The sequence below is a fragment of the Parasteatoda tepidariorum genome, chromosome 12, assembly GCF_982258835.1.
Source record: "Parasteatoda tepidariorum strain Cologne lab strain chromosome 12, Ptep-v5.0, whole genome shotgun sequence".
In the NCBI taxonomy this organism is placed as follows: domain Eukaryota; kingdom Metazoa; phylum Arthropoda; class Arachnida; order Araneae; family Theridiidae; genus Parasteatoda; species Parasteatoda tepidariorum.
The window spans coordinates 3,422,064-3,532,935 of NC_141766.1; the positions used below are offsets into that span (position 1 = coordinate 3,422,064).

At 28.8% G+C, this 110,872-nt stretch overlaps 1 protein-coding gene and 1 long non-coding RNA gene across 2 annotated transcripts; one reads left to right on the top strand and one right to left on the bottom strand.

The window, feature by feature from the left end:
• Positions 1-13,054: 13,054 nt before the first annotated feature.
• Positions 13,055-51,962, bottom strand: LOC139427164 (uncharacterized). Its single transcript, XR_011638326.2, has 3 exons — positions 51,917-51,962; positions 13,590-13,881; positions 13,055-13,272 (listed from the first exon to the last, which is right to left on the bottom strand). It is a non-coding gene; the product is annotated as an uncharacterized LOC139427164 (long non-coding RNA).
• Positions 51,963-54,729: 2,767 nt separating this feature from the next.
• Positions 54,730-71,441, top strand: LOC107447999 (uncharacterized). The gene is made up of 2 exons (XM_016063080.4): positions 54,730-55,475; positions 71,185-71,441. The coding sequence occupies exons 1-2, from the start codon at positions 54,909-54,911 to the stop codon at positions 71,254-71,256; spliced, it is 639 nt and encodes a 212-aa protein (XP_015918566.2). The 5' UTR covers positions 54,730-54,908; the 3' UTR covers positions 71,257-71,441.
• Positions 71,442-110,872: the final 39,431 nt, after the last annotated feature.

Genomic DNA, 110,872 nt, shown 5'->3' on the forward strand with positions numbered 1-110,872 from the left:
AGAGTAAACAAAAAAGTGATCTAATTATAATAATAATAAAAACATAATCGGATTACGCAATGATAAATATTCATAATTTAGAACTGACTATTAAACTGTGTGAAAAAAAATGAAAAACATTTTTTTTTTTTAAATTATGTATTCAAACATATTTTACTTTTTATTCCATGACTGAAAAAAAAGTAACATTTCCTACGTTAACTGTGGTTATATGTTGTAATTCCAAGAAAAATCTTGTTTTTAGACATTTGTGTGGCCTATGGATTCCTAACGAGCATCAAACATTCTCTAAATTAAGTGTTCATTCATTGGAATACTTAGTGTTTATTCACTGGTAAGAACTGTTCCTTCACTTGGTTTTCTTACTACCTATTATTTAAACCACCAAAAGCTTAAATCATTATTATGTAAGTTATCTAAATTTTTTTTACGTAATTTGTATTTAATAACAAATATTTCGACACCATCATTTAGCTAAAATTACAAATTTTGAAATTTTTATGATTTTTTCTTAAAGGCAAGCTAAGCTTAAGTGTTCCTTCATTCGTTAATTTACCCTATAAGATGTTGAGAAATTTGCGATGTTGTGAGAGATGCTTAAAAATGTATATTATTGAAATTGTATCAGTTATAGAAAAACAAAATCAAAAAATTAAAAATAATCACATTAAATAAGCACAATCTGGTGTATAATCATATTCTATCAGAAGATCATATCATATCCTATTTCATAAAACTAGACATTCCTTGAATAAAGTGTTTTTTATTCAAAATGTTTTATTCAAATTACTTTACTAAATTGCAAATAAATTATTAAGCGACTAAAAAGGAAACATTGTATTTTATAGTCAGAAAGAAATAAAAATAAAAAGATTAGCAAACGATTATTAGCGAAAAAAATATGAATGAAATTTACACTACGCTCGCAAGTTTATCACATTTTAATATTAATCGCCCCATTTAATCATTTCTTTATTGTCGTCAAATTATTTTTTTTAAAATAATTAATTTTAATTTTTCTCAGCTTCTAATAAATAAAAACAGTTGAAACTTTAGATTTTTCAATTGAAAACTATGTAGATTAATATGGTATAAAAAAATTCATACCTTATAATTAAAAATTTTTTCATCCTCAATTAATTAAATAATAAAAAATAATTAATAATTATTAAAAATTATTTTTTTCATGAAATTATCTTTGGGTAAATGAGTTTTATGAGTGGGTGCAATTTTCTTTAAATTGCTTTATTAGTTTTGAAAATATGACTAAAAACGTAAAAAGTGAAATTAACATTAAGGGGTACGAACTTTGGATCGCTCTCCTGACCAAACTATGGGGATCATATTTCCCAGATTGCGGCTACCCTTTATATTTTGAAGGTTAAGAATCCAAATATGTAAAAAAATATATATGTTTATTGAGAGAAAGTACGTTTTTGTGTCCGATTTCGTAACTTAATTACTAGTTAGCACTAATTAATTAGCATATTTGAGGTCACCCCCAGGAATCATTAAGATTGACACTTAGTTCGTGAAAATCCGATCATTAGAACGAAAGTTATTCAGGGTGAAACATAGTTTCGAGTGATTTGCGTTTAAAGTTTTGTGATCAATAAATGTAAATATATGAAATTTTGCAATTAACTATGCTCAAAACCTGGTTCATAAGATGCTTTTACTCCATTATTTTCAGCTGTCTTACCTGCTATAGTCTTTTTCTCGTCGATCTACCCACACGTATCGCTTTATATGTTTTTAGATCTTCTATTTGAGCCATACACAATCTATCCTAAAGAATCCGGACATCCGGTTGTTATGGTGATGGAAGCATGTGTTTCCGTTACTTCCTGTGGTTAGAAACTTTGAGATTTATGTTGACACTCTATGGCAATATTTCGGCACTTCCAGCACACATCGAGGCTCGCACAGACGTGGTTTGACGAAATGGGTGTTTAAAAACTGGACTGGCCATCTCATAGCCTCCATCTAAATCCTATAGAACACCTTTGGATTGAGAGCAGATTACGTAACTCTTCAGCTGTGATGGAAGTCCTATGGCCACTAATCAAAAACTGGTGGAAAGTGTTCGCGTGCAGGCTGTCATCGATGCAAAAAGGGGACCAACATCATGTTAATATATGTCACAGAAAACTCTTAGTCTATTACTAATGGGTGTCCGGATAGCGAATTGCCAAACCATACCATAGATTATAAAAGGGTTGGCGAAAATTTCTATAGGAGTTAAAGAAGTGTTCTCGCAACTCGCCAAACAGCTGTGTGCTTATGTTTTTGTTTTGTTTTCGGTATCACGTATCTATCATTCACCAAGTTATATATGGGTGTGACATTTCAGAGTTTCAAATAAGCTGATCCTCATTAGATTCTTTTGCATTAAATGAAATACAAAGCGTATTTTTTCGTTATAGCGCCGACATAATCGCTTGTATCTGTTAACATAATTCTGTTTATTAGCGTTTTTTAGAACGCCGTAATAAAACTAAGATAAAAAAAATTATATATTATTACCTCCATAGCCCCTTCTATACTTTCATAACTTTCATTTAATGTATTTCGAGTAGTGAACTTCTTTACCTACTCATCCACTAATTAAAATTAATAATTTCACAATAACCTTTAATCCTTAATAATGAAATGATTATTACAATAAAGTTTGTTTACATAAAAGATTTAAAAAAATTTTATTGTTTAGTAGAGACTTTGTTTCCAATTCTATATTCATTAATTAAACTTAATGGTTCTGCTCGATAACCATTTACAATTTTTTTAAAATATCATTTAATTTTCAGTTATTATGGAATTTTTTAAATATTTTTCGACGTAGAGATTATTTAGCAATAATGCGAAAAGCTGAAAATTATAAATGTATAATATTTATAAATGTTTAAGAGAATTTTTAGCAACTATTTTGTACTAATTATTTTAGTTGAAATGTTCATTATACACAGTTTTATAATAATAATCGTAAAATTCATAGAACAATTGAGTATTACATTTTAAAATGCAAGTAGAATTCAATAATTATTTCATTTTATAATTGTAAAACGGTAGATAAGTAACTTCGTCATAAAATTTTACATGATACGAGAATGTTATACGATTGCTTTATAATGAAAGAACAACAATTTAAGTTTTAAACTTTTTATGGAAAAGAAAAAAGAACGAAATTTTTTCCTGTCATCGGTGTTAGCGATTAGAGAGTCTTTTATCATATAAATATTAAGTCAGTACTGTTCCATTCTAAATAAAAATGCATTTTGCTTCGGAAAAAAAAATTACTTGAATTGGTCAATAGAAATCCTCTAATTATTGCAGCAAAAACTTTTAAATTTCTAATCAAACTTTCCTTTATTATAATTTTGTGCAAATAATTATTACTAATAATATAAATGACTATTAAAAGGAATTAATTGAGAATGTCCAATTTTAATGAATTAACTGTTTAAGCAATCAGATTAATAACTTTTTTTATAATTTACAAATGGAGAAAAAGTCTTTTAGAGTTTAAAAGTGAAGAGAAAAGTAAAGTTGAGATTAAATTTATAAAGTAAGCATAACTCGAAGGAGGTTGAAGTAAGGGCATTAAAATCAAAATTTCAAAAGAAAAAAAAATCACGTTTCAGTGTACAGTGAGCAGTAAACAAAAAATCTAAAACTAATTTTTGATCTAATGATCCTATGTTTACGCTCTAGGTCTCAAACTTTAGATTTAGAATTTCCTTAATTCCCTACCACTATTGTAAGATATTTACTTTTCACCTAACTTGTAAAATTAAAAAGTTCAGAATTCCTTACAAAATCACTCAGGCGAAGCGATTGTATTTTATTTAAATATTAATTGGAAAGAATTTTTCTAAAAGTATTTCATTTAAAGTTTTTATCAAATTTTTGCTTTTTATTTATCTATAGTTATTGAAAGTTAAGTTGATGATTTTTAAGTTGAAATGATTGCCGCCCTGCTTTGCATATTTCAAAAATTATTTCAAAAGAAATGTATAACTTAACATTAAACACCCATGACTTACAATTATAAATCAAACAAACACTACATTTATTTATTAAAAAACACTCTTATGACCTGATAATAAATTGATCTAAGTCTTAAATGTGAGTTTTGCAACAGATAATTTATTTATACTCAGCACATACATCTAACCTCTGCTGTCGCCAATGTCTCAATTTTAAAATATAGTTTTTCTTTTATAAATTTTCTGATATTTTCCTATGAAGAATAGTATTAAGTTCGAGAATTAAAAATTTGTGCCTAAAAAAGTTGTTGAAAGTTATAACTTTTATTAATATTTGACAACAGGAGGTATGATCGTTGCGAAATAACCTGTACGCAATATATGTAAATAAAATATATTTTTGAAATTGTGCATTTTCTATTAATTGCATTTATTATTCTTATATTGAAAGAGTATCAAGTTATCTATGACCTCCATAATGAATGAAGTATTTACGGACTTTTATATATATTAAGGAATTGAATCAATTTTTCACGAAGTTTAAGATCTCATCTCATTGTAAAAAAAGTAATTTAATAAAATTATGCAAAAACAGTAATTTAATATATTTTTTTCAATGAATGCTTCTAGTAATGAAACAAACTCTTTCAAACTTTATTTTAAAAATATCGATTATTTCGTTTTCAAGAAACTATTACTTTAAAGCGTGTTAACATTTTTGAATTCTCTAATTGTTTTCCAGTAAATAATATGTCTTTGTTAATTTCTAAAAAAAATAATCTTCATAAAAAAGCTTACAATATTCTTTTATAGAGAAAATAGAGAATATCACTAAAATAGAAGAGGTTATGTTTTCTTACAATAAAAGTTAAATAGAATTAATTCTTCAAAATAGCGTTCCAATAAGACATGGTATTAAAATGTTATGTTATTTTTTGTGATTGGTTCATTAATAAATTATTTTTATTTCTTCGCAAACACGATTCTTGTAAAAAAATTAAAAAATTGAATCTGTTATATCAAAAAACTAGATCGTTTTATAAAATATAAATTATGGAGTTTAATAAAATATAAATACAGTGTATTTGTAAAGTGATCCTGACAATAAAAAGGTTATTTTCTTTTTTAATTCTCTTCTAAAAAGAATTAATGAGTTATTTTTATTCATCATGGCTAGTCGAGGAGGAGAAAAAGAAAATCGCATTACACTGTTTAGGTTAATGCAATTTCGCTCTCCCACCACATTTACGCGTAATCCATCGCCAATTCCACCTGCAATCGCCACGTTTATAATCTATGGTATGGTTTGGCAATTCGCGTCCGGATACTTTTGGTAATAGTTCTAAAACTGTCTTTTCAACCTTCATTAAAATGTTTACAGAGAAATAAGTTGCAATTTCAACTATATATATCTTGAAAGTACCATTAATTCTTTTACTAACTTAAATAAAGAATATCAATAAAATTTTTAAAATTATAGTATTTTACTAAAATTATTTGATAGGCGGGAGCAAATTCATTAATCAAATAAGTGCACAAGTTCACTTGTTCGTACAAGTTACAGCGCATCCTGCGTCGGGCTCGACATATTATGCTTTGATATTTTTACGAAAATCAATTTAATATTTTGGTTTAATAATCTTTAAAAAGATAAACTAATGAAAAATGCAATAAAGGCTTTTTCATTGATTGAAAATTTTGCTGTATTGTTTCCCTTTAATATCAATCGCTCTCAGTCTCCACTGTCCTATGTAATTATTTGACACCCATCACCACCCTTCCTCCCGCATCTTACAAATTGTATTACACTACAGCCTGTAATTTCAAAGATAAATAAAACAGAACTGAAATTGTTCCTTAGAAGAAAGACTGCGAAATAACATTTTGAATTCATATCTCTTCTGTTTAATTTTTCAATCAAAGCGCAATTTTTAATTTTTTTAAAGCATACAAGTTATTTTTTTAAAGCATACAAATAAACCAAATTTTATATTGTATTAATTTTGTCGAAAAAAATTTATTGTGAAATATAACATTTAAGTCTACCAGAAACTACATGAAAACCTTAATTTTCATTAAAATAGGGATATTTTCAGCTAAATGTTTAGTCTTTTATGTAGATTCCGGGTAAGTTAAAACTTTTCATATGAATTGCAGGACATCTAAATGTTGCGATTCAAGCAAAAAAATTTTAATGCTACTTTACATTCTAAACTTAACATTTTTGAGCTGAAACTAAAATTTGTTTTATCTTCATGTTTTTGTTTAAAAAAAAATTACGTTTAAGACCTAGATATTTTTCAAATTGACTAAAAATAATTTTGGTGAAAACGTTTTGGTTAAATTATTTATAGATTTGAAATTTTTAATTTCGAAAAAAAGTTCTTCGTTACACACCCTAATGTCGGTGGTGAAAGGAGAAGAATTAATGAAAACTTGTAAAGAGTTCACACCTTCTTTAATTGTTATTATTGTAGTTCCAAATTAGTTCATCAAAACTTTAGACATCATTATATACAACACAGTTATTACCTTTCCATCACGAAAAAAAAAATCTGAAGAACAAGCTACCAATTTAGTTATTTTTGTGTCCCGCTTGTAATGGGACAAAATAAAATGCGTAAATAATAGCTGAAAGTAATCTGAGACAATCACCCGTATCGACAGAAGAAGCATTAAAAAAAACTTGCGGTTGACGTTTTTTAAGGGTTAAGCGGGGTTCACCTGCTAAAAGCAGCTTTTTAAGTCGATGCACGCAGGCACGCACCTGCTACACGTATATTATTTATCGTCTTTTTTTTTCTTCCATTTAACATATCTTTCTTATTCCTATAGTGCTTTGGAACACTCGAAAGATTAAAATAATTAGAAGTAACGGGATTTGAGATGTGATGAAAATAGGTGTTGCAGCGTTTCTTTTTCATCTGACAAGAGTAACTGGGTTATCTTTCATAAAAGGAATAAAAATTTGAAATTATTATGAGAAAAAAAAGAACACTTTGCAATGGGGTGGGGACTTCAATTATTTTTGTAAGTTGGATTATTTTTTATGAAATAATATGTGTCACTGGAAGGGAACCGCATTGTTATACTCCCAGCAAACCTTTAAAGCATTACTTTTAGTACGAAATATAATGTTAGCTAATATAAAATGGTTCGCATTAATTTTGTTTTTAATGTTGCCAAAACAGGAGTCAACAAATACACATTCAGTTAATGAGAATGGTAGTAATTACGAAAAATTTAAAAATTTAATTGGAACGAATACAAATATTTTTTTTTCGAATTTATATTATGAAAAAACATTTAAACACCTCTGAGAAAATGAAAGGTATAACCAATTTGGAACATGCATTGGTTTGCGCTATTTCCATTTGTTGCAACTCTTAACCTAATGGTTTGTCCCAGTATATCTTTCACTATTATATTATTTATTATTATTTATTATTATTATTATTTATTATTATTATTATTTATTATTATTATTATTTATTATTATTATTATTATTATTTATTATTATTATTATTATTTATTTATTATTATTATTATTATTTATTATTATTATTATTATTTATTATTATTATTATTATTTTTAATTATTTATTATGATATTATCAGCTTGTATTTTTTTAACCATTCCAGCCTTAATATTTTTCAAAATTTCTGGATTATATGGCTATATTTTCATTCCGAGTATAATGGATGGTTACTCTACTCAATAATTATAATTGTAGATTCTGTTCTCTAGCTACTAAGGTACTTATAAATTTACTCTTTAAGCTACTGGAACACTAAAAAAAATTACATTATTTATTATTGTATTATTATATTATTTATTATTACATTATTTATTATTATATTATTTATTATTATATTACTATATTATTTATTATTATATTATTTACTGTTATATTATTTATTATTATATTATTTATTATTATATTATTATGTTATCAGCATGTATTTCTTTAAGCATTCCAGTTGAATAATATTTTTCAAAATTACTGGATTACATGGCTACATTTTTATTCCGAGTATAATGGATGGTTCACTCCACTCGCAGTAATTGTAGATTCTTGTTCTCAAGCTACTAAGATACTTATAAATTTACTCTTTAAGCTACTGGAACACTTATAAAAATCATATTATTTATTATTATATTATTTATTATTACATTATTTATTATTATATTATTTAGCATTATATTATCAGCATGTATTTTTTTAAGCATTCCAGCTTTACTATTTTTCAAAGTTACTGAATTATATGGCTACATTTTTATTCCTAGTATAATGGATGGTTACTCTACTCGCAGTAATTGCAGACTCTTGTTCTCAAGCTACTAAGATACATATAAATTTACTCTTTAAGCTACTGGAACACTTATAAAAATCATATTATTTATTATTATATTATTTATTATTATATTATTTATTATTATATTATTTATTATTATATTATTTATTATTATATTATTTATTATTACATTATTTATTATTATATTATTTAGTATTATATTATCAGCATGTATTTTTTTAAGCATTCCAGCTTTACTATTTTTCAAAGTTACTGAATTATATGGCTACATTTTTATTCCTAGTATAATGGATGGTTACTCTACTCGCAGTAATTGTAGATTCTTGTTCTCAAGCTACTAAGATACTTATAAATTTACTCTTTTAGCTACTGGAACACTTATAAAAATCATATTATTTATTATTATATTATTTATTATTATATTATTTATTATTATATTATTTATTATTATATTATTTATTATTATATTATTTATTATTACATTATTTATTATTATATTATTTGGTATTATATATTCAGCATGTATTTTTTTAAGCATTCCAGCTTTACTATTTTTCAAAGTTACTGAATTATATGGCTACATTTTTATTCCTAGTATAATGGATGGTTACTCTACTCGCAGTAATTGTAGATTCTGGTTCTCAAGCTACAAAGATACTTATAAATTTACTCTTTCAGCTACTGGAACACTTATAAAAAGTGCAGCATTAACAATTTTTGTGAATGAGTCTAGCAAGTTTAGGGAACAATCTTAGGGAAAAATTTAAAGGAGATATTTTATTTTATAACCATTGTTCAACATCGGACACAATTTTGGGTTTACGACTACTAATGTTCAAATTCGTAGCCTTGTAAATTTTGAACCCAACCCAGAATACAAAGGTACTCTTGGATCAAGTATTGGAAGAAATTTACCCACGAGGAGGACTTTTTGATGGAACTAACCAGCAGCTGCGTTAGATGTAGAGGAAAACCCCAAAAAAACTTCTCACGGTTAGTCTGATGGCAAGAGGACTCTATCCCATGATCATATGATAACCCATCACCACTGAGGATATTTTACGTCAGCACTGTGGTCGGTGCAAGCCGGATGCGGAATTCGTATCGACCAGCTATCACTGGTATTCGAACTCTGTTCACCTCATTGGAAGGCGAACGCTCTGTCCCCTGAAGCATTTAAAGGATTGTACAAAAAAAGTATCACATATTATAACTTTCGCTCGAATTATAGAATTTTCACGTAAACAAAGAAAAAACGCCAAGTGTAACATAAAACTTGAATGTCTAACAAAACTTTTTCTTATGTATACATAGATTTTGAAACTAAGAATTCGATTCTGTTTTTTATTTTGAGGGCTTTCCTTTGATATAAGAGAAATCAGAATTCAATTTTTTGATTTAGAGATGCATTTTGATGGTGATTCTAGTAAGCCAGAAAGACTTTTTTTAGAACTAATAACCAGTCAAAATTATGAGAATCTAATACAGTCAAACCCCGCTATAGTGAACACTGTTTATAGTGAACTCCCGGATATAGTGAACGAAATGTTCGGTCCCGTGCCTTGCTATACATGTATAATGTTATTTTATGTGGATATAATGAACTTTTTTCTGTCTTCGACTGATTTTTTTGAAATAATTTTGAAATTTCTACTTCAAAATAAATACATATAGTGATTTTTAAAACCAGCTATAGAGGGTAGCGATAAGCGTTTTTTACTGTCTTTTATCTCACTTTCCAATCCATCCCTAAACAAACCAAGCAGATGTTTCCAGGCAAATGATGCACTTGTAAGGTGTCAATATGCATTTTCTGTCAGAGGGAATTATTCATTATTGGTCAAAGGGTTGGACAGTAATCTGTGTTGATAAGGCCCTCTCAGTTCAGTTAAAAAAAGTCTGCAAACAAGTGTCTCAAATTTAACTATGGCGAGCTGTAAACGTAAAACTTTCTCCATTGATGTTGAAGAAGCATTACTGAAGTGGTTCAGAATTCGAAGAAGCCGCAATCTTCCAGTATTTGTCGATGAATTTGCTAAGCGATTTTGTGAATGTGCTCGAATGGCAGGTTAGACAGTTTAAAAAGCGGAATAACAGGAAAAATAATTTGAGAGTCGAGAAGTGATGTTGAGGATCAGCTAAGAATTACTAATAGCAAGACGAAGAGTAATAAACACATTTTTCAGTCATTTATTTGAATAAAAGGGAAGAGTTTGGAACCATTATTTAAATTGCCTAACCATTATTTAAATAGTGAAACAAAATTTCAGTCCCTTGAAGGTTCACTATAGCTCGGCTTGACTGTATATTTAATGCAATTTTATCATTACACGAAACGATGTAAAAGCAGAATTTCAGTTGCATTTTTTAATTATAACCAAATATTTCAATAAATGTAACAGATTTGATTTAAATAAACTTTAGGACAGTTTTATCGTGTATCTTAATTTTTTGGTCCTGTGAATTTTGTTTTATTATCAAAATGTGAACGCAATATCTTACAATAAGTAAAAATTGCTAAAAAATATAATGCTTCATATTTTTCCCTGATAATTGAAAACATTTAAAAACTTTAAAAAAATTTTCATCGAACGAATTTCTCTCTTCTTAACTACATTTTTCAAAGTGAAAATCATATTTTTTGCCATTATTTAAAACTCGGTTACTTTAATCATATTTAACTATTATTAACTATGTTTAACTTTAATCATATTTTTAAAATAAAATTTCATCGCACGAATTAATTTCTCTCTTCTGAACTACATTTTTCAAAGTAAAAATCACATTTGTTTGATACCAATTAGTTTAAATTCTATGCTTCTTCGTTTGATAACAAATGATTAAAATAGATATGGACTGTAATTAAGATTTTATTATGATTGGTGCTGCGAGCACGCTATAGCTATAAAGGTTACAAGAAACGGTGGCGAGGATGCCGAGACAAAGATGCCAAGTTGGCGCTATATTTCTGAGATATTGAACAACATTTTTTGCCATTATTTAGAACTCGGTTACTTTAATCATATTGAACTATTATTAAAAATGATTAACTTTAATCATAGTTTTAAAAAAAAATTTCATCGCGCGAATTAATTTCTCTCTTCTAAACTACATTTTTCAAAGTAAAAATCATATTTATTGCCATTATTTAAAACTCGGTTACTTTAATCCAGAGTTGGCCGTCCATTACAGTAATCGATTACAACTGTAATTGATTACAGATAATTACAGCTATGTAATCAACTACTTGTAATCACGATTACAAGTAATCAAAATTCTTGATTACATCAGAGTAGACGAAAATGAATCGATTACATTTTTCAATTGCAGTAATCAATTACTTGTAATCATGAATACAAATTTTGATTACAACTGTAATCGTGATTACAATACTCGATTACGGTAATCAATTACTAGTAATCATGATTACAAACATTCATAATTAAGATTACAACTGTAATCTTGATTACATAACCAATTACTGTAATCAATTACTTGTAAGCGTGATTACAAATTTCACATAATGAATTTGCTTATAGTTTACAATCGTAATAGCTTGTAATCGTATATTTTGATTACGTGAAACCACGATTACTTGTAATCATGATTACGTGCAGTAATATATTTTGATTACTTGTAATCATGATTACCCGTTATCGTTTTCGTTGTGATTACTTGTAATCGCAATTACTTGAAATCATGATTACAGTTGTAATCAAAATTTTGATTACAGCTGTAATCAAGATTACAAGTAATTGATTACTGTAATTAATATTGCAATCATGATTACAGCTAAAATCAAAATTTTTGAAAATTGTGATGATCACAAGTAACTGATTATTGTAATCAAAAAATGTAATCGATTGCATTTTTGTTCAACTCTGCTTCAGTCATATTTAACTATTATTAAATATGATTAACTTTAATCATATTTTTAAAAAAAAAATTCATCACACGAATGAATTTCTCTCTTCTGAACTACATTTTTCAAAGTAAAAAATCACATTTTTTGCCATTATTTAAAACTTGTTTCTCAGGAAGACATAGAGAAATTAAAAAAAATCACTAATACGAGAAAAGAATTTGTGAAAAAAGAATTGATATTTCGAGGCAATTAAGATGTAATTGTTTTGCAATATTACATTATTACTGTATTTGTATAAGAGAAAAATATATCAACAGTAATTATCAATCATAGGATAGAAGCGTTAATTACTAGAATGAATCATGTCTAATATAAGATTAAGAACAATTACTGAAAATAATTGCAAAATTTATATTAAGCACAATCATTTGCTTCTGTTTGGAACATACTTATGAATTCTTTATGAAAACGAAAAACTAAGGGACCATCCATAAATGTTGTTACGCTTGGAAGGGGTTAAAAGAGTGCGTGAAATTGGAGCAGTTAGAGATAAGTGGGAGTACGGGAGTCACAAGAATTGTGACATCACACATTTCGATTAAAGTAAAAACATTTGAAAACTAGTAAGTTAAATAATTTTATATTACTTTTATTTTAAAAAAAGAGAACTTACTAATTTTGAGGTCTTATTATACGTAAACTACTAATGAGATGTTTCTTTTCTTAAATCAATTTATTAAAGAGTATTTTGAGTTCATAAAATAGAAAAAATTAAATCAAAAAATATATCAAATTCCCAAGTACGACTTTTTTCATTGACTATTTTATTTAAATCTTTAATTACTATTTTAAAAGATTTATTTATTTATTGTTATAATCCTCGTTCTTAAACTAAAGCATTCCCGCTATGGGCCTAAAGGGTCATGGAGGTAAAGGTACCACAAGTTCATAATCAACAGCATGATTGGTGTTAGCACATTGCCGCTTCCCGAACAGGTGGGTGAACATCGATTTGAAGCTGGATGGGGTTCAACCCACCGCATCAATTCTTCAGTTTAGTGCCTTACAACTGAATCATCCTGGCTCAATCTCATTCTTTTTTCCTGCAAAATAAGTCCATATACAATCATTATAGTTAAGCTCGCAAATCAAAGGACAATTAAAATATGATCTATAATAAAGTACTTCTAAAATGCAAATGATGTTTTGGTAAAATAACATGACTTATGTGACAACAAAGGAAGGAAGGATGTGTAACAACATTTATGGACAGCCCCTCAGTCGGAATAACATGAGAGGAGTTAATTAGCAGGTAAAAAATATAAAGCTGTTAATGGCATCATAAAAACAAGTGTCTAAAATGTTGATAGCCTGTATTGACTTAATATTTCGTCACGGATAAAACATAAATGCTACTTACATGGAATCAATGTGTACGTAGTTATTGAGCATAATGAAGCGACCATCTTAGACATCATTACAGTATCTGTACTGTCTGTGTCCTCAAGACATCGATTGGAATTCCAGCCCTTCTATACCGCCTTCTCTTTCAACAAGTCTTTGACCTTGACCTATGGGAGCCCTTGAACAGGGTCCATGCAACTATTCCGTTTTGATACGATTTAGTTTTGAACACGCAATTTTGGGCAAAACAGCAGGCACAAGGACAAATGGGCTTAAACTATATAGTCGATACATACATAGGAATGAATCTAAAAAGAAGAAAGAGAAAGATGACATTTTTCTTGTTTTGGGTGTACATGTGAGCTTCATTTTCATGCGTAATAGTAGAGCTTAGAAACAGTAATTGTGCTTTAATGATATTCCCAAATATAACCACACCTAAATCTTCATCTATTTTCAACCGACATGAAGCATCGTAGCTAATTGCAAAATAACGCTTTTCATCAAATCCCCAAATCAAGTTGGAAGTATTAAATCAATTTTAAAAGAAGTAGCTAAAATTGTAAAAGAATGTCTGGAAAAAACGCTCCAGGCAAGCATTGCTTACAAAATAACAATAATTTACGCTTATAATAAACTGTATTTTTTTAGGTACTTTCATCGGAAGTTGTTATTTTTCATGCCATAAGTTCCACGTTTTAGTTAAGCTTTTTGCTAAGTTTATATACCTTTAAGATAACTAATACTATATGCTTTTCTATGCATGCCTGATGCTAACTGAAATTCAATAATTTAATTAAGCTCTTTTAAGCAAAAATCGGACATACTGAAAAATTGTAAAATACATATACTTTTTACACTTTTATTTTTACAAATAAATGTTTTAAGCACTATAAATTCATTTAAAGGCATTTTGTTACCCCATTACCAACATAATTGAAATCTTGAATTGTTATTGCTGGTTACCCCATATAAAAGGTAACTTCACCATGATTGTTCACCATAAAGTTTTATACTTGTTTCAGAAAACTTTCATTAAGAGTGTAACTGTACATCATTTTAAATCTCTAAAGTCGCAATTTGGCAGAAATTAAAAAGTGGCTTAAATGATTCAGGATGAAGGCACCAATAGCAAATTTCTGTTGGTTTCGGTTTTTATTTTTTATAGAAGCCATCAGATAAGATCAGTAATCCTAAATAAAATGTAAGTAATTCAATTCTAAATCAATATTTCAAATGGTTTTAAATGATATTGTACTTGAATATAAACCGATGATAAAGCTGATGCGAGCAATAATTATTTTGAATTGAGTTATCAAAATTCAAGGACATCCATCATAAAAACAAGGTGTGCTCATGGTTGATATAATATTAAAATAAAACTTAAAACAGGTAATAAAAAATGTAGCAATAATTTCAATGTCCTCTTCAAGATGGTTTTTTTTTAAAAATTAATTACTTAATTTTTTAAAATTTATTCTGACATTTTTTTTTACATTTTAATTTTTTAAAATCGAAATTTTTCTAAAATCTCATTTTAAATTATTAATCATTTTAAATAATTAATTTTGAATTTATTTCTGCACTTTTTTTAAATTTCATTTGCCTTTATTTTTAAATTTTTTTAAACTTTAAAATTTATTTTGATAAAATCACAATTTCTAGCTTTTTTGGTCACAATTTCTAGCCTTTTCAGATCTAGGATATTATTTAAGACCTAATTATTATGACTAAATTATTTATGACATAATACATTTAATGTTATGGGATAATATTTTAGTTCCTCATAAGCAAATAAATTTATAGCAGAAAGGGACCAAATGAGTAACTCATTACTTTGTAACGATTTGAGTAACGATTACTTTGTTTTATGAGTAATTTTCACGTATATATTTATGAATATTTGAAAATATTTGGCAATAAGAAATCCTTAAAAACAAATTTAATATATATTATAATATCGAAACACAAAATATCTTCTCAGTATATGGTATAATATTACGAAAAAATTTATCCCACAAACTCGCATTATTAATTAAAAGTTATTTTTCTTAACTATTTACCACGATTTACTTCATAGTTAACGTTTTCCTTTCCATTTAAAGCGTAAGTAACAAGAAAATTTGTTTACAAAGAAGATACCAGACTCGAACAGATATTTTTTTTACATACAATATATAAGTTGGGAAATAAGCTATAAAATTTATTTTGTCTACTTTGAAGCAAATATTAAGTTAAAATGTATCAAATATTAAACTATTCACCTAGGATACGTTGCGGTGTTCTATTTGCTTTGCTGATGAAGAGTATAATTAGTAAAAAGTAAATTAAGCGCTTGCGTTGATAAGAAATTCACAGATTAAAAAGAATTCAATCCAAAACAGTCAACTGCAATTCACTGCAGATTGTGGAGTTTTTGATGTTTTATAGAAAACGGAACTATTGTTTTCATTTCTGTGATAGCCTGTCTACGAGCATAGCTCATCTTTGGTCGTCTAAAAGACGTGCATGTTACGTCTGTTGTTGTTACTTATGCCACTTGCCATCAGCAAGCCTGCTTGAAATAAAGCAAATTTTTAAGGCAGAGTGTGTGTTTCTTGTTTTTTCAGTGACGCCATCTATTGCCAAGAATCGTAAACCATCTATTGCTTTAGGCACACATACGTCACAGCCCGTTTTACAGGGAGGACCCAATCATACTCTATTCATTCATTTACAAATCGTAATTTTGACCTGAACCAGAGAACGATCAATCTCCGATTCAGTACCCCCAGAGGTTTTGTTTTGTTATAGGAACTTGAAGGACTTAGTGACCTTGACAGATTTAACTTGCACCAGTCACCATTTAATACGCGGGAGTTTTTCTGCCGACACGATTTAAACTTTCGTTCTCATGAACACGAGCCCAACGTCCTAGGTTATCCTCGTCGCTTGACACGTCTTTCCAGTGCAAATGGTTAAATTTAAAAATTAGCATAGTTTAGAAGCATTTTATTAGTTTATTTACTAAATTAGAGCTCTAAAGAGAATTTGTTACAAAATTTAATGTGCTTTCAAGTATCTTAAAAGTGATTCTTTCTCAGTTAGTACAGATTTTCCCAGTTATGTCATAATACACTCTATAACAAAAAAATCGACGCACCAAGAAGCAATCATCCGATTGCTTTGAAATTTCGTATGCATGAATGTTTTGAACAGATATGGCTGGAATGATGCCGACTGGGGACGTATAGTCTTTAGCGACGAATCCCGCTTCCAACTGTGTCCAGACGATCATCGCAGACGTATTTGGAAACGAACAGGGCAGAGGGGGGATCCTGCCTTCACTTTTGCACGCTACACCGGCCCTCAACAGGGCATTATGGTCTGGGGTGCCACTTCCTTTGTCAGCCGAACCTCTTTGGTCGTCATTAGAGGTACACTTACTGCACAGCGGTACATCGACGACATTCTAAGACCTGTTTTGCTACCGTTCCTTTTGCAGTGCCCTGGGCTGGTTTTTCAGCAGGACAATGCCAGACCACATACTGCACGTGTTGCTATGAACTGTCTGCAAGCTTGTCAAACTCTTCCTTGGCCTGCCAGATCACCAGATTTCTCTCCCATGGAGCATGTCTGGGATATGATGGGAAGGCGATTGCATCTGGCACGGAATGTTACTGACCTCGTTCGACAATTGGATTGAATTTGGCAGGAAATACCGCAAGAGACCATCCGGGAGCTTTATCGGTCTATGCCACGCTGTGTGGCAGCTTGTACCCAGGCTAGAGGCGGATCAACACCTTATTGAACTTGTTACTGTAACTCTGCAATAAATTATTCAATTGTTCTGAAATTTTAATCATTTACTATTCTGTACATTGTCTTCCCATCCACCATTTTTCGTTTCAATCGGACAACTCCTTCTTGGTGCGTCGATTTTTTTGTTATAGAGTGTAAAATCGAAAACGGTCACAGCAGTCTCAGTCATAGTGTGAGAGTTTTGAACTGTCTCAAGGAGGTCATAATGTGACTTTGATGTTACTCTGTCTTGTGATATTAAATAAAAGTATCCATGACTATTTATAGTGACTTTTATGACTTGGTAGTTACAAATATACTTTACTAGGACAAAAGTCACTTGGAAAATTTGTTGCCTTCGTTGTATATTTTTATGCGACTTGTCTCACCTATGATTCCACTCAAATACAGAAAATTTACAGTTTACATGTCTTTAAACACTTTTTTCGTAACCAATCTCATTCAATTAAATATGTGAATCCCCCCCCCCACATACACAATTAGAGTCGCAACTGGTCACAATGATTACATTCAAAAGTGTGACCTGTTTAAATACACTCATGGACAAAAAAATTAGCGCACCAAGAAGGAGTTATCAAAATGAAACGAAATTTTACATACGTAATGACTACTTTGTACGTATAAGTAAATGATTAGAAAATCAAAGATTATCGTTTTTCTTTGATTTTTCGGAAATACACTCATGAGTGTATTTCCGAAAGCCTTCATACATGACTTTGAAAAAGAATTTGTTTCCGTACATTATTGCTCTACAATGTCAGAAAAAAGATTTTAAATGTAAAACAGCCCTTGTCCAAATATTGAACAAAATTCAAATAAACTTAAATTATATTATCTACAGAAGAAGAAAGAATTTGAATGCTTTTAAAATAGATGTATATGGTTACATTTTCTTTAAGATTCGTAAGATGAGATTTAGAATCATTACTAAAAAAACTATAAATTTTTCACAACTTTTATAGCCACAAACAAACTATTGATATGATTTATTTTATTCAAAAATATTATTGCAGAAAAATAACACAATTTTTATGTAAACAATTCCATGAACTAAGCATTTTTGTAATCGTTTTATAATCTTTTAATTTTTAATAGAATGCTTCATTCTATTCTGTGTACAGTTGAACTAATATTGATTATGTTATGGCGGAAATTTTGATAAATTATGAATGGAATATTATGCATTTTGCATTATATTGCGTTCAGACAATTTTGATAAATTATACGGATTTAAAATGCGCATAATTACTTGTGCAAAATATATTTAAATTTACTAATTACAAAAATGAGAATAGAGAGATAGAATACGATACGATAAAAGAAAATTATTCAAAAAAGAAACATCTGATTGATATTCCACAGGAAAAAGTAAACGATTGAAGGAAAAAAAGTCTCTTCCAGCGTGAGCATATTTTTGATCGTTTGCTGACAACTGGCTGAGTATAGCAGTTAATGCTATCTCGCAATTGAACGTAGCCATTTGTAGAAGAAAGAAATATGTAAAATATATATATTTATTTATGAAAATAAAATGTATTAAAAAATGTAGAAGAACGAAATTTTAAAAAGGTGAAAATTCTTTAATTTTAGTCACCTTCGACGAGTTTTTGTTTGAATTTAAAAAGTTTCGATCATGCGATTGGGTGTTCCAAACCTATGATTAAAAGAATTTTGAGTTTTCTTGGTGGTGATTTCGATAGCTGAAAATGATTACTCAACTTAGCAAGTTCTATTTTATTTTGAACTACTAGTTAATGTTCAATGAGGCAAGAAAGAAGTTATGAAAATTAAGGGGCGAGTCCTTATTTTTTTTGAAGATATTAAGATTGATAATTTTGTTTTCATTAAGTCGAAAGTTTTTAATTTTTAAATAGCAGTTGAAATTTATGTCCTTTCAAAATTATCATAATAGTTCAATTTACAATATCAATAACATTTATATTAATTTAAAAATATTTCATTTTTATTGTAAATATTAGGTGATATAAATTCGTGCTTTTTCTGAGATTTATCCATTAAATTTTTTTTTTTCGTCGTATGCCTGTTTTGGCAGTGGGGTGCGATTGTTCCTGTTTTTCAGTGGCGCTATCTATGGCCAAGAATTCTACTTCTGCCACGCTATTCACACAACCACAACCCGTTTATAGGGCGGGTCACATTCACACACAAAGGAGAAAGAACATAGAACACACACAGAGAGAAAGAAACATCCATGCCTTGCCCGGGTATCGAACCCAGAACCTTTCTGATGCAAGGACAGTTCCCTGCCCCCTACACAGGCCTGTCGGCATCTACTCAATTTAGCCTACCATTAGAACACACATATGATTCAAACATGCAATTGATGGTATGAAAGTTAAAAACAAAACTAAAAACAGTACTGCTTGTATCACCGCTTGATAACTATGGTTATATTCGAAAAATTTGACGTTACCTTTTTACTCTGAAGCAAGCTTTTGATTACTTATTTCTTGACTGATATGGGTGTTTTTGGAAAAATTGACTCTCACGTTGAAATCTAGAACAAATTTATACAATTTCCACATTGCAAAAAATTATAAAAAATTCGCAATATATCCCTCATTATGTTAACTATATTAATGCTCTTAACGTAGAATGGTTTGGACTGAACATATGCTTCCTAAAAATTTTGGGCTCTTATTTTTACACATATATGGGTATTTTTGACAAACTTTGACGCTTACTTTTGCAATCTGAAACATATTTCAAATGAAATCTTCACAGCAAAAAATTTTAAGAAATTCGCAAAATGTCCTCCTTTATTTTCATATGTATGCACATAACGAAGCATTGTTTGGAGTAAAAATTGCCTCTAAAAAATTTTGAGAACTTATTTCTTGACACATTTGGGTTTTTTTTTAAAAGAATTGATGCTCACTTTATAATCTGAAACAAGTTTAAAATTATTTCCTAGTTGCAGAATATTGCAAAAAATTCGAAAATTGTCCTTCATTACGTTAATTATACATATATTTTTATTTATTTTGCAACAATTTTTTCAAGTATTGGGAGAATTTTTGCAATTGCGGAGGATTTTTTGATGGAGCTAACCTACATTTGCGTTTCATGGAGAGGAAAACCACGAAAACCACCCACGGTTAGCCCGTATATATATATATATATATATATATATATATATATATATATATATATATATATATATATATATATATATATATATATATATATATATATATATATATATATATATATATATACATATATATATATATATATACATATATATATATGTATATATATATATATATATATACATATATATATATATATATATATATATATATATATATATATATATATATATATATATATATATATATATATATATATATATATATATATATATATATATATATATATATATATATATATATATATATATATATATATATATATATATATATATATATATATATAACAAATGCTTCTTAAAAATTTTGAGAATTTATTTCTTCACGGCTATTCGAATTTTTGAAAAATAGGACACTAACTTTTTATCTGAAATAAGTTTCAAATGAATTTGTCATTGCAAAAAAAGACAAAAAATTCATAAAATTTTCTCCTTTATGTTACTATGTTATCGATAAATATGCTCATACCGTGAGTAGGGGAGAGTAAGGGTCAATTGTAACAGAGCAAAAATTTCGAGTGTCGGGTTCTAGATTCGGTTCCTAGGTAGCGCACAAGGTTAATAAATCTGCATGTACACACCCCTGCTGGCAACCATTTTTATGCACTAGAGTTACATCACAAAAGATATTTTTACGCTACGTAAGTACTTTTTTTGGTATTAGAATATTATATTGTAACAAAGTAATTTTGTTTAAACAAAAAAAAAATTATAAACCGAATATGTAAGTGGACACCTTAATTAACATTTTAAAGAAAAGATTAATTTTGTTACTTAGCTAGCATTGTTTTTAACAAATGAAGCTGAAATGGCTTCTTGGGGACGATTGTAACAATAAGTAAGACAGTTGTAACAGCTGAAAATAAAATTCATAATTTCAATTACAATTGCTTAACCCCTTAGGTCCCATTTCTTATGTTTACAAACCATTACTTAACTCTTTAAGAACCACCAATAGTTTCCTACATAATTTATATTATGTTGCATGTGCATTATTTTATTTGTCACCTTTCACAGCATAAATTGAAATTTTTAACCCCTTAAAGTTAAAAGTTTAACCCTTTAGGTATCTGCTCATTATTATTTTTACTCCTAAAATATCACTACTATTTTAATCAATAAAAAAATATATCACAACTATGATAATATGTATAATTAACTATGTTTTAGTTGAATTTATGAACTGTTACAATTGACCCCGTAAGTGGGAACAATTGTAACAAGTGCACGACTGTCAAAAATTGTTAATAACTAATATAATAACATTTAAAATAAGGTATTTATTTTTTTTTCTAGTAGAGGATAGTCTACTTTACTCATCTGTCAATTAATGCTAATAATATATTGTATTTTTTGTTAGTTAAAAATAGTTAAGTAAAAAATGTTACAATTGACCCCACTCTCCCCTATACATATCCTAATTAAAAATTTTGAGTTCTTATTTCTTGACAGATATGTACTTTAAATAAATTGACGCTCACTTTGAAATCTGGAACAAGTTTCAAAGTAATGGCTCATTGCAAAAATTATAAAAATTTTAAAAAGTTACCCCCATTTTGTTAACCATATATATGCTCTTAACGTGGTATGGTTTAGATTGTGGCATGGTCAATAAAAAGTACTCTTAGATGTGCAGAAATAAATATCCAAACTTTTCAAAAAGCATTTGTTGCTCAAATCCTGCTACGTGAAGTGCATATATATAGTTTCAAAAAAAATAGAGGACATTTTGGGAATTTTTTCGATGAGGAATTTTTTTAAGACTATCTTTCAGATTAAAACGTGAGCGTCAACTTTTTCAAAAACACCCCATTGATGAGAAGTTAATACCCGAAATTTTTAAGAAGCAATTTTCAGTTTAAACAATGCCACGTTAAGATCATGCATATAATTAACATAATGGAGGACTTTTTGTGAATTTTTTGTAACTTTTTACAATGAAGAAATCATTTGAAACTTGATTCAGATTACATAGCACGAGTCAAATTTTTCAAAAATACCCATTGATGAGAAATTAATATCCAAAATTTTTAAGAAGCAATTTTCAGTTTAAACAATGCCACGTTAAGATCATGCATATAATTAACATAATGGAGGACTTTTTGTGAATTTTTTGTAACTTTTTACAATGAAGAAATCATTTGAAACTTGATTCAGATTACATAGCACGAGTCAAATTTTTCAAAAATACCCATTGATGAGAAATTAATATCCAAAATTTTTAAGAAGCAATTTTCAGTTTAAACAATGCCACGTTAAGATCATGCATATAATTAACATAATGGAGGACTTTTTGTGAATTTTTTGTAACTTTTTACAATGAAGAAATCATTTGAAACTTGATTCAGATTACATAGCACGAGTCAAATTTTTCAAAAATACCCATTGATGAGAAATTAATATCCAAAATTTTTAAGAAGCAATTTTCAGTTTAAACAATGCCACGTTAAGATCATGCATATAATTAACATAATGGAGGACTTTTTGTGAATTTTTTGTAACTTTTTACAATGAAGAAATCATTTGAAACTTGATTCAGATTACATAGCACGAGTCAAATTTTTCAAAAATACCCATTGATGAGAAATTAATATCCAAAATTTTTAAGAAGCAATTTTCAGTTTAAACAATGCCACGTTAAGATCATGCATATAATTAACATAATGGAGGACTTTTTGTGAATTTTTTGTAACTTTTTACAATGAAGAAATCATTTGAAACTTGATTCAGATTACATAGCACGAGTCAAATTTTTCAAAAATACCCATTGATGAGAAATTAATATCCAAAATTTTTAAGAAGCAATTTTCAGTTTAAACAATGCCACGTTAAGATCATGCATATAATTAACATAATGGAGGACTTTTTGTGAATTTTTTGTAACTTTTTACAATGAAGAAATCATTTGAAACTTGATTCAGATTACATAGCACGAGTCAAATTTTTCAAAAATACCCATTGATGAGAAATTAATATCCAAAATTTTTAAGAAGCAATTTTCAGTTTAAACAATGCCACGTTAAGATCATGTATAAAATTAACATAATGGAGGACATTTTGTGAATTTTTTGTAACTTTTTCCAATGAGGAAATCATTTGAAACTTGATTCAGATTACATAGCACGAGTCAAATTTTTCAAAAATACCCATATATGTGAAGTAATAAATACTACAAATTTTTTTAAATGCATTTAAGTCTAAACCATGAGACGTTAAAAGCATATAAATGGTTAACATAATGGAGGACACTGTGAAATTTTCATAATTTTTTGCAGTAAGCAATTAATTTGAAACTTGATTCAGAACAAAAGTAAGTATCAATTTTTTTTAAAAAAAATACCCATAATTATATAGAATTAAATACTCAAAATTTCTAAGAAGCATTTGTTTTGTCCAAACCATACTATGTAAGGAGGATATATATATTTACATAACGGATTTTATTTTGCGAATTTTTAAAAATTTTTTGCAAAGAGAAAACTATTTGAAACTTTTTTCAGATTACAAAGCAATTGTCAATTTTTTTCAAAAATACCTACGTGCGTACTCAAAATTTTTAAGAAGGATTTGTTTATTTCGAACAATACTACGTTAAGAGAAGGATTTATTTACTTACGATACATGCATATATGTATAATTAGCGCAATGAAGGACAATTTTCTTTTTACTCTTCAGCAATGAGTAAATAATTTTAAATTTGTTTCAGATTATAAAGAGAGCATCATTTTTCTTCTTCTTCAAAAATACCCATAAGTGTCAAGAAATGAGTGCTTAAAGCTTTTAAGAAGCAATTTTTAAACCAAGCAATGTCACCTTATTGGCATTCAGATAAAAGTAATGGAGAATATTTTGAGAATTTTTTAAAAATTTTTGTTATGAAAATTTCATTTGAAACTTGTTTCAGATTACAAAAGTAAGAGTCAAATTTTTCAAAAATATCCATAGATGGGTGAAAATAAATATCCAAAATTTTGAAGGTGGATGAGGATTTGATTTGAAAGGATGAATCCAATAAGGATTTCATTTGAAACGATCTCATTGAAAACGAACATAAGATTTTTAAAAAGAATGAATTTTTTCATTATGAAATATACCGATAAATTTAATAAGCAAAGAATATTTTTATCCGATAATTCTTTTAACTTATTTTAAATATTTATTACCTTTTAATATTTACTTTTTTTTCCCGAGCTAGCTATTTAATTATTACCTTATTCAAACTTAGTATTTAAAATCTTTTCGATGTTGCCAGATGTTCGGTCCCTCATTTCCCTATCATGTAACTTCTCCCCTCTAAGCAGGAAAAAAAAAGAAGAAAAAAAGCAACCGTTTTGGTGTAACTAACATGTTTTGGTGTTTTTGGCAGATGCACTGTCAAAAGAATTGATTTGAAAAGTGTTTCCTTGAAAACTTATATTTTAGTGATATTCCGAGACTCTGAATCTATGTTCTTGTTTGTCTATATACATATTATTCTATATTTGTTGTAACGAAGAAATACAGTAGTCACACCACAGGAAAATAAATTAAATATTTAAAAAAAAGTTCCTTGAATCATAAAGCAAAAAAATAATTTTACTTTTCTTGACTCTAATTTCTCCATTTTCTATATTTTGAAATATAACTAAATTTTCCAATTTGAAAAATTGTTTTGAGTGTTTCATAGATAGTGTTTCAGAAATCTTCTTCAATAAAACGAATTCGTTAAAAGAGATTTTATTCTTAATGATTCTTCAAAATCATTTTCCTCACTTATTTTCTTAATGATTTTCTGAAAACATTAAAAGTATGAAGTATTAGAATGATTTCATTTATTTTCGCTGACGAAAAGGATGATGTATTCAAATGCACGTTTCAACGGAGACTTCAAAATGATGACCTTTAAAATCTGCTGTGTTCAGCTTTATCTTTACGTGGTATGATAGCAATTCTTTTGGGGGGAAAAATAATATTTGTTAGTCTATTCTACTTTATTATTTTTCCCATTGTTATGTGACATGTTATTTTTCGGACTCATAAAAAAGCGGTAATTAATACAGATTTGGCAATTCAACCAATGAAAGAAAAAAAAAATTTTGTTGCAAAATATGAAAAAGAAATTTTAGTGGGGTCCATAATAAACCCATCCCCTGTGCCAAATTATTAGCCGCAGTATAAGTGTTAATTATCAGGTGATACTATACAGCTTTATGTGACTGTTTGTACTTGATTACATTCACGTATCAATAGGTAAAATGAGACGATAAATTGGATTAATTAGACGAGATATTATATAAAATATTTATTATATTATAATAATTAGACCAAATTATTAGCCGCAGTATAAGTGTTAATTATCAGGTGATACTATACAGCTTTATGTGACTGTTTGTACTTGATTACATTCACGTATCAATAGGTAAAATGAGACGATAAATTGGATTAATTAGACGAGATATTATATAAAATATTTATTATATTATAATAATTAGACCAAATTATTAGCCGCAGTATAAGTGTTAATTATCAGGTGATACTATACAGCTTTATGTGACTGTTTGTACTTGATTACATTCACGTATCAATAGGTAAAATGAGACGATAAATTGGATTAATTAGACGAGATATTATATAAAATATTTATTATATTATAATAATTAGACCAAATTATTAGCCGCAGTATAAGTGTTAATTATCAGGTGATACTATACAGCTTTATGTGACTGTTTGTACTTGATTACATTCACGTATCAATAGGTAAAATGAGACGATAAATTGGATTAATTAGACGAGATATTATATAAAATATTTATTATATTATAATAATTAGACCAAATTATTAGAAGCACTGTAGTTTTTCACTAAATACATGTTTTGCACGATACTTTTATATTTAAACATGCATGTAATGGATTTTAATTAAGGAATTTTTTTATATACTTCCTATTTGTATTTATTTTTAACGTATTGCATTACAATGTCAATTAATTGATACACGAGCGTAAGCAAGTACAAACCGGTTTCAGTCACATAAAAACAATAAAGCTGTATAGTGATACCTGATAATTAAGAGTTTACATATAATCTTACAATGCGTTTAATACTTGGGACTGATGTGAAAGCTTCGCTCTGCGGATGTTAAACGATTTCAAAAAGTAAAACTGCATTCAAATCTGAAGAAGAAAAAAAATGTTTCATTCTTTCGAAAGAGGTTCCATGCTTTTCTTAATTCAAAAAATCTATTATAAAAATATTAAATATTTCTTGGAGACTCCTTCCTTCAGGTTCGTTCGGCCAGGAGTTAAAATAAAATATAAAAAAAAGAATTTTCCAAAACTCTATTTTTTTATTATCTTAATGCATTGATCTTCTTGAAATTTTTCATCTTTTTCTTTGATAAAAGTGATTAGTGATTAAATTGAGATTTTTTCTCTTTTAATCAAAATTCATTTTATAAAACAAAACTTAATCAAGATTAATCGGAAATCGTACTTTTTTATCCTAAAAAAAAAAGAGTCAAATTTTAATTTTTCTTTTTATTCTTCTTTCAATCTCGACTTATAATAGTCTACTAATCAAAATTTTCCTCTTTTCTGATAAAGCTATAGTAGTTATTCTGACGACTCAAGGTTTTTTTCCAATAGTTTTCCTAACACCAATTCTCACCCTTTTAATTACCAAAATATTATTCAAATAAAGTTCTTTTGCCCAAACTTATTTTTATTGAAACTTATTTTAGTTTCAATAAAATAGTTCTTTTATTATTTTAACCCAATGCGAAGCAGAAAAATTTAAACCAAAATTTTATTATTTTGGTACTGTGATCATACTTCTAACATATAATGATATGCTTTATTTTTATATTTTTGAAAATTTAAAGTAGTTGACTAAAACGGAAATTTTTAAGACACAAAAACTAGTACAATTTTATTAGTTTATACGTCAAGAACTTGTGGTCAGGGCCTGATCTAGAAATGTAAGGGCCCTAGGCACTGAAATGTCAGGGGCCCAATAGTCTTAACTTTAAACCAATTTTACATGTTATTTATTTATGAAGTGCCTTTAAATTATTTATGACATGTGTATAGTACGATATATTAGTAAATTTACGATATATTAGTAAATATATTTATTACAATTTTTGTTAACTCAGAATTCTATCAGACATATCTTAAAGAAAAACACGAAAATAAATTATTTGGAACATTTAGGGGGCCCCAGGGCTTGGGCTTCTCAGGCTTTATGATAAATCAAGAACTGCTTGTGGTTAAAAAATGAAGAAAATTATTTAATACAGTAAAATTATGTAAGTGATAAATACTAAAACTTTCTAACAAAATACTGAAATTTACTACTAAAATAACTTTACTTACTAAAATTTTCTAACAAATGCTTTTAGATATAACCAAATGCGGAATAATAGAAAAGCATTAAAAAGAATTTTGTACACTGGAAGAAAAAAATCGATTTTCTAGCTAGAATTTGAAAATTTTCGGTATTTTCTTTTTCTACAAATATTCTTTTCTGCGTCTTCTGCTCATTAAAGACCTGTCATTTCCAAATTGAAAGCGCTTAAAGCAATGAGACGAGCTGTAATTGCTCACCAAAAAGGGAAAAAAAAACCGTTATTATTACATCTGTGTCTAGTATGAAAATTCTTCTAAAGGATAAATTGTCGCCAAATATGTTATTATTCCATTTTAATGTTTTCAAGAAAAATAATATAGTAGCTGTTATTCCAATTTGGAGTTCTTCAAGTATCAACTCTTATTTGTTTATTCTGTGACGCTAAATGTTAGTTGTCGTATCGTTAGAGCAATTAAGTTTAACAAGTAGCTAAAGACCTCCCAAATCGTCTTCTCAGCTTCAAGGCTTGTTGTGTATACATTTATGGTTGAAATTACTATATCCAAATGGGTGGTATCATCACCGCAGGTCATACATTTAAATGGAGGTTAAATAATAAATCTGTCAAAAAACAATTAATCTAAAACAGTTTGTTGCTACTTAAAAAAGAAGTACAGTTGGGATTAACGATCTTCTATTTACCGAAATTTTCGATTGAGAGAAATTTTCTTTTTTGATGACTAAAATGAAGACCCTCCTTTTAACTAAAAATAAATTCTGAACTAACAAATTATTTCAACAGCTAAAAAAATATTTTCTGGCTCTATTGACGAAATTTATTTATTTTAACATCCTGTGCCCATTTTCAAACAACAGCATAAAAAGTCATTTTTACTTAGAAATATGAAGCTTAGAAGAAAATAAATTAATAAATGTAATAATTTTTTATTAAAATCAATTAAAAATGACTTTTTAATGAATTAAAAATGTTCTTTTTTATTATTTTAAATTATTACTTAATGAAATGATAAAATGTGATTTTTTTATCATGTTTCACTTATTGTAAGATGATCTTATATCGCATTTCTTCACATTTTGGAAATGAAAGAAAATCCATCTGACTCAAGTTATAAGATAAGATATGACACAAAACTTTCCAAAAGGTTACTTAAATTAAACCTCGTCTTTCTAATAATATTTCAATCAAAAATTTTAATTGTTTAATTGAAAATTGGTTACATATTTTCAGAGACAATCTCAGTAATGGTACTAACACAGAAAAAAGGGAAATATATATATTATTTTTAAAGTGATAAAATTTTTTTAATATAATAAATAAATATTTTTTTAAAAATATTTCTTTAAATAAATTTATGAAAATGCAAAAGGTAAAAATTCTTTTGTGCATTGGCCAATCTGCAAATTCGTGAACATCTTAGCAAATTGACCATGGTCATTTGGACCATAATTATCATACATTCTGTAAAGAAAAAATAGCATGAAGTTGCTTATTGGAAGGAACGAAAATGAGGAGAAAATATACACAGCTTTTTGGCTGTTCTTTAATTTCTGAAACAAGTATGGTTCCTAAATATATATTGAAAAATGATTTCGAAAACTTAGTAACCCCATACATGAAATGAATAGGGTTGTTCATAAGGTGGAGAAGTTTTTTACTTTTTATTTTAGACCGGGATATTACAAATATTTCCGATTTAACGAATAAAATTTCCCTAAGAATTCGAAAAATCGGGGGCCAAATTCTATGCAATCCAATCTATAAACTGTTTATAATGACATAGATTTATTTTTCAAAAATGTGCTACAAAAATACAAAAATAATTGAAACAAAATTACAATATATTTAAAATATTAAATTAAAAAACCTTAAGCATTTAAATTTAATTTGATATTTTCTATGTAATTCCGAATTGAATAAGTATTAAAAACTGCGTAAAACAAAATCTCATTATTTTGCTGAATTTTAATCTAAATATTTAAAAGGTTTTCGGATAAAAATGAAGCAAATTAATCATTCAAAATATTTTAGAGCTAATAGAGTAAAAATCATTTAACTCATAATTAAATTAATAACTAGATGAGTTAATAACTTCAAAGGATGAAATTTTTTAAATACTTAAAAATCCAAATTCAATGTCAGTATGTGTTAGAACTGAGGAAAGAAAATAATTGAAAGTTGGTTAGAGAAATGATAGACAAGCGAGGAATGAAAATATAAATCATACGTATGCCTCGAAATTTTTTCATTTCTTAAAAGTTGCTTACACTTTATTTTTTTGGCGCATAAAAGATGTTTAACTTTGTTTCACTATTTTTGAATTTTTTTTCTCCATATTTCAAGCTGCACTGCATATACATATACTTGTAATTCAGAAACAAATCACCGCGTTATAAATAAATTTTCATATTTTATTTTGAAACTTTAGTAATGTTGTTGTAAAATGACGTTTGGGAGCAAAGGAATAAAATTGATTATATGTGTACTTATTTTGATTGAAAAAAAATTACAAAAAAAATTATATGATGATCTCTAATGTTTTTGCCAAAATGCGTGATGTCTACTTCTTGATACAAATAAGCGTGACATCATTTGTAGACGGCCTCTTAACGTTTTTGCTGTAAAAGTTTTTAGTTATGGAATTATTGTTTGTTTTCAATTCATATAAACAAATTAATTTTAAACTCTATATTAATTATATTTTATTGAAATTATTTTTAATTAATTTTAAAATCTATATTAATTATATTTTATTGAAATTGTTTTTAATTAATTATTAAATTAATTTTATTTAAATTCTTATTTAAATTAAATTAAAAATTCTTACTCAAATTTATTATTAAATTAATTTATTTAAATTATTGCTTAAATGAAATTAAATTTAAAAAATTAAATTTAAAAATTAAATTTAGAAAATTAAGTTTAGAAAATTAAATTAAAAATTAATATTCAAATTAATCATTATCAAAATGTGAAAATAATATTACGTCATCACATGGCTAATTTATATTATTTGTTCTTTTCTAGAAAATAGTAGTTCTTAAATAATGTTAGAAGTTTTCGAAAATCCTGGCTTTTAGTTATATTTTTTATTTATACTATGACTTTAAGCAAAACATTATAATTAGGAAAAAGAAGAAAAAAAAATTTTTTTCAGTGCTCAAGTTAATGACTTTATTTGTTTTATCCTAGGAAGCAAAACATATTATTTCACATATTTAAATAACAACTTTGATAGGTATCGGCATATATTTTTCTAAACTACTTATTACAGTTGAACTCGTTTATTACGAACTTAGATATAACGAGATTTCCGGTTTAACGAGAATGTTTTTAATAAGTGCTTGGTAATAAATGTAAATATAACGTGAAATATAATGCAAAAATAAAAATATAAAAAAATTAAAAAAATGTTAAAAAAAACTTGTTTTTTTTTTTGGTTTTACGTAAATACTTTTTTGGATCCATCAAAAAAAGAATTCAATTGCTCATGGAGATTTCGTGTAATTAAATAACACTAAAGAAAATTATTATGAAGTTTCTCATATAATCTTGCTACGAATCACACTATTGCAATTACTAATAAAAGATGTTGCTGTGGTTGTATACCGATTATTGCTAACATGTTTGAATGTTTGTTTCTGACCGAATGATTGCAAAACGCAGAATCTTAAAATAAAAGAAAAACTAAAACTAAAAAACTAAACTAATATCACTTACTAAAGGTTAAGTGATAATTAGTGTCCTTATTAAAGTATTTTCGTAAGTTATCGTTCCAATCGATCGCAAAATGTCCAAGATTAAATAAAAAATAAATTAAACATTATATCAATTAATGCTATTAAAAATTGTAAAACGTAAACCGTTTTTATAATTCATTTTTGCACATCAAAATTTTAATTTTTGATAATTTAATTTGGACTAGGTTTTTTGCAAACTAGGAAGCATACTAGTCAAACTTCATTCGCAAAATTTCTTTCTAAATGAATGCAGCGAGGGTCCAGTCAAAAGGGGAATCCAATTGACTACTAACAACAGTAAGAATCAATAATTGCAATTTTCATTATGAAATTAAATTTCTATTAGATAAACATTTGTCTTAAGATGAAATTAAGATTTTCAAAAAATTTAATAAGGAAGTTTTAGATAATATTTTTGACATCTAGGAAAAGTTTAAAATAAACTTATACAATGCATACCATGAAATAATTTCTATGTGCATTTACATAAAATTGAATTTAAAACATGTATTTAGATTTATATAAATATTAATAGTTCCATTCTTTTCTTCTGCTTCAATTAAATTATTTATTTTTTTGATCTATTCATTGATAACATTATTACACATCTCTTTTCATGAAAATTAAATAGAGGTATTTGCCCCGTGCATAGACACACCTCAGCACATGCCGCTTCTTCAAATGTACTGCAGAGTGAAAAACTCCGTTCAAATTACGGTAAGTACTGGCATTCAGGGTATTTTTTACTCTAAAGTTCATTTTTACCTCAACATATTACGGAACAAAAAAAAATTATATACCGTAATTTTTGAGGTCATAATTGTCATAAAATCATTGAATCACTCTAATTAAATAAATATTAATTTCAGTATAATATTTTAAGGTATTCCAAGGTAAAATGGATGATGCACTTAAAGATCCAGTACCGTAATTTGATCAGGGATTTTTTACAGTGCAGTAACATCCGATTAAAGCATACAAAAAGGATGATTGAATATGAATTGGCTCGTGATATTTCGAAAAATTTCAACAAATGTAAAATATTATACTACGGCTAATGCATAAAAAAGGATAATAAAAAAAAGTGTTTATGGTGATCTATACTAGGAATTCGATAATGAAACATGTAGATTCTATTCGAACTAAGATTTAATTCCTATAAAAACCTTCTTATCATTCTAATGCAAAAAGCACGAAAAATAAATAAATAAATAAAAATTGTATAAACGGCATCTTTGAACTCATGTCCAAACATTATTGGTATCACAAAGTTGATAAGCGGTAAAGTTCTTAAGGGATCATGAAATTGATAATCATCTCTATTCGCCTGTGGGTGGTACATGGTGTCACTTAATAGATGTCGCGCCTTCCACAAGAACTAGGTCAGTAATTGCGTGCAAAAAGTTAAAAAAAAAATTTCTTTTAGTCTTTTTATATTTACTATTCGGCAGATGTTAAAATTAAAAATAACTTTGAATGATATTTTGTGACTTTTAAAATTTATGTGAACTATGTGAAAAGTCGTTTTAATCATATCAACTAATTTTTTACAAATAAACTAGACTGCGGTATCCTTCGAAGCACGTAGAATGCAAGTCCATTATCCAATTTAATTTTTATTGTGAATATAATAAGATTTGAACACAAATTTAATTAGGACGTATTCTTAAATTTTCTTTAATTTTTAATCATAGAATTCGATTCGATTGAATTTACATAAGAAATGAATTTAAAATATGGACCTTCTAACAGAAGCCTCAGCAGATTACTACAGCATCTACAGTTTATTTTTCATCTCAGATTCGAGAGGATAAATGACTAAAAAATTCCTCAGACATTTTTGTTACTTGGTTTCAGGCTGTATCGGAATTCATTCTATTTTCTCAATGTATTGCATAAAATTTATATAAGTAATACAAATTTTTAAGTACGTAAACATTTTAAGCATAATTTTTTGAAACGTTTTTGAGTATTCAAAAACGTTTATATATGCAAACTTATCCTCTATACTTGTTGGATTAAGCTCAGTTCTTACAATAATAGTCTTTGAGTGATAGAGCTGGGATCACACACTGTGCAAAATTCCGGAACAAAATGCGGTAAAAAGTACCGACACTCAGGTTGCCGGTATTTCTTACATCAAAATCCATTTTTACCAGTACATGTTACGAAACAAAATATCTAAAATACTGTCATTTTTATAGTAAAATCACTGAATCTTTTTAATTGAATTTATTATTATCGTAAAAATTGCGGTATAATATTACGGGTAATTAAATAAAATACGGATAATAAAAATGGGTTTAACTGTAAAATGTATTTTATGGATGATGCACCCAAAATGCCGGTATTTTTACAGTGTAGATGAATTTGAATTTAGTATTTGAAATTATTTGTGCTGTAGATTCCCTTAGTAAATTCTGCTTTCTATGAATTTAGGTTTTTACTATTATTATGTAGTCCTCCAGTATTTGTTTCCCTTCTTTTAAAAAATTTAAATGCGTTTTTATTTGGTCCATCCAGTGATTATACTTCTCTATTCACGGGAGAAACAATGACTTCTAACCAAGGAATTTGTCACTGTTTGGCATGCTTCGTTATGACTAGTTAGTTTGTTCTCAACCAGCAATTCTTTATAGAGTTTTGTAACGGATTGAATATTTTTCTTCATTTTATATTTTTCATAACGAATCTATAAGTCTATTTTTTTTTCTATTCTTCGTAACAGATCTAATATTTTTCTAGAATAGTGACAGTTTTGTATTTTTCAAGAATTACATTCTTGAGTTGATAAAATCTCCTCGTTCACAGTCTAGTTAAAATGGATATTTTTTTTCCATAAAAAGTAATAAATTCTCAATTTCAAAATGTACATTTGTAATGATTAAACCTACCAATTAATGGACTAAGATGGTGTTTCAGATAATGTTCATAATCCTAAAATATTATGAATGATCCTCGAAAAAATATACCAGGAAGGATATATTTAATTAAATTAGCACTTTAAGAGTCAGATTGTTATCAAGGAGGATTATGATGAAATAAGAAGAAAAAAACTGGTTTCGAGCAGAACAAAATGTCTGGTTTTTTGTTCCCGGATACTTTTTCTGAATTGACCTAAGAAAAAGAAATTAAACACTCACTAATAAAACAATCAATACGTAAAGATTTAGTCGCTTCTTTTCAATTGGAAAGTAGACTAAAAAAAATTTTTTTTCTTTATTAGATAGTTTTAATATGATAATTATGCAGTTAATATAATAATCGTATAAGTATTATGATTTTATTACAGTAATTGTGTAGTTTAATGAAATATTTATTATTATTATTGTGTGGTTAAATTTTTTAGCATTACAATTAATTCTCACTATGGTTTAAAAACAAACTATGCTTTTAAACTTACCATACATTTTTTTTCTTTTGGTTAATGGCGGGCACTTGGGTCTGTTTCCCATTGGCCTCAGATATGCCAGAATTGCTACTCTCTTATCACCCAGTGAGCACCTATGGCTATGCCACAGTTGTGGAGTAGCGTAGCCCTCGTCATACAACTACAAACCCGTTTATAGTTACATGCACACAGAAGAACGTGCACACAGAAGGTTACATGCAGGTTACATGCACACAGAAGAAAGAACATAGAACACATAGAGAGAGAAAGAAACATCCATGCCCTGGGCGGGATTTGAACCTGCCACCATCGGCTCCGCAGTCAGGCACGCTAACCTGGTCGGCACTTGCCATACATAACATAATTTGAATACGAATGTTAATAAACAATTTTTTTAAAGCTTATCTTATATATATATATATATATATATATATATATATATATATATATATATATATATATATATATATATATATATATATATATATATATATATATATATATATATATATATATATATATATATAGTTTTTTTTTATTATTTCCAATGGTAGATCAAAAGACAACTGCAGTTAAAAAACAGACAATAACATGAGAAACAGAAGGAAAGATGAATAATACAACAAAAACAAAACTACAGTGAGTCTATAGATTGCTCATTTTGTGACGGGTTCTCCAATACTTCTCCCACAAGTGTCCCGAGTTTAGTGCGGGGCAGTGCCTAATGTGGTTTATGTCCATTTCTTCTTGGATATTACACACTGTGAAAATAGGGCTTGGTAATATATTTATACGGAATGGATGTTTGGAAAGGCAGTCGTGGCCAGTAGCGAGGCGAAAGGTGGCCACAGACCTGTCCCCTGGCCTTAGTGGAATATCCTTGATGTCGTTTATCCATTTCTTGTCTTTGTTTGCCTCTTTTATGCTTTTCCAAAAAGACTCTCTAAAAGACTTTTTAATTAACCGCTTGGTGGTGTGATAAGAATTGGTTTATTTATTATTTGTGTAATTTCGGTTGCTTTCTTTGCCAAGGAGTCTGCTGATTCATTTCCCTGGAGTCCGCAGTGTGCTGGTACCCACTGCAATGCAACCTCTTTGTGGCTTTCTATTAGGTATTTTAAGGTCAGACGACAATTCCAAACATCCGCCGATGCAGGAGCCTCAGATGATGAGATGGCTAGAAGAGCAGCCCTAGAATCTGACAGAATGACAGACTTTGAAAAATTTTCCGGTTGGCATTGGAGCTGTGTTAAGGCGATTAGGCGATTTGAATTGCTGAGATTTTTATTATGTATGTATTAGTGATCATATTTAATGGAGCTTTAGCGCTTAATATTATCTACTTTTAACTTTCTTTCGTTTTTTCTAATTTCATGTCTTTAGGACGCTTCGAGTGTTTTGGACTTTGCTCTATGAGTCAATTTTTATGGATATAAACAATTATAACAATTTAGCGTCTGGTAAAAAATATGTTCAATATTTAAATTATTCTTCATGTTGTACCCGGTACGGAGAGCCTAAATCAGAGGGGAACTTCGGATCGACATCCTGCTACTCTGAAAGCAAAAGCGAAAGTAAAAGATTTTTTGAATTGCTTTCTATTCCCGATATTTTACCGTCTTATAAAGTGCGTGATGATAAAAGATGCAAAACTTGCCCTAATATTGACAAAAACATACATTTTTTTATGACGATAGCTCCAAATCTTTTTGTAAAATTAAAAATTTTATTTATATGTTAATCTGTGGTTTCTGTAATATGAAATATGTTAGACAAACCAGTAACTCACTTAACATTCAAATTAGTCAACACCGTTCTGATATAAACAGTAATAAAACTATCAATAACCTGGAATTGAACCATTTTAGAGTACATAAATTTAACAGTGTCAAAATTAATATTTTAGATATTGTAGAAGATTTAGATTTAAAACTACAAAAAGAAAATTACTGCATGCTTTTATACAAAACAATTTTGCCGTATGGGCTAAACGATACCTTCCAACATAAACAGATTAACTTTAATAACTCCTCAACTTATTCACTTTTTCATATTAGAGATAAGCGTATAAATCGAGGTAAACGGGGATCCAGAAGTAATAGAAACTCTCTTAATAGTGACAAATTAAATATAAATTTTCTTTCTAATATGGAAAAAGATTTTAATAAACACTGTAATATTAAACCAATTAAAGATTTTGTTTTCCCCCTTAGGAATTATGATGTATATAAGCTCTACGATCTTATTATTAACTTTTCTTTTATTAATTTGCATTTCAAAATTCTTTGTTTCCATCTTATAAAAGCCAAAATGAGTAAAATTTCGCCAAATAAAAAGAGAAATTTAGATAATTTATATTTCGTTATTAACTTTCAAAATCCTATTTTCGATAAGATCAAATTTCATAATATTTTTGAAAATGTTAAAACTTTATTTCCATTAAAAGATTTTAACATAATTAAAAGCTTTAAATATAATAAATCTCTTGGTAGAACTATATTTAATTATAATGATATAAGCAAAAATTTAGGGAGGATTAATATATCTGATTATGAATGTCACTGTGAGGAAGAAAAATATTTTGATTTTGTTGATAAACATCATAAACATATTATTACTGGTGATTTAAATATTATAGAAAACCTAGAACTTAGGAATTTAATGATAAAAGGCACAAAATTTAGACCCATTTACCATGTATCAATCAATAAAATTCTAAAATACTTTCTTAATGATCTCAATAGTTTTTGTTTAAAGATATCAAATAGATTCTCTTTACCTTTAGGTGGAACAGAATGGAAATGGGGTGTTTATTATTGCTTTAGAAACTTTGTTTTCAATAATAAGGATAATTTAAATAACAATAACAATTCAACAAATTTTTCTAATATTGTTCAATCAATTAAGCAACTTCAAAAAATCTTTGTAATTACTCCCATAGACAAAACTAACAATAATTATGCAATCTTCCGTAAAAAATTCTATGCTGAATTGAATAAGAATTGAATAAGAGAGAATTAGAATGTTTTGTAGGTAGCGGAGCGGTTTTTGAACGATGTGATTTACTATTATTTCTTTATTTTTTTATTTTATGTTTTTTGCTTCTGTTGTGGCATAAGTATGTGTTTTAATACATTTGCTTTCTGCCACGAAAAGTTTAGCGTGAAATCAATTTCACATTATGGAAATTTGAAAAAGAACCTGCAAGTTTAATTGGCGTAGTCTGCACGAATCGAAGTTACAGTTTAACTTATTGGTTTGATTCATCAGAATCGTATTAAATATTCGTTGTAAAAGGAATAGTTTGGGTTTTCTGCCATAAAAAACGTATTTTCCTTTTTTTTCTGCCATGGAGAACGTATTTTCGTTTTGGTTTGAAAAAAGAACGCTTTGTTCCAGTTATATCATTGTTTCCAAAAGTTTTTAAAAGAGTAATAATGTTTCATCGGAAACTTAAAGAATTTAATATTGAGTGTATTGGTTCAGTTTGACATCAGTTCAATTTTATGTTGAGGAAAATAAATATTAATGTTGAAATATTATATATTGTTTTCTTTTATTATTATTATTATTGTGTTCTTGAGGTAGAATACTCTTTAATTTTTTTTGATGTTCTAAACAGTGATTTTGTTTTGATTTTAAGAAGTATTTTGGTATTACTTTTTATCTTAAGAAGGTTGCGTTTTAATAAAATTCTGAGTTATGTTTTGAGAATATTGTAGTTCTGTTTTAAGATTGCATTTTAAGAAGTTGTTGATTTTAAGTAGAATTGCATTTTAAGGAGATTTTTTTCATTGCATTTTGCGATTTTTTTTTGTAATAATCACATTCGGTTGAATTTAAATTCTATCAGTCATATGCAAATCAATTTTAAAACATTTTTTTTTTATTTTACATATCAAAGCGAAATTTACGTCACAATGGTAAAACAGCTGAATTTTTTTTCTTACTCTTCTAGCCGCTATTCCAAGAATATCTCAATAATATTTCAAGTGTGAATAGAAAAAAAATTTCTCTTGCAAATCTAAATTTTCCAACAACCACCCTAAATTCCACCCCCATTTGCCCCGCCACCAGTCTCTATTTCACTTACCTCCATTTATTCAATTTCGTTTTCTAATACCTGCATTCGAAAAACAAATTATAAAAAAAAATCCTCCGTTTTCCGGGAACATCATTCCTCCCCCTCTTTGACGAAAACATATATTAACAAGTGGGGGAAGCAGCCCCTTTTCGGCATTTTTACCTGGCACATTTTTTTTCAACCCCAAGACAGCTGGTTCATCAACAGCGTCCTTCTCGACGCGTGCCGCCGGCGTACCCACCTGCCCGCCGCCTGCACACTACACCTGCGGTCACGCGTTACGCCAGTGGCATTTCGATAGGTGCCTGAGATTTCTAACGGGGAAACAGTAAATGAATGTCTGAAATAATGAGAAAAAAAAGGGGTTGGAGACCCGTTTTCTCATTTAGAATCTTAACATCTTGTTACAAGAGGAATAAAACAATTTTATTTAAAGGAATATTTTTAACGCTCATGATAGCCTTCCTTTCATTTTCTGCAATCATCCCTTAAAAAAATTTTCTTGTGTTATATACTCCACAGTAATATAATTTTTCTATTTGTGATATGGAATGTCTCATACGATCGTTCTATATTAATTCATAGTTTAAATTAGATTCTATTATTGATTTCAAGACGTAGAAATCATTCTTTCACAAAGAGCCATAAAAGATCAATATTGGAAATATACTTGGAAATAATCTCATTAAAAAAATTCCGCTTTTTTTTAATGTTTATCACGTCATCTGTTAAAACGAATTCAATTTAAAAATATTATATTAATATTCGAGAATAAATTTTCCCTTTCAGATGACGTTAGTAAAGATCCCATTTCTTTCCCTAAATATAAGACGGGACCCTAAAGTTCCATGGATTTTTTGTGATGTAATTGCTTGTAAACCTGACTGGTTTCCTTAAAGAATATGTTGCTATATAAAACTACGACAGTATTTCTTTTGTCTATTTAAATAGCTTTTTTTCTGCATCTTTTATATAAGACTTAGTCTTGGAAATTTTAGCAAGGCAAACTTTAAAAAAGTAAGGGAAAAAAATTTTTCTTCAAAAATTTACGAACAATAAAGTGAAAGAAACGAGCGAAAATGCTGACATGCAACTACTCTTTTCGCCAAAAAAGAAAAAAAAGATGAAGGAATAGGTACTTATTAATCATTCAAATTCCCTTTGATGTGATGAATCTAATGTTTTGTATCCAATAACGTATCACTCCCGCTCATTGAAATATAATGAGCAGAATTATTATATCACTGAGCTAGAATGCCTCCTTGTTATGGAAATATTATCTTTTCGGGAAAAAAATGAGGATAAAAATGAAGGTACATACGGACCATAATGCAGCCTTAGTGTAGCTCAAAAATATTAAGAATCTGAAAGGGAGATTGTTGGTCCTTACACCTAAGTATGTATAATTATAAACCAAATTAGTACAAATATTAAAGAAGATCTGTTTTCGAGGAAAACACCAGATTCAATATTAAATGTAAATAATGATGTCAGGTATCATATCTTTTTCATTAATACTATATTATACCTTAGTAAAAAAAGATTTACTAATATAGTAGTATCTATTTCTTTCCGGTTAATATAACTCGAAAATTTTGCTAATGAAAAATTTCGACATAGCCTGGTATTCAAAAAAACAATCAATTTATTAACTCCTGCATATTGACCAAACATTATTAAAAACATATAAAGTTATTAAGCATTGTCAAATGAATAAGAAGCCCCAACAGAAAAGATTTTAGCTTTTACAATCAATGCCTCCTGTGGATAAGCTATTTGACTTACTTGCAATTGTTGGTGTTTTAATCACTACAATTCAACTAAAAAATATTCGACCTTAATTACTGATCACCTTACGCGATTAACATGATGGATTTTCGCTTCAAAACCAATTGCAACAGAACTTTGATTCATCAAATGTTCAAAATCAAATACTTAAAAGTCTCGTAAGTGATAGAAATGCAACTTTCACATCTTCTCATTTTAAAAAATACCGTAAGTTAAACAGCTTTTAATTAGAGATCATTGGTTTGAAACTAATGGCAAAGTAGAGGAGACAAAAAAATAATCACGTGTTTAAAGAGTAAAATTAATTCTTCCAAAATACCGTTATTAAGAGGTCATTAAAAGAAGCAGTTCAGGAATCTCATCCTGTTACGAAATTTCAACTGGCATATTAATAAATATCATAATTCCACTTGAAAATTCTTTAAAAGTTATTATTTTCCCTTCTATTGAAGAAGCTAGAAAAATAGCTGTTAAAAGAACTACGAAAACAAAAAATTATTTCGATTCTAGGTTTGAGGATATAAACTTTTATTAGAAGAGGTTCAACTTTTAGTGGTCCTTATAACATTATGTTGATACGAAATAGATAAAAGAGAATAATCATTATAAAGAAAAAGCAGAAATTGTACATACGTCAAAACTTAGAAATATCAAAAGCTATGAATAATGTTAACATATTAAGTTTTTTAAAGAAAAGATAAGATTAAAGAAAGGAAAGATATATACAAGGTTTTTATGACCCTTTATTGACTGAAAATCCGTCCCTTCAATATTTCATGAATGTAAAGTATTTACTCATATACAAACTAATATGGAGCGATGGTTGTTGTGTGTTTGTAGTTGAACAATAAACAAATCTAATTTTTTTGATTAAATTAGATGTTGAAATCTTCCGAAACAACATTTCTGAAGGGCTCAGGGGCGTTTGCCTCCCAATGAAGTGACCCAAGTTCGTATCTTAGAGGTGATTGATTAATACGAATTCTGTTCCCGGCTCGTACCGACCACACTGCTGACGTAAAATATCATTGGTAGAAGAATCATAGGTTAGAGCCCTTTTGTCGTCAGGTTAACCATGGGAAGTTTTCATGGTTTTCCAATCATGTAACACAAATGAAGGTTAGTTCCCTCAAAAAGTCCCCCACGAAGACTAGTTTATCCAAACGCTTGATCCAGGAGTTCCCTTGCCTTCTGGGTAGCTATCGACATTACAAGACTTCGGAGTTGAGCACTAGCAATCGTAAACCCAAGAATAAACCAAGAACCAGCATTATTGAAATGGTAGTTTAGTATTAGTATGTACTTGTCCATTTTTCAGATTTTTCTGAAACATTTTTGCGTAATTTAAGTCACAAAATATTTTTTCATCATCATTCAAATTAGTTTTCATCATTTTAAACAATTAAAAAAATTAATAGATTTTAAAAACTTCAGAAAAAAACTTGTTCAAACCATTGACTGCATTTTGAGGAAAAATCTATAGAATTTCTAAAAATGATCGAGGGCTTTTTCTCATGATCTTTTATTTTCTACATTTTTTGAAAGGAATAGTGTTGTCCAATCAAGAGCTTGCTAAGAACAGTATAAAGAAAGAAGAAAACAAAAAAATGTAACCTAAAACGCAAGAGCAATTCCACCATTTAAGAATGTCATGTTTGCAAACTTAAAAACATACAACTCAATTAAAAAATCTAAAAAATTTTGTTTCACAAAGTCTTCATGTTATTTACTCTGACGTTCGTTTGTTTGAAAATTAAAAACTGGAAGTTACGGAAGTAATAATTATGTACGGACGGACAATATACGGACGTTTTAACCATGACACTTAGTTCTTAATTTTAAATTTTTGTTAAAAAATATTTCAAGAAAATTCGATAAATTGGAGTGAAAGTAAATGACAGCAACAAAAACTGATAGAACTCCTCTAATTTTTTGAACTAAGTTAGAGGCTAATAAAATCATCAAATTGTATTAATATTGCCCCCAATATGACGAACGATAAGAGTTAATTCAATGTATCTGATGATTTCTTTTAACCCTTTAACAAAATTCGGTGTATAAGTTATTTTTCACCTGAATGCTGGGCAAGTTAAAGCAATTATTTCAAATTACCTAAATTATGACATTTTCAATGAATCAAGGAAGTAAATTTACAATTGCGATGAATATTTGTTAGTTTGAGAAGCCCTCAAATCTTTGCTATCATTAGGTAACATAAAATGTACATATATTGAACCTTAATGTCTCCTTTTAGCTCATATTTAAGTGTCGCACCCGATATATTTGGACTGACATTCATCATTAACAAGAAACACTAATGGGAATTTTATTCCACATGATTATCCAGCATCTGCGAATAGAAACAGAAATCTGTCGAACAAGGTCAAAGAATACATAGTGTATAAAAAATATATTGTATATATTACGCGATGTTTTATAAATTCAAAACTTTTTGTCGATAAGTCACTTGTATCACATGTCTTAGTTAATTGCGAACGTTCCTATATTACGTCAGATATTTAAAGGGGTTCGATATTTGCTTATTTTTTTTCTCTGACATGGCAAGAAGGAGGGTGTAAGCAATGCATACGTAAAACACTAAAATTTAGTTATTTTCGAAAAATGTTTTAAAATGCAAAAAAAAAACGTAACAAAAAGTCTGGAAATAAGTTCCACTTGGAAAAATTTCAAAATCGAAATAAAGGTCAAATTAGGGAAAAGTAAGAATTGAAAAAAAAATAAATAAATAAATAAATTCTCCAGAGAGTTTTAAACTTTTATAAGAGGAATTAAAACTTAAATTTTGTTTTTCGGAAAGTTAAATTTCTTATTTAAAATCAATCCGTAAATTTTTGAAATTAGATTGCATCATTCATAGTGTAAGTTAAAGCAAAAATGAAGAAGGGGGGAGAGTTGCGATTTTCGTATGCAAGCATGGAACGATTTGAAATTTTCTTATTTTTGCTTACAATTATAATTGCGAAGAACATGCTTACGCATTAAAAAAATAATCCTAAGAAACTGAAGTGGTAAGATGGATTAAAAACTTCAAAAATATACAAATTGGAAATCGATATGTTTGAAGCTCTCAAAAATATGTGCTTATTTTTGAGCTCTTGAAACATGTCGACTGTTATTTCCAATTTATATGTTTTTGAAGTGAAGGAAGTTTTTAATCAAGTAATGTCATTATTTTAATGGATCCATTGAAAAATATTAGATTTCCCCATATGAGCTTAAAATTTCCTTTTTTGAGGTTAAAAACGAAAATTTAAATTTTTTTTTTTTAGAGTCCTTTAAAAAGAAATTTTTTTAAGTCCTCCAGAATCTATACGAAATCCTTAATTTACACATCCCGGATAATAATCTAATCTAAAGATTGATTTGAAACTTTAAAATATGCGTATTTGTCGCGGAAAATTAAAGTTTTCATTCAGATTCCGGGAGACCTAAATGTAACATTTCATTTATAATTTTATTTACTGTTGTTTACTTTATAAACTTAAAAAAACTTGTGAACTTGGAAATTAAAATAAATTTTTGCTTTTGAAAATTTGAAATTTACGTTTTTGACCCCCAAAAAATGAAACTTTTAATAATTTTAAATATAATCTAAATGTGTAAATAAAAAGAGTGCAAATTAAGACTTTATGACTAAACTCGTAATTTTCAAGCCAAATTTAATAGATCTTAATTGAAGTTGCTCTACTGACCTTCACACATATTTTATAAGTTAGAGAACATTAAAATATGCAGCGGACAGTAATTTAAAAAAAAAAATTGAGTAAAACAAAAATAGAATTATTATTTAAAGAATTTAAAAAGAAGAAAAAAAAATTTAAATAATAAGTAAATGTTTTCTAGATGTTCTTTTTTAGCATATTGCAAGAGGTTGCAGTCGATGTTATTAAAATTTTAAATTTAGTTTAATGCTGACCTTCAATCATAGAGAGTGATGAAAACAGTAAAAATAAAAAATGTGAAAAATGGTGATTTGCATAAAATTTAAATTAAAATATTATTATTTAAAAAGTTGAACTCTGAAATAATGAGTTAACTTCAATAGGTTTCAATCTTTTAGTAGGTAATAGGTAAAAAACTTTTAAATTTAGTTTGTTACTTATTTTCAAAAATAAAGCGACATAAAACTGGAAAAAATAAGACATATAGCAAACGAAGATTTGCATAAAATATGAATAAAGCAAAAATATAATTATTATTCGATGAATTTAAAAATGAAAAAGAAGCAGTAAATTGAAGTGAATTTTAAACAAACTTTTCAAACCAAACTTAGTAAAACGTTTAAATTTAGTTTGCTGCTGCTCTTCAAAAATAAAAAAATCATAAAACAAGAAAAAAATGAAACATGTAATATTCCGTAATTTACATAAAACCTCCTTCTATCACCTCAAAGTCACCAAATTTTGACAATGCGTCGTTTTAAAAAGAAGTACATACCACGACATTATCTGTAATCCAAATACATTCGTCTAACTCAGTGATTCTCAACCTTTTTTTGGGGGGGGGGGCGGCACACAATGAAAAAAATTTGTTTAAAAGTTGTTTACTTACCTATAATACACTGTGTTAAATAGTTTGTGATAATAATTTTGAATGTGAAATAAAATATGTACTACAAAAGCACGTTTATTAAGGGATTAATTATCTCTTTCGACTAGTTTTTTATTAGTTAGTAACAGTTATTTTTTTTTCTGCTAGCTATTAATTGTTACTTTGTTTTCTATAGTTAATAACTTATTTTTTTGTGAATTCTTGTTAACTAGTTATTTTTGCTGATTATTAATTGTTAGCTTATTTTTTTGATAGTTATCCCTTGTTAATTTGTTTTTATAACTATTAATTGCATAGCTTACTTTAATGATTAGCTTTTACTTCCGTTTAAAAGTTAATATTTAGCTTGTTTCATTGTTAATTAATAATTTTAATAGTCATTAAATTTCCTACTTATTTCAACTTTTTTTTTTTAAATTGTCAAAGACTAGACGATCGCCGACAAAGATGTTCACGCGGTTGTTAAAGCGTGGCAAAATTTCAATATATATATATATATATATATATATATATATATATATATATATATATATATATATATATATATATATATATATATATATATATATATATATATATATATATATATATATATATATATATACTTTTCGTTAATTTAAACTTTACTCGTAATAAAATAATGATTTTTATTGTATCATTTCTAATATTTAGCGGCACATTTTAAGAATTTGGTGTCACCCAAAAGTGCCGCGGCACAGTGGTTGAGAATCACTGGTCTAACTACCTAAGTTAGGTGATATCGAAGCAACGATATTAGCATATGTATTTCTAAATTTCCATGCATTAAAAAATGGTATGCTCTACTTCAAACCGATTAGTAAAATTCTTGTCCGTTTATAATTTTTTTAAGCCCAATTTCCACTGTTTTTAGTTATCAATTAGAAAATATCAATTCCAAGTCGTAAATTTTTGCTTACTTCTTTAGTAATGGTAGTTGACACTTTTCCCGCACTCTCGCTTTAAGATTTAAGATACTTCGAATTTTTCCACCCACCTTAATGTGTACTCGGTTTACAAGAATCTTCAATAACAATGTTAGAACTATATATTTCCTACTTCATTTTATGATCGCTTCGTTTAAAGACCCATCAATCTTAAACCCCTCTTCACCACCTTCTTTATCTTTCCGCGAAGCACTGAAAAGAAACAAACAAACAAAAAACAAAAAAAAAACAAAAAAAAAAAAAAAACGCTAACAAATTGATTAAAATCAAGACAAACAAAAGTTCTCCAAACAAGATTTTTTTTTATCTCAAACCGCGATATTATTGAAACACAACCCGTGAACTGATAATTAAACTGAGCAACAAGTTTGTCAACAAACATCTGCTGTTTTATTTCTCAGATGGATATTTATAACAGCAGAATATTTTTCTCAAATGGATGAAGTAGCAGAAAAACTTTTTAAAAAAGTGGAAATTTTTTTTAATTATGTGAATGTTTCCGTTTTTAATTATTATTAGGACTAAGATGTTGATGGTCAATGCATTCTTTTGCATTTTTTCTAATTTTTTTCTTTCTTTTTTTTCCTTCTTTCAATTTTAAGACTAAAAAAACATTTGATAAAAATGTAATGATGCTGTTCTTGAAAATAGTAACTAAAAATTAATACATTTTTATTTATTTTTATCAGGTATTCACTTATGTTTTATTTTATTCCTAAATTATACATTTATTTATTTATTGTAATCATTACTTTATTTTTTTATTTAATATGTAAATGCATGTTGCAATTTACAATTTTTTTAACGATCAATTTTAAAATCAGTTTCAAAAATTTTTAACGACATGAATTTTTATTTTTAGGTCATTTTTGATGGTTTTGTGTGCCTTTTTTTATATTTTTAAGGACATTTTTAAGTATATTTAATTGATCAACTTCCTAGCCCTCGTTATTATATAGAATCTCGCTAATCCGAAATAACTGGGGCCTATTCGAATTATTGATAATTCGATTCATGCATCTTGCTTTGTGGAACGAACAAAAATCCAAACTTAAGGATAAAAATGAAACTAAAATCGACTTCCCCGTGCTACATTTAAAGGAACCAGGGAAGAACATTTTCGTCGCAAATTCTCCTTAATTACTAATTTAAAAGAAAGAAAAAGTCAGTTCTGGCAAACCTAAAGAAAGTTTTGCTCAAAAAAAGATTTCAAAATATTAGAACAAATTATTAAAAGAATACTTGCCTAAATTATCCTCTCATAATTTATGTTCATTTGTGTATTTTCTTTTCATTTTTTGAAACTTAATGGCTTACTCTAGGTTTGTCTCACCTCACTTTCTCTACACTTTCAATTTTAATTTAGTAATAAAGGAGAATTTGTGATGAAAATTTTCTTTTGCGATCCTCTTAAGAAGAAAGCTTCGATCGTCATAGATCAAGAACTACTAAATCGAAAAACTAAAATTCTGATTATTTTAGAAAGCTGAGATCGGAGTTTTGTTTAAACAACTTAAATTTTATCAATAATCAATTTTTTAAAGGTGTCCGGATTTTTCGAGAAATGTCTAAAATACTCTCTCTGTTCGAATATCTAATCTACAGAAAGACATCAGCGTTTAATCAATTACTTTTGTTAAATATACAGCTATAAAATTGAAATAGAATCCTCCATTTATGTGACCTTGAAAAACCTTTTTGTTGTGATGTCTTATTTATAACCTCCCTACAAGTTATAAAATAACGTCCATCTGTCTCTAAACGAACCTTGAATATCCTTGATTTGTTACTATATGTCTTTTTAAGTTATAATAGTTAGGAGTAACTTTTTCTTTATTATTAAAATGCAAAAGAGTAAAATGCGTTTAAAAAAAAAATTCAATTCGGAAATAAAAAGGAGGAAAGTTTGTTCCTTCTTCGCCTCCATTTAAAATTTATTGGGGGTTCCAAAGCGAAACGAAGTTTAAACATTGTCTTGTAGGCAACTGAGGCATTGTTTCCAGTGTTTTTTTTTTTTTTCTTTTTCTTTTTCTTTTTACGCTGACTCGATCGAGACAAAAAGCAAATATGAACGGTGATTTATATTGAAGTGATAGCAAAAGTGCGTTTGTGCGTATATGAAATATTTCGCTTGTCGTTAATTTCGCCATTTGCTTTTAGATCTAACAATCGATACTAAGTAGCGAAAAGCTAACATGAACCTACCAAACTTTTTATTTTATTTTAAATTGTATGGATAGTTAACTGTATAAAGCTAAAACATAAGTGGCACGAGCGGTTTTTAATTCATAAAAAACTTTCAGATTTATATGTGCGCCTATATAAGCTTAATGAATGTTATTGTTTCTGTATACTGGTAACATTACGATTTATTATCATCTAATTTCAAAATAGCTAATATCCTATTCCATTTTGGTTTCAATGTCATTTATTAGGCTTGTTAAAAAAATATATATATATTAAGTCCCCTAAAAGTCCTATCAGTTTTGAAAATCGCTGGCGCGTTTTCCACATACCATGCCATTACGATGCCAGTATAAAATGCATACAATGCCAGTATAAAAATTCGCCGCACATTGTTGGAATCTTAGACAGGAATTTTATTTCGATCAGTTCAAAATTCTTCCCCCTCCCATGTCGCATCAGCTCATCTTATTCCCCATAATCTTGTTTCATTCCTATGAATGTCGGTTTCATTCCTATGAATGTCGATTCATTTGTTAACCACCTCTACATATAGCTCGGAAATGCAACCTGTCTTGATCCGGCATTTGGCTACTGTGGTTTTTCCAGTTCTTGTTTCTTTTTTTTTCCTTTTTCACTTTTATTTATTTCTCGTTTTCCATTGGCTACTTTACGTTTTCAGTTTCACAATCGTCTATCACGGTTTTTCGAGTTTTGTTTTCCCCTTGTATTTATTTCCCATTTTTACTTCGTTGGCAACTTGACGTTTCCTGTTTTAAATCTCTTTTTTTCTTAGTTCCGTCTTGTGAGTTTTGAGACTGGCTTAAGGGCTCGAAACATGTCATCTTTTACAACATTCATATTTTTTACGCAAATGAATTAGTAATATTTTAAAGTATTGTTTATAAAAATGAATTGCATTGTAAAAAGCCGAAAAAAACTAATCCGAAAGAAATTATATCGAGTTTTTTTTTAATTTTGTCTGAGAAAAAGTTATAATTACACTGCTATTAATTTTTCCTCTCCGTCAAAGAAAAAAAATTAATTAATAAATAAATAAATAAAAACTTTATTCCTTAACTAATTCGAAATTAGGCGTATTTCATATCCTTAGCCATAAGAAAATGTGGCTGCAAAAATGCATTATTAATCTCTGCGGTTCTTTCAGGCACGTGACGCATGAAATTAATTAATATGTTTGCCAAAAAATACTTCGTACATATGTAACTACGTTAAAAATATCGTTGTAGCAAATGCGAATGCTTAAAAATAATTGCATTTATAAAAACACCTGCGTAAAATTATAGTTTTGATTTGTTTCTGTGACGTGGAATCACCCTGCTTTTCATTTAACTGAGTTAAGCAGTTCATTATTTAAAAAAAAAAAAATCATTTTTGCACTCTAAGAATTTAAGCACTTAATACCTGTATCATTATTATTTTCATAACAGAATACCTTGTAAACATTACTCTAAAAATATGAAAATTTCCATATTTCTTCATCCTATAAATTTTGCATTCTGCGAATGAGAAGCAGGTTGAACAGCGAAAAAAGCGTTACATTTTTATATACAAAGATTATTAGTTTTTGGATATTTTATTTTAATGAAAACATCATATATACTATTCACTGCGCTGCCAATAAAAAAGAGTAAAAAAGGTAGGCAGCCATTTATTGATAAATCAAACGGCGTTTATTTTAAATATATTTTATTCATTTTAAAGTTGCGAGAAATTCTTTTACATAAACTTTCAATTAAGGCCTGCAATAGTTTTCCACTGTGACATTTTGAATATTTTTTACATTAATTTGTCTTAAAATGAAAATAAATAATATATGTAAGAATTAAACAAAAAAAAATCAAACATTTAAAGACTGCATTTTTGTTACTGAATTTTGAGTGGCATTGATTTCTAATTAAATTTCGTTTAAATTTGAATATAAATGGTCGTTTGAATTCGAAGAATCTAAACAGCGTGAATATTTTAACTATGAAAACGTGAAGATTATCCATCCCGGTAATTTAAGAATCCTTTAAATTGGATGAATGAAAACTCGAGTGAAAAAAGAAGAATTAATAAAATTTTAAACTTTAGTTCATTATTTTCTTAAAAAAAATTTAATTCTAATTTTTAAGATATTTTAAATTTAAACAAAATGTGATTTCTCTGAGAAAATTCTTATTTATGTCTCATTTTATAACATTCATTTATAATGCTAAATCTATTAATTCCGAAAATACTCAGTGAAAGAAGGAAGTAAAAAACATTATCTTTTCGGTTTGCAGAACGAATTAAGTTCACCTGTCAACAAATAAACAACCCTAGAAAATACTTATTAGGCATCGAAAGCTAAAACACAGGAAGACGTGTTTGGGTTTCGCCAATTGTCTGAATAGTTTTCGGATGATTTAAACGTGATACCATTTTGTTTCAAATTGAGATTGCTAAAATTTTATTTCGTGAATATAAGCCTAAACATATGTATGATATTTATTTTAGCGTTTCAAACAAAATTATTTTCTTTGAAAAGCATTAAAAATCCTCTATGAAAACAAGCAGATACCACTCATGAAAACTGTTAAAAATCCTCCTATATAAAAGACTTTGAGTCAAATAAATTTACTCACAAAAATTTCATACAAGTCATGTCTTCAAAAATATACTAACAATATAACAATTGAGCGAAGTAAAAAAAACGAGTAACGTTTAAACTTCGAAGTTCAATTACTTACACCGAAGAGCCATTACATTATGACCACCCTCCATCTATAACATTGGGCTCGCCCATGTTTTCTCGCCCAGGGACAATGTTTTCATGGGGCACATTAGGATCCATAATCCTCATAGAACAATCCCTGACGTCTGTAAGCTACTTGAACATAGTTGCAGACCAGGTTCACCCATTCATGGCAACAGTTTTTTCTGCGGGGGATGGTGTTTACCAACAGGATAATGCACCATGTCATAAGGGTCTAATCGTCGAGGAACATTCCAGTGACTTTCAAGTCATGTCTCGGCCCCCAAATTCACCTGACCTTAATCCAATAGAGCATTCGTGATCTTACTTGGAAAACCAAATTCGTGCTGCCACGCTGCCCCCTCGCAATGTGAGGGAATTGCAGGACCAGTTGGTGAGCGCTTGGTACCAGATACCTCAGACTACCTATCAGCACCTTGTGGAATTAATGCCACGGCGGGTGCTAGCAGTTTTGAGGGCTAAAGGTGATCCTACATGTTATTAGCAGGATGGTCATAATGTAATGGCTCTTCGGTGTATATTCACTAAAATGTCACTTACCTGTTTTTTCCCCTTAGCTCTTCAATAGGAAAACTTGGGCAATTCTGAAAAAAAAAATAGTAATGAATTAAAAAAAAGGAAAAAAATTATCTTTGCTTCTTTTTTGTAAACTACGGTTATTTTGAATATTATTATTATTTATAATAATATTATTTTATTTATTTACTCATTTTTTGCGAAAGATTTTGGCCGGCCAAAAAAACGATTTCTTTTTGGAAATTTTAGTAATGCAATACCTTCTATTACGATGTTCATCTCGCTTTTTTTTCCTGCTTATTATGTGATTGTGAAGGTGGTCGGTATAGCCTGGTTGGTAGGGCACTGGGCGCATGTCCAAGAGTTCGTGGGTTCGATCCCAAACCGGCCGAAGACTCCCTGTGTAGTAAATGCTGACTGATGCACGTTAAATCTGTCAAGTCGCAAAGTCCTCCATGTTCCCATGACAAATCGATACCTCTGAGGGTACTGGTTCAAGAGTTTCCTTGTCTTCTGGATTGGTTGAAAATTACAAAGCTACGGAGCTGAACATTAATACTCGTAAACCCAGAATGGTGTCTGTTGTTCAACGACGGATATGATTATGAAAAGAAAAGCATATTATTTTATTTATTTTTGGCCGGTCAAAAACATGATTTTTTTTAGAAATCTTAGTAATGCAATACCTTCTATTACGATGTTCATCTCGCTTTTCTTCTGTTTATTATATGATTATAAAAAGAAAAGCATTTGCAATCACTGCAGATCCTTTTAGTTTCTCTTTTCTTTTTTTATGAATAAACTACCAACTTTCTATGCCATTTGAAAATTGATATCATTTAAGTAAAAAAGTTTAAATGTTACGGCTATTTTTCCCTATACCTATAAAAGTATTTTTCAGAACGAAATATTAACAACTACTGTGAATTTGCATTTTAAAAAAAGCGATATACCGGGAGTTTATGGTTCAATTTATTCAATAATAAAACAAAAAGGGGAGGTGGCGACAAGCTTCCGGGACCTTCAAAATTGTTTTGGATTAATTAATGATGACACTGGTATTAAGTGTGAAATAGATACTTCGCCCAGCAAGATCTCGTTATCATTTTTAGTCTTTTGTTTTAAACTTGATTTTATTTAAAAAAAAAAATATCGACTGTATCACCTGTTTTATGAGTTAAATCAAATCTCTTTTTGTTGTGAACTTATTGTACGGTTTATTACACGTTAATGTCTCCTAATTACACTTATAAGAACTATGCTTGAGGAGAGGGGGCAAACAAATTGAAGACAAAACTGTATAACACTTGTAATCGTATGTCTAAACATCTAATTGTTAATTAGCAAATTTTTTATTGTGAATTCTTAATTTGCTATAAAATTGACATAATAGATTATTTTTATTCATCGTTTTTAACTATAGGAGTTATTATGCTACGAATGAATATTCTTATCACAAATTTAAATAATCCCTTTCGAATTATCGTTTTTCAATTATGAGTTTAATTGAAGGAATGGCTCCACTGGTCTTGTCAATATAAACGGGTAGTAAATTTGCTTAGTGGCATTAATTTTGAAAGCTAGCTTCCATTAGATACCACGGATACCATTACCGAATATCAGAAAAAAGAATATTTTTGCAGCTTTATTAGCTAAGATTTTTCATTTATTTATTAAAAAATAACTTGTTGAAATACATTAAGCTTTGATATATAAAAAACATTCTGTCATTTCGAACTTTCAATTATTTTTATTCAATTCTTTACACGTATATTGGCTTTTATTATTTGCAATAAAAAGTATAGGCAGAAAACTATGAAGGAAAGAACGAATTTTAAATGAATTAAACATCCATTAATTATAGACGAAATAAACAATTTCAGAAATAAAAGATAGTTTGTTAATAAAATAAAAGTTAATGTTTACCGTTAAGAAGTAGGGTGCATCGTAAAAAACTTATTTTCAAGTTGATAAAAAGTTGTCATGGTGGTCACACATTTACAAATAAATAAATATAAAAAATTATTTAGTCAAATTGAAAAATATTTACGCTTCTCGAAATGGGTCTATAATTTTTTTTTCTGGTTGGGGGTGCCAAAAATGTACGTTTTATTTTATTAAGCATAAATATAAAAAAATTTTAGTTCTCAAGTAACAATCTAAAAAATAAATAAATTATAAATTGAACGTAAATTCATCATCAAATACGCATATTTTAATTTTCAACCACATTTACTTACAAATGTTAATTTTCATAAACAAATGCACCTACTTTAAATATTCAACCCAATCATTTGGTTAAATTATTAATTAACATCCCGAGTTCGATTGAAGTTATATAAATTCTAAGGGACCTTAATGTTTTATATTTTACATTTTACCTAAATGTTTCTTTACTACACAACCAAATTTTACATTTTTGAACCTGAAAACTTAAGCTTGTTTTAAAATCATTCGCTTAAAGAAAATTTATCTTTACGCTCCCCCCCCCCCCTCAAAAAAAAGTAAGATCATTTTGATAAATCTAAATAAAAAAAATTAATAAGTATGTGACCACAGAGACATTTATTCAGAATTACGAAAAAAAGGTTTTCGTCTTCCACTTTTTTACATAGTTAATGATTAATTCGAATCGCAAAAAAAAAGGGAACGAAGAGCTATTAAAAAGTGTAGAAAAAATTTCGCAGCCGACGCCGCAGCTAATGAAGCAAGCTGGCCTGCTCCCTGAAGAGTGATTGGAAGCCGGGGAAGTGCAAGGGGTGGGGTAGGCGTGGTCTAGCCACACTCTACGGCACGTGCTAAGTAAACGATATAAAGGAAAAGATAGAAGAAAAGATGCTCTATTCTTTGAACTTCCCTTATGTTGGCAGTTGATCTAAAAATCGTCTGCCTTTTTTCCCACCATGGGGGTGCAACATTTATTATTATATTGATTTGTCCAACTAATAGCACTGTGTTTTCGTCTGATTATTTATAAAAATTGTTTTAAATGGATCTAGTTTTAATTTTATAAAATATGGTTTCCCCGTCTGTTTCAATGACTATTCCGAACGATTTTGCGAGTTATCCGCCTGTTATGTCACTTCCTTGGGTGCAACAACCCCCAAATCCTTATAAATTATTTACCCCACAAATAAATCCGTATCCTTCTTCGGACTTGATGGTGAGTGCAAATCGAAGGAAAAGTGCCCCGAGGAAAGGTAAACAATGTTACAAACATGTCCCCCATAAAGATAAACCTCCCCACCTTGTAGCCAGAAGAAATGCAAGAGAAAGACGAAGAGTCCAAGCAGTGAATAGTGCCTTTGCAAGATTAAGGAAATGCGTGCCTATAGAAAATCGGAATAAAAGACTGTCCAAAGTAAAAACTCTCCATAAAGCTATAGAATACATTAAAGGACTGCAAATGTTGCTTTCTGATCAATCTGACTCTTCTTTCAATTATGATACATCAAATGATGATGTTTTTGATTTAGATGAAGACGTCAAAGACGAAAGAGAGGATTCTGAAATAGCTGAATATTTAGAATCAGATAGTGTAAATAAAGAAAATAAGAATCAGAGCTGGTCATCTTTAAGCACGGTAAGTTTTTATTTAATTAATTAAGGCAGTCCCGCGGCAATTCCTGACACACTATAATAGTTTATTCAGGAATTAAAATAATAATAATATTGTATTCTGGAAAAGTACTGACTGATTAATAGAAGCTTCTTTAAGTTATTCGTTTTTATTTTATCAAAAACCTAACTGATTGAACTTTTAAAAATATTTATAATCTATGAAACCTGTTTATATTTTTGTTTTATTTGTTATATTTCTTTTTAAATCTTCGTTACTCAGACTTAGAAAAACAGTGAGTTTGCTTAAAAATCGCATCATATCGACTTATAAATTACTTTTTTCAAATTTTTATATATTTATTTATTTATTTAGTATGTTTGAAATAGTATACATAATTTTTACATCTCAGATAGTGGCACTCTTCTCAAAAAGGTTATCCACCCCTGAAGAAAGATGAGCTTTCTAAAGATATATCTTTAGTATAATCTTTTAATCACAAATTTGTTTATTTTCATTATTGTTTTGTTAATCTAATGAACTCTTCCCGGGAAGATGGTTCGAAGCGAACTAAGAACTTTAAATTCCAAATGTAGTATTCTAAGAAAATATTTCTACTTTTACAAACATCGTGTGCACATTGTTATTGATATTAAATGATAATTCTGTTTTGTTGTAAATAAATAATTGATCAATTTATATTTATTCATAAAATTAATTAATAGAATATTAAGTAAATAAAAATTTATTTCTGGCAAATTTTTTAAATAAAATATTACAAATTTAAGAATTGTTTAAGTTTACTTAATGCGTAACATGTTAAAAGTGATACATTACTAAGTTGTGTTATTTAAAATATGTCAATTGAAATTATTAAAAATGTGAGTGATTTTGTTTCCATTATTCGTCCGAAATGAATATTCTATGTTGAGTATAGGCTAAATACCAAATAATTGTAATTCTCTAATTTAGTAGCAGCAATTGTTGAGCATAATCTTGTATCTATTTACAATTTAAAAACTTCTTGAAAAGGCTTTTAGCAATTTTTGCAATAACAGGACCCTGGTAGAAAGAATGTGTGACTATATATATATATATATATATATATATATATATATATATATATATATATATATATATATATATATATATATATATATATATATATATATATATATATTGTATGGAATAAACCATTTTGTTGGTTGAAACAATTATTTTTACATTACAATTTCTTAGGAAGCGTTTTTAAAAAAAATTTCAAATTTGGTTTTTTAAATTTGGTAAATTTTTAAGCAATTGCTTAGAAATGTTACTTAAAATACTTTCAAAAATGCATACATGCATTAAAATTAAATATTGAATTTTCGCGAAGGCTTATAAAATAAATGCTGTTATTTTAATTTTTTTTAATTTTGAATAATAAATTTTCAAATCCTTTCCAACTGTAATAATTGTTCTGAACTTTATTTGTGGTTAAAAATGTTTAAATTTAAAATTACTATAAAAAAATATTGTGAAAGGGACATTACGTGCTTTATTAGAATTTAAACAGATAATATTTGAATGATTGTTCAATATTTTTTGCTGAAACCTTATTTATAAGATATGTTGCATGTCTGCAGTTTATGCGGAACGATTAGGTTTTTATTCAGATTACAAACTGTTAAATATTCCCTTCTAAACGTCTTTTAATAGTTTCAATTGTATCATATTGCAAAAAAGGAATATTTTTCTAAAAGGAAAAGATTTCGTTAAATAATTGTGAGGGACAACATGTAATTTACCCTTTGTAGTCTTTCTACTTTCAGACGCATCATGTGTCTGCTCTGACTGCAGTCTTGTGTCTGCTCTGAAAATTAATTCTCACTTATTTGATAACTGAGTATAAGTTCACAAAAGATTATTTTTCACATATACAATAAAAAATGAGAATAATGAAGAAACATGAATAATATTTGATATATAGATCGGATTGGAGATATAAAAAAAAAACTATATTGTAATAAAAGGGACAATATTCTAATTAATTAGTTCAGACGGATTTTTTAGTCACCAGACAACAAAAACGTCTTCCTGAACATACCCCTTTTTTTATTTAATTGATTCGGGTTCTTATAATATGGGGAGGGGGTAGTGTAGGAGTCTGAAAGCAAGGCTCTCAATTTCTTAATGTTAATTTCACTTTTTGCATATTTCACGAAAAAAAAGTGGTACCATTTAAGCGTATGAAAAGAATTTGCACCCAATTGTAAAACTCCAAAGAAAATTATTTTGTGAAAATTATACAATGGAATTTATTTATATATATATATTAAAAAAAAAATTTTTTTTTTTTTGCACATTGTTTTGTCGTTGTTTAAACCAATTTTGCAACTGTGTCTCAACATTAGAGTGACAAGAAGTCTTTCCATCAAAAAAAGGCATTTATAGAAAGTAAGTTTTCTACTCTGTTTGAATTTGTTTCCACATCTTAAGAATTTAAGACCAAATTACTGTAAAAAGTACCGGCATTCAGGATGCTTTTTACCATCCATTTTTACCGAAACATGTTGCGGAACAAAAAACTTGATATACAAATATTTTACGGTAAGAATGGATTTTACGGATGATCCATCCAAAGGACTTGTTACCGCAATTAAATCCGGAATGTTTTTCAGTGCAAAGCTTTCCAGTTTCACCAGCTAAATTAATAAATGTTTTTTATTAAATTAATTTTTTCGAGCTTTCACAAAATGGAGCTCGATAATAACATAATTCATATACCATTTAAATACTTTTTAAAAAAAATGTATTTCTATTTAATTTTTAAAACACAAAGACAATCAGATTCAAAATTTTATAAATAACATGAAACAAATTCTTTATTTGAAATCAAAAAGATTTTGCTAGAATTTCCCAACTGCTATTACGTATTTTATTTTATTTATTTTTAAAATATTGTTCATATGCAGCTTTGAATAATTATGAAAATTTGTTTATTTCCCTTTTCGTAATAATTTTTCCACTTTGTCAGATATTTAACGTGTTTAACATTATAAAGTTTCTTACGTTTTTAATTTTTGCCATGTTACGTAACGTGTCATAAAAATGAAGGATATTAAATGACTATCATGGTGACAAATGAATTATCGTTACGTGACATGTTTTTTAATGAGAAACCTGTTGATGTCCGAACTTCAGTTGATGCTTCTTGTTTATCAGATTTATTTGTGCTTATCAATTTTTGACACACTTAGATTTTATTTTCAGTTCAAAATGTTCTTAATTTTCAGTGATTCTGAAAGTGAAGCTTATATTTTTTTGTCATATATGTCGCTTTTATAGTTCAATACATATTATATGAAGCTCTAGTTTGTTTTATAGAGGGAAAAAAACATCACATTTTAATAACTTTTGTTCTAATGACTGGATCAGAATGTCATTATTATTAAATCAGTCTTTTCCCCTTTAAAGCAGATTCTTTCGAAATTGAATTATTGAATATGTATTGGGCATTAAAGATTTTAATTGCTTTCAACTACATATTGACATCATTTTTTGATGATGTAAACATGTTGCCAAATGACACTTTTTATCGCTAAAGGGTAAGCATTTGAAATTGAAAATTATTTCATGTTTAATGTAGTACTTATTGGGTTATAACATTTTTACTAAACAGTAATGAAATATGAATGCATTACTTACATTTATTCTGGTTCACTGTATTAGTCATATCTTGTAATTTTGATTTTTATTCTTCATCAGTTTCTTCCAGATTTTCACATTTTTTCTTCTATTTTAATATCGTGTCTTATTGAATTCTTCTCAATTTTTAATCGTCCCGCGATAATTAATGCCTTCCTTTATTATTAAGTTTTTAATTTCGGTTCGTTTAAAAACAAAAAATAAAGTTTGTAATCAAATGTTAATCCACAAGAATGATAAAGTTCTACTAAGTCACTTAAATACTGTTCCAATATATAGAATACATTAAATAATCTTAATAAAAATCATTCTTTTTTTTATCGTCTGCTATAAAACATATGTCGAAAAAAAGTTATAAATATTAAACTCGTGAAAATAGTTATCAAATAATTTTGAGATAGATATCAAATCATGATGTGTAGTTTTCAAACATATTAATATAATTTTTGAATTGAAAGGAAGAAATGTAGCTAAAAAAAGAAATTTCATCAATGTTTTCGACAGAAACTTTAGTAACACTTTTTATTCCACTTTTATTCCACTTTTTAGTAACACTTTTTTAGTAACACTTTTTATTAGTAACACTTTTACTTTCCTTTTTGCTTTTATTAATGCGCTTTTTTAATGTTTTTAATACAATATAAATTTAATGGCGTTTATTTACGTTGTTTCTAAATAAATTCTTCATAAGTTTTTAGCAATAGAATCTGCATTTGTTTGTTTTCTGCTTTTTTAACAGGATTGCGTGCAAGTGTAAATAATATTTATTGCGAACTATTTTGTAGTGGCGGAACATAAGAAATCAAATTTAAGTCAATCATATGATAATATCATATAAATGAATCATATAAAAACTTAATACCTTGTTTTATACTTACATTTCAAATATAATTGTTTAATCTTGTTACTTTGCATTCTAAATATTAAATTTCGAGCTGAGCTTGGAAACTATTATTTTTTAACTTTATCTTTTCATAAAAATAAAAAATTAAATTTTTCCCCAGAATATGAAACTTTAGGCTCATTCCGGTAAACCTAAACATCTTTTTTTTTTTTTTTTTTTGAAATGTTGAGGCCACAGTTACAACTTTATATCTACTTGAAATTCTGAGTTTCGAAAAAAAGTTTTTCGTGATTAGTGCGCAACACTAGCTTGATTTTACTTAAAAAATGAGAAAAAAGGAAATACTAAATATAATAGGATATGTGCCATTACTTTTCAAAACCGATCTTTAGAAAAGAACATCTCTTTTCTCACGAACCGAAAACTGTTTAAGGGACTTCACTTGTTTATGAATCGAATTTTCAAAATTATTCGTAATCACCACTAAATGTTTAAATAAAGAAAAACACTTTTAATATTAATAATAAACTGTTTTATTTAATTTTTTCAAAGTGTATAGCGACCACAGAAATCTCTTAAAATTAAAGAGCCATAAGAGAATTAAACGTTTTTTTTTAATATCCATATTTAGGTTATAATCCATATATTAGGGTTAAGCATGATAATTTGATTAAGAGTATAACTCTTATGATTGTGCTGCTTTTAAAACAGAGTGAAATCTCAGACTTGCTATTATCTTTTTTTATATATAACCGATGTTGAACAGCCGATCCAATTCTGAGTTTACGACTATCAATGTTCACCTCCGTAGCCTTGTAGTTTTGATCCCAACCCAGAAGACAAAGGTACTCTTGGATTAAGCAATGGAGAAAACCAGTCTTCGTGCAGGACTTTTTGATGGCACTTACCCTCATTTGTGTTACATGGAGAGGAAATTCACTAAGACCTCTCAAGGTTAGCCCGATAGCAAAGGGATTCTAACCCATGATCCGTCTATCATTAAAAATATTTCACTTCAGAACAGTCGTCGATGCAATCAGGGAGCATGATTCATATCAAACAGTCATTAATGGGATTCGAATCTGGATCCCCTCATTGGGAGACGAATGCTTTATCCCCAGAGTTACCTCTGCCCCTATGACTACCACTTTTAGTTTTTGATAAGACACTGTGGTTACTGCCAATAAGTTCTCCAAAAAGAGCAAGTTTATTTAATTTATTCATTGTATGTACTTCTAAATGCACGTTGAAACTAGATCAAAACTTTTTGGAAATAATTATTACTTAAAAGCTCTTATTAAATAAATTACATGCGTTTAATTTTTATGCAACAAACCACTATTACACCACGATTACCCGAAAACTTCTGCCCCAAAGCCTTATTTATTTTACCTTCTGACATTATTTATTTTTTTAAAATTTTAATAGTATGCGTCCTTAATTCAATCTTCAAAATACTTTTAGAACTGCATTGTTTCAAAAAATAATTGATCATTTTATGTTATTAACAAATCAAAGTTTCATTAGTTATAAAGTGTGTTTTGGTTTAAAAAAAACTCTTAAAATTACATTTTTGTTGATTCATCCGTCTTTTTATTATTAGCAGTTTAGTTTCACCACTACTAATTCTACATCTGCTATTATTTGTGTCAAAAAATATAATATAGGAGCGCAAATTGAAACAGCATTACAAATGAATATGAATCAATTTTCATCAACTTCGAAATCAATGAAATCTGCTAACGATTCAGAATTATGAGCTGTTTTGTACCAGAGTTCAGACATTATATTTTCCAACATGGTCAAGGCAAGTAAAAATACCGATTTCACTATTGCGTGCGCGGACTGTACCGTAAAATACCGATTAAGCACCTTTAAATTTCGACGAAAAGTTGCCACACTATAAACATTTTTTTATCTAATTACGATATGAAGTACGTGCTCTTTGGGTGGATCATCCATTACCATTTTACCGTAAAATCCATCATTTTTACCGCACAATTTTATACCGCAAATTTTTACTGTAATATTTATTTAATTAGAGTGATTCAATAAATTTACGATAGTTATTACTACAAAAAAATTACGGTATATTGGACGTTTTGTAACATATTCCGATAAAAATGTATTTTATGGTAAAAGTGTCACCCTGAGTGCCGGTACTTTTACAGTACATATGAAGAGAAAAGACGTTAACAAAGGGGAAAGGAAAAAAATCTATTTAAATATGTTAAACGTTGCTGAATTGAAATAAGAACTATAGAGCAAATTCATCTTATTCATTTTTATCCGGGAGTCATGCTTATTTTTATTAAAAATAAAGTTATCACTGTGCAATCAATGTGAAAGCATAAGATCTCTATATAACTCCTACTTGAGTTCAGCTTCAATTTTTTAATGAAATTCGACCATGTTGGATTATTTTATACGTAAATTTTTGTTTAAAATTAATTCTCACTTAATATGCGTTTTTTCTTTTGCTGTTTTGTTTTGTCTTTCTTGAGAGTTAGAAGGATTAATCAGTAATAAGATTATTACAAGTAAAAAAAAAAATTTATTAAATTGAAATGATAACTTATGTTATTCTCAACATCTCTTCCTCTCTGTAAATACTTCTTATTAAAATGTTTGGGCATGTAAAAACTTTCGAGCCTTGTCTTATACATAAAATTTATTTAAAAAGAGAACAAAAAAGTAAAAATCTTTAATTCAGACCATCTTTAAAATAAATATCTTTGTACTTATTTAATAAGAAGTTACTTATATATTTATATGATATACTTATTTACATTAAAATTAAATTATATTCTGAAGTATATATATTATTTTAATAATTATATTAAAATTAAATAGTAAAGCGAAAGATTAAGCTGACATTTTGAAGAACTAAGTTTGATCGTCGGTGGTGGCTTGAAGACTACTCAGCTTTCAGTTCGATAGGTATCATCTTGTTTAGGAAGTAAAGGCGGTTGGTACACAATACTGTCCATATTGCCTCCATCATTGTGAACTCGTAGAGCCGTAATCTCCATGGTCTCTTGCCCCATAATGACCTGTTGCGGGATTGCTTTACTTTTCTGTTTAGCTCTATTATTTAGAAAATAACACCCTCTTTTTTTTCCACATTTTATTGATGAAAACAGATCCTTCTAACATTTCGAAAACTGAATCTTTCAATCATTCACTGGTTTAGATATTCATCATGCAAAACATCATTAGTTGGAAACAACTAAAAATTATGACATCTTTCACATTCCGATGTCAATTTTACCCTAGATGATGAAGTTCGCCTAAGGTAGAAATAAATAGTGTCATTATCCTAATACTAATTGTCTTTCTTCTTGTGACAAATGAGTTTCCTCCACTTTTCTACCTATTCGTTATTTATTTTTATTATCATCTCTCTCTCTTTCATTTTTTATTTCGGCAGTTTTTTTATTTTGTGATTTGCCCGTTTTCTAATGAATAATGTGCATTTTATTGAACAAGAGTATGTAATTGTTCGAAGTAAATGAATTATATAAAAAACTCGTTTAATAGAACATGAGAATATAATTTATGATAATCGATTAAGCAATTAATTACAATGAGATTAGGTTATCATTCGTGTAGTTAGGCTATTAAAAGGAAGTCGTCTTGGGCAATTTTGAAAGTTCGTTCAGTATTAGGGTGTATTACGAAAAGTATTTGTACGAAATTCATAATTTCAAGTCTATTAAAAGCTGTAACTGAACTCCTATATTAGCCTCAAAGAATTACTTTTTTTTTAAAATGCAAATTAGAGGTAAATGTAAATCAGGAAGAGAAAATGTGGAATAAATCGTGGAATAAAATGTGGGAAATTGAAAAATATGTAGAAATGGATTGTATAATTTTTGAAGATATCAAGAGAGTTTGAAGATATCAAGGTGTAGGTATTAATTAGGTATAGATTTCATAGTTTTTGAAGCGCATACTGCTCTTAAATATTGAAATGTTTAAATTAAATAAACCATGAAAGCAAATTTCTTAATAAAAACTACGTATTTAAGGTCTATTAAGTGAAGTTTTAAAATGCATTTTAAAATAATCCATGAAAGATTTTATATTCTTAAAAATTTAATAATATTGCAGTTTCAACCCAAATCAATAATTAATAAAAATGATTGGATGCATTTTAAAAATTTTCTACAGTTTAAAGTTCAGTTCTAACGCCTAGATGATTAATCATCTTTACTTAATTTTCATAAACAAACTGATAATGGAAATTAACTCTGTTTGATAATATCTTTCAAACTATGCGAAATACAGGGTGTTTTTAAAGTCCCGGACCCATTTTCATGTTTAATAACTCATAAAATAATAAAGATAGATTAAAGTTAATAACATAAATGGTTAGATAGACTCAAAAAGTTTCATGACCCTTGTCAATGAACTTCCACGTGTGTCCCCTTCGTCGCACGGAGAATATCAAGTCGATAGTCAATTTCACGCCAGAGCGGCAAGCATGTCAGTTTATGCATTCTCCTTAATATCCGCTCGAATAAAACATCACATAGAAAAGTACTACATAGAACAAACACATCAAAAGTAAGCATAACATTGCAATAGTTGCCAAAAACAAAAGAGAGAAAAATGCAATTAATAAGCAGACGATATTTGGATAAGTACAAATATTTAGACTGGAAAATGAAATTTTCTGAAATTAACCACACGCGCAGACGATATTTACAAAAGTAAAGACATTCAAACCTGAAAAGGAAAATATATAAGTTATTCCATCAATAAATGCCATAAGTTTGTTTATATCTTCATTATTTTATGAGTTATTAAACATCAAAATGGGTCCGGGAATTTATAAACACCTTGTACAATGTCTTCGCTCAATCAAAATGTGAAAAATAACACAAGTTTTATTGATTTTTTCTGACAAAAGTATAACAATGAATTTCTCAAACCAGCATTCATGTGAAAGGAATTATACATAAATTTATTTTTAGACTTTTGATAAATATCCTAGTTTGGCGTAATGTACAGTGCGTCAAAAAAAAAAAAAAATGACCATCCCGAATAATTTTTGATCTATTGTTCAGATCTTCACGTTCTAGGACTAATGGTTCAAGGGATTGACCTCAAATATGCTAATTAATTAGAGCAGACGATATTTTAAGTTATGAAATCAGACACAAAAACGGATTTTCTCTGAATAAAGACACCTTTTTTTCAACGGATTCGGGTTTCTGCCTCACAAAATATAGAGGGTAGACGCAATCTTGGAAATATGGTTCCCATAGTTTGATCAGGAAAGCGATCCAAAGTTTGGAGCCCTTATTGTTAATTTCAATTTTTGCATATTGCGCCAAATCTCGAGAACTTTTCAAGCGAATTAAAAAAGTTTTGAGCACAGTTATAAAATGTATTTATCCAAAGATAAATCCACGCAAAAAATAAATTTTAGCAAATTATTTTTTTATTGCTTTATTTAATGATAGTCGAAAAAAATTTTGAATTATAAGCATAATTTTTCACATCATTTTAAAGTATGTAATTTCACATGGCAAAATCCGAAATTTGAATGATATCGCTTAAATAGTTCCTGAGAAATTAAATTTTAAATATACGACATTTTTAAAATTCAATTTTTCAGAAACTATTCAACCGATTTAATTCAAATTTTATATTTTGACATGTAAATTTGCATACTTTAAAATTATGTAAAAAATTGCATCCCTTGCAATTCAAAAATTTTTTATTAGCTATTTTTAAATTATTATTATTTTAAACTAAATTAAAAATAACAAATATTTACCAAAATTTATTTTTCCCATGGATCTTTTGATAAACGAATTTTATAAGTGTGCTCAAAAAATTTTCAGTACGATTTAAAAGTTTTCGAGACATAGTTATATTCTCAAAAAGTAAATTTAACATTAAGTGGTCAAAAGTTTGGACCGCTTTCTTGACTAAACTATTAGGACCCAGATTGCGCTGCCACCTATATTTTGCGAGTCAAAAATCCGAATACGTCTAAAAAAAGTATGTTTAATCTGATAAGGTACGTTTTTGTGTCTGATTTCATAAATTAAAATATCATCCGACCTTTTTAATTAGCATATTGGAGCCCCCCTCCCTGAACCATTGTGTCCTAGAATGTGACGATTCGAAAAAGCTATTCAAAGAGGTCCATTTGGGGGGGGGGGGAGTGCACTGTACATTAAAAGAAATTTTTAACGTCATTCAAATTTGTTTTAGACGGTTTTAACATTCTATTAGTTTATATTTTTGAGAAAAAATACATAAAATGAGCTATTTCTTTTAATCTAAAAAAGCAATGCCTTTACTTAGAACTTTTTAAGGTATAATGTTGTTGAACGATAAAAAATGAAATTAATAGTTTGTTAACCCTTTGAAGCAGACGTCCTTTTTATATATTTTTTTCTGACGCTCTACTATAGAATAGGAAAAATATATTAGATATTTTTTAATTATAAAAAACAGTCTTATATTAACTAAAACAGTATTTCACATTATCGGAATTATATTTGTACATAAAATCCAAAAAGAGTGGTTTGAAATTTCTTTTCATTCATATTCAAATATTTATCATTAATTGATTATGTTAATTAAAGAAATTTGATTAGTGAATAACTATTTTTCTTAGATCTAAATAATTGCAAATTCGAAAAATGATTGTTTGTAAGTGGGTCGTGAACTTTACCGCACAAAAAGACGTCGGTGTTTTATGCTGTATTTCATAAACATGAGTTATTAAAATGCTAAGTGAAATATTTTTTCCTTATTTTGGCTTAAATTAATATAAAATAATTAAAAGAGTATGAAAAATTTGTTTAAAAATTTTTTTAACTTAAACATGCTTATCAAGAATTTTTTTGTAAAAAGTTTGTTATAATTTTGAGTATGTTGTAGACAAAAAGGGGCCATAATCCTCTTTTTGGAGTTAACAAAATCTTAGAAATTTCAGTAAGTTATTTTTAATAATTAGTCCGTGTTTATATTCACACATGTTCGCATATTTCCACAAAATAGCAGAAATCTTTTTTAAATACTCTAATGAAGGTGTAAATAATTTATCCCCCAAAATTTAGGTGTTACAAAAATTTTATTTAAATTTTAAATTCTATTAAATTTAAACTTAAACTGAAAGTAAAAATTTCAATAAAATAAAGAAATAAAAAATTCTGAGAAACCTACAATTCATGTAATTTAACTTCAAATTTTATGTTTCCTTTTTAATAAATGGGACGGTTTATAAATGTTTAAACCATCAACAATAAAAACTGACGCATGTCAAAACTTTGGAACTTTGCTTAGTAGTTGTTGAGGATTTATAATAACAGATGGCGCTGAGCGCAAACAACTTTTTTTATTATTTTTTCTTCACTTAAGTTTCAGTTTGGATTTAACCACTGAACCACAATAAAATAAAAGCCTTTTTTATTATTACAATTTGTGTAATTATTGTAGAATACGAATCATGGTGCATCGGCCGGGAATAGGCCACCTGCATGAAATGTAAGTTAACATTTGTTTTGTTTGGTCTCCCTTAAGTTGGTAATTTATTTTGATATTTTATTGTATTAATTGTATTGTATTTGTTAATAACGTGCGAGCTGTTTATAATGGATGATTTTGAAAAATTAAAGTCTAAAAGAGCAGTAATCAGACAGCTGATTACAAAATTAATAAATAAAATTGATAAATCGTTATTAGAAACACTTCCTAATTATCCTGATTTGTATGATTCACTAAATCAGCTAATTGAAAAAAACGAAACTTTAAAAGATCTTGATTTGAAAATTGAAAATTATTTTGATAAAAGCGATGAATTAGAGAGTGAAATTATACAAAGTCAAGAGTATCAAGATCGAGTAGTGGCTTATAAAGGCAAAATTGAAAGATATTTACTGAAATGCCAGACTACAAGACAGGAAGTAACGATTAATAGTGGTAATAATAATTTACAAGAAAATATAACTTATGGAAATATATCGCACGTTGCTAACGTTAAATTACCTAAATTGGAGATAAACAAATTTTTTGGTGATGCTTGTGAGTGGCACAGTTTTTGGAATAGCTATAACATAGCTATACATAGTAATGAGAGTCCTAAAAAAATTGATAAATTTAATTATCTCAAGATGTATTTAGGGGGATTTGCTTTGAGTGCAATTTCTGGATTCTCATTAACTGAAAGTAATTATGATTCTTCTATTAAGTTGCTTACCGAAAGATTTGGTAGGCAAGATTTAATTATTAGTAGTCATATGAATAAACTTTTATCAATTAATTCTGTAAGAAATTCATATGATATTAAAGCTCTACGTAAATTCTATGATGAATGTGAAATCCACATTCGCAGTTTGCAATCAATGAATGTAACAAAAGGTAGTTATGGCAATTTTCTCTGTCCTGTTATTTTGCAAAAGCTACCAGAGGATTTAAATTTAGATTATAATAAAAATAGAAAATCAAGTGTAGATTTTGACATTGATGAACTAATTTCATTTATTAGAAAAGAGGTAGAATGTAGAGAAGCCTCACATGTGTTGTCTAATAGTTCTAAAAAACCAAGTGTTCATTTCGAAACACAGCAACGGTCGGAGAGCCATAGTAAACATAATTATAATCGGAAGTTCTCATCTTCCTCGGCATTAGTTTCGGCATCTAACAACATATTTTGTTTGTTTTGTAATTCCAAAAATCACGAATCGAAAGATTGTTCTCTGACCATCGAAGAAAAAAAACAAACGCTAAAATATCAATTTCGCTGTTTCCGGTGCTTAAAGAAATACCACACATCCAAAAAATGTTGGAATAAATGTATTAGCACATTATGTAAGAAACCGCATTGCGAATTAATTTGTGATAAATCAGCAATAAATAATGAGTCGAAAGAGAAAAACGATACTTTGGCATCCGTTACCACTTCATGTGTTTCGAGACGAAAACAAAATGAAATGATCTATTTACAGACTTCTTTAGCGTATTTGATTTATGGTAATGTAAAGAAGTTGGTTAGAATTTTATTTGACTCTGGTAGCCATCGCAGTTTTTTGAAACGGGATATTTGTAATGAGTTGAACCTCAGGACCATTAAAACTGAACGGTTGCATGTTTTCGGTTTTGGAGAAAAAATTTCCAAGGGGTGTTCTTACGATTTAGTGAAAGTGAATCTTCAGAACAGAAACGATAAAGAATTAAATGTGTGCATTGAAGCATTTGTAGTAGAAAAAATAACGTGTGGGAAAATAGCCGCACCCCATGAGAGAATTAAACAATTAGCAAGGAAAAAGAATATTTTTCTTTCGGATACCGGAGAAATAGCTGATATAGACATTTTGATCGGCGCCGATTTCCTACATGACGTAATCTTTGATATGTCTTTGAGGCTGGGAAAAGGGCTCGTTGCAACCGATAGTTTATTTGGTTTTGTGGTTCAAGGGAGATTCATGAATAATTGCCAATTAAGTAGGATTGTAAACAATACTATAATATCTGATGTTGATTATTCTTTGTTTTGGAACCTTGAAGGACTAGGAATAAATACTATGAACGAAAACCGAATACTATGAACGAACCTTGTTAAAAGGTTTTAATTCTGATTTGCATTTTGAAAATAATAGGTATAGTGTGCGACTTCTCTGGAGACCAAATACAAAACATTTGTTAAATGATAACTTTGAGCTGGCTTCAGAGAGGTTTGGCAAATTAAAGAGGAGATTTAAAAATGATAAATCCTTGTTTGAAGAATATAAAAAAGTTATAAAAACTTACGAAAATGAAGGGATAATTGAGAAAGTTAAAAACACTGATCCCCAAAATTATAAACAATGTTATTTACCTCATAGGGCGGTTATAAGAAACGATAAACTAACTAGCAAATTAAGGATTGTATTTGACGGTTCCGTGCATAAAAAAAATGAATTGTCTCTAAACGATTGTTTGTATATTGGGCCAAATTTATATCCAGATATATATGAACTTATGCTAGCGTTTCGGGAAAACAAGATTGCTTTTATAGGGGACGTTCAACAAGCTTTCTTACAAATAGGGATTAATGTAGAAGATCGAGATGTCACAAGATTTCTTTGGTCAGATGACCCCGACAATGATTCGTCTACAGTGATTTATAGATTTTGCCGCGTACTATTTGGTATCAACTGTAGCCCTTTTCTCTTAGCAGCTACTATTAAAGAGCATATTAAAAAGTTTGCAAAATCAAAGCCTCTTGCGTATGAATTACTAAATGAAAGGGTATATGTCGATGACGTCATAGGGGGAGGTGACAGTACAGATACAGCATTTCAAATAAGTTCTGATTGTGTTGAAATATTTCGGTATGCGGGCATGGTATTGAGAAAGTTTCAAACAAATGATAAAAAATTACGCGAATTATGGAAGAATGCAGGTATAGATGTTCAGAATGAAAAGGAATCGTTAGGTCAGTCAGGCTTTCCATTTAAAGTTTTGGGAGTTTGTTGTGATCCCGAAAGAGATGTATTTTACTTTGAGTCCAAATATCTGTTAAAATTGATAGACACAGGGCAAATAACAAAACGATTTATTTTGAAAATCATTGGGTGTATTTTTGATCCAGTAGGAATTTTGGGACCCTTTACAATGCTTCTAAAATCTCTAGTTCAAAGCATTTGGAAAAGCGGATTGGAGTGGGATCAAGAGCTACCCTTAGATATGGAAAATCAGTGGCGTGATATATGTAAACAATTCGGTGAACTTAATGATTTGAAAATACCGCGTATTCAATTAGTAGTATTAATATTAGGTAGATACCTATGAAGAATTTCTTAATAAAATACTTTGCATTAATTTTATTAACATTACATGTACTAGGTGATCGTTAAAAAACTTGACTTACGTATGTACCGGCCGGTCCGTTAAACCGATCGAGATAAGATTTCATCTATAGTATTAGATAAGATATCAGCTATATATAGTTTAGAGGTATGATATTCTGAGAACGACGGGAAAAGGATGCTCACTCTTACAATTATAGATACAGAAAACAAATTGTAAAATGTTTTTTTTTTTTTTTCTGCTTTCAAAAACCCTAAAAGCGCGTTGAAACGATTCAAGTACAATAAGCTGACTTACTTAGAAAATTGCCTTCTCTAGAAATAGTTTTGTCGTACAAACAGTTACACAAACCTTCTAATTTTAAAACAATTTCTTTTCTCTTTTCAGGATTGTGAATCAAATTATTGGACTTACAATGTGCCTTATCATGAAATTTATCCAGGAAGTCTTCCAAGTTAACTTAAATTCTTGTCATTTGAACTTTTTATGTGATTTCATATCTATTTGTAAAAATTCCAATTTCAATGGACCTTTTCAAAAATATTATTTTCAGCCAATGAAGATACTTTTGGAAAAAAGTTAAGGATACTGAATTTATTTTAGTTGATTTTTGTTTACAGAAAATAAACGTTATTTATCCTTTTTGTGTTAGGTAGGATATATTTCATTTTTTTAATTTATTTATTTGTTAATTCTGAAAATTAGTCGTAAGATAAATTGATTAACTTGATACACACACTGGCCAATGAATTTAAAACCTTTTAGACTCTTTAGATCTTTTGGAAGGACATCGATTCTACAAGAGTGCATTTGTGGTTAAGAGAATACAACATTTTGAGCATTATTGTACAGTGCGCAAAATAAAAAATGGACCACCCTGAATAACTTTTGATCTAATGGTCGGATCTTTGCGTTCCAGGACCCAATCTAAATGGTTCGAGGAGGTGACTTTAAATATGCTAATTAATTAGTGCAGACGATATTTTAAGCTGAGAAATTAGACACGAAATGTAATTTTTCTAAACAAACATACCTTTCTTTCGACGGATTTCTGACCTTCAAAATATAGGAGGTAACCGCAGTCTGGTCTACTAGTTTGGTCAGGAGAACCGTCCGAAATTTGAACTCCTTAATGTTAGCTTTACTTTTAGTGTATTTCCTCATATCTCGGCAATTTTTTAAGCGAATTAAAAAAATTTATAAAATCCGTTTATCCAAAGATAATTCCACACAAAAAATAACTTTTAGTAGATATTTATTGTTTTTTATTACTTTATTTAATAATTTTGAATAGTAAGGTAGGCAATTTTTCACATCATTTTAGAGAAAGTAGTTTTACATGGCGAAATATAATATCTGAGCGAAATTGGTCGAAAAATTCATGAGAATTTTGAAAAAGCGACTATTTTAACGTTATAACCTAGTAGAGTGCGAACAAGGCAACTCATTGGCCAGTGAGTGTACGATTCAGTGCGTCTCTTAAATGTTTACATCGTGCTCAATAATATCTCATAAAGAATTATGTTTGTATCAACAAAAAAGAATGAAAAATATTGATGCACAAAAATCAAAATTTCATGTTTTTATATTTTTTTATTTTTTTTTACAGTCTATTTTTTCTCAAAACTAGTGCACATAGTAATTTCTTTCCGTACTAGCTCTATATATCGGCTCCAAATTGTTATAAAAGCGTGCATTTCACATCATTCGGCTTTGATAGTATGTCACCACACTCAAAATAATCCAACGGATTAAAATCTGGAGATCTTGCAGGCTACTCCTCGTTTGGCACAAAATCAACCAGAATAGATTACAACCAAAGCATTACGGTTTTCCTTAACTCTAGCACTATTTGAGCTTCCCGGAATTTCTTTCCAGATCGCAGTAACACTCAGTAGTGGAAAATTAGGTAAGTGTTACGGTTAACGTTATGTAAACCATATGTAAAATCTGTTCATTGTATCCAAAATATTTTTATAACCTTTAACACAAACTTCCTTATCTATACAATCAGCTGAAGTCTTCCACTCTTATGGAAATTTGAAAAGTTAATATATAAAGTCAATACACAAAGTCAATATATAATATACGAAGCCAATAATATAATATTCTTTTTTGTGGCAAATAATATTATAAGAATTTTAAAAGCTTTCCTTTCAGTTGAATAAATTGCTAATATTTCATGAAATTCTATGTTATAAATTATTAGACTTTGAAATAATTATTTTATTATTACATTAAGATACAAATGTCATTTAAGAATTTATTGGTCACTCTATATTTTAAACGCCAATAAAAAAAAGTTTTAGTTGTCTTAAGAAGCTGCGCTGTTAATGGGTTTACATTTTTTGAATTTCAAAATACTCCAGCTGCATTAAATTTTCACGTTGACGCTATAAAACTTTTAAAAACACATAAAGCAACTTTTAACAACAATTTATTTTATACACAACAATTTATTTTATACACTTATTTTATACACTTATTTACTTTATTTTATACACTTATAACACCCATTAAATAACATTCGCTGTGGGATTTTTCATAATTTTTTGAAAGAAAATTTTTTGTTGTAATAAATACTTTGTTCAATATGAAAAATGAAAAAATAATTATATGGCATCCAGTCAATATTATATAATAACTTGAACACTTCAAAAAAGCAAGCACTAAAAACATTTAAGATTTAAAAATATGGAAAGCCAATTCTAATTTAGTTTCTTGGTTGAATTTTGATTTGAATAATAATATATATAAAAATTGATATTAGAAGTCCACTAAAACATTCAAGACAATAAAAGTTGGTACTAATTAATTGTTAAACTTTCTTTCATTTGTACAACATTTCTGTTTATTATTTTTTATTAAAAGGTTCTATAAAGAAATAAAAAAAATTCTTTTAAAATAGTTGACGTTTAAATATGACATTTAGCATTGAAAATTAGAACTTTTATTTTGAATGACTCAGTTTATGATATTTCAGAGGTTTGTTCTGAAGAATTACTTTACACAAAACTATCCCTCGATAAATAGAGGAGATGTCATTAATTCTAGGGAATATTTATATACTAACAATTTTCCTTTTTTTTTATTCCTAATTAAAATACAAAATTTAATTTTGATTAGATTACAATTATCTCGGTAATGCACACGAATGATGAGATGGCAATACCATCGTAAATATTGAAAAAAAATCGATTTTATTTTTATATTTTGGTTATTTTTTAATTTCAGAGTTTATTTCGGTACTTTTGGAATTGCTGCAATGATCGTTGTCATGTGTGATGATGTATCGTAAATAAAGTTAAATAGACCGACTTAAAAATGAAATTTTTTTTAAATCAATTCATTTCTCTTTTTATTCTTATTTTTAAGCTTGTTTTTTTTAATTTTAATTCTATGGGTACGGTTTTCTCAAGAGTAGAATTTTATTTTCTCTCATTTATAAAAACAGGATAATAATATCATATGTATGCAAAAACAGGAGCTTATCAGAAAGAACCCGATTGAACGCTTATTTTAGATTCAAAAATGTGAGTAGAATTTTCACAAATGCACAAAAATTCTAAACTGACCCCTGTATTTTATTATTTTACTTTAGCAAAATACACACAAACAAACAAAACAAAAATGAGTTGGATTGAGGCAATGTTGCCAACAATTTCTAATTGGCGCTTGTGTACAGTGTACACAAAAAAAAGAAGAAAAAACAGAGCACCCTGAATAATTTTTGTTCTAATGACAGAGATGTGATTCTTCCGCGGATTCGCGGATTTCCGCTTTTTTTTCAGATTTTTCCATTTTTCCCGCTAATTTCCACGGAATTTTTTTTTTTTTTTTTTGCACAAATTAAAATATTTTATGAGGATTTTTATTTTCCGCTGAGCGAAAGTATTGAAGTCCTCATTCCTCCCTCTGAAGTTTCTCTAAAAATCATTTTCTTGGGATAAAACCGATTGACCTTTATACAGGGATGTGATTTTTCCGCTTTTTAGCGATTTCCGCATTTTTTGCTTTTGCCTCTCGAATTTCAGCCTTTTTATCAAAAACTCCGATTCTCTAAAAGTTTTCTTTTTTTTTTTTTTAAATAACTATCCCGATTTTTTTTTTTTTTTTTTTTTTTTGAAAATTCAGTCGTTGAAATAAAATAATTATATTTATTTACGATTTTCAAAGATAAACAGAAAATTCAAACTACGTCCTACCTTCCGCATTTTTTCTTATTTTAGCTGATTTTACACGCAGAAAATAAGATTTTCCGTATCTTTATCCGTCGCACCGGATAGCTCGTATTTTCGTAATTCAGACGTCGCTGCTTCCTGTTTTCTGGCGTGAAAACAAATGAAAAAAAAAAAAAATGGAGGTGGGTTTGCGGTGAAAATATTTATTTGCTCAATCAATTAAACTTGTAAATTTTTACTTATTATGTCTAAACAAAAACAATACAAACAAGCATTTCAGAAATCCCAAGTTCAGACTAAGCAAATATCTCGATCCTTATTCATGCGATTTTAATATCAATTATCGATTTTCGTATTTACTTGATTTAAAAGTTGCGCATTGCGATTCTTATTTACGCTATTTAAGTATCGTACATTATGATTCTTTTTTACGAGATATAAAAATCGAATATCATGTTTTGTATTTATGCATTTTTAAAATCGCGATTTTATTACCAATCATCGATTTTCGTATTTACCTGATTTAAAAGTTGAACGTTGCGATTCTTATTCAGGCGATTTAAACAGCGTACATTGCGATTCTTAGTTACGAGATTTAAAAATTCAATATCGCGATTTGTATTTACGCGCTTTTAAAACCCTATGTCGCTATTTGTATTCATGCGAGCTTTAAGTCCTATGTCGTGATTTGTTTTTGCGGTTGTAATATCAAACATCGATTTTCGTATTAATACGTGCTTTAAAAATTAGACATAGGGATTCGTATTTACACGATTTAAAAATTATGCATCGGATATGAATGCATAGGATAAAAATTATGCATCGCACGATTTAAAAATGAATAATTATCCTCTTTTTGAGTACTCTCATCCCTGTAATGATCTTCATGGAGGTTACTTCAAATATGATAGTTAATTAATACACACGATATTTAAAGTAACAAAATTAGACTCAAAAACGTATTTTCTCTGAAGAACGTATATTTGTCAGCGGATTTGCATTCCCTTAAATTATAGGGTAGTCTTATTCCAATAGTTTGTTTAGGAGAACAATCTACTGTTTGGACTTTTTAATGTTAATTTTACTTTTTGTTTAATTCTCTATATCTTTTTGTGCGAATGATCGAAAAATTTCGCATCGTTACGAAATTCGTTTGTCCAAATATAATAATTCCAAGCAAAACTATAACAAATTCAACATAATTTTAAAGTATGTAATTTTATATGGTAAAATATAAAATCGAACAAAATCGGTCGAAGAAATCACATTTTCGTATACTTAGAAACGGGAAAATCCTATCTCTAGATAAAAAAGTTATTCAAGATGTTTATTTTTTTTATTTATTTATTTTTACTCATTGTACACCAAATTTTAGCATTTTCGGTAGAATTTCCATTTTTATTTATTAAAAGGAAATTTATTAAATAAAAATATTTTGAATATTCATCGTCACGTAAAAGCTTTACCTCATTAACTTTATCTAAATATGTCAAAGTTGACTTGATAATTTTAAATCATATTTTTTATAAATCAAGAATCGAAAACATAATTTTTGCCCCCAGTGTTAACATTTTTCTTCAGAAAGTGCAGAAAATGTGTATCAACATTAGAGTGTTATAACTCATTAAAGCTTATGAATAAGAAGAAAAAAAAGTAAATAATTCTATACTTGTAACTGAAATCATCTCACTGTTTTTTTCTTAATCTAAAAGGTAGCTAGAAGAAAATATCCCCTTAATTAATACAAAGACAGCAAAAAAATTTAGCAATAAGAAAGATACCAAAGTTTTCCTAAATTTTGATTCAAAGATATTTGAGCTTGGGAACTCTGTAGAAGAAGTATATGTAATAGAAGATGTAGAATTAAGTAGTTAGGAGTTGAAAATTTAATATCTTAATAGCCAGAATCGACTATACTGCGCAAACGTAAATAATTTTGCATAATCTATCTAAGCTGAATAAACTATACGATAACCAAAGCGCAGAGCAAAAAGATGTTAAAAAAATAAATAAAACAGGAAAAAAACCATTTGGAGCTACTAGTAATCATGACAATCGCGTTTACTAGATGAAATTAAATCTCTACCACTCAACACAAGATCATTTTTAAAACTTTAACATTTAGAAGCATTTTTTTCATAATTATTAATGATTATGTGGAAAGTAAATTAAATTAAATTCCTTTGCGTAAGTCGAAATTTTTACCAGGTATTTAAAATAGTAGCAAAATGTCACTAAATTTGATTTTAAAAATTTTTTAGAAGTTTTATTATTTTATTTGATAATATTTAAAAAAAAAATTAACTGTAAGGTACATAAAACTTTATATCATTTTCAGCTGTGTAATTTTAGATGAAAAAATACAAAATAATGACGAAATCGGTTGCATAGTCCTTGAGAAACGACGATTTAAAAAAAGACTTTTGTAAATTTCAATACTCAGAGACTATTCGATCTTTTTTGATTTACTAAAACCATTCATTAAGACTATCTTCTTTTGACCCTATCCTTGATTTATTTAGATGAGGATTAACAAAAAATAATAATTATACTGTATTTTTAGCGTCGAAATTATTTATCACTACACACTGTAAGAAAAGGTTTTTCAAAATTGAGAAAAAATGTGTCAAAATAACTTTGAAACGAACAATAGTCGAATTTGAAAACCCCGTGTATTCAAAATTGAAACAGCATAATGTACTCATTTTTGAGAGAAATGCATATAGAGGGAGAAATATGTGAGAAAAACATTCGTTGACTGCAGTTAGGATTCGAACCAAGGACCTCTGAGTTTGTAATAGGATTGTTCTAACCACCCTAGTTATATACCCCAGTCCGCTGGGAGCTAGGAAGCTTTATATAGGAACAACCGCAATGGCACATCGTGACATACTAATTTCCATTTTTAATGGCACAAAGAGTTGCGAATTGGAAAATATAATCCCAATAGCTTAGTTAAAAGAGATCGGTCATTTCACTTTTGCTTATTTCTCTATATCTTAAAAAACTTTCAAGGGAGTAGAATAAATGCCATAATGTGTATTTTAGCGGGCATGATATAAAGCTTCTTAACTTTTCCTGGGTATAAACTATGTATATGTATGTAACTGGGTATAAACTATGGTGGTTAGAGCAGTGCGTCTCTCTCTTACCCATTTCTCCATGCATTATGCTAAAAAACACGCGCTGTTTCAATTTAGAATATGGAGTCATGATGGCTCAGTGGATAGGGTTCGATACAAATTCCGGCTTGCACAGTGCTGACGAAAAACATCCTCTGTGGTAGACGGATCATGGGTTAGAGTCCCGTCAGGCTGACCGTTTTCCTCTCCATGTCACGCAAATACGGGTTAGTTTCAACAAAAAGTCCTCCACGAAGGCAAATTTATCCCAATACTTGATTCAGGAGTTCCCTTGTCTTTTGAATCAGGTTCAAAATTTGAAGACAACCCAAATCTGAAGCGTGCCAAAACCTTGGTTCGAAATCCAAAAAATGAGGTCGGCTGTTCAGCGACGGTTCTAAAAGAAAATATTTGGTTTGGAACTACTATTTTGAGAAAGGCTTTTTTAGAGTGTTTATTAAGGGTTATCCAAAATGATAAAGAATCATTGTGGGATATAATAAATGCTTTTGAGTAATCGGAAAAAAAGTAAGTCAATTATTTTTATTATATGAAGAAGATTATGCAAACAAAAAAGTATCATGAAATTAATAATATCAATTCAAGATGTTCAGATAAAAAGTAGGTCATATTTTTTGATTTATTGTTGATTTTTTTTCTTCTTTTCTTTGGCAATCGAAAAGAAGAAACATATTTTTGTCATAGGAGTAAGTATAAATATAGTTACTATTTTTAAAAGAAAAAAAATAATTAAGGAACAGTATTTCACCGCGAATACAGAAAGTAAAAATAAATATTTTATTTCCATAAATTTGTTTTAATTTATTTATCGAATATGATCCTGAAGAAATGTCTACTAAAATTCAAAACTTTTGTCACTAGGCCCAATATTTAGGAGCCAAGAACAAACCAGCTTTTTGCTTAACTTAAATTACATAAAAGACAGCTATTATTTTTAACTTAATATTATTACTGTCTAATTGCTATAAACAAAAATCATTGGAATTATATTTGAACTATCGGAAAAAAGATTGTCGGAATTATATTTGTTATGAATTATAAAATCCAAAAAAGTAGTTTGAAATATTCAAAAATGTATCAATAATTGATTTTTTAAATGAAAGAAATTTCAATAAAAGAATAAATGTTTCTTTTACATCTAAGTACAAACTTGAAAAATTATTATTTGAAAGTGAGCCAGGTTTGGAAAATTATACTTTTAACGTAGACCAGTTTTTCATGCTGTATTTCATAAGCATAAATAATTAAAATACTAAATATATTTTTCATTTATTTAGACCCAAACTAATACAAAAAATATTGAAAAAGTATGAGAAATATTTTTAATAAAAATTCTGCGTCAAAGTGGAAATGGAAGGAAATCGTATTATTCGGTGACTTAAATTAATAAAAAATATGAAAAATATGTTTAGTAAAAATTTAGCGTCAAAGGTTTAGAGCGCTAAAATTTAAACTGCTCCAATGTGTTTCATGCTGTATTTCATAACCAAAAATTTTTTAAAAGCTGAATGTAATATTTTTCATTTATTTTGACTAAATTAATTCAAAAACTGAAAAAGTATGAAAAATATGTTTAGTAAAAATTATGCGTCTAAGGTTTAAAGTGCTACAATTTAAACTGGTTCATTGTGTTTCATGCTGTATTTCACAACTAAAAATTCTTAAAATGCTGAAGATATTATTTTTCATTTATTTTGGCTTAAATTAATACAAAAAATGAAAAAAGTATGAAGCATTTGTTTATTAAAAATTCTGCGCCAAAGGTTTAAAGCGCTAATATTTAAACTGGTTCAATGTGCTTCATGCTGTAATTCATAACCAAAATTTATTAAAATGCTGAATATAATATTTTTCATTTATTTTGACTTACATTAATACAAAATAATGGAAAGAGTTTGAAAAAATATGTTTAAAAATTCTGCGTCAAAGGGTTAAAGAATTATGAAAGTAACTACATTCGAATGTGCCCGCGTCAAAAAATTCGTTGAGAAGCAAAAAATTATTCGAATGTCGTCCTTGACTGAAAATGAGGATGTAAACATGACCGAGTCATTAGAAACGAATCAATAAAAGTCATAATCATTACCTCCCCTCTCATTGAATTAAACTGAAACTTGCTTTGGGCTTTCATTGACATCAAGTTTTAAAGGAGTACTTTTTTAATGTCATCGAGATCGTTTTCAACCACAAAGCATCATTTGTAAATGTGAAAAAGTAATGACACTTATCTGAGGGGCCACAAATTAGGATAAATAGTGATACTAATATATTTTGGTTGTTCCAATAAATCATATTTATTTGCAATATTTGCGAAATATTTATTACTAAACACCGAAGCGTTTGTTATACACCTATTAACATTTTTATTCAATTATTGTAATAAATTCTTAGAATGTAATGCGTTTTATGATCAAAATGTATGAAATTTGAACCACCCCTCCTTTAATTATACTTAATAATATCGTTTCTTTCTTTCTATGTTTCAAAATAAACGTAATTTTTTTTTAAATGCTTAAAGCCTTCGTGACCTGAATTTATTTTCAACAACTACTTAGAATAGACTTAAAGGAATTTATAATTATTTATCATAGAGCCGAAAGAAATTTGTAACCCCCTAATGTATATTTTAAAGAAAAGGTAGCATTTTTAAATTGATAAATAGACTTAATCTTTCAATGCAGAATTTTTATTAAACAAATTTTTCATACTTTTTTACTATTATATTATACTATTTTGTGCTAATTTAGATTTAAAAAAAAGTGGAAAATATTATATTCTGCATTTTAATGGTTTATGGTTATGAAATCCAGCATGAAACACGTTAGGCCAGTTTAAATATTAGCGCTTTAAGCCCTTGACGCAAAATTTTTACTATACATATTTTTTATGCTTTTTTTATTTTTTGTATTAGTTTGAGTCAAAATAAATGAGAAATGTTATATTGAGCATTTTATTAATTTATGGTTATGAAACACCAGTGTCTTTTTCTGGGTTAAATGTATAATCTTCCAAACACTGTTCACTTTCCAAGCAATAATTTTTCAAATTTGCATTTATTTGCAGTCATTTAGATCTAAGAGAAACAGTTTTAAAATCAATTATTGATAAACTTTTGAATATGAGTGAAAAGGTTTTTTTTAAACTACTTTTTTGAATTTTACATTTCAGAACAATTATAATTCCTATAATCTAACAATATTTTTTTATTAACTATTAAACTGTTTTTATAATTGGAAAATATCGAAATATTTTTTTGATTATAATTAGAGCGTCAGTAAAAATATTTAAAAAAGACACCGGTGTCCCATCTGCTGGCTAGATGAAGATTTTTTGCATTCAGTATTTGTAAGCGGCACAAGGTGCTCCAGGTAAGTTACAACAGATAATGAATATTTTTTTAACATAAATTTGTTTCACTTGCAGCATCTGAGAAACAAACTATTGACTTACTATCACCAGGAAAACGCCCTGGGGGAATAACTGCTACTAAAACCACATCATTTCTAGAAAAGTAAAATATCTCTAATTACCATCATTTATAAGGTATATATTTACAAATAAAATCTCTTACAGACATGATTTTTTAAGGTCTTTTAACGTAGCTCGTTAAAACAGTGTGCACTGAGTAGACTGAAATCATTTAGAATTGTTTAAAAACATCTTATTTATTTACAATGTTTGGAATACCTTTTTTTTCTTTTGTGATTGAGCCCCATAACATGCATGGTATAAATAACCGCAGAAAAGTTTTTTAGGATGTCCTAAGACCCGGCATTTTACAAACATTTGGTCAGGAAGACACAAGAGAATCTATTTAAAATTGTTAGTTGCTTCAATTGCATGATTTATAGCAACTTCGACATTTTTTTCTGTTTTGTTACTGTTAATCTATTTTAATTTTTGAACAAATTGAATTAAATGGGTCTTTCTAAACTCTTTCAAAGTGAATAAAGTTTAGTCGAATACTTTTCTCTGACAGTTCCAATCAAATCATTTGCAAGTATTTACGGACTGAGCACATTCTCTTTTATTGCAATCTGTATGCGAGTGCCCGAATTAAGACTGATTTGAGGCGTCTTTCTATTTGTTGGCCTCCTGTTTTATCACAACTGGTCAAAAGAGTCTTGCTGCCTTGCCTTCTTTTTAATGAAAATTTTCTTCTCTACTTACTTCTGTAAGCCTCATGCTATACTTTGTGGTGCATGAGGAGTTCTCAATTGTTTAAATCATAGGTTCTCAACCTTTTTAACGTTGCCGCCCCCTTAAGAAGCAAAAAACATTTCAACGCCCCGCTTAGTTATTTAGACTAGAGCATGGGGACGGAGGGACGTGTGCTGAGTTGTAAGAGACAAAATTTTTAAGCAATACTTTTACGCTTTAAATTTGTTTGGTTTTTTAACAAAGAATAAATTAACTCGATAATTTTCTCACGGCAGGTAATCACAGTCTTTATTTGTTATAATAAAAATAAATACGTTTAATGAAAAAAATACAACAAAGAAACCTATGCTTAAAAAAATAATTTATTCTCAATTAGATAATTAAAAAAACAACCAAAATGATTTTTAACACTAAAAAGTAACATCAACGAAACATTCAAGTAATTATTTTCGATGGATGATTGTACTTAATGGTTCAGACAGTAATTCCGTAACGCTCGGCTTAATACTTTTAGTGAGATGAAGACGCAAGTACCCTCGTTGCACAATTTCGAGTCAAATTCTTCTTTTTGTGACAATATCCGTAACAGCACTGAATCCCCGTTCGACAAATTAGGAGGCAGGGAAGACATTTAAAAAAAATTTAACGATTGTCTACAGTCCAGGATAGAGACGACTGATCTTACCTTTTAGCAAAACTTCTGTGAGACGATCACCATTTTAAAGTTTCATTTGTTAAAAATTCGACCAATTCCTCGTAAATCTGAACCTCTGCTGTTTCAATATTTACAAAGGGGTTAGAAAAGTCCATGTGCCAAGAGTCGACGTGTTGACAATATTCTTATGCGTCATCAGAGAGAATTTCGCCTGCTTGGCTGAACTCTTTCCAACCAAAATTCTGCTTCCACAAAATGAGTTTTTTTAGAAAGGCTGAAATAACTGATTTTGTAGGGATCAAATTGAGTTCGTCGCCTTGAAATTTTAAACTTACCGTGATTAAATTTTACAGATAAATCAGCCAAAGTCTTCCATAAATTCTAGCAATCTGTCTCTCAGAGCTACATTTCTATTTTCGAGGAACTCAAGCACAGAGTTGAAAAGATTCCAATACCTATTGAGACAGAAGCCTTTGGAAAGCCAGTGAATCTCGGTGTATAGTAGCAAGCGTCTGAATAATCAATCGTAGACAGCATTACTGTGAATTTTGTTCACAGCAGATATGGCACATTGCAATGATTGATGCAAACGGTCACTGAGATTTTTTCCTACTAAATGCTGTCTGTCAATCACGCAGTGAACAGTTAAAATATCTGGTACCACCATTTCCAAAAGGACGATAAACCCACGATTTCGATCCACCATTGCAGGAGCCTATCAGTGGCAATGGACATAATATTCGCAAGCGGAATGTTTTTCTCTTTAAAATAATCTTCGACAGTATTAAAAATAGATTTACCTTTGATATCTATATAATCAAGCTTCTTGCAAAAAGCATATCTTGAATAATGTTTCCTACCTTTACAAACCGGACCTATGCCTACAGTAAAGCCTACATTACCTGGCAACGTTGATTCATCAACTTGAAGGGAAAATTCGATGGATATCAAAAATTTGCATAAAGAAATTTGAACGTCTTCGGCCCAGTACTGAATCGCTGCTTATGAGATGCTTTTTAATTGCATTGGATGCGGCTGGCTGGTGTAAAACAGTTTCTAAAACTTCCTTGACAACCGGCAGTATCAACTCTACTTCGATGGTATGAGCTTTCCTAGATTTAGCAATACATTTTGATATATTATAAGAAGCCATCAAACCATCGTCGCATTTTTGTGATGAGGTTGCTAGTAACCCTGAGACCGAAGATGCCTTCAGAAACGTGAAACAAGATGTGTTTGAGAAAAATAACAAATGATAAGTTTTTTGCAAATGCTGCTGCTAACGGTATGATTTCATTACCTCATTAGATAAAACTTTATTAAAAAGTAAACACATGGGTAATTGAGAGTTCAACAGTGATTGTACAAATCCCAACTTCAAGCACGTGGCACTGTATTGATGACACTTCTTTGGGTTCTACTTTTTGTCAACCGACATTGATAGTGTAAGCAAAATACAGACGATGAAAGAAAATCAACTATTTCTCAAAATTAATAAATAATTTATGATAAAGAACTAATTTGCGCACGTACCTGGCCAAATAAACTATGAGATCTAATCGAAACTGGGCAAAAAACAGCAAGGAAGCTTAAGAAACACGGGTCCAGTCAAACATTCATACTGAAAGCGCATGCACTTCAATTTGCAATCAGAGGCAAAAACTACTGACTCATGCGCTGAGCTGTGGTGGTTCGGATCGAAGAAAAGGAGTCTTTTAAATTCGTTTTATAGCTGGTACAACGGTGTATCGGATAATCCTTATTTATTATATTAATTTCATCTTTTTTCTTCAACATTAGTTTTAGATTAATTTTATTTATTAAATAAATCTTAATTCTATAATTTTATTTGTAAGTTTTAAAATTAAATTTGAATGACAAAACATGCTCATCGCCCCCCTACCACCCAAAACATATCCAACGCCCCCCTACCGCCCAAAACAAGTTCACCGCCCTTCAGCATACTCCCACCGCCCCCAGGGGGGCGGTATCGCCCCCGTTGAGAACCAATGGCTTAAATAAAAAAAGTACTTACGTAAATATTCTTCCTTAAATCCGAGTTATGCTCATAAAAAAACCAGAGCCGTTCAGAGTGAAGGGAATATCTATCCAAAAGGAGCATCCAATCAATGAACAAAAAGAAAAAGAAAAAAATTAAAACTTTAAAAATGATTTTAACAATGGAATGAAATTTTTTAACTGGTAATTATCTTATAAAAAATGAAATATGATTTTTAAAACGAATTTAATTACGAAATTTATCACATTTAAGAATGCACAATTTATTAGAAGTAATATTTTTTTTTTTTAATCACGAACAATTTCTGCTTTCATTTTAAACCAGAGATTTAAATTTTATTAATACATATATTTTAAGCCTTTTTTTTTAAATATTTTTTTTACTCATTCCCCTTTGCGTCACTCCTTTTCAGTACTCGTTCCCCTTTGCGTCACCCTCTCCTTTTCAGTACTCATTCACTTGCGTCACACTCTCTTTTTCAGTGCTCATTCCCCTTTGCTTCACATTCTCTTTTTCAGTACTCATTCCCTTTTGCCTCACATTCTCCTTTTCAGTACTCATTCCCCTTTTGCATCACATTCTCCTTTTAAGTACTTGTTCCCCTTTGCATCACACTCTCTTTTTCAGTACTCATTCCCCTTTGCGTCATACTCTCCTTTTCAGTACTCATTCGCCTTTGCTTCACATTCTCCATTTAAATACTCATTCCCCTTTGCGTCACACTCTCCTCTTCAGTACTCATTCCCCTTTTCATCACACTCTCTTTTTCAGGGGCATTGAATAGAGGAGTTTATCCCGGGAATTCTAACACTCGACAGAATACAACTTATTTCTACTTAAAAAATTGTTTTCTCTCTTTTTTTTTTTAAAAAAAAAGGCGAAAAACATCTGGCAAGAATAGATAGTTAAAATTCTTGATTTCGTTGAAATTTTAAGACATCTTCTCTATATAAAACAATTATAATCACATTATTTTTAATTATTTATCATTTGTAAAAAAAATTAATAACTTAAAATTTTTAAGGATTGAAACTAATAGTTTCTAAAACGTGAATATACTTTTAAAAATAATATTGCAATTCTTAAAATTTAAACTCTCATAAAAAATACTTGTAATACAGCAAGCAAATATGATGTCAAATTTATTATTATGACTCTCATTACATTACATTTTGAATCTCAAATCTTTTTCACTATTCAAATCTTGGTCACTATTTTTCTATAATACAGACATTTTTCGAGATGTAATGATACCTTCTTTATCTATTTATCAGGTAACCTATTTGAAGCTTTTGATTGGTTATTAGAGGTGACGGTAGAATAATTTATTTGCAAATAAGGCAAATTAAGGTATCAAAAGATAATTCAGGGGCAAAAGATCTTCGATAATTTCTTGATTATTGCAGCTGAAGTAAAAGATTAATAGCTGCCGATGAATTAAAAGACAGAAATAAAGATATCTTAGTGGAATAAACAATGACATGATATCAACTAAATGTCACTTAATATCTGTATTTAAAAGGAAGCTCTACAATGACCATCGGGTTTTTCATTCTTCTTTGAAAAGAACTCGAAATATCTTAGAAAATTGTGACTCGATTCTGATGAGATTTTTATTTTTTATGTCCAATAAGTACGGATACAATTAAATATCATAGAAAGAGTATGAAATTCTTTACCCAGATCCATTCAATGGTCGTAACCCATTCCATTAAGGATTGGAGAGAATTCTTCTGTTCTTACCCACTTTTTTATTGCACATTAGTATTTTCCAAAAAATACTACCATTTGACTTAGTTTGTTAAATTTTCGTTATGGGATGGCGCTGTGATCAGAAAATGAAAAGTTAAAATTGGAGATATGTTGAAAAATAGATTCTAAAGCAGAAGAATAAACACGTTTTGAAAAGCCTGTCTAATGTAACCAACATTAAGTAAAATAATAAGTTAAAATATAAATAGAGTAGAATAATAAATAAGAATAAGTTAAAATATAAATAAAAGTGTTCAATTTATAAAATATAAGGAAACTAAATCAGTGAATAAAATCCTATAAAATTAAAAGTATCATATTGAAAACATTTAAATATAAAAGTTTATTTTTAATTGTTAATAAACGTTTGTTAAAAAAAATTTTTTTAAGGAACCCTTGAAAAAAGTTTGTCTTGCAAAGTTGGTGGTGATTCAGAAAAAGTGGAGAAGACAATAAAAATTATTTTAAATTTCATTGAGGGCTGTTCAAAAATGATAGAGGGGTTCCTGTCACAAAGGAGGAGATAACAAGTGTAACGTTTTATTTAAAATAAAAATACTTAAATTCACATATATTTTAATATTATTTGTTTTTTATATCTTTCCCTTCAAATTAAATACACATCGTAATTATAGTTAAGCTCACAAAAATGTTAATTAAAAACATTTAAAGATAAAATTTGTTTTATAACGTGTTTTGTTTCTGAATCGTTATCATTTGTATATGTAATATAGTGTTGCATTAAACTGGGGTATTTGGGGAAAGGGGTCGGTTTTGGTAAAAACAATTGTGACGTTATTTATGAACCTTTGGTAGAATTAATTTTTATTTTATAAGCATTAAGTTTTTATAATTAAAAATCATTTATTTTTATGCCCAGACTGAATCATTAACAACTTTTTGTTTCATTATGAAGTATTTTACGATTGGATTAATTTACTATTGGTAGAAAACAAAGCGCTAAAGAAGAAAAATTTACGAATAAAACTTTCTTTCAACAAAAGAATTATTCTTTTGTTTGTCACAAGGTTAAGTAGGCTGCAGATTTGAATGTGAAGAACCCGTGGGAAAATTTTTAAAAGTAACATATTAATTTACAAAAAATGCATAAATTTTCATATAAGAAAAACGAAGAATTTCACATCGATTTTTTTTTTAAGGGGGCTAGACATTTTATATATCTTCGGATATAAAAATAGGTGGCTTCAATAGGTCATAATTCTACTGCTAACAGTTTTCGCTAAACTGAAATTCATGATTCGACAAAATTTCAATTTGAATGCAAAATAAAGGCAAAATTCATGTCCGCATCATTACCAGAATGTTCTAAAAATATTTTTATTAAAGCGTGTGTTTTTTATCCAATTATTTTTGCGTTGTAGTAAAAGCGAATGCTACGAGAAGTTCCTGAAAGCAGAGAAACTAGTTATTATTTCATTTAATTTTCTTTCTTTATTATTATTTTTTCTTTAAATGTAAAATTCAGAGATTTATGTAGCTTCCTTAAAAGGTTGCTTAAAAGCTACTTTTCGCTTTTTTTAAATTTCTTTTTTACTTAATTTATCGTTTTTTATTTACATAAAACAATTTCAAAACTAATTACAGATATAAAAAAAAGTAATTACAGATAATAAAGTAATTACAGAGATTACAGAAAAAAATAAGTCTTGCAATTTTTAAAAACATTTTTATTAGCGAATACACTTACGCTTTTTTTTTTTCTTTAGATATTTTCAATAACATTTTCTAAGAATGTTCATGTTACATTTATAAAAGTTTGAACAGTTTTATTTAAATAAATCATTTGTTTATTGATAGTTAGAACTGATTTTTAGTACTTCAAATCTGCTATCGACTTAACAGAACTCATTGTGGTATGGATAGTCTATTTCAGTAATTTAGCTTTCAGAACCATTTAGCATTCGGTTAAAATAACTCCCAGGAGTGAGTTTCAAGAAAGAGACATTCATCTGACGTGTTTATCAAGATAACATAGTTCTAATACTGAAAATGTAATTGTGAGATTCCACATGAATGATATCATGAAAATTAAAATATGCATGAGTGCTTGCTATTTGTTTATCTAAATACGACTTGCTTTACAGATACGTTAAATAAGACTCGCTTATGGAAGCAATTAAGTGCTTTTCTAATATAAATGAAACAAGAAGCAAAAAATTTCCGGAATGTCAATGCATTGCGATATAACATGGAAAGAAGAAAAAGGTTTGCGTCCCGTTCTTGTTGACAAAAACGGGTATTTAGTACATGAAATGAAAAACGGATTACCATAATAACCTGATATTTAAGGATCGGATTTGCACGTACTGAAACTCTTTCTTTTTCTTTATAGTTCAAGGAGCTAACTTCAAATTAACTTTTAAATTTTTTTTTTATGCCCAAACAATATTTTAAGTTACGAAATTCCGCACAAAACTGTATTTTATCTGAATAAATATGTCTTTTTTTTTTTTTTAGATAAATTTGAATTTTTAATCTTCAAAAGAAGTATGAGGGCTGGAATTATGGTCTACGTGATTGAGGGAGGAAAACTATCGAAACTTTGAGTCCCTTAATGTTGATTTCAATTTTTGCTCTTTTTGCAATATTTCTGGAATTTTTAAAGATAGTCTAAAAAATTTTGAACATATCTGTGAAAATTATTAATCCAATGAACAAAAACTTTTCATATTTGTTTTTTTTTTCTAATTTGAGAGGGGTTGAAATTTTTTAAATGTAAGTGCGCAAATATTTACATAACATTAAAATGTGTAATTTTAATTTCGAAAGTCCAAAATTTGAACAGAATCGGTAAAATAGTTCTTGAGAAAGAAAAGTTTAAGAATACAATTTTTTTTATCATTCTCCTGATTTTGCTTAAATTTTGTGTTTTATCATTTACAATTATCTTGTTTAAAATTTAATATAAATTTATGTGTTTAACAATTCAAATATATTTGGAACAAATTCATAAACAGTGATGAATATCGTATAAAAATAGTATTTTGCATTAAATCATTTTGGGTAAACGAGTTTTACAATTCTTTTAATCCAATTAAATAATTCCTAAGATATAAAGAAATACACTGAATATTTTGCTAATATTAAAAAAGAAAACTTTAAACACCTCTCTCGAAACTGTATTTTCCTACCTTTTATATTTTGAAGGTCAAAAATTCATCGCAAAAAAACTACTATTTGATTCTACTGTTTTTGAAAGATGTAGTACAGCAGCCGTCAAACTTCACTAATTGATAAGGAGTTAATTTTTTCAGAAAAAATTATCTATCTTTTTGAAATTTCGATTAGGTGACGGCTTCAAAAGATACTGCAGAATATGAAAAATAAATTTAGTTGTGAACTTAGTTAAAAAGAAAGGTAAATAAATGCATCCTTTTGCCGTTAGTTTAATCAGAAGATAAAAAAAAAAGAAATATAGTGCAAAGTGAAAACAGATTCAAAATTAAAATAATCACTTCATCATTATTCAAATTATTTAAAGAAAGGTTTCAGTCAACGGTCATTATTACTTTTTTGTACATCATCAATGAATTACAAGATAAAACATCTCTTTATAATTTATTTTTTGACACAACGACGTTTAATTATATCCCCCCAGACAAATTTAATAGTTTGTCACAAAGATTAACATTAGAGACGAATTAATGTGAATCTTGTGATGAAGGTCAGAATTTTCACCGTCTGTCAAAGCGCTTTCTAATTATATCCTTCTAAATTAAAAACCCATACCTTTAGGTGTTATCAGCAACAATTCAGCGTCTATTTCACGCTTTTTTTAAACTTTTTTTTTAGCACCCAAAGTGGCAAATTTTGAACCCTCTGTTATTAGAGAGGTAAAAAAATATCAATTTATTATTCAAAATCCATTAATCAAATGCTTTACAGATAGATAGGATAGAAGGGATTTTTTTTCTGTAATACTGAAAGTACTCTTATTTCAATGTTTATTTAGCACTCTTCACAATGACATTTAAAATAAAACGAATATTATTGCTGAGCGTTTTATTCTTTACACAGCTCGAAATGCGTATGCAAGAAAATGGACACAGCTCAAAATGTGTGTTTAAGATAATGCACACAGCTCAAAATAGGTGTTTTAGAAAATAGACACAGTTTGAAATGCTTATGTAAGAAAATGAACACGTCTCAAAATGGGTGTTGAAGAAATAGACACAACTTGAAATATATGTTTCATAAAATGAACGTAACTCAAAATAGGTGTTTAAGAAAATAGACACAGCTTGAAATGCATGTTTCAGTAAATGAACACATCTCAAAATGGGTGTTTAAGAAAATAGACACAGCATGAAATGCGTGTTTTAGAAAATAAATGTTTCAAAGTAGATGTTTTAAAAAATGACACAGTTTGAAATGCGTGTGTAAGAAAATGGATTCAGTTCAAAATGCGTGTTTAAGAAAATGCTCGCAGCTTAAAATGAAAGTAGACACAGCAAAAAAATTAGCCTTTTCAATTTTCAATCCAAATTTGACAAATAAACAAGAAATTTCGTGTTTCCTTTTCCTTACTTATTTAAACACTAAACATAATCATTACAGGGTGAATCATAAGGACACTTTTCCCAGTAAAACACCGAAGTCAAGCATCATTGTCTGCTGTCAGTAAGCGGGTGGGTGACCACTTTGATCAGCATGCGTAGGGACAGAGGATGCGCGTTATCGGTCCTCGTTAAACTGTTCGTACTGTTGTTCTCTGAAACAGTGCACTAACTAGTGCACTGTTTGCATAATTCGGCAGAAGTTAGGAGCAAATCAGGCACATTTCGCAATTTCTACAGCTTTCCTGATTAGAATGACAATCGTTTTTGACAATTGTCAATTTGTTTGAAAACACTCCTATATGTCAAAATATATCTATACAAAATTTGAGAACTCGTCCCGGGGTCGCATCACTAAAACCTACCGGTCCACTATTCTGACTGACTTACAAGAAGCTTTTTAAGTAATTTCTACGGTTTGTCAGGTGCCTTATTGGGTGGAACCCTAATTTGTTAATTATTTTCTTTGGTATGGCAGTATATTATGTTGCAGTATAATATCTAACCGAGTTTAAAATTATAGATTAAAATTAAGGGGAAATATTGGGCATTTTATATAAACGGTATATGAGCAACAATTTCTTAATTTTGACGCTTTTATTATGTAAGCACTTAGAAAAATAAAAAAATAAATTTAAAAAATATTAAGTAAAGGAATATTTAATTTACGTTTCAATATTGTAATTAAATTTTAAAAAATCTTGAATATAATTCACGTTACAATATAATTTCTTGAATCTAACTTTTAAAAATTAGTCGTCGCTGTGTTTCGAACCTGTGACCCTCGTGACTAGCAATTTGTTGCTTTAAGTAACTAAAACAATCTTGTCCACCTAGCTATTGGGCGTATAATAAGCTTTTTAATAATTTATGCCGTTTCTTAAGGTAACCATGTCATATTGTGAGCCCACTAATTTGTTTATAATTATTTCCTTCGTTAATATAGTATATTATGTTATAGTATAATACCTCGCAGAGTTTGAAAAGCATTAAAGATAAGAGAAAATATAGGAATTATGTTTACGCAAAGAACACCCACAAAAGGAAAGAAAAAAATTGGCATTACAATGAGGTCGCCTTGTGCTCATAGCAATTTTACCAAAATTTTTACGGCTTGGCCACTAGTTTACCTATTTTGAAATAATAAGTGGGGCTAAGCTTGAAAATTAAATGTTAATAAAAAAGCAAAATGTAGGAATTGTGTATATGCAAAAAACACACGCATAAAAGAAAAAAAGATAGAAAAATATTGATATTACAATAAGGCTCCTTGTGCGTTAGTTAATTATTTTAATAATTTTGCGGCTTGGCCTCCTGTTTACATATTTTGAAATAAAAAATTGGGCAATGTTTTAAAATTAACGTTTAATATAAATGCAAAATATAAACTTTTAAGTAGATAGAGAGAAATAATAAATAAATAAATTAAAGTGATTGACATGGCAATGAGACCCCCTTGTGCCCCAAGTAATTTGTGCAAAATAATTAGTAAAAGTAATTTGTCAAAATAAGTAAACACTTGGCTTGGTGACGTGTTAATACTTATTTTGAATTAATGAACGGGGTAAAGATGGAAAAATAAAGGTTAATGCAAAACATAATATAGGTCTTAGAGTATATGCAGAGAACAAAAGAAAAAAAAATGGTTGACATAACAATAAGTCCTGCTTGCGTCTTAACTAAAGTTTCTTCTTCTTTTTTTTTTCTTTTTTTTTTTTACAGTTTTCTGGCTTGACTTTTGAGTTTTTTATTTATTTTGAAATAATAAATAGGGCAAAGTTTGAAAATTGATGTGAAATGGAAAAGAAAAATGTATTCTTTATCTGCTTGCACACACATACACACTAATGATTGAAACTGCAATTAGGCCCCCAGGACTCGGACTAATCTTTCTGTATTTTCACGGTTTGGCCTCCTGATAACTTATTTTAAAAAAGTGAATGGGGAAAAAGTTTTCAAATTAAAGGTTAATATAAAACCAAAATGTGGGCATTTATGTATATGCAGGAAGCAGGCACAAAAAGAAAAAAAGATTGACATTACGATAAGAACCCGAATAATTTCCGAAATAATTTTTTTCTGTAGTTTTGCTGCTGTTTGGCCTCGTGTTTACTTAAAGTAAAGATTTATAAAGAATATATATATATATATATATATATATATATATATATATATATATATATATATATATATATATATATAAAAAGCTTGAAAATTAAAGATTAATAGAAGCATAAAAAGCTTCTATTAATCTTTTTATGTTAGTTTCTTCGTTATAAAACAACTCCTAATTTATTATTAATTATTTATTCAAATCGAACTGCTTTCTCACACTTTTAAAAGCCACATCCTGTTTCTAAATCTATTTTTGGCTGAAGTATGCATAAATTTACTTAAAGACATTTTTTCCCTTTAAGCTTAGTGGGAATCACTCGAGCAAGTTCATAAACCAATAGTAATTTCTAAGATTTCCCTCTTTTCCCTAAATAGAGACATTTACGGATTTACTTTGCAAGATTTTCCATAACATATAATGAAGAAGCATAACTTTTCATGACTGCTCCGTCTAATAATTAATAAATAAATTTTTTACCATCCGTCCCGACCTAAGACCTGTTTTAATCCTTCCACTCGGCAACGACGTTATAAGTCGCCAGGATTGAACTGTCGGGAAGGGGTTACGGTTCACCAAAGATGTGTATTATCTCATTAAAGTAATCATCTTGAATTTTGAAAATAAATCAACTTCGGAAGAGGGTACATCAAAAATATGGAATATCTCATTTATATGGACAGTAGAAAGTTTATCAGTCAATTCTAACTCTTCAATTCTAACTAACAAAAAATAAACTCTTCAATTATCTTTTTGTTTATCATAAATGATACCTACACCCAATGGAACTTGTCTTAAAGTTCATCGACTTTCCTTTTGTGTATGTTGCATGTTATGTCTACATTTTGAAGGTGATAAACACTACAAGAAAGCTGAGCTTCGATATTTTTCACCCCCCCCCCCTGGACTAAAGAGAAAAACTACATCGGACTCCTGATAGACATTAAAAAGTTTATTTGAAATCCCTTTCCTTTACAACGCAAAGCTTAGTTATGCCTCTCTCCCAGGGGTACAGCTCTATCCATCCTCGGAAGTTCCTACCTGGATTTAACCCCATAATTATCTCACACCACCTGCTTTCGATTAACTACCCTCCTATCAGCTCAAGATCGACTGCCGCATTAAAATTTTAAGCGTGTGCGCCAGAATAGCGAAATAAAGCCAAATCTAGATGGATGAAACTGATGGCCGCCTTCCTATGAATCACTTGTAAAATAGTCGTGTTCAATGATTTGTTGTTTCAAAAATTTTCAGCTTGCGAAAAAAATGGCGATGCCGAATAAAAACAAATACCAGTCAAAATATCTGTACATAAAAAATATTTCTTAATGTGTGTGTTTTTTTTTTAAATTTAGAACTGCAATGTAAAAATTATTTTGACAATTAAAAATTTTCTTTATACATTTCTAATATGATTAATTATTAATTTTACAGGATGGTCGAATTCTGCTAATTAACTTTGTGAAAGTTTTCATGAATATTTTTTTTGAATTTAAAGAATTAATTTTTAAAATTTTAATGTTGAAGTTATAAAGGCTGTTGATAGAGGGTAAAAAATTAATCCGATCAAAACTATTGTAATTTATCATTTCTTAATGATGTGAATATTTCTCTTTATCAATTGAATATTTTTATTTTCCGTTTAAAAATGACAATTTCGATATAAATCTAGATAAATTAAACTGCAACAAAATGAGAAAAATACTATACATAAAGCTACTTAAATTTTATTTACTTTTCCCCATTTTTTACTTTAAAAATTTCCCCCCATTTTATTTTTCACTTTAAAAATTCGAAGCAAATAAAATTTACTGTCAAGAAAATAATATTTAATGTCAAGACAAGCCATTAAGAAGAGTTTTTTATTTCGGAAAAAAATTGTATGCTTTTTTCCTTGATATGATACTTGCTTTGGAATTTCAATGGAAAAAAAATAATCCCATGTCATGATTGTTTAGTCATATATAATAGCATGACGTTGTGAATACATATATTTACATGTCATTCTGATCAGAAGTTTCAATAGGCAAAATATTCCAAATTGAATCTTTTTTTTAAATATTGTCATATTTTAGGACCCTGCAGACACTAGAGTAACGCAACTTTATTTTTACCTCGACGTTAAAGATATAACTGTGAATATTTTTTTTTAATAGTGACTTTTTTAAAAGGCGAGCACATTTGATGCATAAAGGCCTAAAATTTCATCCAATTTCTATATCACGTGTTGAAAACTTTCGATTTGAAACCAATAAGTTATTTCATTTTTTTTAACAATATGTTAACCAGATTCAAGAAGTTTTATAAAATTGACACTTCATGACTTGTTTTATTACTACTTTATACTTTTTATGATTACTTTATTTATTTAATTTTAAGTTAGATGCTTCCATTGCACACAAGTGATATATGTATTATAAACTTTAAAATCAATATAACAATACAGATATTTACCAAAATTGTCTGAAAAATTAAGTTAAATAATAGTAATAATTAATAACTTTATTAATTTAATCAGCTCCAAATGCTATTACTTCTTTTTAATTTTGATATATCATTTTATATCATACGTCATAAGGTAACCAAATTATATATAGACAGAGCAATACTTTCATCAAAGTGTTAATTTTATATTTAATCCATTTTTTGATGTTATAAAACCTACGAAATACAATTTTCAGTGCCTCACTTAATTCTATCATACCTGTCGTTCTATATACCGGATAATAATAATAATGATCTGAATCAAAATATTTTGGTTTTATTTGATGACCTATATTCTTAATAGCGACTTTTAATTTTTTTTCTTTGAAAGACAATATCAATAGAACTCTTTTGGCTTTAAGATTGTTGTTTTTATCATTTAAATAACTTTATAACGAATGAGGCATGTTGTTTTATCATCAATTTTCAAACTCATCATATCCAATTTTAAGAGTTCTATAATTAATTTGTTTTTGTTTAGTTTAAGTAAAATGATAAAACTATATTATTTAGTCAATCAAAAATTTATTTAAGTAAATTTTTTAGAATTTTAAAATGTATGTACGAAAAACAAGTTATTTCTTAAAAATAATTTCTGAAAGCTAAAAATATGCAAAAATGATATTAATCACAAAAGTATACATAAGAAATAATAATTTATTTTAAGATTCTGACTGAAAGAGAAAAAAGAAGTCCCTGGGCAAAGAAGAACAGGTGATATTTTAAATTAGAAATTTTATTACATTAAATTAAGAAAGACCTCAAGCACAAAAATATACTTCCTCTGAATAAACATTTTTAGTGTTAACGAATTTGGATTTTTAATCCTTAAAATATCACAATATACTACTATCATAATGTTGAAGTGATCGCCATGTCAAAAACATTGTTCCAATTGTTTAATCAAAGTTCCAGTCCTTTTATTTTCATTTTCTCTTCTTTTTTTTTCGGTGTATCTGGAACTGTTTTGGCTGATAAAAAATTCCACTTTTTGTAAAACTCTTTCTCCAAAAATTTCATGCAAAACATACTATTATAGATAAGTCATTATTATTTATTATTTAATTTATGCTGGGAAAAGTTTTGTACTGTAAAGTATAAAAAATTTCATGTCATTTTAAATGATGTAATTTCAAGTAAAAAAATTTGAACAAAAGCGTCTGAATTGTTACTGAGGACAGAAATTTCAAAGATATCGGGCTTTGGAAATATTCCCAAACTATTTTGCCGATTTTGCGTAAGTGTTTTTTTTTCTTCATTTAATAATATAGTTTAAAATAAGATGAATACTTGCATATTTTACTCTTCTATACATTTGTGACTATTATTAATTGAAATTAAGTAATTATATTTATTCTTACAAAGTTATATTTTCTATTAAATTTTCTTTGTATAAACGAGTCATATAACTGTGTGTACAATTTTTTTCAACTTATTAACAACAGTCAACATATTACTTTCAAACCATTAACATTGAAACGTAATGAAATTTCAATTACTAAAATCAAAGTTGTGTAGGGTGTTTCGCTTTGCTTTCATTTTATAAACATAGCATTTATACGAAAAGTATTATATACTCTAGGTTTAGAGCTTTAATTCACAGGAAGTAACGTCTACAAAATTGTTTATTATAGATATGTTATTAAATTAAAAACTTAAGTTAGTTTATTCTCTAGTTTTTATTTATTAATTTTAAGTGAATGAGCGGCAAAGAATATTTTTGCTTGGGCTTGGAAATTAGCATATATAAATCTTGAACTACTTTTTTCCACTTCAAATAATAGTTTCATAGTTTGAAAAATGACACATTTTGGATTCTCCTAAGATTATTTGTACACTTTATTAGCTTTTAAGGAGAACTCTGTAACTACTTATGCACACTCAATTATTATAAAACTTGTTCTCGAGAAAATTGATGTTATGCACATAAAAAATTTATAATACTTAATTATTTCTCTAATTTAAATGGGAAAACTATGAAACAGATATATTTAATCGTAACAATATATACAACTATACAACTCATTTGAAAATATTAAATCGGACAATCGAGCGGGACCTGGCATCGCCCCCCCCCCAAGTCAAAAAAAAGTTGGCACGCCACTGATTATTTATCTTGTTCAAATGCATTCTTAATATAAAAAGTAAACAATCTCTCTTTTTTACAGTGGTAATTTATCTTTCCTGAAAATTAAAATTACATCAATATTGTTTTATAATGAAATATTCTACAACAATCATGTTTACTAATTAGTTACAATTATATTTTTTTCAATGTAATTCTGTACACTGATAATGTTTTTAAAACACAATATTTTACTGTCAAATTTAAACAAAGTCATATTGTATAAATTTGAGTAGTTTAAAAAATTAACTAATATTAAAAGTCTTGTAAATTATTGTTCCCAAAAATTTGATTGAACTTAAATTTTTAAAATATTAATCTTATTAACTGTGTTTTATCTTAGTTAATTTTAAAAATAGTATGGTGTATGTAGACTGTTTCAAAAAAAAAAAAAATGACGTGATCTTTTTTTCTTTGATGGACTACGAGGCCTAAACTGCTTGAAACTTTTTGAATTTATAAAATCAGATCATGTTTTTTTAATTCCTTTTTAGCGCATGCGCAGCATTAAAAAACTACTTGAAATACTCATATCTTGAGCGGTTTTTTGCAATTTTTTTTAATATTTAAATCAATACATTTGTAATTAATTTTAAATTGCAACAAAAAGTTTGTTTAATTCCATTGAATATTTTTAAAGTTATAGCAAAAAGCCATAAAACAAATTATTAGCTTTTTTAATAAAAGAAAAACCATCATATCTCGAGTAAAATTTACGCTAGGACCACGCAACCAATGCGTAGTGGGTTGCGTAGGTTCTTTGGAAACTGCAGGACGCGGATCACGAGTGAGACGCCGACCAACCATATCCCACACGTGCTCAATAGGCGACATATCCGGCGAATAAGCAGGCCAAGGAAGAAGTTGCATGCGTTGTGCTGAACAGAAGTCTCTAACAGTCCGCGCAACATGTGGGCGTGCATTATCCTGCTGAAAGATAGCTCCAGGGATGCCTTGAAGGAAAGGAACGACTTCGGGCTGTAGCACTTCACGGACGTATCTGTTGCTATTGAGATTACCCTCAATTCGTATCAAATTGGATCGTCCATGATACGAAATCGCACCCCAGACCATAACTCCGGGTGTTCGACCACTATGTCGTTCAATAATACACTCAGGAAGGCAGCGTTGACCGGCATAACGTCTAACACGAACACGGCCATCATGGGTCCACAAATTGAAGCGTGATTCATCTGAAAAGACAACTTGGTGCCAATCAGCTCGCCAGTCTCTGTGCTCAAGAGCCCACTGCCGACGCAGCCGTCGATGATCCGCCGTGAGGGGAATCCTGTATAATGGCACCCTTGCACGCAATCCACGGCGCAGCAGACGACGACGAATTGACGAAGCCGACAATTGTACACCTGTAGCAGTAGACCAATGTGCTGCCAGCTGCCTGGAGGAAGCTGTGCGATCATTCACCGCCATGCGGAGCAGGTGTCGATCATCGCGCTCTGACGTCACCTTCTGTCGTCCAGTGCCTGTTTTTCGAGTTGTTCGGTGCTCGTCGGTCCACTGCTTCCAAACTCGCATCACTGTGGAACTGTTCCGCTGCATACGAGCTGCTATTGCGCGATAGGAAAATCCTCCTTCTCGAAGGCCGATTATCCTCCCTCGTTCAAACTCCGTAAGTTGCTTGAATTTCTTATTCTTCCGTCGTGGAGGCATACTCAGGTCTCACTAAACGTTTGCCACTAACAAATAATCATAGACTATTTTCAACGTCCCGCTACAGCACTTTATTTATACGCTTTCAGCATCAATTCAGAGGGCGCTGCGCGCGCCACGCACGCGCGATGGCTCTGAAACTTTATTAATTTGCATAATATCCTATAATTGACATTTGCTGCGAATTTCATTTGATTCTGATGATTCCTTCATGGTGTTGCATTTTCTACAAACAGCAGTTTATCTCTAAGAAATTTTTTTATTAAAATTTTAAATAATTAAATTGATAAGATTTCACGAAGTATAATTTATTTGTTATAAAAAGAAAAACTTGCTTATTTCATTCACCAGGAAAATAAGAAATTCGTGCTTTTACTTAGTCCTTTTCTGAAGTAAGGCATGACCGCAGTGGTCAGACCCATGGAGTTGTCAGACCTCCCAAACAGTGTAAAAAGAGTGTGAAATGGGGGTTTGACATGATTGACGACTTAACTGTACTACTTGGGGGAAAGAAAAGCACCTGGTTATTTTTGTCCGAGTGTCTCATTGAAGTTTTTCCTGACTCCAAGACACCCTTAAATAGTTCTCGAGATATGGTGAAATAAGCAACTTTGGACCACTCTCCTGACCAACACCATATCTTCTAGATTGCAGCTAACCCCTATTTTTTGGGAGTCCCAATCCGTCTTAAAAAAAGGTATGTTTATTCAAAGAAATTAAATTTTTGTGTGTGATTTCGTTTCTTAAAATATCGTCTGCACTAATTATTATATTTGAGGTCACCCCCTCGAACCTTTAGGACTGAGTCAGTGAAGATCTAATCAAAAGATTTCTAGAGTTATCTTTTATTTTTATTTATTTATTTTGCGTACTATACATGAGTGGTATGCTTGTCTATGGTATTTTGGGGATTTTTTTTCTAAGGAATTTTCTTCTTTTTTTAATTCCAACTAAGTTTAGCTTCGAACATTAGCTTTAATATTTTTAAAAAATATATACTGATCGTTGTAAATTTGATAAATTTATGACACATGCTATCCTTTATTAAGATAAAATGCCATAATAAAAAAAAATGTATAGAAAAAAGGATGTTTTGATATCAAAAAATTTATGTAGCTCTAATAATTAAACAATTTTTAAAAAATATATGTGCATGATAACAGTGGGGTGATCTGGACAGATAGGCACAGGATTTAAAAAGAGCAAATTAAACTTTATTTAACAATTATTATCAGAGAAAGATTAAAGTACTTCTGAATAAAAATTGGGGGAAATCTTGCGAAATCGTCCTGATGATATGTCTCTCTCAAATAAAAATTCAAATTTGAGGAAATTCCCATTTCTTAGAATTTTTAAACACTCATCTGAAATATTCTCAATGTATTATTTTTTTAATGCATAAGCACATTGTTTGTCCCTTGAAAAGCCTTCTTTTTATTTTCAAATTTTCCTCAAGGAAATTTCGCGGTTATCACTATGAATTATAATTTTGAGCAAAGTTTTATTTCTTCAAATAATTGAATTATGCTTTTCTTTTTACTTACATTTAAGCCCTTGACATTTAATTCAAAAAGTAAATTGCCCTCTAATTTCTCTCTACGACCCTGAGTTCATGTAAAAAAATTATTTCATTACAAGCATCTGTATTAGTATTAGGTTTTAATCACAGATGGCGACACTATGATATACAATGGATATTAAAAATGGTTTAGAACTCTCTTCTTTCATCTGATGTATTATTAAATTTCTTTACAGGTTAATTAACAAATTTTAACAAAATTAATAACTAATAGCAAATTTTTTAATTATAGAGATCTGTTTGTTTTCAATTTCATCTCAAAATGCGTGAAAATAAGATGAATGGTAAAAAAATATGAAATTTTGGCAGAAAATATGAAATACCTTAGAAATTTTTTTTTTAATTTTTAAGAGCTGATTTAATTTTTAAGAGCTGACGTGTTTAAATTTTCAGTTTATGTAGACATAATATATGTGTAATATTGCATCAATTTTAGGTACATTTTATCCTATAGTTTACGGGAGGAGGGGATAAAGCAATGTATAATACACCTGAATATGCGTCAGGAAATTCTTATGCATGCTCGTGAGTTTTAATTCTACTTTACATTTTCAATTTACAGTACAAAAAGAAATGTTTTTTTTTTCTGTTGCTTATTTAATGAATAAATGTATCAATTTTTCCGAGTTATTTCTTGTTAACTAGCAAATTCGGTTTCATTTTTTGAATAATAAAAAACTTCGTCAAAAAATTTTTAATGCGTATTATTTTCTAAGAAATAAGTAACTCCAATATATCTGTATAATACTTTAAAAAGTATATTTTTAATAAAAACAAACAAAATTAAACTAAATTTGTTCTGTAAAAAAATCAATAAAAATAAAAAAGTTTTATCAAAAATGAATGAAGCGTTATATCTGGAAGGATAGAAAAGTAGATTCAATGGAACTGTTCATTTTTAATAATTAATATTACCACAATAATAATTAATGTTTAATTATTAATTTATAATTCATAAATAATTTATAATTAATTATGAGGATTAAGCTGATAAGTGTATGAAACCAGGATTCGTACAGTCCTTATATGATATAAGTGGAAGCAGAATTTTTAAAATAAAATGTTATTTAATAAGTTCTTATTCACCTCTTACTTTAATATATCCAAATAAATATGTCAAGCCAGTCATGAATTTTACTCTAGACAATTTTTAATTTTTGAGTAAAAGAGAACAAAAAGAATTTTGTAACTTCTTCATTAGAATATTAACACCACTATTTAAATATTTTCGCTCCCGTGCCACAGGTCCTAGGTTCGATCCTCGGGCCGGGCAAGGTTGACTCAGCCTCTCATCCCTTCAGTGGGCAGATAAATGAGTACCAAGCATGCTCGGGAACTAAACAATGGGGGTTTCGCGTTCGGCTGACCACCTAATCGGAACATCTGCTCCTGCACCCCTGAGCCCAAGGTCAAGAAAACTGAGATGGGCACAATAGGCCTTGGCCCTCTATGAGCTGTCGCGCCACTGAGTTTAGTTTATTTAAATATTTTCAGGGCCTGATTATCGCCTAAGCCCAATAGGCACGGGCCTAAGGCCCACACTTTCTGGGGGGCCTCAAAAATTAGTAAAAAATCGCAATATTATTTTTTTTTTTAAAAAATACTGAAAGAAACAGCTTATATCAAAAAATACATTTTTTATTTCAAATTTTCTTTATACTGCGACAAACCAAACTCGTGTAAGCATTGCACTAATCAAATTCGAAAGTACAGCCGAATTTTAATTGGTGCAATTCTTACTCCAACAGCTTGCAATGCAAATGCAACGGGAATGCATATTCGCAAAGTCTCTCATAGTGTCAACAAGAACTAAAAGCTTATTCTTAACAAATATGTAAAGCTGTAGATGGAAAGCTACAATCTTTAAAATAATTCAGCTAATCAGTGACTTTTATCAAAAATCACTAATTTCAATTGTTTGTGATCAAACTATTTTTATTTTCATGCAACATTGTTCTGTTGTTTTATATTTTGCTTTAATATTTAGATGTGTAAACTTTATCTTAGAAAAATAATCTTCAATTGCCTGTTTTCCAAATTTTTTAGAATGTTTCTCTTGAATCATGCAGTTCAACAGATTCTTTTCATTGTTAGAACTATGAAAAGAATCTAGAAGAGAAGAAAAAATATAAAAGAAATTGTTAGGACTATGTTCTTCGGAAATTTAATTTCAAAATATTTTGTTAGGGTCCCGGAATATTTTGTGGGCCTTGGGCCTGAATTTGTCTTGATCGATCCCTGAATATTTTAAGAACCGTATATATAATGCGAAATCTGTGAAACTTAAAATAAGATGTAAATATCTTTATAAGAAAGTATAATAAATATTTTGCGAAAAGAAAAGTGGGAAAACAAAATAAAAATTAATAATTCAATATGATGTGTCTTTTTTTCTTACTTACTTATTTGTATTTCAAATCTCCAATCAGTTTCTCTATACAAGTTTCAGTTTTTTTTCTTTAATGGCACTTTTTTAGTCTAGTTTTTGTCGAAATGTACAAGTTTAAAACGTTATATATGACAGGGGGTCACATAAATGTTGCAAAAAACTTCTTAGGGGGTTAGGGTACTTAATTAGGATAAAACTCGTATAGGAACCCATTCCCGAAATTAAGGAACCTTTTATGAATACGGGAATGTTGAACACAACTAGTTCCTTAAAGTTTTTTCTCTCGTTTTTACATAAGCAAACTCCATTAACAGAATTGCTTACATTTTTATTTGCATGTTAAATTAACCCTTTTGCTCCAAAATTAAAAATTATTTAAATATTAAAAACGAATCGATTTCTATCCATAATAGCCTATCGATTCTAACGTTTGACTTGGTGTGCTATGGAACAAAGTTATATGATTATGACGAAATTCCAGTTTTATCCGACAGCCACGTTTAGCAAAAGAAGGCCTAATATATTGTATGCCTGCTTTAATGTAAGCCTGTTTTTTACATTTTAAAAGAATGTCTAAAAAGAAACGCAGTCGGATGACCTAAAATAAATCTTCAAGCAATTAGAAACCGTAAAAATAAATCGAATGAGTAAAAATCATGTCTTTTCAAATAAAATAAAAAATGACAAGCAAATAACCAAATAACATGCAGACTCATGAGGGCCGTCTTAGTAGAGCACAGAAATATTTTGGTCCTCTGTCACATTATTTGAAATCGAACTAAAAAACTTCACATACATGAAAAAAACATTTTTAAGATATGCGATAATTTTAACAAATTTAAACACATTTTAATTAATCCAAAAACTCAATGAACATAAAATAATGCAATTTTAAATTATATATAACTTAAAAACAAAAATTTATATTCTAATGAGTTGCAATCCTCAAGTAATAAAATAATTTTCAAAATCATGGAAGCTAATTAAATTTTTAAAAAAACGTAAAAAATTGAAATGGTATGAAATATTTAGCAGTTACTAAAAGCCCCCTAGCAGCAAAATAGCTTTATTGAACCCACAAAATTTCGGCTCAATAGGGATTAAAAGGGCCGTTATTTTATCGATATTGGCTCTATATAAAATTAAGCCGATATTTAACAGTCACTATACAATCGGCCTTATATATAATAGTCAGATTCACCTGATATTTTATATTTAATATTCAGCAAATATAAGTCTTATATTGGCCAACATAGGCTCTGTATAGGCCATTTTAGGACCAATATTAAAAAATTTAGACCTCCCAATATTGGTCCAAGAGACCTATTAGACACCGGTCTCTTGGTTCATTGTATGCCTCGCCAAAACTTCAGCTGTCAAGATAAGGGTAATTGCTTTCAGGCGAGGCATCCCATTGTCCCCCTAGAATGAGCTTGGGTTAATGTTCTCTTGGCATGTGATATAGCTATTTTCTCTTGGCGCTTAACTAAAAAGAGGTTACTATTTACTCTGGTATGAAGAAGGATTTTTTCTCTCACCAAGGGTTAGATCGAAGTCTTAGCCATCAGAGGGAAAAGTCTTAGCTATCAGAGGGAAAATTTTCTTAAAATGAAAGAAGTGAAAGAGCTTTACCTTGACTAACCACCATTTCATGAATAGCTTAGCTTGTCTAGCGAATTGAAATGGATTTATGTAGTGTTTCTGCAATTTTAAATAAAATATAGAATTAAATAAAATTCAGAAAATTTTTTCAAAACATTGGAAGCAGTTATTAACAATCACATTAACGAAATATTTGAAATCTTTAAGAAGCTTTTTAATTGTAGCTCAAATCTAATTTTTCATTGAGTACAATTATTACATCAATTAAATTTAACGAAATCGATCAAAATGTTCTTATTATTATGATTAATAATTTTAAACTATATAATTTATCATCTGTATCAATGAGGTTTGAAAATGCAACACAGATAAGAATTTAACATAATAAGGTAATTGTACCTTAAAAGCATAATTAGGAATTATAATTTTTTTTTTCAGGATTTTATGTGATTATGATTGAAACTATTTCTACGTATTGATATTTAAGCCGTGATACAGAATTGCGAGATAAAGAGCTAAATTAAATTCACGTGTCATGTTCAGTACAGAACTGAGAAATCATTCAATAGTCTTTAATATATTAACGAAATATTTTCCCGACAATTTCCTTTATTATTATTAAGCACAACATTATTAAATGCTGTTTTATAATTAACTCACCTTTTTCCCAAACCGAAAGTTTTTTTTAAACTTTTAATCTTGATCCTGAAGCTTACTTTTTTAAACTTAGTTTTCTTTTTCACAAATAAATTTTTCGACAATTTATTAGCTTCTAGAAAAATCCACTTTAACTACAAAATAAATTAAATGTAGCTGTTTGGTTTTTGTCATACGAAATAAAGGAATGTGAATCAATTTTCTCAATCCAAAAATTTTTTTAAATTTTTATGAAATTATATTGAATACAAAAACAAGAAAAAGAAAAGAAAAATTATGTACAGAAACCTTTTTTTACACATAGAATATTCCATAAACAACGCCCGTAAACTACATTTTTAAAATTCTTTCAAAAGTAGAGTTGAAATATTAGTCATATTAGATGTCACAAAGTAACATTAAAGCTAGGAAAAACATAATAAAAACTGGACCAGCAATTTATGAGGTAGGAGACATTCAAAACATTGAAAAAAGTTTGAATAGCAGAATTAAAAGAAAGTAGTTTAAAGTCGATTGACATTTTATCATAGAATCCAACTCAGAAGACAAGGAAACCCTTAATTTAGGTGCTGGAAGAAATTCTTTTATGAAAGGCCTTTAAGAACTACGTTTGCATTTCATGGAGAGGAAAATTAAGAAACTCTTCCATGTAGGTTTAACAGCAACGGGACGCTTAACTTTCTTTGAAATTTATTGTCTAACTACTTGAGTTTCCTAATCATTGAACACCATTGAAAAAATATTTAAATATCTAGTATTTTTTGTGGATGTAATAATTTTTATTAATAATTCTATTAATTATTCTATTAATATTATTCTACTAATATTATTCTATTAATTTTTTATGCGTACTATAAAATAAAATATACACTAGTTCAATTTTTTTTAAATTTGTCTACCATATTAAATTCAATGACTATTAAATGAATACCAAGGTAACCCTTGGACGACTAAATTCTTATTGCTGAATTAAACCCTACGAATGACCTCTAAATATCTCTAAAGTTATAAAATAATCTTCTTAGTATTTCTTGAGAAATTAATAAAAATGTCAAAACCTGAAAGTGTCTCTCCCAATATTGTAGGGTAGTGTGTATTATTGTTACACAATAGTTGTATTCTCTGTTACATAATTACTCGCACAAACATGTGGAAGTAGAGCGTCTATCAATAGTCCACAGTAAAACATTGTTATCTTTAAGAATATTATAAAGTCACATTAAATTAATTTTGATCGCCTGTAATCAAATGATCACTGACAAAATGTCCATCCTAATGGTTTAAAAGACCTCAAAAATTAGTAGTTTCTGATTTTTCTTTAAATTTAAGTTTTATCTAATCAAAGATACGGTAGATTTCGTTCAAATTTTGTAATATGCCATTTAAAATTAAGTTTAAAATAATGTAAAAATGTAAATACCTTACAAATTTGACCGCTGTCCAGTTTAAGCTATTGGGGCCATATTCTCCAGACTGCGACTGTTCCTCGTATTTTGCTAGTCAAAAAACCACGTTCGAGAAAGAAAAAAAATTCTTCAAAGAAAGAATCTTTTTCCGTAAGGTTGTGTGTATATATATATATATATATATATATATATATATATATATATACTATACTGTTCGAATTAATTGGGACAAATGAAAAAAAAGTGATTTATTGAAACTTTAGCTTTTAATCATTACATACCTTAAGTTACATTGATACATGTCTGTATTAATATGAAGTATATCCTCCTTTAGCAGATATGACTTCAAGAACACGTTTTGGCATTGATTCCACTAGTGTAGCGTACATGTTCTTGACTTCATCGTCGTGGAACCATACTTGAATAGCACTTTTTATCATTTGTTCTGCTGTCGTGCAATTCATCTTGGCTAAGCGATTCTTTAGAATATGCCACAGGTTCTCAATGGGATTTAGGTCTGGTGAATTACCAGGCCAATCAAGCACTTTTATTTTGTTTTCTCGCATAAAATTCTGGACCAGTTGAGAATTGTGACAAGGGGCTAAATCATGTTGAAATGTTCCGTCGAATGTTTCCATGAATGGAGCAATCATACTATGTAATATATCGATGTATTTGGCTGAATTCATCATGCCTTTTAGAGGCACTAAGCTTCCAGTGCTATTTGTTGTGCAGAACCCCAAAACATTTGTTTAGAAGAGTGTTTTACTGTTTGTTGTATATGATCTGGTTTCAGACTTTCGCCTTCACTTTGTCTAACTCCACTTGATTTTATCCCTGCACAAATAAATGTGTTTCATCACTGAAAACCACTTTCTTCCAGTCATTTACAGTCCATTTTTGGTATTTTCTATCCCATGCTAAACGTTTTATCATCATTTTCTGCGTTAGGAATTGTTTTTTCCTTGGTCTTCTTGCCTTACGTTCAACATCTAGAAGCCTTTTTCGTACAGTTGAAATACTTACATCAACACCACAATCCAATAAGTCCCTTCGGAGGTCTGTACTCATCTTTCTTGGATAAGTTTTACTATTCTTATTTGACTTTTATCAGTTCTTGGAGAAGTTTTCCGTTTGCGTCCACATTTTCCTTTTCTTTTTGGAGAGGATAAGCCGGAATCTTGAAATGTTCTAAGAATTCTGGAAACACTAGATTTCCCTACACCCACTGCTGTAACGATGTCTCTTACAGTCATAGAAGTGTGTTCATTAAGAGCGATAATTTTAGAGCGCTTCCTCGGACTAATATCCATCTTTTATAAGCATATAACTTGTGTTAGACTAAACTCAAAATTATAACCACCAGTTTCCCACACTGAAATGCTCACAACTGAACTACAAATACACTAAAACCAGTCAGATGAGTAAATTATAGTGAAGGTACATCCGTCACCGCAGCTCAAGGCAGATATAACTGGTTTGAAGCAGTTCGGGACATCACTGGCAATCCCATACCAACTCGAATGAGAAAATCTTGCTTGTCCCAATTAATTCGAACACTATAGTATATATATATACACACAGTGAAACCTCTCGGTAAGGGCCACCTGTCGTTCCATTGAAAATTGGCCCTTATGGGGGGTGGCCCTTAAATGGGGGTGACCAAAAAATAAAATGAGGAAATCAAAATTTATGTAGAAAAAAACTGTTTATTAACATTTTAAGTTTTTATTCATGTTTAAAAAAATTTTCAATTGAAGTTTCTTTACTTTTTACAATTTTTTCGCAAACAATTTTAGTTTCTAATGATTCCTTAACTCTGTAAAACAAATTAGTCAAATTCGCATCATTTATTAATGCCTTGGATTGGGATATCAGTTTATTTACTTCTATTAGCGTTTCTTGGTTTGAGAAATATGACACGGGGGACTCATGGGACGGGGGGGAAATGGCCTTTATTGGAGGTAGTCAGGAAAATGTGGCCCTCTAATGGGAGGAAAATTAACATTATGTCTATGGGGAAAATTTTCGTTCCTCAAAATATTGGCCCTTAATAGAGGTGGCCCTTAAGTAGAGGTGGCCTTTAGGAGAAGTTTCACTGTATATATATATATATACATAATAACAGGGCTACATCTCCGTTATCATTGGTGTATTCATACTAAGAAATGCAGTCAAAACCATAATAAGTTATCAAAAGGTTTATTAAAAGATATGCTGGTAGTGATACACTTTATTGTATCACGTTAATAGGAATTACGTTAATTTTAGTTAAAATTAGAAAACTCATATTTAAAGTTAAATTTTAATTATAGAAATATTCTTGGTTACATAATTACAATAGATTAAGTAATACAAAGGGGAAGAGAATCTAGGAATCACTCACCAGGGTGCGTCATCACAAAACAGGTCACGTCTCCTCAGCTATGCAAACCTTCTACTGATTCCTAAATGGGTGCAACTTCTAGAGCAAGAGGGAACTTCGCCAAACTCACCCTTTGGCTCACTTTATCGATGTTTTTGGCGCACTTACTATTTTGAGACTCCTTGCTCTGCATCATCCCTCCCCCGCCACAGACGAGGGACTACCGAGAAATTCATTGACGCACCTGGTAAGGAACCTAGTTCTCTAAAAGTGAAAAAAATTTATAAGTGTCCAATGCAAAAGTCCATGGGTGCAGGAAGTTGCGATTTCTGAAGACATCTTCTGGCACTATAAACAATGTCGAGCTGAATCAAAGTGAAAAAATTTCATTAGTGTCCAAGGAAAAAGTTCACGAGAGCACGAAGTTACAATCCTTGAAGAAATCTTCTGGCACTGGAAACAATGTCGAGCTGGATCTCACGGGCTAATGTCCAAGCTAATGCTTCGTCTCTTGTAGTCAGATGTAGGCTGCTGAGTACTTTCGGAGGAAGTGGTGAAGCATGTATTTGAGATGCAGCTGGTTTTGGCAACGATGGTGGTTGTGGAGGAATCCGACCAAATGATAAAACTGGAGGAGCATGATAATCCCGTTGAAGGATAGGTGGAGGAACCATGTGAGTGGGATCAGTCATTGTAGCACCTACAGTACGTAGAGCCTCAGCAAATACGATCAGTAAACACTCAACGGGGGCGGTGTGCAAACCTCCTAATGCAGTAACTTTGAAGCCAAGACTTCATCTCAATTCTCAATTGTCCTAGCAGGCTTTCCTAATTGTTGCTTTATTTCTTTTCCGACATCACTAAACTCTAAATGCAAGTAATACTAACAGTTTTACAAGTAAAAATTATCAATTACATTTAATAAATTATTGGTATCTTCAAAAGAAACCCCTTTTCTTTTTAATTTTTTACTTTTATCGACTGTTATTTTAGAACAATTTTCATGCAGCATTGGTACGTCGACGTAAACAACTGACGAAATTCCAGGTGGGATTAACAAATTCTGATTTAATCGTAATTTTAAATGCTTACTGTTTTCATGAGTTATATTTGATACATAATTTAATGGAATTTTTTCCTCCATGATTTTAATACTATTTTCTTTAATATTAATTGTTGCATCTCTGGCTTTTAAAAA

What these genes read in the sequence shown, in the direction of transcription:
- LOC107447999 (XM_016063080.4), top strand. Translation starts at nt 54,909, where the DNA reads ATGGTTTCCCCGTCTGTTTCAATGACTATTCCGAACGATTTTGCGAGT. An exon ending in GCTGGTCATCTTTAAGCACG is followed by an intron (nt 55,476 to 71,184) that starts GTAAGTTTTTAT and finishes TTCTCTTTTCAG; the next exon opens with GATTGTGAATCAAATTATTG.